This window comes from Schistocerca nitens, chromosome 8, assembly GCF_023898315.1.
Source record: "Schistocerca nitens isolate TAMUIC-IGC-003100 chromosome 8, iqSchNite1.1, whole genome shotgun sequence".
Lineage (NCBI taxonomy): Eukaryota > Metazoa > Arthropoda > Insecta > Orthoptera > Acrididae > Schistocerca > Schistocerca nitens.
In genome coordinates this window covers 500,698,221-500,820,116 of record NC_064621.1, presented here as the reverse complement: position 1 = coordinate 500,820,116, position 121,896 = coordinate 500,698,221, and the positions used below count along the sequence as shown (strand labels likewise).

Here is a 121,896-nt window from a genome sequence, read left to right as displayed (position 1 = left end):
CACATCGACTGTTGTGGGGCCATCAGTGGACACAGTAGAGGTTCATGTCTGACACCTTGTTCTTGCCATCTTCCACATGCGTCACTAAGTTTAGTAAAGTGCTGGAGTATTGTGCATTAGTTTGCTTCTCTGGATTGAGTTGATGTTGGTGTACAGAAAATCAGCTACAGTGTTTTGTTCAATGTTTTGCACTTTGTATTTTGCAACTCTGCACTCCATCCAAAGATATATTGTACTGGACAGAGTGGAGCATCTGGCTGCCAGCAGGCACATGGCTTCAGACGTGAACCTCTGCTGTGTCTACTGGGGGTTTTGTGGCAGTCAACATGATAAACCAAGACCTTTGCCTTTATAGACAATATTCTTACTAATTGAGCTATCTAGACATGACTTGTGACCTACTTTCACAGCTTCAATTTTACTGGTACATCTCTCCCGCTTTCTAAATTAGGAATTCTTTTGCATACCTTGCTGGATATAGTCTGTAGATCTTCAAACGTAGGAGACAGATACTAATAAAACTGAAGCTGTGAAAGATGGTCATCAGTCTAGTCTAGATAGCTCAGAAACAACACTGCCCTTAAAAGACAAGGTTCTGGGTTTACGTTCCCCTCACAAACACAATTTTGATCTATTTGGTGCTGTTTATAACCTGAAGAAAATATTTATATTATACATTATAAAAGACAAGGCTGTCTTGGCAGAGCAACCATTTTAGTAGAACAGGTGATAGATTAACGTAGTTATGCTCTGACTGAAGAACTAAATCCAGTTGCACCGTACATTCAGTAAAACTTCACCTCTGTTTTGCACCAATTGCTAACAACCATCAGTGATAGTTCTGTTCTTCTAAGAATAAGCAGAATTAATCTGGTAAGTACAACTGTCAATGTTACAATGTAGATGTAATTGCCTATGGATTGTTTGCTAATGTATTTTGTTACTTGTCCATCATATTTAGAGTTGATGCTAGTTGGGTGTGAAAAAGTGATTAAGGTAAAGAAACCATATTAAGAAGTTGGCTTCAAATGCTCATCCAGCCTTCCTGGTTTACATTTTATATGGTTTCATCACTCAGCAAATCCAATCTCAGAGTGGGTCACTCAACACATCATGTCAAATTCCTTATCCAGCTGATTCACCACCCCATTTTCCACTGATTATAGTGTCAAAATGGCACTGCACTGTAATATATTTATCTCAATGAGTTCTAAGCTTTAATAAGTAATGATAATTAGATTTTTATTTCAGTATTATTAAAGCCACATACTATTACAATATCCATTAGAAGTCTCTTCATGATAAAGTGGTAGATAAAATTTGAGCAGCATTGTTGTTTTTGTTGTAATTTATTGCATTTTTAACACTTAAAGTGCTAACACTTCATAAAAATATTAGACAGTACTACACTTTAAATAAATGTGTACAAAACAAAGATGACTGGTGAGTATTTCAGTACATCTGCATTTCTAAAGTATGTAGCAAATACAAATCTCAAAACTTTTATTCTTGACTTTTTAGTGTCTTCAGGATAAAAAAAAAAGAAATAATTATGACAGGACCATTTTCATACAGACTCAGATAATATTCACTTTAAAAACATTTTTTCTTTATTGTTAAAATATTTTATCAAATGCAAAAATATACTTCTTCTGTGTTTAATTTTTAGTGTTTATTTTTATGAAGAATAAATATAAATTTTGTAAATTATATGAAACTTCCATTAAACTAACTAGGTATTTAATTACATTTCAGTGTTGACAATATACTTATAAAACTCCTGAACTAAAAATGGTGATGTTTATAAATAATAACTTCGTCAATGGCCCTAACTCATTGTAAGAGCATGTAACACTTGTGACTTTGTAGTAGCAAATATGATCAAGCATGCACTATACAGATAAAAAAAATGGAAAAACAATAACTGGAAAAGGCACAGTCATGTGTTTAACTTCACAATTATAATGAACATGTGAAGGTGAACACTATATCTGAATTATTTCTCATGATCTGAGTTGGTCTAGCTGCTTCATCCTGCCTCCCCTTTCATCGTACAGCTTATACTCAACTGACTGCAGATACTGTGACACGTAAACATGGACAAAAATGGCGAAAAAGAATCAGTGTATTTTAAATATCTGACATCAAGTCTCAATATTCCTGTAGATTTTAAGCATATTAATATAAACCAAATAATCATATATATTTTCAACTTCTACTTATTAATAAATTTGTGAGAAAAAAAATGACAATCTATAGGATGCAGTCAACCCACCATTTATGAAGTGTCAGGAATAATTGACTTTTATTTGAATAAAGTACATCAATCAGTAGATAACATTTACATTGTAAAAATGAGACAAGCTGTTTTATTGTATAACCAGTAGCTACGGAAGATATAAAAGACACTTGTAGAATGAACTCAAATTGCAAAGTAATCTTGACGCAAGACTTGAAAGTGTCAGATGTGCTGCCCACTTAAATTTGCTGCCACTTAAAAACTGCTGCCCTGTGCCACATAGGACCTTATTGTTGAGCAATAGGGATCAGCTTTTCACCTTCTGCAAGTGCAGGAAGGGGTGCTTCAACAGTAAGCACACCATCCTTGCTGAGTGATGACTTTATGCTCTCTGGGTTTGTGCCTTTTGGAAGCATAAATTCTCTATTGTATTCCCTGTACACTGACTTGCTTTCAGTCTTCTCCTCATGCTTGGCGTGAACCTGGAATAACAAAAAATAATGTTAATGTATTCCATTATATAATAATAGTAACACAAAGTTTGATTTGAGCTTTGTAATTTATAATTAACATCAAAAACTTTCTGTGTGTAAAAGGGGGAAGGTGGAGGAGGGAGAGGTTGAATGCAACCCAGATGTTATAGTTAACTACAGCTCTTGAGGGGAGGGGTGAGGTGGCTGTGGTTGATAGGGTATTCCCTTCTCTGTTGAAGTATGTCATCAACTGTATGTGTGTGTGTGTAGTTTATAGGGAAATGGACAGATAAATAACTCTTACTTTTGAAGCTGTAATCATGTGTAGAACAGAGCAAAGGGTTCACATTATGTGGTATGGACTGATGAATGTTTTGTGCAGGTTATAGGCATCAGCACAGACCAGGCACTATGCTACGGATCCTCTACCTAAAAAGCCAGTAATCTCTGTGTCACAAAACACTAAAATGCGTGCCCAAATATTTGTGTAGTCTTAAAACAAAGATACTCACATTGTCAAGTGCTACAGAAGGTTGATGAAATGTGAAAATTTGCAAGTATTACTTATGGGATAGTTTTATCATTAACCAACTTTCATCCCACAAAGAACCATTTTGCACAGTGACTGTAGACTATTGTAAGGAATTGACCACAGTCTCTGGCAGCTGTCAGAGCCTGTGGTTAAGTGTATATGAGTTGCATTTGTGTGAGTGTGTGTGTATGTTGTCTATTTTCGACAGAGGCCCTTTTGGCCGAAAGCCCACTCTTCGAGAGTCTTTTTGTTGTGCCTATCTGCAACTCGAGCATCTCTGCTATATGGTGAGTGGCAACTATACTTTTCAATATTGTTTCAATATTGTTAGTTATGTATATATAAATTTCATCTATTTCAGGAATTATGAATCTCTAGTATTTTTGCCTGTTTTTGACACTGTGACACTGGTACTGGCAAGATATAGGTCTAAGGCTTCGAAGATTTTCAGGAATGTTTTAAATAATTATATAAATGTGACAAAATTGTCCAATTTTATTATGGTCACAGTTACATTTTCATCTCTAGTCTCTTTCACAATCTGATTGTTTTCCTGTTTCTGCTAGTAGTTCCAAACATACTTTGCTCATTTGGTTCCATTATTTTATTAAAAAAGCTTGTAAATAGTTCATTGTGATGCACCCATGTCTATACACTGCTTATTCATATTAAAATCCAACATTTTGTGGCAATACATTTAATGAGTAATGTTATTTTATCCATGCTGGATCTAGTGAAGCCTGTAGTCATTCAGGATTGACATTTAAAAATGCATCCTGTCACAAATACTATTAAAAGGATTTATTTTAATCCCATTACTGCTTTCAGGCTTTCATACTTTCAGCTGTCTGGCTTTTCCGATTACATTACTGTATTTCCCACCACGACATCATCTGCTCCTACAATATGTTCCAGTAGATAGCATTTTGTCTCCTATAGATCCTTGGGATTTTTCAGGATGATGCACAAACAATTTCAGTGCACACAGCACACACATTCTAAACAAATCACACACATGCAAAATCTGTAGAAGTTTTTGAGAAATGCTTCAACCTTAAATAATTGTCATTAATACTAGTACTTTCACATAATGTGTTCTTTCTAAAATTCAGTGTTCAGATAGTCTTAGGATCATTTCCTCTTATTTATTGTTTTTTCCACTTCTACTAATGATCTGTAAATTGGGGAAAATTCCAAACTGTACCATGGTTTGTAGCACACATTAAATTGTAGATCCCTCTACGACTGGCTAGGTAGGCCTGCTCAAGTGTCTGAGGAGAAAATGGCAGACTACCTCGAACAGCATCTCTAGCAAAGTTCAGCAATGTTCAAAACAATATTCAATTGAGGACAGCTTTACATTAACTTTGCTATTTGCAAAGTCATAATTGCTTTCGATGTACCAGGAGATTTAATTGAGAAAGGCACCCCATTATGCAGTAATGTCTTGTAACTGCAACATCTTGCAACACCCCAACGATTTTTATTAATGTTGCCTGTGAATTGTAGTGGGGTAACAAAATAACTCCCTGCTACTTACTGTCCTTGATAATACTGCATGGTTATCTTACACTTAAAACAAGAAGCATTAACTTTTTAACATCTTCTTGATATCACTATCATTTGAGATCAAACACAAGTTCAATGTGGGCAAGCACTGGGGAAGTAAACAGCAGTGGTCATTTCGAAGGAATGCAGCCAGTGTCAGCTTGATGCGATTTAGGTAAACCACAAGAAAATAACTTGGGAATTTGAACCCTTTCCTTCATAACACGAGTCTGGTGTCAATTAATATGTCGTCCTCCTCTGATGTTTCTATTAAACATTTCAATGGAAAAGACTTTTTGTTCAGGATGTTGCGTAAAACTGATTCCTGATTTAGTTTAATTCTTTGGATTTACCGTGGAATCTGCGCATTCCCTTGCACGATTGCCGCACGGAATAAACTTGTAAGCTGGGAGGAGTTAGAGGAGCGGCAACGGCGCCCTGCTGGAAATAGAACGAGGCAAAAATAGCGGCCAGGAACAAGAATGCCAAAGAGGCGAGCGGCGTGCTACCGCAGACTGCAGAACCTACTGCCTCCTTTACCACCGTTGTGGGCCATACTCGACACCCAACGTCTGTGACATTTGGGCCGGGCGCACTGGCTAGATTGTTCCGTCGACCAAATTATCGAGTCAAAAATCGCTGAGCTTCATGATTTCAGCTCGATTAAACTGTTTCTTTGCAAGGGGGCGTAACTATGCACAGTATTCATGAAAACCAAGCTGACACAGCGCGGTGGCTGACGGGAGCGGCCGTAAATATTCCGCTTTTACGATCGCTCCCATCAGCCACAGCGCCGAGTGTCAACTTGGTTTGCGCGAGTACTGCAGTCAGTCAGTTGCCTGCTTGTAGCCGAGATTTCCAAACAGGCGTTCATGTGCATCCTGTTATAATACTCACGCAATAGCTACGCTCCGCCAAATGATTGACAGGAAAGCTTACAGATGAGCTTTATACAAAATATGGAACATAAAACAAAGAAAAGGAATAGGAGATAGTGCGTAGGTCCAGTTTTCAGTTGAGAGATAATTAAATAGAACATTCCACACGTTAGATTTCGATCTGAAAATATGCCGACAAAAGTTTTGCAAGTTTTATACTCGTAAAATGAGTGAAGAGAATTATGACAAATCATCAATAATTAGTCTACACATTCAGTGTCGTGGCACACCGTGGAAACACTCTGCGTTATCTGTAGAGAGATTGTTCATTCTAGGGAAATGAAATATATTTGCTATAATTTTTATTAATATAATTAATTAATGACACTGCAAATCGTGACTAAACAAACACAACACTTTCTGGTGAAGGATTGACATTAGTCTCGTAGATTGTTTTCAACACTTTCAACAAAAATCTACATATCATTAGCGATGATTTGCATCGTTCTGGGAGGATTAACAAAGACTCATATTCCGATTGTTACAACGCGTCTGAACCAGGGTCGCATTTCACATAGGCTAAGCATAGGGATCAGCACTGCGCAAGGGTCACCACCACAAAAATTTAAAATTAAAAATATATAATCGTAAAAAACGTAGACGTCGTTATTGTGTACGGGCTCATTCAACTGAATTTTTCTGTAGACAGTTGATATGAATTACATCATTCACCTCGCTTCAGGTTCCCAGTGGCGGCTGGTCAAGAGCGTGGCACCTCAGGTGGCAAAAAGAATAAGTAAAGGAATTTTGGCAGTATTATGAAGTTAGTTCGATTTCGCAGAAAACCTTTTTTTTTTCCTTCATGCCACCAGACAGTTATTCTGGAGTTCCTGAAGGTGGGGAAAACCATTTTCAGTTTCTTCTATATGAGATTTTTGGGAAACGTAGAAAATCTCGCAATTATGATTTGACAAGTTACTAATTCCTGACGGCATACTAAGGTCACACGGCTATGGTGAACGCTTCAGCGGAAAATTAGAAAGACAAACAAATGTATTTACAAATATTTTTTATAAAATATATTTTTGTTGTAAGACGAAGTTCATTCAGTAAATAATGACCCACAGTTTTTTTTCTCAGAACATATTTACTCTTACGAGAGTTTTGTGATAATATCAGTCAATATTTCATTTGCGTGTATTTTTTTCTACATAGTCTACATTACGTTCTATGGCCTTACACTGCCGTTGTGTATGAACCTGTTCGTAAAAGCAATTGTCCTGTGCTGTTCACTGCATCCCTGTCGGAAAGGCCTCTCCATTGTCTTCAAACTGCTCAAACAGTCCACATGAAATGACTTTACTTTGAATAATCTGCCGTCTGTTGTCAGCAGTCGTGGAACCCACCTTGAGGACGCCGTTGAATATCCTATCATTGCACACCGCTTCTTCTCATGATTCAACACGTCGGGAGGAGCACTTGCTGTGATAGGACATCCCGAACGTGGCCGATCAGGCAGCTACGTTTCTGTATCTCCTCACACTTTTAACTCTCTTTATCCGTGGCACAACAGTACTACTACCAACTGCATCATTCCCATACAATGCACACAAACGTTTATGGATGTTCACTCGGTTTCTTTTTCCGCAGCCAAGAATTCGATAACAGATAGGGTTGCCAACTATCCCATCTTTCCCTGGAATCTCCGTATTATGGCTGTCTTTTTAGTTAGAACTCGTGTCCTGTATTATTTCGAATTGATCCCGTATTTTTTTAAGTTTTGCAATGATAATTAAAATAATTTATTTCCCTTGACAAGCCACGACTTTCCTTACAATCTCTGGTCCATTGGTGAACATGTAGTTTTTCCTTATTGGCGCAGTTGTTTAAGATTGTCCTAAGTTTTTAGAACGCTCCGGCGTTAGTATAATGGAAGCTTTTGATGCAGCCAAGACCCTGATTAATAAAACTGAGCAAAGAATGATTGACAGATATTTTGCTAGCGCCACAAATAATGTTTCTAATAATTTAATTTGTTCCAGAATCAGAAAACGCATTGAAAACATATTTAGTCAAGAATTTCAAATTTGGGGATCAGTTTCCAATGCCAATAGAGGTTTGGATGTCTCTTTGTCTAAGTCCCTAGCTAAAATTTAAGCATCTTCAAGAAAAAAAAAAAAAGACTCAGATCAGATACGTTCAAAATGGCTCTTAGCACTATGGGACTTAACTTCTGAGGTCATCAGTCCCCTAGAACTTAGAACTACTTAAACCTAACTAACCTAAGGACATTACACACATCAATGCCCGAGGCAGGATTCGAACCTGCGACCGTAGCGGTCGCGCGGTTCCAGACTGAAGCGCCTAGAACCGCTCGGTCACACCGGGCGGCTAGATACGTAGATGCACATTGTTTGTATGATGAATTTTGTTATGTAAAGGATATTTTTAAGCAAGAAGTATCCATGGCAGGCAATGCAAACAGAAGGTGGGTTAACGATTTCTATACCTTGAGAGCCAAATATGTTCAAGTTCCCAATTTGCTAAAAGTAGTTTTAATTTCGAAATACGATCAGAGGTTGCGGAAAAAAATAGCCATTATACTATCATTACTACATCAAGTGCTCGCGTCGCCGATGGGTCGCGTTGGGCAATGGATTGATTAATGTTTTGGCTCATTAATGTTCGTTGTCACGGTTGATCAAAACAGTATTTCAGCGACAGAAGGCATTACGAAAGTGCCTTTGGCAACATTTTTAAACAAAATGTTTTTCTGTTCCGTGATTACCTCCCTAGCGTTGCGACCTAAGCTCAATCAGTCTGAACTTTAACATAATTAAACAAAAATATAAGTGATATATTTATCGAAAACTTGGAAGGTGCATAAGAGCAGCAAATGTAAAGATTCACAGACAGACGGCATGGGCCACTATTCCCCCATTCGATTACGTTCATTTCAGAAAGAGCATCCATCCGAAGAATTACATGTTACACTCCTTAATTACAGGAGAGCTATACTACCGAACAGAAAAAAAAAGAACGCGAACGATTCTTCCGCCCTCTACTCCCATTTCCAGAGAACGTGTTGAGGTCGGATCATTTTGAGGTTACTGTTTAATAAGTAATTTTGTGCGTAACGTGAACTGTTATAGGATGAGTCATGCTGTCACATGTAAGCGGATCTGTGTGGAAAATGAGCTTCATTCACTCAAGAACGTCTGGAATTTCTGCTGAATGCCTCGTATTTCACGAATTATGATGCCCTTAGCAGTTTTAAACGAGTTTTTACTGCTTCGCGATAAGTATCTTTCGTCAGAGCAGGATTATTTTGAAATGGTGACGCCTATCCTAATTATTTAACACAAATAATGATGTACAAGTCAACAGTAAACGGTCTGTATAACGAATACACAATGCATTCATGTTTCTTTAAAACGTTGCTACTCTTCGGTATAGCGCTGCGGTCGGCGATCTGTGTATGTGCGCTGAGAACCTGTATCTACTGGGTACCCACATATGTCACAACGTTAAGTATTCGTTCCTGTTTACGTTTATTACTATTTATTTAAATGTCTCAGTTAATTGAAACACCTGCAGTGATTCGTTTCCTGTGCGCAAAAGCCGTGCAAGCGCTGGAAATTCATCGAAAGGTTAGAGAATTGTATGGAAAAAAAAAGCACTTAGGCGTTCAGCGCACGACGACGATGTCTTAAAAACGGCTGTTCAGAAACAGTTGGGAAAATCAGGCAACAGATTTTTATGGGATGGAATAATAAAAAGTTAGTTGTTCGCTGTAATAAGTGCCTCAATATTGGAAGAAATTATGTTGAAAAGTAGATTAAGGTACAGATGAGCATGTAGTGATAAAGTCGCTTTTAGCAGTTGTGGTTGTTTAACATAAAAACAGACCCATTTTAATGTAAACCTTGCAGTATTCGCTAGTAATTTGAGCATCATACTTTTGATTGGTTCAGCGGTCAAATGACTGCCGTAGTAGATCGACCTCCCCCCCACCCCTCTCCCTCTCCCTCTCTCTCTCTTTCACTTTTCCTTTCTTTCTGATAGGAGAAATGCTAGCGGCATGTGCTAGTTTCTTTTCCACGACTCTTATCCGCATCTGCGCGTATTTGTGAACTACTTTTACCCATTCAGTACCCTGGAGCTATAATGGTAGTCTTCGATTAGCTACAATTCACTTCTACTGAAGTCAGACATCGTACTTTTTAGTCCATACACTAAAAGTGTAAATGACTATCGTAACCACATTTTAATATAACATAATTCGCCATATTCTTGATACGTTCCTTAAGATACATCTTTTTTCCTTATTTAGTGAAAAGGATTCTGTGATATTTTCTCCAGAATATTTATTCAAGATTGGGAAGGCAAACAAAGCAGTGTTATAAGTTGTCGCTACATCTTGTATATTGTTAGTTGTCTTCTGAGTCGTGTATCGAGTGCACATTACGAGGGATAGTCAAAGTTTTAAATTTCATCCAGAAAAATTAAGTTACGCAATTAATTTGTTTTGCTTATTTGCAAGTATGTCTGGAGTCCTGATAACCAATGAAATGCCCACGCCATACTACCGTACCAAGGCGATGGAGACGCCAGAACAAAATGGTGTAGACCATAAATAATGGTGAGTATCGTGTGGCGATTCGTTTCCGTCTGCAACAAATGTGTTGCAGCTGTCAGACCAATCCATACGACTAAAGAAATGGTCTGGGTAAGTCTGACACAGCTGCAGCAACAAATCTACCGTATCCAGGACACTGCGCATTTAAGCCAAAATTGCGAGTGTCCGTACCGAATGGGTAATAATAATGACCTAAACAACAATAAAGATGCGTTAGGTCTTACAACACTATGGGTTTTATAAAATACCCCGCGAGTGAGGCCAGTCTTAAGTCGGACAAAGAGTGCGCGCTGGAGCGAAACGCAGGACGGGGTATGAGAGGTTTTATCGCCTAAGCTACCCTCAAAAATCTGCTTTAGCTGAGCATGCTCTTGGGAACGGTCACCGGATCAAATTTTTCGACAGCACTCTCGTGGCTCGCAAAAAAATGGTTCAAATGGCTCTGAGCACTAAGGGACTTAACATCTATGGTCATCAGTCCCCTAGAATTTAGAACTACTTAAACCTAACTAACCTAAGGACATTACATAACACCCAGTCATCACGAGGCAGAGAAAATACCTGACCCCGCCGGGGATCGAACCAGGGAACCCGGGCGCGGGAAGCGAGAACGCTACCGCACGACCACGAGCTGCGGACGTGACTCGCACTTACGACTTCTGTGTCCGTGTAATTACAGAAGCCACTGAGACAAAAGTCTCGTAACAGAGGCGTGGGCCTACAGGAGACGTCGACCTACAGATCAGCGCGGCGTGGGATCCAGCAATCGCCGAAGTTGAAGCGGCCGCACCAAACGCGGAGTCAACGCAGGTCTTTATGTGGCGGTGCCCTGAGCACCACTGACGTCACAGCCAGCAGCTAGAGTGCACCGTCCGTCCAAAACGTTCCGAAACTGATTTTATTCCTTCCGTATAAGCGACATTAGCACAGTATCTACGATGGTAGTTTGAACTAACAACCGTAAACTACAGATGTATATTCGACTAATCAGTATGAGAAGCCCTCCCGGCTAGCCGCGCGGTCTGGCGCGCTGCTTCCCGATCGGGAAGGCGTGCCAGTCCCCAGCACGAATCCGCCCGTCGGATTAGTGTCGAGGTCCGGTGTGCCGGGCAACCTGTGGATGGTTTTTAAGGCTGTTTGCCATCTGCCTCGGCGAATGCGGGCTGGTTCCCCTTATTCCACCTCAGTTACACTATGTCGGCAATTGGTGCGCAAACACTGTCTCCACGTACGTGTACGCCATAATTACTGTACCACGCAAATATTGGGGTTACACTCGTCTGGTATGAGACGTTCACTGTGTGTGTGTGTGGGGGGGGGGGGAGGGAGGGGTGTCCACTGGGGGCTGGGCTGACCTGCGCATTAACCCTGGGTTCGGTGTGGGGCGGCGGTGGGGTGGGTGGACTGCTGTGGCCTGTTGTGAGCTTGTGAACCACCGAGGGCTACAGCGGCACGAAGCCTCTCCGTCGTTTCTAGGTCCCCAGTTCAATACACAAAGCTATTGTGACACAAACTTGGAGGTATAAATAAAAGGAGTCGTCATGACGTCACAAACTTGAAGCCGACGACCGCCACGTTAGTAGCCCCAAATATTAGCTTCTGGTGGAAGTGTTCTGATAAAAACTGCCAATTTGCATCATTTATAGGTGCAGTATTCGTTCTGACTTCAGTCTAAAGTTAAAGGAATCACATTTAACTCGTAAGTGGAGTTGTTCAAGAGATTTTCTGTTACATACATGAATTTTAGTTGCGCTGTTTATTCATGCTGCAATTATTTAATTTCTGTAATTTGACTTTAGATTTCCTAAGAGCGCTGTGGTTGAACGATATGAGAAGGAAATATTGAAAACCATCTTAGCATTTTTGGGAAGAGAACATCAGTTTCGTCATTCCGTATTAAGGGAAATGCTGGACTGCGAAAGCAGCCTTTACTTCGCTTCCTGGTTATTCAAAACGTGTAACAAAGAGACAGTTAGGTTAACGAGGTCAAAAGCATGGTGTTACTGGATCAAATTTACCTTTAAGACCAGAAAAAGTTCTGAAAATGCTTTCCTAACACTGTTATTCACGAAAGCACTGTAACATTTTTTTTTTTTTTTTTTGAGACAACAGCTGCTTGGACACGACAGAAGTTAAGAACAAGAAGCAATTGTAAACAGTACTCTGCTAATGTTTAGAAGTTACTAACATGGCGGCTCCGGCATCAAAGCAACATACAGGTTAAGTCTACAGCGCCACCTCCTCTTATTGTATCTACTTGGCCACAAATCGCAAGGAGTATCTCTTAATCAGGAGTTCAAGTCATTCTCGTGAATATGTCCAGGAAGGAGAAATTCCGATCTCTGCCGCATTCGGGCAACAAAAAAATTCAGTGGCGACAAATTAAAATTTGTACCAAGGCCGGGATTCGAACCTGGGTATCCTTCTTGCAAGGCAGAGGGGTTATCCACCCGCGTTACCTTTGCATAGTGTTTTTTTTATTTTTTTTTCATTTTTTTCTATATTTTTCGTAGCGTTTGGTCTGGGCGGACGTCACAAGACATCCGTTCTCCGTTCAAGTGGATCGTTGATCCTTTGACTCAGATTTTTTTAATTACAGAGAGCATGCAGCCCTCTGACCGAACACGCTGAGCTACCGTGCCGGCGCTGCGTCAACTAAGCTAAGCAGAAAAAACAGACACCATTCATACCGATAATTTCTCCTGAATGTTTCGAAGATCGAAAAAGTGTGGGCAGAATTTGTCCCGCACGTCTTGACCCCCGAACAAAAACGACACGTGGACGCATGCCACGACTTTGTTGAAAGGCAACACGATAGTTCTGTCTGGAAAAAGTAATAATGGGAAACAAAAACAAGATTTTTTGTTATCAATACGAGCCTACCATAAAAAAAAAAACGACAAAGTGCCGAAATTCACATGAAGGTTCAACTCTTTAACTACATAACCGACATTCAAGGCAATGTGACCGCGCGAATTGTACAACTTTCCGAAGAAGGACTTCTCCGATAGTTTCACATGGTTGTGTGAACAAGCCGTGCGTTGTACTCAAGTGAGGGGAGACTATGTAGAACTCATGAAGCATTAAGAGTGTCATCTGAACTTTTCTCTATTTTTTTTTATTAACGCAGTCTCGAAAGATTTTGGTCTGATATTGGTACATAGGGGCGTACTAGCAGCCCATTGGCAGTCATTCCACTTAATAACTAAGGAGTGCTTGATCGAAAGCTTGAGGCAGTTTAACCATTTGACGTGGCTGGAATACTGAAAACATTTTATTCAATAACAATCATTATTATCGATAGCCTGTAACGTACAAATAGAGGAGAATCGTTATATTGACATCGGCTTTAAGCCACAAAGTAATTTTTAGTGCGGACATTCGTAGACTACTCACATCGAAAGAGGCTTTTATACACAAAGTGTTTGACACTGCGGATGTACATAGATCTTTCTACGGGTATTGGCAGTCCGCGCAGACGTCCAACTCTCCCTTCTACACTGGAGTTGCTTCTGCCGCAGTTCCTCGTCCTTCAGCGTCGGCGGAAAGTGGGTCAGCGGCAGCAGGCTACCCCGCTGTGAGTAAGCCTTCCCCTGGGAAATTGCCCGGCGGTAGGCGGCCGGTAATCTCCCTTAATGGGTCACTTGTTGCCACAGGGCGGTGACCCGGAGCGGCTGTTCTCGTCTGCAGGGCCGCCGCGTTGCAGGTAAGGCACGCAGCACAACCGGTTCCAACTCGTCCACACGCCCTATCCAGAAGTGCGCTCAACGAGAAGATCGGGTTTTTCAGTCTGTAAGCGGAAGGTGCCGCAGGCGCGGCGTCATTCATATTTAACTGTCTGTTACGGCATCACACGTTGGTTTCCACATAATGTTTCGTCGGGTTTCTGAGAGGTAGGTATCCACACAAGTGACACGACAGTGATATGATGTGACAGTGCTGTGATGTGACAGTGATGTGATCCGTCCCGTCTTGGGCGATCTTGATATCATTGGGGATCGATTCACACAAAACCATTATGTGACTCGACCACGATCGCCTTCATTGCTGTTGATGTCGGGACACAAGCCAAAATAGTGATGGAGGAGTTTTTGGCAATTCAGAGAATGTTTCAGCAAACTCTACGGTATGAAATACAGATACTAATGCCGGCCGGAGTGGCCGAGCGGTTCTAGGCGCTACAGTCTGGAACCGCGCGACCACTACGGTCGCAGGTTCGAATCCTGCCTCGGGCATGGACGTGTGTGATGTCCTTAGGTTAGTTAGGTCTAAGTAGTTCTAAGTTCTAGGGGACTGATGACTTCAGAAGTTAAGTCCCATAGTGCTCAGAGCCATTTGAACCATTTAAACAGATACTAATCTTCCATGAGTTATTGAAGTTGTAGAAATACACTGTGTGACGCAAAAAGTGAAGTATACAGAACACGTGGTCGAATGTCGTTGTAAAATCATACACGTACACACTCTCGGAGGATATGTAAATTATTAAAGTTGCAATTTCCTGTGACAGGTAGAACGGCCACCTGAGTCCATGGGTGTTGTTCGTGTTTCATGCTGTTACCAGGCCTGCTAGGGAATATGAGGCGTCAGATGCTATCACTGCGAAGGATACGGAGATGCCGCTACTCGTGTGAGGCAGCATTATCAGCACGTGGCAGAATTTGAAAGGCGACTTATTGTAGGTCTCCGCTTGGTCGGTTGGTCGAATCGTGCTGTATCCAGATCTGTGGGCACACAGATATGAGAATGGCTCGATGCTGGACTGCATGGAAACATGCCGGTGGCCATGCTCGTCGTCAAACCCTTCGCATTTGCGCCAGCCGTCCAAGATCAAGTAAACGACACCCTTCATCACTCTGTGTCGCCCCGCATCGTTGGGCGGAGAATAGCATCCGCCTGATTACGGAATTACCATCCAGTGCGTATCATGACGCTAACAACACAACACAAGCGTTCTTAGCAGTGTTACCCCTGGCGTCATAGAGTGGGGAACCATCGGCTATGACTTCAGGTCATGGCTAGTAGTGACTGAAGAGACACTGGCCGCACAACAATAAGTCACAGACATCCTACATCCTCAAGTGTTACCTCTTATAGAACGGTATCGTGGTGTCATTTTCCAACAGGACAATGCTAATTCGTACACGGCACTTGTCTGTGTGAACTGTCTGCGTCATGTTGGGGTACTCCTGTGCCCCGCAAGATACCCACATCTGTCCCCGATAAAAAGAGAGTGGGACCAGCTCGGACGACAACACCATCCCACTGTCGATATCCGGGATATCCAGGACCATTTACAACAGTTGTGGACCAGCTTGTCTCAGAAAAGGATACAACGTCTTTCTCACATCCTTCCCAACCGAATCACTGAATGCAGTCAGGTCAGAGGGGGTGCAACGTCAGTCTGACAAGGGAGCCCAAACTGCCTAGTGCTTCATATCTTTCACTCGATTTTATAATCACTGGAGTGACAACATATTCCCTCTCAACCCACGAAGTTCAGTTTCGTTTCCACCTCCCCTTCTCGGTGCTTCACCTTTTTCGTCATATAGTGTGTTTTGCTGTTAACATATACATTATGAGACTTCGTGCATGGAGTACGTTTGATTCGTGCAGGAGGACGTGTGAATAATAGTATTATCGTTAAAAACGTGGATTTGACAGTAGGCGTTTTCAGACTTCCAGAAAACATTCAAATAACATAATTTTAGCATTTTGATTATTGCATAATTTTATTAAAAATACTACACAAATACGAACACTTACATAATACAGCAAGTGGACTTCAGGAGAGGTGGTTCACAGGCTATAAAATTTACTTTTCCAAGAAGGGAACTACACGACAGATTCATTTAATGAAAGCGAAGTATTGACAGAATACTTCAGTTCTGATGCTGGGTCTCTACCTTGGTAATGAAAGATGGGAAGGAAAAATAAGACAGAAATGCACTGAATGAATAAGACGAACAAGCATTAAAAAATGTTGATCTTACTGAACACATCATGTAACAGGCACGGATTCAATAAGTTTTTTGTCAGTCATGTTTGAGATGATAAATCGAACAACAAACCACAAAACGGAAAGCTTTACGAATTGGACGCCTGTAAAGAAAATCACGGTCATGGCGATAACATCAACCGCAAGAAATTCGATAATCACTGTAGGTTCAAATGGCTCTGAGCACTATGGGACTTAACATCTGAGGTCATCAGTCCCCTAGAACTTAGAACTACTTAAACCTAACTAACCTAAGGACATCACACACACCCATGCCCGAGGCAGGATTCGAACCTGCGACCGTAGCAGCAGCGCGGCTCCGGACTGGAGCGCCTAGAACCGCACGGCCACCGCGGCCGGCTAATCACTGTAGGGTGACGGCTACAAGGTCCATGACCTCACTGAAGAAGCTATCCCGCCAAGTGCCTTAAATGATGTAGGGAATTCACAGAAACGAAACATAGATCTACCTATACACCATTACTCCGAATGTCGCCTTACGGTTTGGCAGAAGTTATTTCGGGTATCATTACCAGTGTCACCCGCCCTCTCAGTTATTACATCTGCGAACGGTACGTGCTAAGAGAAACTAGTAGTAAGCCTTCGCATAAGCTCTAATTTGAACCTTGCTTTTTTAGGATACAGCAAATCATTGCGTTATTTCGGCCAGTGTTTAACCAGAGCGAAACCAGCGTTCTAAAACGATATTCTTCTCGTAACAGCTTAGATAATATCTTCTCTCCTGGGTACTGCTTGTCAGTCTGTGGTTCAAAGGCAAGAAGTAAGACAAGACGAGTGAAAACACCCCTCTTAACGACGGATTACAGACTTGGTCAATAAAACAACACTTCTCACGATTCAGGAATGGAGATGACACAATCCTCATTAATATTTATGGCGTGCGTCAGTTATTCGCTATCTACTGCAAACAGGAAGAAACAAAAGAGGCAGAAACAATAGGATCTCCGCCACTCCGCACAATACGTGAAAATACTTTTTCCTTGTTTTGTCACTGTCGTCAGTATCAAAACAAAAAGCAATATCGAAACAACGACGCGATCGGTAAAGTTCTGGATTTGGACTTGGAAAGGACAGGGCTTATGCGAATGATGCCAGAACAATCTGCATTTCACCTTACCAGAAAATGGGCATTTAAGCAAGTGAAAGGCCTAAAAAATCTCTCCTCCTTTTTAAAACAAAAAACCGAAAAAACTGTCCCCAATGCATAATATACTTCCACCTTTTGCTGAAAGCGACGTACATGAAAAAGTTTCTGCGACAGAGTGACGGGATGGCTCATTCAGCAAGGTCTCCACCGATTTCTTCTGACGTTGCTAAAACTAAGTAAGCATGTACTCCGCCTTTACTGTCCTCGTTATAGACAGAAGATTAATAAAAAAGTAATAAGGTCGGAAATTCGTTTACAGTGATAATGATCGACAGTTAAAGATTCGTTTGCAAAGAGGATTCACGAACTGCTTTACACGGTGTTATGCCTCGCTGTTTGCTAGCTCAGTGATGTGAAAAACTTTGCAGCTTCTTTTATATTTCACAATAGTATTATTTTGCCAAAGGTGGCTCATGAATGCAATTCATCGTTGGCTGCGGCCGACGCGATGATCGCGCGAATTACGTAAAATTGATAGAAAATTCAATATTTTTCATGAAAAATCTTGATTTCCAATAGGTCTCAACCCAGATGGATGAAACTTAGAAAAAGTCGTGCAGTTATCAAAACAGATGCAGAGGTACCCATTTTTCTCTTAGTTAAAATGACAGGAGAATGTACATCTAACCATACTCCGCAAGTCACCTAACGGTGTTTGGCGGAGCCTACTACCAGCAACTGATCTCCTTCCCCAACTATCCCCCCCCCCTCCCCCCACCCTACCCTTTCCTCTTCCACCACTCGCGAATGCCGCGTGGGAAGAATGATTGTCGTAATCCTCTGCATTAGCTCTAATTTATCAAATTTTCTCGTCATGGTCTTCCTGACTATTCCCAGAAATTGCTTTCTCGAAATTTCTGTAGTAAGCCTCTCCGTGATGCGCAACGTATCTCTTGTAACATATGCGACTGTATTTGTTGAGCATCTCTGTACTGTTCTCGCGCCGACAAAACGATCCCGTGACGAAACGTGCCACCCTTCCCTGAGTGTCTTCCATCAGTCCTAACCAGCAAGGATCTGGTTCAGATGGCTCTGAGCACTATGGGACTTAACTTCTGAGGTCATCAGTCCCCTAGAACTTAGAACTACTTAAACCTAACTAACCTAAGGACATCTCACACATCCATGCCCGAGGCAGGATTCGAACCTGCGACCGTAGCGGTCGCGCGGTTCCAGACTGTAGCGCCTAGAACCGCTCGGCCACCCCAGCCGGCAAGGATCTCAGATTGATGAACAATACTCAAGAATATGTCGATAATGCGACTTGTAATGCACTTCCTAGGTGGAAGAATCACATTTCCTTAAGATCCTTCCTATGGACAGTCTGACATCTCCCTACTATTTGTTTCATATGGTCATTCCTCTTACGGTCACTCTGGATAGATACCCGTAGATATTATCCCGCAATTTCTTATCAATAGCGTAGTTGTGCAATAGTGTATTTCTTTTCCTATGTATGCGCAATATGTTACATTTATTTACGTTCAGGGTCAGTTGCCACAGTGTCCATCGGCCATCAATTCTCTGCTGATCATTCTGGACGTCTTCTGGCGTTGCTACCTACTCTTCGCGAAAAGTTGCTTTCTACCGCCAATTTGTCTATTGTCCCCTTTTAGCTACCTAATAGCCTTTGCGAGTTTACATTTGGGTAGTGATTTTGAGTCCTGGCAATAGCATTTCACACATTTTTATCGTTTTTTCCTATTAATGAATTTTTCAAGTATTGCACAGTTGCGTCGTCCCAGTTACAGTCGTGGCAGAGGTAGTTTCAGAGTAACAAAAGTTCATTCGAGATGAATGATATGAAGTTTTCTCAATGTTTGAACACGTCGATTGCTCCACTCCGCATCGTCATGTCTACCATGCGGGTTCGGGCACGCTACTTTTGAGTGACAGCAAACGTAACACCGTGGTTATGTCCTCAATCTGACACGGTTACTGTGAGGGAGGTCATGTATGAAGAAGAAAGGAAATGTTAACAACGCTTTCATTTTCACGGTTATGCACCAGGAACCGGCACAATCGCACAACGGAGAACAGATAGAAGCATATAAGCAATCACATTAACGTAAGTTACCTCGGAACTTAGCACCTCCGAAAACATTGCATATATCATCCTGTAATTATCATTCTTTCCTTGATATGTTCACTCATTTCTGGTATTTTCGTGATGAACTACAATTAACTGCGTATGAATAAACTGATATCGGACGTAAAATCTTGTTTTCTAATAATCGCAATAGTTTGTACAACGAATTTTCGCTCTGCAACGGAGTCTGCAGTGATTTAAAACTTCTTGGCAGATTAAAAATGTGTACCCGACCGACGAACCAACCTGGGATCTTCGCCTTTGGCCGGTGACTGCCCTATCAGCTGAGCTATCCAAGCACGTCTTACCATCCGACCTCACAGGTTTTTTCCGCGAGTACCTCATCTCCTACGTTCACAGAAGTGTCCCCAATACCTTGTAGGTCTATTACTTCCTGAAGAAAGGAATTCCGTAATTGTATACTAGGTCACAAAACTCGGCGATGTCTGTTATCGATGAAATAACAAAAAAATGAAGCAATAAATGCAAAACCAAAAACCACTTAAGCAGCAAAGCCTATAATACAGTGTATCGTTGCTGATTTTATTGACAGTTTTTCTAATTTTTGAAATTTTATTTCTGTATTTGTGTCTTAAATGGCTCGGAACCAACGAGAGAGATTTGAGCTGAATAAGAAATTGAGTATAGGAAGAAATGATGAGTGATGAGATGTACATTAATTGTTTTCTTGCTTTTGTGAAACGCCAGTTAAATTAGTTGTTGACCGGTCTAGAATTTTTCAGTGGCGACCCACACGCTATATGCTGGCCTTCTGTGAGAACGCCACTGGTTCGCCACGGTTCAGCAGTTGTGTCCATCCGTTTAGTCAGCTGATTCACTGAGCGCGCTGACCCCAGTGCGACCCTGTCTGCAGGAAAGGTCGTGCGAACTACGGCCTTTCTAAGTGATACCTCACAATATGAACAGCTGAAAAACTTTTCAAAATCACCGCCTCTCAAGTAGAGCCATCATTGAATGGAATCACTATAAGTAGTCGTTTTTGTGTAGTCACGTATTACTGACTTCTTGTTCGCGCATTGTCAGGTTGTGGAAAAAGTAACGAGGTCACTTTTCTCAGTTCTACAGAACCAACAAACTATCAGCACCCAAAATACACCACAGAGGAGCGAGTGATGGCTTGACGTTGTTGTTGCGTTATGGTTTTAAAACTGAGGATTAGGCACGCGGGCTGCTGAGTCTACGTGCTTAATAGCAAGTTTACGCTCAACATATCGGACGCAGAAATAATGTGTAGTAGCTTCTTGCCTTGTCAATATGTTGCGTCTCTTCCGTCCACGACTGCCACACAGTAGCCAACGAACCACTTCACCTCAACATGTTTCGAACCACATCACAGGCAGCTACAGTTCTGGTAACTAATTCCATCTCCGTATCCACTGGGGTCTCATATACAAGTGAATTTAGATATCCACATAGGAAATAATTATGGGGATTCAGGTCAGTTGACCTTGAAGGCCATGAAATACGACGTCCCCTTCCAATCCATCGAACACTAAAAACTTCCGACTAATTAGTCTTGCCCACCTCGTTTTCTTGCAGGAAATAAAGAAAGAAAATGAAAATACACAGCATAGTACGTGTAAACTTGTACTCATGTCAGCAGTAAATAAGCTGGAAAATAATAATGCTAGACAAAGCGGTAGACAAGTTTACTCCAGTATCTCCCACCCCAGGTTCCATACCTAAAATTGTTCAGTGGAGCATTCTCTATGTCCTGTTGTATTTTTGAACGCTCTTACGGAAACACCCAGTATGTTAACTATCGGTCGTTGTGTGATGGCACTAGTGTGAGTGAGTTGTGTGTGTGTGTGTGTGTGTGTGTGTGTGTGTGTGTGTGTGTGTGTGTGTGTGTGTGTGTATGTGTGTATGTGTGTATGTGTGTTGCCGTATTGTGGTTGTTATTGGCGTGACTACGCCTACCAAGGGTTTAAATTTCCTTGAACAGCGCTTTCTCGTGGCATTTGTGCCTTAAAAATTACAGGATGTTCTCTTGTGGAAACATCGGCGGTTGTAGGAGATGTCACCCGGTTGCATTCCGGGAAGTTGTTTGAAATACACTTAAGCACGAAAGAAACTGGTATAAGCATGCTTATTCAAATACAGAGAGATATGTAAACAGGCAGAATATGCAGCTGCGGTCGGCAGCGCCTATATAAGACAATGAGTGTCTGGCGGAGTTGTTAGATCGGTTACTGTTAGTGCAATGGCATGTTATCATGATTTAAGTGAGTTTGAACGTGGTGTTATAGTCGGCGCACGAGTGATTGGACACAGCATCTTCGAGACAGCGATTTTTCCGTATCATCATTTCGCGAGTGTACCGTGAGTATCAGGATTCCGATAAAACATCAAATCTCCGACATCGCTGCGGCCGGAAAAAGATCCTGCAAGAATGGGACCAACGGTGACTGAAGAGAATCGTTGAACGTGGCGGAAGTGCAACCCTTCCACAAATTGACGCAGATTCCAATGCTGGGCCATCAACGAGTGCCAGCATGCGAAACATTCAATGAAAAATCATCGATATGGGCTTTTGGAGCCGCAGGCCCATTCGTGTACCCTTAATGATTGCTCGACATAAAGCTTTACACTTCATCTGGGCCCGTAAACTCCAACACTGAACTGCTGATGACTAGAAACATGTTGCCTGGTCGGACGAAAATGGCTGTGAGCACTATGGGACTTAACATCTGAGGTCATCAGTCCCCTAGACTTAGAACTACTTAAACCTAACTAACCTAAGGACATCACACACGTCCATGCCCGAGGCAGGATTCGAACCTGCGACCGTAGGAGTCGCGCGGTTCCAGACTGAAGCGCCTAGAACCGCTCGGCCACGCCGGCCGGCCCTGGTCGGACGAGTCTCGTTTCAAATTGTATCGAGCGGATGGACAGTACGGGTATGGAGACAACCTCATGAATCCATGGACCCTGCATGTCAGCAGGGGACTGTTCAAGCTGTTTGTGGCTCTGGTATGGGGCGAGTGGAATTGGAGTGATATAGAAACCCCAATATGTCTAGATACGACTCTGACAAGTGACATATACGTAAGCATCCTGTCTGATCACCTGCACCTACCTATTGTGCATTCCGACGGACTTGCGCAGTTCCAGCAGGGCAATGCGACATCCTACACGTACAGAATTGCTACAGAGTGGCTCCAGGAACACTCTTCTGAGTTTAAAAGCTTCCGCTGGGCATCAAACTCCCTAGATACGAAGACATGAACATTATTGAGCATATCTGGGAAACCTTGTAATGTGCTGTTCAGAAGAGATCTCCACCCCCTCTTACGGATTTATCGACAGCCCTGCAGGATTCAAGGAGTGAATTCCCTCCAGCGCTACTTCAGACGTTAGTTCGAGTCCATGCCGCGTCGTGTTGCCGCACTTATGCGTGGTCACGGGGGCCCTACATGGTATTACGCAGATGTACCAATTTTTTTGGCTCTTCAGTGTGTTATACGCCGGAGAGACTCTTGCTTGACAGATTAAAACGTTTCGAGCCATTTTCCAACGGTATCATTTCTTCCAGGTGCCCCACTTACTTCATGTATCTGATTTAATTGTGTGTTTTCATTTTCAGCAGGAAACACAGTGCACAGTATGCACTAAAAATTTTTGAAATTTGTGGTAAGGCCTATGGGACTAAACTGCTGAGGTCCTGGGTCCCTAGGCTTTTGCACTTTTTTTTCACTAGCTGCTTATTTTTTATGACCCACCGTCTAATTTCTTATGGTGGGTCGTATGTTGCCACTTAGCCGCTGTGACTGGGTCCGGGGTCCGGTGAGACTGAAAGTAACACTACCCCGGTTCCCGTCCCCACTCACCGTTGCCCGTGTCCCACCACGTGGACGCGGGCTCTATTTATTTACATCCATTTGATATCTTTTTTTGTGCAGCATTAGAAAAACTTATAACTAATACAAAATCAAGTGAGATATTAATAAACAAAACAAAATTAAATATTTAGAAAGAAGGAAGAAAAAGAATTGAATAGAGAAGAGATAGGTATAATATTGCACGTCATCTGGTTGTGGACGGCGGCCCGGGTCTTGGAATAACCTTCAAGACGCTGGCCATCGCTCACCATGCTTTTAACATCTACCATCCTAAAAACTAACTTAACTAGAAGAGACTGGGGTACGTTAAAGCAAGAAACTAAGACTAAGACCTCCATGTCCAGCCTGCTAAACTTTTTATGATATACAATAGCCGGCCGGAGTGACCGTGCGGTTCTAGGCGCTGCAGTCTGGAACCGAGCGACCGCTACGGTCGCAGGTTCGAATCCTGCCTCGGGCATGGATGTGTGTGACGTCCTTAGGTTAGTTAGGTTTAATTAGTTCTAAGTTCTAGGCGACTGATGAACTCAGGAGTTAAGTCGCATAGTGCTCACAGCCATTTGAACCATTTTTGATATACAATAGAGAGGTAACTGATTTTGTACTTGGCTCAAAGTTGCTAATGAAAGGGTACTTGTGGTAAAAGTAATAAAGGTAATGACGCTAACGGTTTGTGTTGAGCCTACAAGGCTCCTAGTAGAGTACATCAGGCGCAAGCACCTCCCGGCCCCGCTGACAACACGACCTGAACGGCGGTTTCCCCCGATCTACCATAGGTATCCGTCGAGTCGGGCTCAAAAGAGGGACCACAATTAAGATCCTTCCATCCAGGTCGTGCGCCGTCTCTTACCAGGAGGCGTAGGTCCCTTGAAGAGGTGCCTAACTTTAAGCTTCAGATCAGAAGTTATTAGTGTAGTGGAGGTTGAGGTACAGGCTGTGTAGGTTGGTTGTACAAACAATTCATGCTGACCCAATGAGACATAATGATACGTGGTGTGGCAGTTAGCACCTTCCGGCCCCGCCAGCAACACAGCCTGAACGGTGGTTTTCCCCGATCTACCATAGGTATCCGTCGGGTTGGGCTCAAAAGAGGGACCACAATTAAGATCCTTCCATCCAGGCTGTGCGCTGCCTCTTAACGGATTACATATTTACATAATCTAATGTAAACTAACTTACGCTAAAGGCAACACACAGACCCATGCCCGAGGGAGGACTCGGGGGGGGGGGGGGGGGAGCCGCAGTATCCTCTACTCCAGGGCTTCCCAACCTGTGGTCCGCGGACCCCTTAGGGGTCCGCCGGCTTTTTCTAGGGGGTCCGCGGCCATTTTTCCACCAAATCGTGTAAAATAATGAGCAAAATTATTGAATAAAATTGTGAAAATCAAATTCATCACTTTTCTTTTTTTTTCGTGTGAAACACGTGTGTACTTATACGTCAGGTCGTATCCCCAAGCAGCCTTTGCAGTTCTTAAGTGAGAACGTATACACAGTTTAGTGCCGGAGAATGCGGCTTCTCCGATTGCTTAGCAACAATACGGGGGTCGTTTGTGCGCTGGCTCACGGCGCTAGATGCGCTAAAACCTTTTACGCATGCGCGGAGCGAGCTTTGTCGACCAATCACAGCTCTCGCTGGCTCGTATGCGGCCCCAGGCATCATTAAATGTCAAACTTGCCTTTGTCAGTGCACTACCTATTTCATAAGTCGATTTTTGACCAGTTTATTACTTCTAACATGGATCGGTGGCTAAAGTCAGGATCATTGAAGAACGCTGCAGTTTCTCCATCGCCTTCACAATAAGGGAAGTTTCCAGTTGAAATGAATGAGGAGGAAGGACGACCAGAGGAAGAATTTACATACATTTGAACATTTTTCTTCGGATTTCACGAAAAACCACACACACACACACACACACACACACACACACACACACACACACACGACTGTTAGGAAATATGCATGCTCCTTACACAACAGTAGCCAAATAGTGGAAATGAACAGACCATAAGCGACAGCTTGTCAACAGCGAACAGTTTGGACGTGGCGTTAATTGCTCTTGGAGGAAGAAAGCCCCATCGTGTGAAATGTCAACTACCAAATAATTTTGATCAGGCTATAGTCTGTTGAACAAAGAGAGTAAATCCACTAGTAAGTGTCTGGATACAGTGGGAATTCAAATTGGATCCTTAATTTCAAGTTGTTTTCATTCATCTCTAAATAAATCAAAGACTATTGATACTTTGGGGGGGGGGGGTCATTGGGAATATGGCACCTGCATTAAGAAACTTTCAGTTCCCAAGGGTTTCACTCTGAAATCTGACGTTACTGTGCTCTTGACTGACTAGGGGTCCGCCACGGATTTTCGACTGAAGAAGGGGTCCGCCAGCTGAAAAGGTTGGGAAGCCCTGCTCTAGTCGAGAGCGCACGATGTCGAAAACGGCCTGGGCCCGCGTGTAGATCGGTGGGAGCGCTGACCCGAGCCGGCAGTCGGCGGCCGGTGTCTCGCCTTTTATGGGCAGACAGGCAGGCAGGACCGAGTCTAGCTAGGCGCGCCCACTCCCGCTCCTCACCCCGCGGGGCCCCAGCCGCGCCGCGGCACAACTGCCGAAGGCCGCGCCGTCCACACGCCAGGTGAGGCGACAACGCCTGATGTACGGCCGGAGGTGCAAATAAGGGCCCCGCGGCCGCTTGCTGCATGCGCGCATAACTACACTACTGGCCATTATAATTGCTACACCACGAAGATGACGTGATACAGACGCGAAATTTAACCGACAGCAAGAAGATGCTGTGATATGCAAATGATTAGCTTTTAAGATCATTCACACAAGATTGGCGCCGTTGGCGACACCTACAACGTGCTGACACGAGGAAAGTTTCCAACAGATTTCTCATACACAAACAGCAGTTGACCGGCGTTGCCTGGTGAAACGTTGTTGTGATGCCTCGTGTAAGGAGGGGAAATGCGTACCATCACGTTTCCGGTTTATCGTATCGTGACATTGCTGCTCGCGTTGGTCGAGATCCAATTACTGTTAGCAGAATATGGAATCGCTGCGTTCAGGAACGCCGTGCTGGATCCAAACGGCCTCGTATCACTCGCAGTCGAGATGACAGGCATCTTATCCGGATGGCTGTAACGGATCGTGCAGACACGTCTCGATCCCTGAGTCAACAGATGGGGACGTTTGCAAGACAACAACCATCTGCACGAACAGTTCGACGACGTTTGCAGCAACATGGACTATCAGCTCGGAGACCATGGCTGCGGTTAGCCTTGACACTGCACCACAGACAGGAGCGCCTGCGATGGTGTACTCGACGACGAACCTGGTGCACAAATGGCAAAACGTCATTTTTCCGGATGAATCCAGGTACTGTTTACAGTATCATGATGGTCGCATCCGTGTTTGGCGACATCGCGGTGAACGCACATAGGAAGCGTGTATTCGTCATCGCCATACTGGCGTATCACCCGGCGTGATGGTATGGGGTGCCATTGGTTACACGTCTCGGTCACCTCTTGTTCGCATTGACGGCACTTTGAACAGTGGAAGTTACATTTCAGATGTGTTACGACCCGTGGCTCTACCCTTCCTTCAATCCCTGCGAAACCATTTCAGCTGGATAATGCACGATCGCATGTTGCAGGTCCCGTACGGGCCTTTCTGCATACAGAAAATGTTCGACTGCTGCCCTGGCCAGCACATTCTCCAGATCTTTCAGCACTTGAAAACGTCTGTTCAGTGGTGACCGAGCAACTGGCTCGTCACAATACGCCAGTCACTACTTTTGATGAACTGTGGTATCGTGTTGAAGCTGCGTTGCCAGCTGTACCTGTACACGCCATGCCGGCCGGTGTGGCCGTGCGGCTATAGGCGCTTCAGTCTGGAACCGCGTGACCGCTACGGTCGCAGGTTCGAATCCTACCTCTGGCATGGATGTGTGTGATGTTCTTAGGTTAGTTAGGTCTAAGTAGTTCTAAGTTCTAGGGGACTGATGACCTCAGATGTTAAGTCCCATAGTGCTCAGAGCCATTTGAACCATTTTTTTTACACGCCATCCAAGCTCTGTTTGACTCAATGCCCAGGCGTATCAAGGCCGTTACTACGGCCAGAGGTGGTTGTTCTGGGTACTGATTTCTCAGGATCTATGCACCCAAATTGTGTGAAAATGTAATCACATGTCAGTTCCAGTATAATATATTTGTCCAATGAATACCCATTTATCATCTGCATTTCTTCTTGGTGTAGCAATTTTAATGGCCAGTAGTGTACTTTTCTCCTCTGGCGAAGAAACGTGCTGCGGGCTCAGACCTGCAGAGAGGAATTCCGCCGAACCGAGAGAATGCCCTTCACACTAGCAAAGTTCACGTTCAGTGAATTTGTTCCGGGATGGTCAGCTTTCAGCTACTTACCCATATTGCCTTTCTGATTTAATTTTTAGTGTCCATGGGAATTCAGTGTAACTATTGTCTCCGAATAAAAAAAGTGATATTTCTGTTCGTACCATTGGATATTTCTTTCACTTACTGCCTGTATTGCTTTTATATATACCGCGTGTCCCTCCTAGGATATGTTAGGCGCGTAGTTTTTGTTTCTTTTTGTTTTGTTTCAACAGATATTTGCAATTTAGTTTTTCCAGTCTATCTGGAGTCAGCCCAGAAACACAGCTCATCTTTCATGCGACACCGAGCAACGGTTTCTTTCCCCTTACAAACAAAATGATTTTTAAATCGGATTTTAGGAGCCCACTCGATAGAGCGGTCGCAAATTATTCTAGTGCGATGTTCGTTTTATCGATATGTATTAATAAGGACAGTAAAATGCAAGGAATAAACAGTACTCCAGCAGCCATTCACGTGGCGCCCTGACTTGCAGTGACCGCTGCCGCTATGCAGCAGCGCTACTCGGTCGCTTCTGGAGTGCTGGTTAGTCTTCCTGTTTAACGTTCCCTATTAATGCGTAACAGATAGGACTGATATTGGAAACGGAGAAGCTCCAAAGAAGAGCAGCACGTTCACTTAATAGGAGCAAAATCGTTGTGGAGATGCTCCGCCACCTACAGTGGCAGATGCTGAAAGGGAGGCATTCTGAATCACGATGTCGTTCACTGTGAAAACTCCGAGAGCGTACATTACAGAGGAGTCAAGCAATATAATACAAACATTTGTAGACATATTGGGCATAACAGCGATCATAATGAACAGTAAATGTAAATGTCGTGTGGCTAGGGCCTCCCGTCGGGTAGACCGTTCGCCGAGCGCAAGTCTTTCAATTTGACGCCACTTCGGCGACTTGCGCGTCGATGGGGATGAAATGGTGATGATTATTACAACACAACACCCAATCCCAGAGCGGAGAAAATCTCCGACCCAGCCAGGAATCGAACCCATGCCCTCAGGATTGACATTCTGTCGCGCTGACCACTCAGCTACCGGGGGCGGATATAATGAACCGTAATGGAGGAGGAGGAGGAGATTAGTGTTTAACGTCCCGTCGACAACGAGGTCATTAGAGACGGAGCGCAAGCTCGGGTGAGGGAAGGATGGGGAAGGAAATCGGCCGTGCCCTTTCAAAGGAACCATCCCGGCATTTGCCTGAAGCGATTTAGGGAAATCACGGAAAACCTAAATCAGGATGGCTGGAGACGGGATTGAACCGTCGTCCTCCCGAATGCAAGTCCAGTGTGCTAACCACTGCGCCACCTCGCTCGGTCAATGAACCGTAATAAAATATTAAATAGAACACTCTTGATCGCTAAAAAAATACTTTTATTCATGAGTTGTGTCCGATTTCGACCCGATGTGGCTCATCTTCGCCCAATACTCTAAAATTAAACTACCTCCCATATACAGTATTTTAGTTCCAATGCAGAAAACTTTTTCAATAAATTATTTGTAATTAAATTAAAAACAGTGACTATACAGCATTCTGTACGTATTATTAAAGGGTCTATATCACTGGTAATACTCCACAATGGTTGCCTATGTTTTCTACAGTGTATACACGGCATGCAAGGTTAACGCTCGAAGCTGAACGCCTACTTGCAACCAACGCAAATATGAACATCATACGAGGCCGAATCGAATGCAGTACGACAGTGGCATAGGATCTGTGATCGCTATCGGTAAATTGTCCTCGTTGTTAGGTAACCAGCGGCGACCTGCAGCCCATCTTCGGTATAAGCAAAGTCCTACAGAGAACAGCCACTAACGTAACTGATGCCACTGGCTGGTCAATTATACTTCTTTTATGTTACAATGTGTAAAATTATAAATGTATAACATATAAATTGTTATCTAGATATAACTTACGATAATAGCCAGCGTAGTATTAAGGTTAATACTTATGCTATCTGACATATTTCGCATACGTTGTATCCTGTTGGCTGAAGATGACGTAAGAAGACAGGCAAGGGGCGGGGCACCTGCTATTTAACTCTATGATGCCGCCACATAATCAGCAACTGACATCAGTGGATGGTATACACCGTTTCTGTTCCGTGCCGTAGTCTCCACACGTCATCACTGGGTATAACATCGCATAATTTATTTTTAATTTAGTGTTGATCATATTACACGTTTCCCTCAATTTTGCTGTACTCTGAATTACAGAGTATTGTCCGAAGATGATCACATCAGGTCGAAACCGGTCGCTGCTTACGAATAAAAGTGTTTTATTGCGATCAAGACTGCTCTGTATATTATTTTATTACGACATACTACTTCCTCCAACGTAAACTTATATCTCGCCAAAGACCATGAAGGTAAAATGAAAGAGATTCGAGCGCACGCGGAGGCTATATTTACATCTACATCTACATCTACATGGATACTCTGCAAATCACTTTTAAGTGCCTGGAAGACGGTTCATCGAACCACCTTCAGAATTCTCTATTATTCCAATCTCGTATAGCGCGTGGAAAGAATGAACATCTATATCTTTCCGCACGACCTTTAATTTTATTGTGGTGATCGTTCCTCCCTATGTAGGTCGGTGTCAACAAAATATTTTCGTACTCGGAGGAGAAAGTTGGTGATTGGAATTTCGTGAGAAGATTCCGTCGCAACGAAATACGCCTTTCTTTTAATGATGTCCAGCCCAAATCCTGCATCATTTCTGTGACACTCTCTCGCATATTTCGCGATAATACAAAACGTGCTGCCTTTCTTTGAACTTTTTCGATGTACTCCGTCAGTCCTATCTGGTAAGGATCCCACACCGCGCAGCAGTATTCTAAAAGAGAACGGACAAGCGTAGTGTAGGATCATCGATAATCGTTCTTCCCACGGTCCATTCGGAACTGGAACAGGAAAGAAGGGAAGTACCAATGATACACGTAGTACCCTCCGTTATGCATAATAAAGTTACTTGCGGCCTACAGGTGTCGACTTAGATTATAATTATGTGCTGGACCCCAATTCGAAACTGAAGCTTTTCCGTTCTCGGGCAATACTCATAACGAGTGGGCTATTCAGGTACGACTCAAGATTCGCCTTTACAGCTTCAGTTTTGGAAGTATCTCCCCCTACGGAACTGTGATGACGCACTGGACTGACATTCGGGAGAACAGAGGTTAAAATCCTCGTCTAGCCATCCCAGCTGCGACTTCACGAGGGCGAGTTAAAGCCTCCATTTCTTCCTGAATTTTCAGAGCACCAATAGCACTAATGTCTGGTCGCCCACTACGGGGCCGATCGTCCAAACAACCCGCGGGTGCTATCTTCGCCATTGTTTTCTTCGCATCGTCGCTTGTCACTGGACCTTTATCCGTTTGAATACCCTTCTGTATCACGACTGGTCGCTGAGCTAAACGGGCTGTATCCTCAGATGGGAAACGAGCACGGTTTGGTGTTTTTCGCCTATACGTTTCTCCATGCTTGGCACGCTCCAGTTGCCCCACATTTTCCATCCACGAGAGCGCACACGCACTCACGTACCCTCTCTGTCTCTCTCTCTCTCTCTCTCTCTCTCTCTCTCTCTCTCACACACACACACACACACACACACACACACACTGACAATGCACCGATAGAAATCTGCGCACGCGCGTGCTAAGGAGCGCTTCGCCGTGCATATTCATGAGGCGTGAGTGAATGTGCCTTCGCGAACACTCCGCTTCCCTCAGCGCAGCTGCCGCCGACCGGCGACAAGCAGATACTACATGCGGTAACGGGCTCCTCCTTTTTAACAGTGTGTCGCCTCTACGAAAGACGCGGAACGGGAACTGCAACGTGTTGCACGCCGAAGCTACAACAGCACTGTTCTTGTTGTGTTCTTCATTCCGGAGACTGGTTTCATGAAGTTCACCGTGCAAATATATCCTGTACAAGCCCCTCCACTTCCGAATAACTATTTCAGTCTACATCTACCAGAGGAAAAATGCTCCTACTGGAACACAAAAAAGCGAATATGCTCCTGTTTACTAAAAGACTGCCTGAAAAGTGGGGTACTAGCTGCCTCATTCTCACCTTAAAATCTTTTCCAAAAATTTTGTCATGTGAACTTATTCGCGTTTTTTTAACATCCAACTCACCTCTCACTCTCACAAGCTCCCATAACTGTAACTCTCTCATACCCACTAGTCCATCGCTGTAAGTCGTTCTCATCCATCCAGTCCCACTTGCCCATTCTAACTCACTCATTCAGCCCAACTTAATGTCAATATCTCTTTGTGTCTCTGTCTCAAAACCACAGTCTCCTTCATTCCGTCCTACTACTACAGCCATCACTCACTGTAAATGTCTCCCTTTTGCTCTCTCTTACTGCTACTATCTCATCCCTTGCTTCTCAATGCTGCTGTCTCTTCTCACTGTCACTATTGTCTATTCCTCGTTGTGATTGTCATAGACTGTGTCTCATTATCACTGGCTCTCACTCTACAATTGTCTCTTCCTCTCTTTCTATACCACAACCACTGTCTACTATCTTCCGATATTTCTTACTTTCCAATCTCTTCCCAAATGCCGCGGTCTCTTTCTCTCTCAGTATAAAAAGTAACGGTATGTCTGCGTGCTAAAATTTTTAAAAGTACTGAGGACGGTAGAATGAGGCATCTGGTAACCCGTTACCCCCCCCCCCCTCCCCCCACTTTTCAGCCAGAGTCTTTTAAAACAGGGTCAAAAAAATGGTTCAAATGGCTCTGAGCACTATGGGACTCAACATCTTAGGTCATAAGTCCCCTAGAACTTAGAACTACTTAAACCTAACTAACCTAAGGACATCACACACACCCATGCCCGAGGCAGGATTCGAACCTGCGACCGTAGCAGTCCCGCGGTTCCGGACTGCAGCGCCAGAACCGCTAGACCACCGCGGCCGGCAAAACAGGGTCATATTCGTCTTTTTTGTTCTCCGATAGGAGAATTTTTCCGATGGTTCCCTTCTGTTCCCTGCTACAGCAGGCCACGTTACTCATATGAAAACAATTTTATAGGTCAGTAAAATTTTGATATTTTACTTATGTGATGATGATGTTTTGTTTCTGGGGCGCTCAACTGCGCAGTCATCAGCGCCCGTACAAAGTCCCAGTTGTTACATAATTCAATTTTTACGCAGTCCAATCTAGCCACTGTGCCATAGGAGGAGGATGAGGACAACACAAACACCCCGTCCCCGGGCAGAGAAAATCCCCTACGCGGCCGGGAATCGAACCTAGGACCCCGTGATCCAGAGGCAGCAACGCTAGTCCCTAGACCACGAGCTGCGGACTTTTACTTATGTGAAACTGGAATAACATAAAACTATAATATTTTATACCTCAGACCGGGTTTTATGTGCACAAAAAATTTTGCATCTTCTTCAGTACTACATACTGCGGTTGCCAGAACCGTCTGATGATAACGGGACATTTTACAGTATATTCCTCCGTGCTACGTCACTTTATAAACTACATTTTCGCCTCACACCGGATTTATCCAGTACAAATAAGGTAAATTTAAACCACTGTACCTCCGAAACTGATATAGATATCAAGAAAATTTTCTAGGCTGTTCGAGATCCGGATCTTAGGAATATATTGACAAAATTACAGCCATTTACTGCGCATGACCGTCTTGGAATCTGTGGCTTGGTTTTCTCAGGAGCTACCCATGAACTAAAAGTTGCCTCCATAAGTTCGCTAAGATGCACCGTAGACCGCATCTGATGCAAAAAGAACGACTCGATTTGCTGCATTTTCCTAAACTGGAGGAATATCGTAATATTCACACTTCGACGCCATACTGTAGGACAGTTACGTTAAGACGATCTGTACAAATGGTCCCTAGCCAAAGGGATATCCAAAACACTTGGGCTTGCCTTTCTACACCAACAGAAGATTAGGCATTAGCCCCGGAAAAATACCGTTTTTATGCGCGGCGTTTTGGAATGTATTAGGTAGCACATGCTGGCGCATGCGTACATATATCATCAGAGCTTATATTAGTCGGCAGCATGACGGTCGAAACGACAATGGGAATGACACATTTGATAGTGGCCAGATTTTGGCTGCCCTGCATGGGACACACTGTCTCCAAGTTGGTACAGGAAACTCGGCTTAATACATCCAACTGCGTCACGGATGCACAGTGAGTACGATTTGTGTAAAAGCTACAACCCTCTTGGAAGACGTCCTGCGCAGATGTGGTCGAAACGTTCGGTTTCTCCAAGAAATTCTTTCGACTATGGCATAATAGCGCAGAGTATTTTAATAGAAAGTCCTAACTGTGGATGTCAAACGATTTATGTAACGCACTCCTGAACTTTTACATTCAGCTTACTCGCTAAGATCGGCTCTGTTGTAAGTATATTTAGGTATGCCCAGGGCCGGTTCGAGAACATTTTTCCGCGGAAGCGATTTATTATTTGCCGCTTGCCTCCCCACTTTCCCCTCGTACACTTTCACCAGTGTTATATTTCACTACTAATTATGGTATGCACAGTATACAAATCTTGCACTTGGCCGCTACACTCAGCCTGACACCCAAAACAGTCGCTACTAATTTGATACGTCCAGTACAGAAATATTATAGCTGCCACGCCTCTGAAGGCGTTCCAAGCGGCGTCTTGTGTCGTTTGAGCATAAGGCCGGTCCTCGCTATGCCCTACCTAGCAATTTCGTATAAAACTGCGATGAACTAGGAGAACGACAACCGAACGACGGCAATGAGAATTTTAATTAAACACGATTCTACAAAAACTGACATAACCTCTTTGGACATAAAATCCACGATCTCTAGTTTTAAAACAGATTTGTTATCCGACTTGAACCAATTATTTTTTTTTTGAATTATCGGTTTCAGTCAACACGAACCATCCTCAGATCTGATTATGTTGGTTACAAGAGTAAATTACGCAACCATCAGCAAAATTTACGTGGTACGTCATACAATAAAATGATTTAACGAATGTAATAAAATTTTTATTATATGGCATAGCACGCTTATTCTGCTGATAGTGGCCGAGTTACTCTTGTAACCGATACAATCAGACCTGAGGATTGTTCAAGTTGAACCGAAACCGGTCATTAAAAAAAATTGGTATAATCTGTTTTAAATATGATTTTTTTTCTAAGGTTGTATATAGCCTTGCACGGATCTAAAAATAATCAAAACAGGAAAGTTGCACATAATTCCACACTGACCATTTGGCAGTCACTGATAGTTTATTTCATTTCGAGCACTTACAATGTGTATTCGTAACGTATTTATCAAAGGTTCTTTTTTTTTCTAATGCTTTAAAGAATATAAACACAGAGATCCGCTACTAATATTTTGTAAAAAGGTGGAAATTGTAATCTGGCTGAATACTGACAAACGTGTGTACTCCCATTTTCGTCAGAATATCACTCACATCGTCCCACCACTACCTTTCCGATCTTTCTCTGCTTGGTCTCCTTAAGACATCTTCTCCTAGTAAAAGTTGGCGGTTTGGTCTTAACAATGCACCATGGAAAGCTTCTTCTAATATACGACTGTACCATCTTCCAATGTCTTTCAGCCACGAGTTTCTCCGTCTTTCAATAGACCATTCACTTTGTATCTTTCCTTTAAGTTATAATAAATGGTATCTCTCAAGCCCTCATAACATGTCCTACGCATTGTATCTTGCTTAGTTTCACGATATTATGTAGCAGTACTTGTTTCTTTTTCCTCCGATTAAGGTCTTTTACTTTTGACATTTTTAATATCCAAGATATACGCAACAGACGACGATACAAATACATTTCAAAGGGCTCAAGTCGTTTTTCAGGTCTTGGGTCAAGGTACGTGAAGGAGAACAGAGAATGTGTAGCATCGAATCATTCTGGTTCTCAATAGGAAACTAAGGTTTGACCTCATGAAGAATTGTCTTACTTCGAGAATTGTTTTCTGGCGTGTTCAATTATGAATTTTATGGGGATCTTTACTTTAGACGTCTCCGTTAGGTACTTACCAGCAGTTTGTTGTCTACCGTCTTGACAACGATCTCCTCCGGCTGGTACTGGCTAACATCGAAGCGCAGCTTGAGAACTTTGCTCTGGCCTTCATCCTGGATCAGGGGCGAGTTGAAGCCGTCCAGCCACGTGCGCGGGGAAGATGCGACGTCGGTCGAGGAGGTCGTGCTGCAAAATGGAACCACTATGAACCACATGCGCCACATTAAACTGATCTGAAGTGTAAATTTTATGCTGCTAACACACTTTACGATTATTGCAATGTATGATATTACTCATCACAGGATTAATCACAGTTTGGCAAAAAAAGACGGCAGTACTTAGTCATGAAGATGCTGGCAGGTTTGGTGTCCGTTCTGTGTTCAGATTTTCAAAGACTAGCCATCCGCAGATCTCAGGTGTTATACGAAAGCATCTGTTTTTTGTATTTTCAACTAACATTACGATGTCGAGTAACGCTGGATGACATGGAAATATAGGCATATTGGGCAATCTCTACGCTACAATACGTACGTTTCAGAGTAGGATTCTGTCAGATGCTTGCCAATATCTGCAGAGAAAGAGAAAAAAGGAATTGTGTCCCTATTTCATAAATGACTGTCAATAATCAACTTGCGAAAGCCGCAGTTCTTCTCATTTCCGTGGTTGCTGAGGAAAATTGGAGAAGAATTCCGCTTTATGTATGGCAATGTTTAATATTTTTGTTTTCACCCAGACATTCTTCAGCACTTTTTGTACTGTCTTCTGTGGGTTTATTTATTTTTTATCACGTGAAGCTGTTGGTTGTTTATTCTGATAGCTTTAAATGTACTACCCAGCCTACAGATTGTTTGTCGTTACACATGCATTTGTAAGATTTGTTTCCGAAGCACAAAAAGTGTTGTAACATGTTTGGGGAAAAACACACTACGGTGCCTTGCATAAGGCTATAGGCTGACCAGACTGCAGAGGGAAAAAACTGGGACACTTGTGTTTGTACTTTATACCTAACTTCATTACTACATTAACGTTTAGTTTCTTGTCAGTTATCGTGATGTTTTGAAATCGATAGTAGGCATATGACGATGTACCAGCTGAAAACTCATAGCAAGAATGTATCTTCATTTTGTGAATAGGAAAGGAAAATGTATGCACATTACATATAAATAAAATTATTTTCTTCAGAAATAAAAAAGGCTGATGTATCCTTTTTTATCGTAATAGCCTGGATATATTTTCTGCGATTTTCAGTCACGGACCAGGTACTGAGGTACAATTTTTTCATCCTAAAAACAGTGTAATATTACTAAGCAGTAACCAGATGCAAATTATACATTTCGAACTAAAATTTAAGAGTTCAGACTTTTAGAACAAGAATGCATACATGACAAAAAAAGTCAATAAACGCTACTAACACACGCCGCATCGCTCACGTTCTTCACAAAATTAACTTGCATATGGGTGCAGTACCGTTAGGAGAAATGGTGTAAGTTAACTGGTGCTCATTTATACCTCCTTTGGTTTTGGTTTTACATATCGCGAGGGCCATAAAGTGGAAGGTCGGCAAGTTAGAGACAGGGGTAGGTAATACCTGCTTTTCTTTTCAACGTATCTCTTACTCTTTCTTTAGACATAAGACGAGTTAAACCAAATGCGCCGCGCGGGATTAGCCGAGCGGCCTCAGGCGCTGCAGTCAGGGACTGTGCGGCTGGTCCCGGCGGAGGTTCGAGTCCTCCCTCGGGCATGGGTGTGTGTGTGCTTGTCCTTAGGATAATTTAGGTTAAGTAGTGTGTAAGCTTAGGGACTGATGACCTTAGCAGTTAAGTCCCATAAGATTTCACACACATTTGAACATTTTGAAACTAAATGCGGTGAAAATATATGTTTCTATAACGTTTTGCTTCTAGGAAACTTGTTTTCCAAAAATATTTATTTAAATGAAAAGTATTATTGAACGCATTTTGTTTCTGGATTAAAAACCGGGACAATTATGTGTCCCGAATGATTTTCTCAGGACACTAGGACATTTATATGAAAACCGAGACGGTCCTGGCGAAACCGAAATGTCTGGTCAGAATTCCTTTCCAGTAACTATCAGTATCAACACATGCACCACATAACGTTGTTCTGCTTGGAAATTTTATATTTTTTTAATAATTACTGGGTACTACAACTTAAGGAATTTTACAGAACCAAATAAAAATCAGACACTAAAAAGTTATTATGATTACGCACTCCAAATCAAAGATTCTCATTCAAAATAATATCTTTGGATTCGTCGTAACAGCGTAATCTTAAAAAGGAATAAAGTAATGTTCTTTGTTAGATGTATACCGTAATCAAAGAGCATGCAATGTACAAAGCAAACAGTGCGTTATGTGTTCAAAATGGCTCTGAGCACTATGGGACTTAACATCTATGGTCATCAGTCCCCTAGAACTTAGAACTACTTAAACCTAACTAACCTAAGGACAGCACACAACACCCAGCCATCACGAGGCAGAGAAAATCCCTGACCCCGCCGGGAATCGAACCCGGGAACCCGGGCGTGGGAAGCGAGAACGCTACCGCACGACCACGAGATGCGGGCTGCGTTATGTGTAATATTATCAAGTATAAAAAACGTAAGTGTAAGAGCCTCCTCACCTGAGTTCTGCAGCGAAGTAATAAACAATTTAACATGTGAGATCGACTCGTTTCAGCTTTGTTTTGTTCTATAACAGTTTCGTACTTGAACATATACAGTTTCTTTATCAGTTTTCGAACGATTGGCCTAATTTTTGTCTTACATTATTTCCCAAGGTTTTTTTTTTGTAGCAGTTATTTCACGTCTGATCAGATATTTCCAGTTAATGATTTATGAAAATTACCTACATTCGATACATTCGTGTGAAGTATAATTATACGAAACGTTAATATAAGAAGTTTTGAGCTACAATACTCTTAAGACAGTGAACAGAACAATAGAAGAGCCACAAAGAATCGGAGTATCACAATGGGTGATTCGTGGAGAAAGGGGATCGAATAAGTCGCTTTATTTAGGTGCAAAACCACTAAAACACTCCGACGCATGAAAAATGCATTGTCGCGTGACCTAGTAAACTTCCGTATCGACTCACTGCGTTCAACGACCTGTCCGGTACAGGCGGACTAAAGAGGTCGCACAACTCTATTCGTCATTCATCGTCTCCCTAGCCAGGGCATCTAACGAACACTTGTGCGATGGCTCCCGGCTCTGGTCCGAGTTCACGAGTTGGAAAAAATTTTCACCAACAAGTTTTGGCCAGCATGGGGAGAACAGGTGGTGGCGTGTTCTCCGGAATCACGTAAAAATTATGGATTACATACACAACCGATTCGCAGTGTCAGACTGCGACGTTGTTTATTATGCTCCGTCTGTCCGACAGGAATGGTGAAGTTGGGAAGTACCTTGGTGCTATTCAGCAGCAGAAGGCTATATGCCAGTGTCAGGTTTCATGCATAACCATCGTCGTCAGCAGCACAAAAATTACTACACACACACACACACACACACACACACACACACACACTCATCACAGTTACCTATACTGGGCAAATATACAGTACACAAATTTCACGAAGAAAATGTGCCCGCCCTTAAAAAAAAAGGACGAACCCGAAATTATCCTACCGTTCAAATTATTTTTACCTGTAAAGCGACAGGAGGGGCGCTTTAGACTACGAGCTTGGAACACATAGCGAACTGCGAACTTGGTTGGGACAGCAGTGAGATTTTCGGCAACACAGCGGCAGATGGTAGAAAAAAAGCTCGCGCAACAGAAGGCAGACGACGCAAGCGAGCCCGCATCTGCTTGGCCATTAATCACACGATTCGCGCGAGGGGGATAAAAGAAAAGGGAGAAAAAAGCAAGCACGCATTGTAGCTCGAGAAGAAAGCGCGACTACTGCAACCATACAAGGACAAATCTGTGTTTCCAAAATGTCCAAATGAGGAGTGACGCTACATGGGCGTCGGCGTCGAGTCTAGACAAGAGAGAGCTTTCACAAAAAGAGAGTGACCGAACTAACTTACAGTACTAGTCTACTAAAAGAACCAATCTCTGTCACGAAATAATAAAGAACTTTAAATTTATGTAACATCTGACACAGATACTTCAATGTCTAATGCGTCAGACCAATACATTTTCGTTAATATACAGAAATTACGTGGGTCTCTATAATTGCGACAGAGCTGCTGTTGTGGCCTTCAATGCGAAGACAGGTTTGAGGCATCCTTCCACGCTGGTCTATCCTGCGAAAACCTTTTGTCTCTGCTTATATACTGTGCGCTACATCCATTTGGTCTGCTAACACAGTTTTTACCTCTTTACGAGGTGCATTCAAGTTCTAAGGCCTCCGATTTTTTTTCTCCGGACTGGAAAGAGATAGAAACATGCACATTGTTTTAAAATGAGGCCGCGTTTAATGTCAATACGTCCCAGAGATGGCAGCACCGTACAGCAGATGGAATTTTACCGCCAGCGGCAAGAATGAGAACTGTTTTAAATACTTAAAATGGCGACGTTTTCCTTACTTGAACAGCGTGCAGTCATTCGTTTTCTGAATTTGCGTGGTGTGAAACCAATTGAAATTCATCGACAGTTGAAGGAGACATGTGGTGATGGAGTTATGGATGTGTCGAAAGTGCGTTTGTGGGTGCGACAGTTTAATGAAGGCAGAACATCGTGTGACAACAAACTGAAACAACCTCGAACTCGCACAAGCCGTTCTGACGACATGATCGAGAAAGTGGAGAGAATTGTTTTGGGGGATCACCGAATGACTGTTGAACAGATCGCCTCCAGAGTTGGTATTTCTGTGGGTTCTGTGCACACAATCCTGCATGACGACCTGAAAATGCGAAAAGTGTCATCCAGGTGGGTGCCACGAATGCTGACGGACGACCACATGGCTGCCCGTGTGGCATGTTGCCAAGCAATGTTGACACGAAACGACAGCATGAATGGGACTTTCTTTTCGTCGGTTGTGACAATGGATGAGACGTGGATACCATTTTTCAATGCAGAAACAAAGCGCCAGTCAGCTCAATGGAAGCACACAGATTCACCGCCACCAAAAAAATTTCGGGTAACCGCCAGTGCTGAAAAAATGATGATGTCCATGTTCTGGGACAGCGAGGGCGTAAACCTTACCCATTGCGTTCCAAAGGGCACTACGGTAACAGGTGCATCCTACGAAAATGTTTTGAAGAACAAATTCCTTCCTGCACTGCAACAAAAACGTCCGGGAAGGGCTGCGTGTGTGCTGTTTCACCAAGAAAACGCACCCGCACATCGAGCTAACGTTATGCAACAGTTTCTTCGTGATAACAACTTTGAAGTGATTCCTCATGCTCCCTACTGACCTGACCTGGCTCCTAGTGACTTTTGGCTTTTTCCAACAATGAAAGACACTCTCTGTGGCGGCACATTCACCAGCCATGCTGCTATTGCCTCAGCGATTTTCCAGTGGTCAAAACAGACTCCTAAAGAAGCCTTCGCCGCTGCCATGGAATCATGGCGTCAGCGTTGTGAAAAATGTGTACCTCTGCAGGGCGATTACGTCGAGAAGTAACGCCAGTTTCATCGATTTCGTGTGAGTAGTTAATTAGAAAAAAAATCGGAGGCCTTAGAACTAGAATGCACCTCGTACATTCCCCTCAAATACCAGATTGACGACTCGTTGATGCCTCTGGACGTTTCTAGAAACGTACCCCTTCTTTTAGTCAAGTTGTGCCATAATTTTTCTTCTCCCCATTTCAAATCAGTACCTTCTCCCTCCGTCATCCGGTCTACCCATCCGATGTTTATCACTGTCTTGTAACAACACATTTCTGAAGCTTCTGTTCTCTTCAGATCGCCGGCCGGAGTGGTTGTGCGGTTATAGGCGCTGCAGTCTGGAGCCGAGCGACCGCTACGGTCGCAGGTTCGAATCCTGCCTCGGGCATGGATGTGTGTGATGTCCTTAGGTTAGTTAGGTTTAAGTAGTTCTAAGTTATAGGGGACTGATAACCTCAGAAGTCACATAGTGCTCAGAGCCATTTTTTCTCTTCAGATCTCTTCCGTAGATTCCAGACAAAAGCCCCCAGTAAATCGCTCCCCAATACGCGGTTAAAATGTGTGAAATCTTATGGGACTTAACTGCTAAGGTCATCAGTCCCTAAACTTACACACTACTTAACCTAAATTATCCTAAGGACAAACACACACACCCATGCCCGAGGGAGGACTCGAACCTCTGTCGGGACCGGCCGCACAGTCCTGACTGCAACGTCTGAGACCGCTCGGCTAATCCCGCGCGGCAATACGCGGTTCAGTCACATTGATGTGACCACCGTTTATGTTCGACGTCGGTGTGCGATTATCGCTCACAGAGGGCAGGTGGTAGCACTAGCAGTGGAAAGCATGCAGTGCGTGCTGGGCGACGCTGAAAACAGTGCAGTCGCTGTCGTAATGTGGAAAGGGAGTGATTTGTCTAACGCACAAAAGGGCATGACCATTGGCTTTCGGGCCTAGGGTGGAAGCATTTCCCAAAAGGCTAAATTCGTTAAATGTTTGCGTGTCGCTGCAGTTAAAGTATATCGTGTATGGCAAAATGGCGCATCTAAAACCGGCGCAGGGGCAACGGTGGTGCAACACGGCCCTAGATGAGGGGTGAACAACAACTACGGAGATGTGTACGGGAGAATACACGTGGAGCTCTTGGGCAACTGACGGTTCAGGTGACCCAAGCGGCCACCAACAGTGTCTCCTCAATGACCTTTAGCGAACGTTGCTGCTTATAGCACTCCGCAGTAGGCACCTGGATCACACACGAAAACTGACTGCTGTTCATTGGCGACGAAGACAGGAATTTGCACGCCAATACCGCAACTCGACGTTCACTGAATGTCGACAGGTGGCTTTTCCAGATGAATCACGTTTCACGTTCCATCGGACAGATGGACATTGGGTAGTACGGGTGAAACGTCTGAAAACAAACACCCTCCAACAGTTGACGGAAGGAACCAGGTCGGAGAAGGGAGCGTTACGGTCTGGGGAGTGTGTTCGTGGCATCCCCTTGTTGACCTCGTCATTCTGGAAGGCACAATGGATCAACACAAGTAGGCATCTCTGCTAGGGGATCTTGTCCATCCTTAGATGAATTTCTTTTCTCCTTGACACGATGGCATCTACCAGCATGACAATGCAACGTTTCACACAGCTCGCAGTATACATGCGTGGTGCGAAGGGCACCAGGCCGATTTTGCCGTATTCCCCTGACCAGCAAACTCCCCGGATTTAAACTCAAGCGAGAATCTGTTGGACCACCTCGATAGGGCTGCTCGCACCACGGATCCTCAACCGAGAAACCTGGCGCGTGTGGCAACGGCACTGGGTTCTGATCGGCTCCACATACCCGTTGATACCTTCGGCAACATGACTGGCTCTCTTCCTGCACTTTCGCGCTGTTAAAGGTGGTTATTCAGGCTTTTGACTCGTGGTCACACTAATTTGACTGGACTCTGTACTTTGAATGTATATTCGATGTTGACAAATTTCTCATTTTCAGGAGCAAAATGCAGTTACCAACTGCATTTTTTATCCTTGCTTACAAAATTGTCAGTTTTTTGCTAGAAAAAAAACCTCAGCATTGACTCAGTTAATTAGGCTACATTCCATTACTGTTGACTTACTTTTTTTTTGTTTTCATTTTATAACTTCTTTTCAATGCACTGTCCTTTCGTTCATGCCATTTTCTAAGCTACTTGCCGTCTCTGATCGAATTAAAATGACGTCTGCAAATCTCAAAGTATTTATTTATTGTCCATAAACTTTAAATACTTTTGCGAATTTCTCATTGGATTTCTTTACTGTTTGCCCAACGTACAGCCTGAATTCCGTCGGGGATGCGCTAATGCCATGTCTCACATTCTTCTCAACGACTGTTCCCCTTTCAAGTCTTATAACTGCAGCATTGTTTCTGTACAATTTGTAGATAATCTTTATCTCTTTTATTTATTTATTTTTATCTCTGCTATCTTCAGAATTACCGGAAAGAGGAATCTGCCATGCTATTGGGCAATTAACCGCCGCACAACACTGAATGTAATCTGTCGTCCATTAGTACGGTTTGCTGCCGAAATCTCTGAGACGGTTGCCTCCGAGGGCGTCGTCAAATACAGACATGTGTGTATGCAGGGACAGCACAGTGAATAAACCGTCTTCTATGCTGCAAACTCCGATCATTTTGAAATTGTGTGTTGCCTTGTATGAAAACGGATGTTATGGTGTACCGTCAAGTGAGATTTATAGTACTTGAGTATCAGACGTAAGCAGCTTCGGTGGCTAAGTGAATATCAGCCTACAAATCCGAAGACCCGGGGTTCGATTCGGTTGGTTTTATGAAAATGAAAAATGCGAATCGGTTCGGGGTCTGAGTTCACGTTAAACTGTACGTGAGTCTACTCAAAGGTCAGAGGAAGGCTGTGAGAAACCACGTCCAGTAAAACACTGTGGTGTCCAAACCAACCTTTACAGAGCACTCGTCAGTCCAAAAACTTTCAAGACTGGGTTGATAAAAAATAGAGAAACTTTAAGGTGCTAATTTCTGTGGTTCAGGTTTCTACATAGTCTCCCCTCAATTGAGTACAACATTCAGAACGTTCATATAGTCATGCGAAAAAGTCATAAAAGTCTTCCTTTGAGATGTTGGTTAACTCGCACGTCACATCGGCTTGAATATCGGTTATGTCGACAAACCGTTGTCCCTTGGCCATGACCCTTGGCCACAAGTTCACTATGCCTACTCGCAATTGCCTGGTCAGATGCTCGACTGTTGTTTACAGTTGTTAGGTCAAGCTGCCACCGATGTTACTGCGCTGACATCTTTATACCCCAGGAATAAAATCGATCTCTGAACTTTTAGGATCGATAAAGCAGTAACAGATTCATGTACCGTACCTAAAACCGTATTTAAAGATTATTAAAATGTATGAAACAAAATTTACGATACTATTTAACGTTACACCTCCAGTACTTGTAGTGAAGTATCTGTTTATTAACAGGCATACGAACGAATATACCGCAACTTTTGAATGAAAGTACACTATGTGATCAAAAGTATCCGGACACTTGGCTGAAAATGTCTAACAAGTTGGTTAGCGCCCTCCATCGGTAATGCTGGAATTCAATATGGTGTTGGCCCACCCTTAGCCTTGATGACAGCTTCCACTCTCGCAGGCATACGTTCTGTCAGGTGCTGGAAGGTTTCTTGGGGAACCGCAGCCCATTCTTCACGGAGTGCTGCACTGAGGAGAGGTATCGATGTCGGTCGGTGAGGCCTGGCACGAAGTGGGCGTTCCAAACATCCCAAAGGTGTTCCACAGGATCCAGGTCAGGACTCAATGCAGGCCAGTCCATTACATGGATGTTATTGTCGCGTAACCACTCCGCTACAGGCCGTGCATTATGAACAGGTGCTCGATCGTGTTGATAGATGCAATCGCCATCCCCGAAATGCTCTTCAACAGTGGGAAGCAAGAAGGTGGTTAAAACATCAATGTAGGTCTGTGCTGTGATAGTGCCACGCAAAACAACAAGGGGTGCAAGCCCCCTCCATGAAAAATATGAGCACACCATAACACTACCGCCTCTGAATTTTACTGTTGGCACTACACACGCTGGCAGATGACGTCCACCGAGCATTCGCCATACCCACACCCTGCCATCGGATCAGCACATTGTGTACCGTGATTCATCACTTCACACAACGTTTTTCCACTGTTTAATCGTCCAATGTTTACGCTCCTTACACAAAGCGAGGCGTCGTTTGGCATTTACCGTCGTGATGTGAGGCTTATGAGCAGCCGCTCGACCACGAAATCCAAGTTTTATCAACTCCCGCCTAACTGTCATAGTATTTGTAGTGGATACTGATGCAGTTTGGAATTCCCGTGTGATTGTCTGGACAGATTTCTGCCTATTACACATTACGACCCTCTTCAATTGTCGACGATCTCCGTCAACAGACGAGGTCAGTCTGTTCGCTTTTGTACTGTACGTGTCCCTTCACGTTTGCACTTCACTATCACATCGGAAACAGTGGACCTAGTGATGTTTAGGATTGTGCAAATCTCGCGTGCAGACGTATGACGCAAGTGACACCCAATCACATGACCACTCTCGAAGTCAGTGACTTCCGTGGAGCGCCCCATTCTGCATTCTGCTCTCTCACGATGCCTAATGACTACTGAAGTCGCTGATATGGAGTACCTGGCAGCAGATGGCAGCACAATGCACGTACCATGAAAAACGTATGTTTTTGCGGGTGTCCGGATACTTTTGATCACATAATGTATCATGACATACGTTTTGCGGAAGTCGTAGAATGCATGTACAGTATCAGAAGCGAAATTCGTACACGGCTCCTCCCAAATACCTCTAGCAAGACCTCAATTCATGTTGACCAACAGTTAAAAATCCTAGATAAAGGTAACTTATATTTGCATTGAGTGATGAATTCCTTTCCCAGTTTCCAGTGAATGCTGCTTGAATGAACATTTTTGAAACTGCGGGCTCGTGTCAGAAGCCATCTCTGCTCTCATTGGAATGTGGAATTAAGTAAAACGTGTTAAACGACATACTTAATGATGACCTACGTCAATTTTCTCCGCGTTATAGGGGTCACAGTAATATGTTTAACTAATAGCAGACGGTTCCCTGAGAGATTAGCGCATGTCAGTTGTCACAATCAAAAACTGCATGAATTTATCTACGCGCCATACACAGAGGAGGATTTCCCCTATGAGTAGAGCAGAATAATTTTTTTTTTAAAGAATAGCTAAATTTAGCATTTATGAATATCTTCGAATGACAGTGTGTGAAACGTGTATATTTATTGTATGTCTGAAGGGAACTACTTTCCTTTTTGAAAGTGTGGCGGAAGTAGGGCGGCTCTTCAGATGACCAGCTTCATGCTGCAGCTGGTCTTTCCGCCGAGGGAAGTCCTGGAGTGCAGACATGAAAGTAGTAAAGTGGATTATTTTTTTATACTGTGATTTCCTTTTCCCCCAACGAGTTGTATAGATTTAAGCAAGCACCGAACATTAGATCATACCGTAGTCGATATGAGTTTGTTCCAGTGAACCGTAACTTTTTATTATTATTTACGTTGAGTACCGCGTAGGCAGCAAGTGTCAAGTGACGTTATAGGGATTTGTAGGAGGATTTGAGAGAGAAAAAAAAATGCGTAATTGACTGTAGCGATCCGCGACGAAAATCTGCAACCGGCGGCCCACTTTCAGTTTCTGGGAAGAACGCCCACTCTCCAAGTGGATGCAGACTTCAGGCCTTGACGCACGTTGTCGGCAAGCTGAAAGTATTCGTGGTGAGCGTTAAGATTGGAAGCGGTGAGCGTATTTGCTTTGCTTGGCTGAAGTCAGCGGGCACCGTGTCACAACATCCCGTTAGGTGTCTGACGTGATCATATGATCCAGAAGGGGAAACAAAGGCCAGCAAACAGTTTAGATAACGTCCAAGACAAATCCTGTGAACTCAGTCGTGAGTCATTCCTGTTCTGCTCACTGAATCACAATATGTCACTCTACAGAAACGAAATTTATCGCTTGTATGCAAGTCTATCGTTAATACTCGTTCGTCTTCCAGAGGACAAGGACAGAAAATCTCCTCTCAACGCTTTGTGTTGTATTACAATCTCCTGGTTTTATTGCAGTGCGTTGCTCAAGTTCTTTAATGTTAATTGTGTGTACCACGCTAAAATTTGCGTTCGCAAACAAAATTAACGGTCATAATGTAAAGATTTATACGTTCAGGATTCGAGTAATGAAAGCAGAGACTTTAGGGAAACAATTTTGTTTTAAAAAGATGGAAACCAAGGTAGCAATGATAAAATCCTTTTAATTCTAGTATGTATATGAAGGAAAAAGAGAGTGTAAAGTGATTCAGAATGGAAACAATGATGCAAAGATACAGATAAATCTAAAACTAGTAGAAAAACTAGCCCTTTTGGCCGAAAGTAAGGATAACTTACAACTTCTGAATGAGATACAGAAGATATTTAGCATAGACTGTAGACAAAGTTAACGAAATAATAATACTGCAGCAAACATTTTTCATCATTTACCCGGTGATGTAAAATGTCTGACACACAGAAAAGTGAAGTAAAATTTGAAAACGAACTGATAAAATTTCTCCTTGACAGTCTTTCTGTTCCCTATCAGAATTTATATTATTGTAATGTGTAAAGGTTGGTGGATAGGAGTTACTAACTCACATCTACATATTAAAAAAACTTATAAATGTACAGTAGGTAGCCATATTCACAAATTAATTTGCGATGGAACGTAAAATGACTCGTTCCACATCATTACGATTTATCGTGCAAAATGATCCATGGAACACGAAAGTAGCTAAGTAACTAAGATGAAAAATAAACAGTAGCAATAGGCAGGAGAATAATGATACGCTAAGCATAAAATATGATGAAAGAACATCTACATCTAATAGGGATTTGAACTATTATCGTTATGACATTTTGATACAGTTTCAGAGCTAGAAACTTTTTCCAGTTTCATAAAGTGTCCACATCCGTTGTCAAAGAACAAAGCGATTTTCGAAACAAGACCTTTTCCTAAGTAGACTATATAATGGTGATATACTGTTTTTTCTCCTTATTTGTTCGCCCTTTTCCTTTGTTGGGGGCCCTTTTTCTACCGGCTCACAGTTGCCTGATATCAGTTTGTTATAATAATGCTTCCGTATCAGCTGCTTAGAGTGGACATGTGAATACTACTGACTAGCTGGACACTCACGGATCAACAGTAGTTACTTTTTTTATTAGAGTTTATGTTGTGAAGAGTAAATCTCACAACCAGTTTCAAACTGTGAATGTCTTAACCTCTTATCGACTTAAAAATCATCAGTTTTATATTGCCACATAGTTCACAGCTGCTTTAAGTTCAGCTAATAAGAATGCAGATACGTATACACTGTGCTCCTCTCCTGACCTCCAGCGTTTAACTATGAACACTTACTATTTAACGCATTCAAGCACGTGTATTTGTTTGTAGAAGCTAGATTTTATAATTTAGTTTCCTAATATTTTACTATCTTTCTTTTTAAACATATGATCTGATGACAGCTTGCTAAAAAGTTAAAACCTGTAATGATCCCGTTTATGTAACTTAAGGCTGAAACTAGAAAAAGGAAAGACAATGAATTTGCATACACGGGGACGGCGGTCGAAATCCGCTTCCGCTAACCCTAATTTAAGTTTTCCACGATTTCTCTAACTCAAGTAAAGCAAATGACGGGACGATTTCTTATGAAAGTACGCGGTTTCTTTCCTTTCTCATCGTACTCTAATCCCAGGGTGTGTTTCGCCCCTACTTACCTCGTCGACGATAGGTTCAAATGGTTCAAATGGCTCTGAGCACTATGCGACTCAACTTCTGAGGTCATTAGTCGCCTAGAACTTAGAACTAATTAAACCTAACTAACCTAAGGACATCACACACATCCATGCCCGAGGCAGGATTCGAACCTGCGACCGTAGCAGTCCCGCAGTTCCGGACTGCGCGCCTAGAACCACTAGACCACCGCGGCCGGCCATCATATGGTGGTTTAAGTGCCACACACTTCTGTGTTAGTGGTATGCTGACCATCAGGTAACTTAGTGCAAGAAACTAAGGAAAATAAAACGTCGGTATCCTAGTAATATCACCACAATCATCCTCGCATCAAAAAATAAATGTGAACTTTTTACAAGATTCAAAACTTTATATAAAAACACAAGCTTTTTTGCGCTCCATACGTATAAAATAATGAAATGACCATGTGGCACTGATGGCAGGGAGGCCCCATCTGGGGAAGTTCGGCCGCCGGGTAGCAAGACTTATTTCAGGTGAAGCCACTGGGCGACTTGCGCGTCGGTGATGATGAAATGATGAGGAGGACAACACAACGCCCAGTCCCCGAGTGGAGAAAATTTCCAGTCCGGCCGGTAATCGAACCCGAGTCCGGTGCATGGTAGGCAAGCACGTTACCACTTAGCTAAGCTGGCAGACTTCCATATGTATAAGGGCCGGTCAAAAGAAAACAAGACACATGGAAAGAAGTAGGTTAACTGTTTTTAATCTCAAAAAACTGTAATACATTTATCCCAAGATATACAAGATATGCCGTGTTACGTATACTGGCCAGTATCTGCGGATTGTACTGTTACACTGATGTTAATAACTTCTCGGCTTGATATTTTCTAACGATTTTTAATTTTGAAGAATATGTAGATGCGTGTTAATTTTGGAGGGGTCCTTTTTTTTTACTGAAAAAATTTCTTACATGCATGTTAAATAAAATATAAGCTACGAATGTATATCAGATAACTTTGGTTGTACTTCTATCGTAACGTCCCTGTCAGTGACGGCAATTTGGGTAGGGTGCTTAAATTAACTAACGGCACATTTATAACTCTGAAACGAAGGATTTTCGGACCTATGTTTATATGAACTTTTTTTCTTATTTTGGTGCAAGGAAGGTTCCTTGCGCAAAAGTTTGTAAAAGCATTTTTGAAACAGACTGTACACTGACTGCCTATTTTGAGCTACTGTGCAGAAATGGTAAACATTTGCATATCCAAGCATGTAGTACATGTCATCACACTGTGACGTAGGTTGCATTCCGCCTTCAAGGTGTTGCAGTTTTAGTGGCCAGCGGTGTGACCAGAAGTACGGCCGTGTGCACCAATACGCCGAATCACAGTGTGCACTGTGCCACAGTTAAGATGTAAAAAGCAGAGGAGAGTTAGGTAAGAGAGGTGAAGCGAGAAGCGGGCGTACCTCTTGAAGTTGGAGGAGGAGAAGAAGTCGGCTGGTGGCTCCCCCCAGGCAGTGCTGCTGCTGGTCGTCTTGGTCTCCGAGTGCTGGCTGCAAGGTTAGTCGGGTTAGTGTGTGAGAGAGAGACTGTGTGCTGTGGAGGCGCCCCAACACCGGGCAGCAGCATGCTACGAGGGCGAAACACACCGCTCACCAGGCGTACGGTGACCGGCTGCCGTTACACGAATGGAGAAGCTCCAAGTGAGCTATTGACAGAAAGTTTTACCGGATAAACTGATGTATTATTCTCTTATGCAAGCCAAGGATAAGAAAGATCGAAACGTGTCGCGCGTAGAGAACCTAAGCCAAACACTACGTTAGGTGCAATCCCAGCTGACAATATCGACCACTTGCGCATTAGTTCAAATATAGCCTACCATAATTCTCTTAACTGCCTAGGCCTGAAGTTCCTTTTGTGGTTATCCGCGTCCCCTTCCTTTCCGTTTTCAATCACCAATCTCCTCTTCTTAACCAGCCTCTCTCCAAAATAAATATTAAGATACAGGTGGAGAGGCGTTTTTCTGTACGTACACGCGAAGAAGGCACTCGGCGACTTCGCTCAAGGGAGTCAGAGAATCGAAAGAAGTGGATTGACATCGACCAACTACTTTCTGACCGTAGTCAACTGCTAACTAGCGGATTACTCTGTGTTTAATGCCTATATCAAAGATATAAGAAGTGACAAATGGAATTAGCGATCGCTCAAACGTTTTGTGTTTGATATAGTCTTATCAATGAGCGATTAGAAGCGTTGAAAACGTTGTTGTCCGCTAGCTAAGGTTGGCAGCCAATGGTAAGCCCTCAATAGTGGTCAGTGCCAATGGGCTTCTATCCATTCAACTACTGCAATGAGTCATCTGCCAGTGAGTCTATTTAGAGCGCGCATATAGTATGTCTTACATTCTTAATCGTCTCTTGTGCGCCGAATAGAGTTGCATTAGTCTATTTGCACAATATTATAATTTGAAAAGGGTAGACCAAGAGGCTTAGCTACTTATTTTATTTTATTTTAGTTAAGTGATTCTTTCGGAATCACTTTTACATTAAGACACCAAATTATTTGTACATTTACTTTCAAGACAGGTATGTCCGCGATGCTGAATTGCTTCAATCAAGCAAACGTGTCACGAAGCATCTGTATACGTTACTGAGGCAGAACCTACGAATCTCTTATATGAATCACAGCAACACTGCGCCCTTTCCTTCTGAAATGAAGCTTACTTTTGCGGTCAGATACTATTTAAAAGTGCAGCAGATTTTGTGCTCAGGGCTGCCACACTTTGAAAAGATAAGATATTCAGCCCCCTGTCACTTCATGTAAATAAGGGACCATCAGCCACTTAAATTGTACCTAATGTCATAGATGAGCATATGCGCTCTGGGCTTTGATCACTATTTCGGTATATGGGGACCCCGTTAGCTCACCAGACACTGTTACTCATGGTACCGCTGGAGGGTAATATGTTATTTTATGTTTGACGTCCGCTACTTTGCGAAAAAACCCATTCTCTTTTCTCAGTCAGAACATGACTTGATTTTATTGCACCTGATGATGCAATTAAAATGCCGCGAGTCCAGTCGCGCCTTTAAATAAAGGACTTACAGCTAAAGCGGCCTTATCTTATCAAAATGCAACTATTTAAAATCTCAGTGTTGCGTGATTAGATATAAAGTGCAATTTTTTCCATCTTATATGGTTCAGACACACCTCCATATTTTTCCTGAAATCTAGCGCTTAGAACATTCTAAAAATAACTCGTCAGAACATGCTTGCGTGACCCAGAAACATATTAAAATTGGAGATCAGTTGAAACAAATACTAGGAGAAGCTCAGATAACACAAAAGGACTCAGATATGCATCTACAGTAGTAAGAAGCTAGCGGTAAATAGCATTCCGGTTTCAAAGTAAGACAAATAAAAGCCTTCTGATTACAGAGTCGGTGTGTTTCGCCCATTGGATACAAGATGCTGAAAATTTGAAAACACATTAGTTCACAGCAAACCATCGTGCATCAAAGCATTAGAAGTGTAGTAAGATAATATAAGTGCTAACTACAACATCCAGAAGTCAATGGAATTTGTGTTGAATATTCAGTGAGCCGTCAGAGACATTCTCTTTTCTGTTACATCACATTCACGTTTGCCACGTCAAACATCTGCGCCATAGATAGCAAAGATTGATAATAACTTCTTTTTCCTATACCTGTAAACGTTGGTGATTTTACAGACAAATGGTTGAAAAATTGACTCTTAAAATGAAGATTGCATATTTCGAATTTCAACATGGAAGAATGAGTTGCTCAGTTTCATTCACAGGAATACACTTATTTATCGTAGTAGTTTCTAAAGTGACAATGTAATTTTATCCGTACTTGCGGTTTTTACAAATCTCATGACTTAAGCAAATTAATAAAATGACTGATGAGCAAGAACTGAAGTCAGTCAGCTACAAGAACATGTATTTCTTCTTTAGATGACGTGCATTCTTCGTTGTACTACTGCAATTCCATGATTCAGGTCCTTTGAACGAAAACTGGACGCATGGAGGAGACGATTCTGTTCGAGATATTAATGTTAAAATGCAAAGCTGCACCGTTATTTGGAGTACTTTTGAAACTGTAGGCTTCCCTATAATTACCTGGATAATTCGATTCGAAGACCGGAGGAATGCAAGAACGTACTGACTCCAATACGGGCACGGTTAGCAATACACTATGGTGTTCAAAGCAACCTTTGGGTTGCTGACGGTTTTACTTATTGACGCACCTTCGTATGAAGACAAAGATCCGTTATCAAAACATTTCTACTCCCACATCTACACAGATACTCCGCAAGCACTGTACGGCGCGTGGCGGAGGGTTTCCTGTACCACTACTAGCCATTTCCTTTCCTGTTGAAGTTGAACTAGCAGAGAGAGAGAGAGAGAGAGAGAGAGAGAGAGGGAGAGAGAGAGGGCAAAACGACTGTCCATATGCCCCCGCGTGAGCCCTTATTTCTCGTATCTTATCTTCGTGGTCCCTACGCGAAATGTATGTTGGCGACATTAGGATCGTTCTGCAGTCAGTTTCAAATACCGGTTTCTGTAATCTGACCTGGTACGGATCCCAAACACTTGAAGCAGTACTCAAGAATAGGTCGCACTAGCGTCCTATATGCGGCCTCCTTTACAGACGAACCAATCTTTCCAAGAATTCGCCCAATAAACCGAAGTCGACCATATGCCTTCCTTACAACAACCCTCACATGCTCGTCCCATTTTATATCGCTTTGCAACATTACGCCCAGATATTTAAACAACGTGACTGTGTCAATCAGTACACTGCTGATGCTGCATCCGAACATTAAAAGTTTGTTTTTCCTATTCATCAGCATTAACTTACATTCCCCGCATTTGGAGCTAGCTGCCATTTATTACACCAACCAGAAATTTTGTCTAAGGCATCTGATATCTCCGTAGAGTCATACAACTTCGGCACCTTACCGTGCACCACAGCTTCATCAGTAAACAACCGCAGACTGCTGCCACCCCGTCCGCCAAATTATTTATGTACAACAGCGGTCCTATCACACGTCGCTGGAGCACTCCTGACGATATCCTTGTCCATTTCTGGGGTTGAATCAAATGTATTCGAATATTTTAACAAGGTGCTGCCCCAAATCTCCTAAATATTGGAAGATAATCATAATTTACCGTCAAGAACTGCTGACAAAATTTCTTTATTTAACAACCAATTTCGGTTCATAGACTAACAGGTTCATAAAAACACTCCCAACACCATATTATGCGATAAAGTCAATAGCATCAAATAATAAAATGCATGCACTGGTCACTGTTAAACAATAATAAAAATTACATTTTCAGTCATAAAAATGTGCCGAAGTGCGCACTCATTCGTATCATATTAACAGTCAGCGTTAACATTACGAAGTGTGGTATTCTAATATTAATCCTGACTGCTAATACAACATGAATGAGAGCAACGTTTGGCAAACTTTTATGATTTACGATGTAATTTTTATTAGTTTGACGCCATTGGTTTTATCTCCCAGTATGAAGTTGTGAATCTTTTTATGTACCTGATCATGGTGTGTGGGTCGAAACTGATTGTTCTTGGAAAGAAATTTTGTGAGAACGTCTTGAAGGTAATTCATAACGTTCTTCAAGAATTCGAGTATTTTCCCACCTGATCACATACTTTCACACAAGTAGAAATGCAAACTACGTTTTAAATTACCAGCATTTACTATGGAACTGATATGTCGATTTTGTACAATAAGCTAAAGTGTGAATATAAGAAGACTGAAGTTGACACATTTTTACAAGCTGTCAAAGTAACAATAGCATCGAGAAGTTTACATATCTAGCTACACTTTCGCTTGTATCAAGGTCATCTGCTAAGGCGTTTGAGGCAATTTTTCAGTTACTAAAAATGGTTCAAATGGCTCTGAGCACTATGGGACTTAACTTCTGAGGTCATCAGTCCCCTAGAATTTAGTACTACTTAAACCTAACCACCCTAAGGACATCACACACAGCCATGCCCGATGCAGGATTCGAACATGCGATCGTAGCAGTCGCGCGGTTCCAGACTGTAGCGCCCAGAACCGCTCGGCCACTCCGGTCGGCTTTTTCAGTTACTACGTGTGCTCATGAGAAGCGTCCATACCTCACTCTGTAACAAAGACAAAAGCTCCAGTGTGTACCTCTGGTAGACTTTTCAGTTATTCTTATTTAATTATCTCTGTGCATAAGATGCCAATATTTAGAGTCTGAAAAACGGCAAGTAGCGATTGTTTAGGATATTATTTTAAACTTCAGTTTGCCTTAACTGGTTGGGAGAGCTCGCTCTAAGGTTGGGAAAAGACGAGGATGCAGCATTTCTAAGAGGACTCTGCCCATTATAGGACTGCGTAACATAACTTTCACGTTAACGATACTACGTATACGGGATTGGTTATTTTTTAATCCGCAGCATGTGATGCCAAGCCCTTTCCGAAGCATTGGGGGCCTTAATGTTGACAGCACGAATGGGATTCGGGTGTTCTATCACAGTGGTAGCTAACCTACACGGTGGGCGGTAGGTGGCAAGGGTTTTAAAGGCATTTTCATTAGGCTTTCGTAAAATTATGACATAAAACTATACGGTACGTACTTATTAATGTATGATTTAATTTGCTCTAATTCTGCTTTATGAATTGTATAAAATGAAGTTACTTTTTGTAAATTACCATTAGTGCGGAACCAGTAGGTGGTTAGAAAATTTTACTACTGACAGAGATACAAAAGTGATCGGTAGGTCGAAAAGGTAGAGCCTCCCTTTCCTACCAGATAAAACGGAAGCAATCTGGCGAGAATGGGGTGGCTGAGAATTGTCGGCTCTCCAGACGAATATGTTTCACTGTACCTAGCGACGTTTGAACCTGAGAATCGGTCTTCAGAGCTGTGCTCTCAGTAGTTTTCCTATCACGGCGTCTAATGCCACCAAATAATTTATTGGTGGTATTTTAGTGTTAGCGCAAACACAAATAGTGAAGGCGGCTGTGTAATACGCAAGAGCGCCATTGCTTACTACCAGAGATTAGAGGCGGCTCCACGTGTTGCGCTTTCACTGGGCGACTTGTGTGTGGGAGGACGTTTACGTTCGTCTTGCGAAATGAGCGCTAACCGCTGCTACGGATGACGTAATGACGGCTGTAGCCAGCCTGCTAGTGCGTGACTGCCTCCGCTTTACAGCTCGACCTGCGGCCGACAACAGCCTTCCGCCTCGAAAATGCGAGAGCAGTTTGTTCTTGCAGCACTTGCCTCGTAGCTAAACACGCGACTGCTTCAGGTTTTCACCTCCGCTGTAGTACGTTTTATAAGTTTAGTTAATCATAAGGAAAATCAGGTTCCACGACCCGTCTACATCTACATCTACATCCATACTCCGCAAGCCACCTGACGGTGTGTGGCGGAGGGTACCTTGAATACCTCTATCGGTTCTGCCTTCTTTTCCCTCGTATTGTTCGTGGAAAGAAAGACTGTCGGTATGCCTCGGTGTGGGCTCTAATCTCTCTGTTTTATCCTCATGGTCTCTTCGCGAGACATACGTAGGTGGGAGCAATATATTGCTTGAATCCTCGGTCAAGGTATGTTCTCGAAACTTCAACAAAAGCCCGTACCGAGCTACCGAGCGTCTCTCTTGCAGGGTCTTCCACTGGAGTTTATCATCTCCGTAACGCTTTCGCGATTACTAAATGATCCTGTAACGAAACGCGCTGCTCTCCCTTGTACCTTCTTTCTTTCTTCTATCAACCCTATCTGGTACGGATCCCACACCGGTGAGCAGTATTCAAGCAGTGGGCGAACAAGTGTACTGTAACCTACTTCCTTTGTTTTCGGACTGCATTTCCTTAGGATTCTTCCAATGAATCTCGACGACGACGTTGTTAATGACGGTTTTATGGAAGCCGAGTCCCATTTACAGGAAGCGTGCCTTATTCGACTTAGGGAATCCACGGGAAAAGTAAATCAGGTCGCCGGACTGAACCGTTGTCCACACGAATGCGACTCTAGTATGTTTAGCATTACGCCACAACACTCGTTAAAAATAACTGAAAATGTGGCACCTTCAAAACAACTACGAGAAAATATTAGTAGATACTAATGAACGTGACTGTATCTTGTATCTTAGTTCCATGACTGGAATCGATTGTCTAACATCTAAGACGAAGTTAATTGCTTTTTGACCAAAACACAAGCGCAGATAGCTGTTTTGCGTTCGCTCATTACACAAATTTTCACAAATTAAGAAAATGTAACCTTTAACTCGGCTGAAACAAATCTATGAAGCAGTTCAGTTGCCCTTGGATTTGAATCGATTCCATTAACACTATGTAGACTAGATTCTGAACCCTGCGCACGAACTGGAATTATTCACACAGATATCGTGCCTGCAATACGTAAGATTTTCGTTTTTACACAATTGTGCAACATTCATCATCCACAGTTGACCGCCTAGAGACACTCTTGTTTCGGGATTATGTATAATCTCTCCTTCCTAATTACTAGAATAGTTGGTTTACAGTTCTGAGGAGGGCGAGGATATGTCACCTAAATTGCTAATGATTAACGATGTAACAACACACTACGGTAGTTTTCCTAGTACCTTTGTTCAGTTAAGCTAATATCAGCGTTACCTATACGTTGAATGTGTTACAATCCTATCGGAAGTTACCTCATAACGATCACTTTCTTTACATATATATACATCAAATATAGCTTCAATAATTCGTCCAACTTGCGTAAAAAATGTTTCCGTTATTCACAAACAATTTTCGCATTTATCGATAATAACAGGAAGCTATTGCCTTTGATCTTGATGAAAAACATTCTATCGAGTAGAAAATAACAACAATAATATTTTACGCTTGTGCACTTAAACTGTACTTCATCAAAAGTAATTGCTTTGATAAAATAAAAGCGCAGGAGTTACGCGATCAGCTAATGGTTATTACTTATACATTGCAATTTATGTTCTTTAAGGATACAAAATACGCAATGAACTAACACTGAATGATGTGCGATTCTAATTATGTATAAAACTAACAACCAAACGAAAAACTACGACAAGTCTTCTGCTCCCAGTTTCTCTTACACATTCATTTATGTGTCTTTCCCTACTAATGCTAGCAGTACTAATGGTAATCCTATCATTTACTACGTCATTTATGTAAAGTACCAATACTACTAAACCGTAATTCCAGTAGAGCACAACTCATAGCAGAATAGATGCACAAGGAAGAGTTTTGTATGTTTGTCAACGCACGTCTGCTGCTTGCTTCTTATTTATGGCAGTGCCTAATGGCATATTAACTTCCTATAAACTTGATGATGTGATAGTGTGGTTCCGAAACTAGTTATGTTAAATAGTATATTTTCGACAATTGGCACGTAGATCTTCAGTATTGATCTGTCATACATCTGTACGGTAGCTACACAGCATTCGGATGAGAGTAGCCTTGAATTTAATTATTATTACCGAGCAAGGTGACGCAGTGATGAGAAACTCTCAAGGACGACGGTTCAAATCTCCGTCCGGGCATCCAGATTCACCCCAAGAAACCCGAAAACCCAAACAAGAATGTCATGATAATTTAAAGTAGGGAACAGTGTTTGACAATAATATAACACCTTAAAGTTTTGATGAACACCGATTTCAATAATTACTGAGTATGTCACGATATAAATGTAGAAAGAAAGAAAGGTTATTTTTAATTAGCTATCAAACATCTCACTAATAACTGCAAATCAGTACGACGAAAGTTAAGTCCAAAGTAATATGTCGGTCAGAGATAACATTTGTTGTGAAAGAGAGTTGTAAACGCAGCGAAAAGGAAATTCAGTGCGTCTACAATGCTCGATCATGGAAATGTTAGTCGCTTGCTAGCTTGTTTGCTATCACGCCGTGAGAGAGCACCGTTTGTTATAGTACTACAAACGGAACGCTATGAGATTGTTTCTATTCAAAAAAAGTACTATTGCGTGATAGAGATGCGCGGACTTTGTTCTCAGTTATTCTGATTTGAGAACTTGAAGTGATATTCTAATAGTGTACGACGAGTTAATGAACTTTAATTATTGGAGATATTATTGTTGGACTCAACCTTCATCAAAGTGAACAGTTGCAACGAAGAATGGACATAGTATCGAAGACTGCAATACCTGATTAGCCTTCAGTAGGAAACGTTAATACGACCACACGAAGATAATACAAATACGCCGATTGTAAAAGTTGTAATTGTCACGATCACCGAACTGAAAAGAATCGTAATTGATCTGATCTATCGCTGTGCGTGTGGTATGATGATTATAAACTAATTGCTAAGAAGGAACAATAAAAACTGTTCGTCGTTAATGGAAATTTCACGTGTTGGCTCCATCATTAATTGAACTGTGTGATAGTTGATGATCAAAATTAATTAACTGTGAACATTTTAATTGAAAGAGTGACTTGATGAACATTGAGCATTGAAAGGAGTGTTTTGCCGAAATAATATTACGAGGCACGAAAGCAAGATAGCATTATAGATTATCTCTGGATTTGCGTCGTGCCATAGTAAACAATTCTGCCTAGCAACGTAACAACAACTACTGATACTGAACCGCAAATTAATTTTTCCTCGCTTCAGTGGTGTGAAACGACGCCGGTGATGAATGATTCACTCAATACTGCAATAACTAACTAACCGGGCATAGCAAATCATCATCAAAACCATAACAGACAATTAAAATCAGCAGTTCGCATCGCTGAGAAGACTGTGCGGACTCGCAAACGAACTTTCATACATTACGCGAGGAACAATTTTCTTTAGAGATTTTCGGGTGCTGTTCCACGTCACCCGACGGGGACAACCATCACTGCACGTCGCGTCTCCATTCCACCGACCGAGCTGTAGCAGTAGCGGCTCAACATCAACAGCGACAACAAAAGGGGAGAGGGGACGTCACACAGCGAAAATATAAATTTCACAACTGTGCTACTGCGATGATGGTGATGATTAAAAATAGAGATACCACAGAGGACAGGCATAGTGAGCAAGAAAGAGAGTGAAGACAAAAATTAATGTAGATCATTTCTTTTTATTATTGTTCTTCGTATACTATCAAAATATAGACAAGCAATAAACTGCCTAAGTTTAAAATAGGTATAATGCTAACGTTTTAGGCAGGTACTTAATGTCAAAACAGATTAGTCAGGATATGTTAAAAATAAATTTTTTTCAAGGAGACTCTTAAGGGGCGGAATTGGTCAAAAAGTGACATTTTCGGATTATTATCTCTTATTAATATTTGATCCATCCTGAATAATTTGATGCATTATTTGTCGAAAAATTCCAATTGGAAGTGTAGTTTTTATCATTTCAAAGTTAATAGTGCGTGTGTAAAATTATCCGGTCGTTCTGCACTGACTTGCCCAAGTATCTCTATCTCTTGAACTATTCAATCTAGAAGGCTGTGGTTTTCAGCCATTTATTCTTTGAAATCATGTTAATGTTCGTGTTAAGAGGTTAGATGCACTGTGCAAACAGAAATGGCGCTATAGCACATGCATTTTGTTTATTTACTTTGTGGTTGTCGTGTTTCATAAGTTACTGTCATCAGTGTAAATCAGTTGATGAAACAAGTGAAAGCCATAAAACAAATTGTGCTAAGAATTATGAGGGAACTAGTGGGGGTATGGAGGCTACTGCAGTTGTTTCTATGTTCAGACGTTCACAACAGGAGAGAGGTGTGTGTTACACTGAGTACTTGGGGGATGGTGATTCAAAAGGTTACATATCAGTAGTGGAAAGCCAACCTTACGGTAATAACCAGATTGTTAAGATTGAATGTGTGGGCCACGTTCAAAAATGGATGGGAACACGTCTCCGAAAACTGAAGCAGACAAAAGGAAAAGAGAAGTTATCACATGGAAAGACTCTAAATGGTGAAGGAAGACTTACAGACAAAAACACTGATGAACTCCAACATTATTATGGAATGGCAATAAGAAACAATACACATGACCTACAAGGGATAAAACGAGCAGTGTGGGCTACATTCTTCCACAAATCTTTCACTGATGATGGACCTATACATGGTCTTTGTCCACCTGGTGCTGATTCATGGTGCAAGTTGCGCAAAGCTCAGGCAGCGGGTAGCGAGGAACAATTTAGGCACAAAAATAGCATACCATCTGCAGTGATGGAAGCTATTAAACCAATACACAGAGAATTAGCTACTCCTGACCTTCTTTCCAAATGTCTCCATGGTCGAACACAAAACACGAATGAGCCTTTCAATAATGTAATTTGGACCCGCATACCAAAAAATGTCTTTGTAGGAAGGAAAACTCTACACTTGGGTGTCTGAGATGCTGTGATAACGTTTAATGATGGTATAATGGGGAGGGTTGGGGTACTAGAGGAACTTGGTATCACTCCAGGTGCCAACACACTGCAAGCCTTTCAGCGAATGGATCGACTTAGGATAATGAAAGCCCAGCATGCAGCAGAGGAAATGACTAAAGAAGCAAGAGGCAGGAAAAGAAGGAAGCTTTTAGGTTTGCAGGGTGGTCAAGAACAGGAACCAGATAATGCTGATTATGGACCTGGCTGTTTCTACAAGCTGGCGTGCCTCCCTGTGTAAGTTAATATCAAATAAAATGTTTGAACTTGATTTGCCGAAAATGACATTTTTAAAATTATTTGACCCATTATCTCAGGAACTATTACAGATACATATCTGTAATTTTACACTATGTTGCCACTTGGTATACGGCAGCTACTGAACCTCCTAAAACATGTCTGCCTCTAACGGTTTTTTACTTACGGAAGAAAAAGTGGATTTTTAAAAGAAAATATTGAACAACATTTTTAAAAAATCGTAACTAGCTAATTATTTCTCTGTACATTTTGATTCTGGTTCAGTAATCAGAAAAGGAGTGATACTATACATCCCAAAAATTTCAGATCTCTGTCACAGGTTTTGAGATAATGCAAATTTAACACTGTGGATATACGACGTACGCACTCCCCTTAAAAAAAGTGGGATCGTCTTATATTCAGGGTCGTCTTATGCCTGGTTAAGTCGATATTCCTTCCTGCGGCCCTTGTAATTAATTACTGTCTGAACTCACATTACCAAATACAGCATCCCGCGTGCTGTGGCCGTGAGTCAGCAGTCTATTGTAAGCTATTGCTGCAGACGGATGGCAGAGCCGCGGATCCCTCGCGGGTTTCGGCCTCAACTTTGGGAGGCGCCGCCGCCGAGTGTCGCAGGCGACGCGCCAGACGGGCGCCGCCTTTTACCTCCTTTTGGGGCGTCGGTCGCTTTCATGAGCTGGAGATGGCTGGCAAGGGAGTCTCTTTTTAAGGACAAGGCGCGAGGCGACGTAACGGGCGCGTCTGCGCAGCTCGTTAATACTCTGAAGAACGCTACCGCCGGACGTTCTTTTTTTTTTCGCACCTTGTTGCTACAACATCCTCGCCGATAGCCGCAAATGGCCTGCATTAATTTCCATTACTGAAACCTAAAGAACGCACTGGGCCGTTTCGAAATGTCTCCTATAAATTAACGCCTCGTGTCGAAGTTGTTGCTTAACCAAGAAACACGGCGAGGCGGTTCAGCGGCTAAGAAACTGGACGCGCCTTCTCGAAGAACGGGATTTCCATTTCCCTAACGTGATCTGAATTTAGATCTCTTGGATTTACAACTGTACAACTAGCCCACTTTCATTTAGTTAACGCTTTGACTACCAAATTTTTAGGTGAAAAACATTAATGTTTGGTTACTTTAATTGGAGTCGAAGTCACAATTAACGATATGAAAAAACATTTGAAGTCGGCCGAGGTGGCCGAGCGGTTCTAGGCGCTACAGTCTGGAACCGCGCGACCGCTACGGTCGCAGGTTCGAATCCTGCCTCGGGCATGGAAGTGTGTGTGATGTCCTTAGGTTAGTTAGGTTTAATTAGTTCTAAGTTCTAGGGGACTGATGACCTCAGATGTTAAGTTCCATAGTGCTCAGAGCCATTTGAACCAAATATTTGAAGAAATACTTCAGAGCCAAGTTCGCATTTAAATATTTATTTTGAATTGATGACCGGTTTCAACAGTACTTTGCTGTCGTCTGCGAATGTACAATACAACATAGACACACAATACATTAGTAAACATATTTTCTATGCCATTAGTAATAAAATACGTAAGTATAATATTTTAGATATAGGCAAATACCCCTTTTTCAAAATTATGTCATATGTTTTAACAATGGTCAAAGTTTAAACAGTTTGGAAATATAGGCTCTATCAGCAGGTAGATCATAACCAATCAGAATGTCATTAATAAAAATACTATTTACAATTATGTTGCCAAGCGACCTCCGCCGATTACATGCGACCGCACACATGCTCGACTGGTGGGCTTACAAAATATGTTTGCGAACGTGTGTCTATGTCGTATCGCAGATCCGTAGATGACACCAAGGTAGTGTTGAAACCTGTCATCAATTCAAAAAGAAGTATTTAATTCGGATCTGAAGTATTTTTTCACACATTACTATCTGCAGGTAGTTTCCTGACCAGAATATCTATAATAAAAAAATATGGAAAAAATATTTCCCGCTTTTACATAGGTAGGCTTACCATATTTTTTGGGTCCGACCAGGTCTCATTACCATTTTTTGGGTTGAGCCGAGGACATATTTTTGAAACCAGTTGAAGCACTTAACTAGAACATTTATTTATTGAGTTGTATTTTTGAACAGATATGACCTTCTTTCAGAAATGGTGTTCGTGTCTGGCGTTGTGGTACGAAAATGTCGCCTCTTAGAGCAGCCAACTACAGATCACTGTTATCCCACCTTTGGTTTTTTTTTTTAAATTCCTCACATTTGTTGAAGTAATCTGTAATACAACTCTTTCCTTTATGTGCGTCAGATAATTCTCCCGTATATAGCGTGCAATAAAAACGTTTATTGTTACCGTCATTCCAATACACAATTTTAACAATTGGTATCCCTTATGCACTTTAACATTAAACACAAACACTCTTTCGCCCATTGCCAAACGACGAGATGAAAAACGAATAGAGATAAAAGATCAAAAACGTGTAGACGAGTTACCTCATACACGAAAACAACAGTAACACATTTCCCCGGTTGTACTGTAAAATGCGTAAGGGAAAACTTGTGGCGGATCCGTTAGCCACGCCTCCCCATAGACGTCAGAGCTTGGTCCGTTATCGGCTGAGAGAAGCGCGGTTGTAAGAGGATGTTTATAAACGCGATGTAAAACATATAGATCTAAGAAAAAGTCCACGCCAGTCATGAAATTCTCAAACCACGGAGAGCACTAAAAAACCAGGGCTGTGTAGGCTAATCCCGTATGTATTGTAAACGTACATAAGACATACAGGAAAACAGAAACATTGTAGCAAGGTAGCTCACCAATTTTTTAATTCACATTACAAGTGTTCAATATGAGCTCCGTTTATGACGCGCAAACGTCACTGCGTGCATGAACTTCAACGACGCGAATTGTCTGGGAAGAGGCGACAGCAACCCGCTATACAAATCCGTCCATTGGGTTGCCTGTCTCCAGGCGCGAACTAATTCTACGCGACAATACGGAGCAAACGGTTTGTCTACATGTTCTGACACGCCTGTCGTTTAGTGCAACTGCGCCACGGTGCGTTTTATGAATTGAATCTTGGAGAGGTGCTCCATCAGCTGACCTGTCTCATCTTTCTGTATGTCTTTTTGTTTTCATGCAGCCGTCTTATGAAACCATGATAACCTAACTTGGGACACGTACGAGTACATCCTAATGGCACTGAAAATGACACCAGAAGCAAATCGCATGCAATGGTACATCGATATTCTGCATTTCATCGTCGAAAGTAAGTGAATATAAAGGCGAAGTGTGTAGATCTACACGTCTCGTTTCAGCCTTTTGACTCTAAATAGCATGTCCGGAATTTCTCATTATTTTCCTAGAAAACCTTCACTGTTTCAGAGTGTAAGTCATTCAGATACTTGTGTAAAACCTCGCAAGAGCGTGTCCAAGACATGGGGTTGGAGGAGCAGGAGGGGGTGGTGGGCGATGTGTGTGTGTGTGTGTGTGACGCAGCTCATATCAGTTTCGCGCTGATTGGCGAAATTGTGATGAGATTTCACGACGAATGGCCTCGAATACTCTCACTGCTAGTCAGTATCGTTCATGTTCTTGATTTCTTCAAGCTGATACTGAATGTCTACGTCTGTCTGTCTGGTATTGTAGTATGCGAGTTTGGATTACTAAGACTTTTCTCGAGTGGGGGACGGGTGCCAAGCTACCCTCCCCCTGGCCTGCTCCTAGTTGGGTACGTCCTTGACCCTTCGAGATTGCTGTGATCAGTTTTGTTGCTGTACCGTTGCGCCGGCCGGTGTGGCCGAGCGTTTCTAGGCGCTTCAGTCTGGAACCGCGCGACCGCTACGGTCGCAGGTTCGAATCTTGCCTCGGGCATGGATGTGTGTGATGTCCTTAGGTTAGTTAGGTTTAAGTAGTTTTAAGTTCTAGGGGACTGATGACCTCAGAAGTTAAATCCCATAGTGCTCAGAGCCATTCGAACCATTTGTACCGTTGCTTTAGTCACACTCATATCGTATCCATAGCCTCCCAGTAAACGCCAGACTCATTTTGAAGTCGGGAACTATTTTCGTTCCGGGTGTAAAGTTCTACTCAAAATGAACCCATTGTGAATAAACTTCGCATCACAACTGACAGTGGAAGAGAGAAGCAGAAGCTCCATAAAAAGGACCTTGTGAAATGGAGCGTCGCGCTTTCGAATATGAACAGCGCAAGCGAGAAACACTGACAAAGAGAGCGGTGTTTGCCGGCGGCGTGTGTCAGGAATCGCTGTAAGAGCTCTCAAGTGCGGCTCTCATATCCGTTGCTTTTTTCTTGTTTATTAGGGTAGACGAAACTTTCTTTCGATAATAATAACGGGGGAAAGAATCGACCACTTACGAAAACGCAGTAATGATGAACGAAATAAAATTTAAATATGAGGGGCGATCAAAGTTTCCATTGGAGGACGTGGCTGTAGCGTATATACAACGTTGCGCGACCCCTCGGCGAATATATAAGCACCGACACATATGAAAGGATAAATTTGGCATTCGTGTCTTTCCGAAGTGCGTGCGATAAATGCGGAAACGTCTAACTATGATGACTTATCACCAAATGTGTCCAAACATTCTTTTCTTGGATGCCGAACAACAAACACCGGTACACATCCAACGAATAATGAAGAATGTATATGGGGCAGCACGTCTGTCGAAAACCAACGTTGTGCGACAATGGATGCTATTGCCTCAGGATAACAAAAATCACTACATCACAAGTGGCGACACAGAAATTACGTTAACCCAAGTGGGAGAAATACTAGAACTCTCTCTATAGTCCTGAGCTCTTCCCATGCGTTTATCACGCCTTCGGTCCATTAAAAAAGGCGACGATTTTTGTCGGACGAGGATGTGGAGCAGTCATTTACGGACTTCTTCACGCAACGGGACACTATGTTTTACCAAACTTCAGCCTAGTGCGTCGGTGGCTTGATTGCCTCAATGCGATTTTGCCTGATTAGCGTACAAATTCTGAAAAGACTTCTAATAAGAACTTTTTGATAGCCCGTTCTGTTAGAAGAGCTTACCTCAGCCTCACACACACTACATCATCAAAAGAGTTCAGGCACAGTTCGTAAAGTGCTTTGTAGACGTTGTTGTTGCAACATACAGTGTGCGGATGGCCGTCAGCAGGTGGTGGAAAGAGCGGAATTGGCCTTTTGTAGAGCTCGCGGATTTCCGGTATGACTATAAAAAGCAAGTGTGGTAAGTACAACCATTCTAAACATGGCGAAGCCGCCACTTCCAATTGAACTGGGATGCGGAAATAAGGCGGAACGCTCACCAGGCAATACTGACGGTGTCGTAAACAAATTTTTTGTCTACTTATACTGCTGAACGCTCTGGCAAGTCGATTATACTTTATCACTTCACTTGCAAAATAAAACCTTGATACCCTTCAGAACACCTAATCTTATAACCATGGGGGATGTATGTAATCTGGTTTACCAAGCCGAACAGTCCAGACATACTGACAAATGGAGGACGTTATGTAATCTGAGGTCCACACAAACCATGGTTACGACACGTAAGCCGACCCTGGTAGTTTTTCGGCTGGTATGAGGGACAGTCATGAAGGTTTCATTATCACTTCGAGAAAATAAAGTTTGGGAATTCGATTTTGTTTATCTACGGGTACAAGTCAGCAGTTCTTGCACACGCTGAAACCCCACAAATCAATTTTTTTCGTATGACTAGCCTCGTAGATCCAAGGGAAGGCTACTGCGACCGTCGGTTTTATCCATTTGGTGACAGTTATGTTACGATATGACACGTCTCCAGATCCAAAATACTTTTATATTACAAAATTCTGACGAGAACTGGATCCACAGCCTCTATGCAACTATGAATGTAGTCATCTTTCATGTGCCTGTTACAAATACAAATATGAAGAATAACAGCTTTCAACTTTCAGGTTAAATGACTCCGGCTGCAGACGCCTATGTACCTAAACTATCGGTGAGGTTACGATGGATTATTCGTCTGATAGAACAGGTGTGCATTGTCCGTGCAAGAATAACTCGTACTGAATAGCTCACAGGGTAGGGATTTCGTGAAAGGGGCTGTGTGGTGTGAAAGAGGGGGGCGCGGGGGGGGGGGGGGGGAGGGGGGTACAGGAGGAGGAGGAGGAGGAGGAGGATCACATTATGGAGTGGCCTTTTTTACAAACTGCAGGGTTGCTGGAGTCTTCTGAATATCAGAGTCGCATCGAACCTCTAAAATACGCTGACTGCGTTCTCCGTGAAGAATGGGCAATCATTTTCCACACACTATTTGCCCAAAATGTTAGAAGTGTGATATCGTGGATGTGTCAGAAGAGTGAGCAATTAATAGTATTACAGTGTCATCGTCAAATTGAAGCTAATTCTCACCGTTTGCAAAGAAATTACTTATATCCATACCTTTTCAGGACTATGTATTACCTTCAAGGTCTGGTTTTTATTATTCTGCCTGAAAAGTTTGACACACACTATTGGACATTAAAATTGCTACACCAAGAAGAAATGCAGATGATAAACGGGTATTCATTGGACAAATATATTATACTAGAACTGACATGTGATTATATCTTCACGCAATTTGGGTGCATAGATCCTGAGAAATCAGTACCCAGAACAACCACCTCTGGCCGTAATAACGGCCTTGATACGCCTGGGCATTGAGTCAAACAGAGATTGGATTACGTGTAAAGGTACAGCTGCCCATGCACCTTCAACACGATACCACAGTTCATCAAGAATAGTGACTGGCGTATGGTGACGAGCCAGTTGCTCCGCCACCATTGACCAGACGTTTTCAAGTGCTGAAAGATCTGGAGAATGTGCTGGCCAGGGCAGCAGTCGAACATTTTCTGTATCTAGAAAGGCCCACGCACGACGTGCAACGTGCGGTCGTGCATTATCATGCTGAAATGTAGGGCTTTACAGGGATCGAATGAAGGGTAGAGCCACGGGTCGTAACACTTCTGAAATGTAACTTCCACTGTTCAAAGTGCCGTCAATGCGAACAAGAGGTGACCGAGACGTGTAACCAATGGCACCCCGTACCATCAAGCCGGGTGATACGCCAGTATGGCGATGACGAATACACCCTTCCAATGTGCGTTCACCGCGATGTCGCCAAACACGGATGCGACCATCATGATGCTGTAAACAGGACCTGGACTCATCCGAAAAAATGACTTTTGCCATTCGTGCACCCAGGTTCGTCGCTGAGTACACCATCGCAGGCGCTCCTGTCTGTGATGCAGCGTCAAGGGTAACCGCAGCCATGGTCTCCGAGCTGATAATCGATGCTGCTGCAAACGTCGTCGAACTGTTGGTGCAGATGGTTGTTGTCTTACAAACGTCCCCATCTGTTGACTTAGGGATCGAGACGTGGCTGCACGATCCGTTACAGCCATGCGGTAAGATGCCTGTCATCTCAACTGCTAGTGGTACGATGCCGTTGGGATCCAGCACGGCGTTCCGTATTACTCTCCTGAACCCACCGATTCCATATTCTGCTAACAGTCATTGGATTTCGACCGACGCGAGCAGCAATGTCGCGATACGATAAACCGCAATCGCGATAGGCTACAATCCGACCTTTACCAAGTCGGAAACGTGATGGTATGCATTTCTCCTCCTTACACGAGGCATCGCAACAACGTTTCACGAGACAACGCCGGTCAACTGCTGTTTGTGTATGAGAAATCTGTTGGATACTTTCCTCATGTCAGCACGTTGTAGTTGTCGCCACCGGCGCCAACCTTGTGAGAATGCTCTGAAAGCCAATCATTTGCATATCACAGCTTGTTCTTCGTGTCTGTCGAATTTCGCGTCTGTAGCACGTCATCTTCATGGTGTAGCAATTTTAATGGCCAGTAGTGTATCCCAACAAGACGCGTCCGTGGGATGACTGCCTCACTGCTCACGGCGATGTTGCCTGATTGGCGTACCGATCTGGACTGTACGGGCCTGTCCCTTATAGAAGTTAGTCAGCTGCTGAATAAGCACGAAAATTTCGCAAAATTAAAGCTAGAATCCAAAATGACTCTTCACTCCGCAACGCACCTGGGAACTTTTTCGTGGTCCTAGGTTTAAATCTTACAGAAACATTCAAAAGATGATTGTTGTCCTTTGAATTCTAAACGAAATCGGGGAATTGGAAAAGAGGGCAGCAGTGGCTTGACCGGCTGAATAAACTACGAAAGTGACTCAGAGGAAGTGGTCGTGACTGGGCGCCATGTAGCGGCAGCAGCAGCGGCGGCGGCCCACCGAGGCGCCCGCTGGACGCCCGTATAAGGCGTCCCGGGCGTCGCCGCGCTGCGCCGTGGCCCGCCGCCAGAGCACCTACTGTGCGGGCGCGTGGGCCGCCGAGGCCTGCGCGCCGCCCACCGTGCCCGAGCTGCCGCTGCCGCTGCAGCCTTCATCTCGACACACTTCCACGCGTCACGCGTTCTCTTCACCAGAGCCGCCAACGCCTCTCAAAGCTGCGGGGCCGGAAAAGTACCACGCGCTTACGTCGGCGCCCATCTGCAGGATGGAACACATCTGTGGCCCGCATATACAGCGTGTCCGCAGAGAACCTCCCTGACTTCCAAATGCAACTACACTATGGCCATTAAAATTGCTACACCACGATGATGACGTGCTACAGACGCGACAGTTAACCGACAGGAAGAAGATGCTGTGATATGCAAATCATTAGCTTTTCAGAGCATTCACCCAAGGTTGGCGCTGGTGGCGACACCTACAACGTGCTGAAGTGAGGAAAGTTTCCAACCGATTACTCATACACAAACAGCGGTTGCTCGGCGTTGCCTGGTGAAACGTTGTTGTGATGACTCGCGTAAGGAGGAGAAATGCGTACCATCACGTTTCCGACTTTGATAAAGGTCGGATTGTAGGCTATCGCGATTGCGGTTTATCGTATCGCGACATTGCTGCTCGCGTTGGTCGAGATCCAATGACTGTTAGCAGAATATGGAATCGGTGGGCTCAGGAGGGTAATATGGAACGCCGTGCTGGATCCCAACGGCCTCGTATCACTAGCAGTCGAGATGACAGGTGTCTTATCCGCATGGCTGTAACGGATCGTGCAGCCATGAGTCAACAGATGGGGACGTTTGTAAGACAACAACTGTTGTGTCTAGTTCATACTGTCTAGACACAATGAGGTAGCTAGGTGCACGCTAAACTAACGCAGACGGGCTTGAAGTACTGGAACAGGAGACTTATTAATGCACTAAAGAAAAGTACGTAGTGGTATAATACTTAACTTTATTCTCTTGTTGGAATACATCTCTCTTGAATATTAGTACGCTATAAGCACTGATACAAATGGCGCCTTGCTAGGTAGTAGCTATGGACTAAGCTGAAGGCTATTCAATCTGTCTCTCGGCAAATGAGAGGAAAGCTTCGTACGTCTGGTCGCAAGCTATGTCGTCCGTACAACTGGGGCGAGGTCCAGTCCGTGTCTTGTGACCTGCCATGTGGTGGCGCTAGGTTTGCGATTACACAGTGGCGACACGCGGGTCCGACATGTACTACAGGACCGCGGCCGATTTAAGTTACCACCTAGCAAGTGTGGTGTCTGGCGGTGACACCACAACAACCATCTGCACCAACAGTTCGACGACGTTTGCAGCAGCATGGACTATCAGCTCGGAGACCGTGGCTGCGGTTACCCTTGACGCTGCATCACAGACAGGAGGGCCTGCGATGCTGTACTCAACGACGAACCTGGATACAGGAATGGCAAAACATCATTTTTTCGGATGAATCCATGTTCTGTTTACAGCACCATGATGGTCGCATCCGTGTTTGGCGACATCGCGGTGAACGCACATTGGAAGGGTGTATTCGTCATCGCCATACTGGCGTATCATCCGGCGTGATGGTATGGGATGCCATTGGTTACACGTCTCGGTCACCTCTTGTTCGCATTAACGGCACTTTGAACAGTGGACGTTACATTTCAGATGTGTTGCGACCCGTGGCTCTACTCTTCATTCGGTCCCTGCGAAACCCTACATTTCAGCAGTATAATGCACTACTGCATGTTGCAGGTCCTGTACGGGCCTTTCTGGATACAGAAAATGTTCGACTGCTGCCCTGGCCAGCACATTCTCCAGATCTTTCAGCACTTGAAAACGTCTGGTCAATGGTGGCCTAGCAACTGGCTTGTCACAATACGCCAGTCACTACTCTTGATGAACTGTGGTATCGTGTTGAAGCTGCATGGCCAGCTGTACCTGTACACGCCATCCAAGCTCTGACTCAATGCCCAGGCGTATCAAGGTCGTTACTACGGCCAGAGGTGGTTGTTCTGGGTACTCATTTCTCACGATCTATGCACCCAAATTGAGTGAAAATGAAATCACATGTCAGTTCTAGTATAATATATTTGTCCAATGAATACCCGTTTATCATCTGCTTTTCTTCTTGGTGTAGCAATTTTAATGGCCAGCAGTGTAATTAAAAAAAACAATGAAACACTTACACACTCTAAGGCAGAACCACGAAGGAATTATCAGAGCCAGCCGCGATGGCCGAGCGGTTCTAGGCGCTTCAGTCCGGAGCCGCGCGGCTGCTACGGTCGCAGGTTCGAATCCTGCCTCGCTCATGGATGTGTGCGATGTCCTTAGGTTAGGTATGTTTAAGTAGTTCTAAGTTCAAGGGGACTGATGACCTCAGAAGTTAAGTCCCATAGTCCTCAGAGCCATTTGAACCTTTTTCTTTTTAATTAACCGAAGGGGTCGGAAATCGATACATATGTATGTAAGGCAAACAAATGAGTACAGTTTCAGAAGAATTGGATGATTTAGTCAAGATAAAGAGCTTCTCAAAGTGAGCAAGCCATTAACGTGTCGGTCTACCTCTGGCCCTTGTGTAAGCAGTAATTCGGCTGAGCTCTGAGTCACAGAGCTGTTGGAGTCCTCCTGAGAGATATCGTGCCAGATTGTGTCCAATTGGCGCTTTAGATCGTAAAAATCCCGAGATGGTTGGAGCGACCTGCCCATAATGATCCGAATGTTCTCAGTCTAGGAGAGTACCGGCGACCTTCATGGCCAAGGTAGGGTTTGGCAAGCACGAACAAGCAGCAGTAAATCTCTCCGTATTGAAGTGTAACCACAGGATGGCTTGCCATGAAGGGAAACAAACGACGTACCGCTGCGTTGTAAGGATGCCGCGAGTAACAACCGAAGTGATCGTGATATGAAGAGAAATGGCGCCCCAGACCGTAACTTCTGTTTGTCGGGCCGTATGGAACGCGTCAGACAGGTTGGTATCCCGCGTATCCCGCCACTGTTGGGGCATCTCCAGAGAAGTCATCGCTCGTCATCGGGGCTCAGTTCGAAGCATGACTTATCACTGAAGACAATTCTACTACAGTCATGAGTTTCCAGGCCGAAGACCTGTTTGGAAACGCCCTGGACAGCGACGGGACACCAGCCTGTCTGTCGATCGTCATGCGGCCAGACAACTAGGAGCGATGGTGTGGAGTCTATTCCTTTTCACAGCAAGACCCCTTTGGTTGTCATTTGCGCCACTCTTACTCCACGTCAACGATATATCACGCCCTGTTTTCTTGCCCTTCATGGTAAGCCACCCTGGGCTTACATTTCAGCAAGATAACGCCCGTCCGCACGTGACGAGAGTTTCTACTGCTTGTCCTTGTACTTGCCAAACTCTACCTTGGACAGTAAAGTCGCCGGATCTCTCCCCAATTGAGAACGTTTGGAGCATTATGGGCAGGGACCTCCAACATCATCACGGGATTTTGACAATCTAACGCAAAATTGTACAGAATTTGGTACGATATCTCTCATGGGGACATCCGAAAACTCTATCAATCACTGCGAAGCCGATTAATCGCTTCCTTAACTGCCAGAGGTGGATCACTGCGCCATTGACTTGCTCAATTTGTGAAGCTCATTCCCTTGAATAAATCATCCAATTTTTCTGAAACTATAATCATTTGCTTGTCTGTTCGTGTACATCACGTCTAGCGATTTTCGTCCTATTCACATAATTCCTCCGTGGAGCATTTTTTTTTCTTTTGTCCTTGGAGTGTATCTACGTTTCATAGGTTCTGGAAATCAGGAATGTTTCATGTGGACAGACAGCATATTTCCTCATTGGGTTTCTGACTGGGCTGTTGCGGCCTCATTTGACTTCCTCTCCATGTCACAAGTGAAGCTTACACCCACCGTGCCAACGATTTTGCCAACATATTTAACAAGTACAATTCATACCGAAGCCAAAAAAATGTTGTTGTGAAGTACGATGCCGCTCTTACTCGCTGCCGGGCCGGCCGCTGTGACCGAGCGGTTCTAGGCGCTTCTATGCCTCGGGCATAGATGTGTGTGATGTCCTTAGGTTAGCTAGGTTTAAGCAGTTCTAAGTCTAGGGGATTGATGATCTCAGATGTTAAGTCCCATGGTGCTTACAGCCATTTGAACTCGTCCCTGAAAAAAATTTGCCAACCTGTTGAATGCCATACGAGAACATCAGATGTCGAGCAGTCGCGTTTGCGTAACTGGCTAAAGTGCCCAAGTAGAAGTCTGGCCACACATCGTTCTAGTTTCGATACTTTCTTTTTTTTCCTCGTCTTTCGTGAAACATGTATATCACTACATCTTTCTTCAGAAAGAAGCAATAATATTAATGATAATCACTATGATATGTTCGTGGAGATGCTTAATAGGGACCCGTGATGGAATGAACATTTAATTACTGACACATTGATTCAAATGGCTCTGAGCACTATGGGACTTAACATCTTAGGTCATCAGTCCCCTAGAACTTAGAACTACTTAAACCTAACTAACCTAAGGACATCGCACACATCCATGCCCGAGGCAGGATTCGAACCTGCGAGCGTAGCTGTCACGCGGTTCCGGACTACAACGCCTAGAACCGAACGGCCACCGCGGCCGGCTCCATTTCTTATCAGCTCACCTCATTTTCAGCAGCCTTCTGTAATACAACATCTCAAAACGTTTCGACCCTCTTCTTCTCCGGTTCTCCTATAGTCATTCATGATTCAATTCCATATAATGCTGTGCTCCACATGAATAGCGCTGTAGCAGATTTGTGTGAAAAGGCTGCGCGCAGAATTGCGGATTGGGGGATGGGGCGGGTGTTATTTGTGCTCGGTTCCTGTTTGAGCTAGGAATGTGGGATGCAAAGTTTGTGGTTTAGGCCGGACCATCTTTCTTACTATAGCTATGTTACTGTATGTTATGGAAGGTTTGATCGACGAACCAGGGATGGCGCCCAGGCAGATTGTGCGAATAGATTAATTCTTTTTTCAAAACATTTTAAATGGGCTGAAATTAATGCTCAGATAATGGCACTAGTTTTATGTGTACCGTTCGGAATTTAATTGCAAAATCAGTCACCCTTAAATAATTTCGGACTGGAGCACCACTGCTGGTTCAAATTTGGTCCACCGGTGTGTCGGCCCTCGATCCAAGATAAATTTTAACCGTTTGAAAAAGTATTGCTTCGTTTGGATCTTACCTGCAAAAACGCGTTTTTCTGTGAGAGTTTTGAAGAGCGCTGCTTATATGCTTTACACCTATACGTCTCCGTTCAAACTGTGTACGAAGGCAGATAAATGGATAAAGTGAAAACGATTTTTTTAATCCAGTAATCTTTAGCCGTTGCCGAGATACGGTGGTTTGAAGTCAAGCAAAATACAGCACGTAAAATTTGTTCTTACGTGAATTCAATGCGCGGAAACGGTTTAAAGTAAATCAAATATAAAAAAGTGCATTCTTACGATAAAATTGAAAACTCGTTTTCAAAAATCTACTTTGACTCCGATTGTACGTGCAGAAAACACGTTTTTATGCGCACCACTTCTGTGTTTCAGTATTGAGCGAATCGGTTGAAATTTTGTAAAAAGGTGGACAAATGCATGTAGTTAATGGTCCTCCTATTGTTTTGTGAAATCTTTATCCGTTGGCACGATATAAGCACCATGGTTCGAAAGACAATAAAAGGCCTCTTCCGGATCATTGGTCGTCCGAGTCAACAGCGCATTATATCGGCTGTCAAGCTATGGCGGTCTAATGTCAAAATTATGTTAGAGGAAAAGATGGGAACGAAAAATAAAAAAATGCTCCTATCATAGCACAAAAAACCGAATATGTCCTGGACGGTGGAAGGGATGTAAAAGAAGGGAACTAGCTCTTCGACTTTTCTGGCAGCTTTAAAAGACATTTAAATCCACACATCTTGACATATTCGCGCTTTTTTACGAGTGAGCTCTCTTAACACCCCTGCATCTTGCACTTTATGGGCTATAGTCCCTGATTCTGTACCCAAAATGTATCGTCAGCCTTAGTAAATAATATTCAGGGTGATGCAAATTCGTATACTCTGACTTCGCAGCACGCTTCCTTGCATACTAGCAATACAAAAATGTCAGTCACAAAATTTCGGCCTGATCATATTTCCGGCTGCAAATGGCCGTTAAAGATTGACAATCTGGCAGCACTGTAAGAACACATACGGTAACTACCTGTGTCAGCATACAGAAACAGCGCTGTGCACTTGGTGCAGCGGACAGCGTTTTGGGTTAGCACGCAGAAGACCGAGTTTTCGATTCTGGGTGGAGGCATTTTTGCTTTTATTTGCTAAATGTAGTATGTGTGGTATGGTATCTGGCGTCTTAATCTTCATAAAGCGATTACAGTTTGTATTCTACAAAACATTTACACTTACGTACTACGAACACAGATATGGAAGTGCAATCGTTTTCACTGGGCAGCTTTCAAAGAAGCCGTTTGCACTTTGTGGACGCTAATTGTTTCGCACCACTTAATCTAGTAGATTCCAAACCTGTTTCCTGTGTGCGCTTCGCCAATGGTCCCATCGATTAGTGCAAAAATATTATTCTCGCCACGTTCAGGTCCATTACATTTCATTAGAGACAAATGTCACGTGCTTTGCAAATAATTTCCAAACTCGGTTACCATTTGTATGTATTAGCATAATAGAACCACTAGTTATACCGTCCAACATTGAGTCTGATAAGCGCATGCTGTTTAGTACGTAACCATGCGTTACCATTGAGGGAGGGTACACAGGAAACAGGTTTTTGAATCTAGTGGAGGCAGTGGTGTGAAACAAATCGCGTCAACGACGTGCAAAAGGCTTCTAAAAGCCAACCAATGAAAACGATTGTACTTCCGTTTCAGTGTTTGTGGTATTTAAGTGCAAATGTTTTGTAGAAGACCCGCTGTAACTGCTGTATGACGAGTAACACGCCAGATGTCGTACCACACAGACTATATTTAAGGAAGTAAAAACAAATACGCCTCGATCCAGAATCGAACTCTCGCCCTCGTGCATGCTAAGCCAATACGCTATCCACTGCACCATCTGCACAACACTTCTCCTAGCTGCTGATCGAGGAATTCCGTACATGTGATAACAGTGTTGCCAGACTTCCAGTCTTTAACGTCCATTTACAGCCGAAAATATGCGTAGGATTAAGTTTTGTGAGAGGCATTTTTGTACGGCGGGTATGTGAAGAAGAATCATACAGAGAAAAAAATGGCTCTGAGCACTATAGGACTTAAGTTCTGAGATCATCAGTCCCCTAGAACTTAGAACTACTTAAAACTAACTAATCTAAGAGCATCACACACATCCATGTCCGAGGCAGGATTCGAACCTGCGACCGTAGCGGTCGCGCGGTTCCAGACTGTAGCGCCTAGAACCGCTCGGCCGCCCCGGCCGGCAATCGTGCTAAGAAGTCCTGTATAATATCATATGGCTGATGACCATATGAGTAACGGCTAGAAAAGTTTTTGTGGGGGAATAAAATTTATGGGTATGGATTAAAAGAGCGAATAAGACAAGAGGTTTTGCTTTATATGTCTTAGAAGCTGGCAGGTGTGTCGAAATGCTAATTCCCTTCTTATACATCCCTAACTTTGCACTGCCAAGGACATAGTCGCCTTTTTGTGTTATGATTTGCTATTGTACTATTTTTTATTTCTGTTTCAGTCCTATGTTTGAAGCAGACTTTTTCGAGGAATGTTGTCTTGGGCTGTGCTATTCCGTTTTTTGTAAGGAGGATTTATGGAAACCAGATGGCCGGCCGGTGTGGCCGAGAGGTTCTAGGCGTTTCAGTCCGGAACCGCGTGACTGCTACGGTCGCAGGTTCAAATCCTGCCTCGGGCATGGATGTGTACGATGTCCATAGGTTAGTTAGATTTAAGTAGTTCTAAGTCTAGGGGACTGATGACCTCAGATGTTAAGTCCCATAGTGCTCAGAGCCATTTGAACCATTTTTGCCCCAAGTTCCATGCTGGTTGCGATTCGACACAAGGTGGTCCCGTATCGCTAATGTCGTAACATAGAAGTTACGCCAACTGAAGTGAGAGACGCTCGAGTACCTACCCAGTAGTCCTAATCTCTCCTGATGCGACAACCGCGCATTAATTCCCTTAAGAGAGACCTTGAAGCTTCGACGATTTCTGTCGGACGGTGATGTGCAGCATCTGCTTTTCCTACTATCATTGTTTTATGTGAGCAGTCCACTTAAGGACACTCTGGAGATGGGTTGGTGGGATGTGCAGGTGCCGGCCGGGATGGTCGAGCTGTTCTAGGCGGTACAGTCTGGAGCCGCGCGACAGCTACGGTCGCAGTTTCGAATCCTGCCTCGGGCATGGATGTGTGTGATGTCCTTAGGTTAGTCAGGTTTAAGTAGTTCTAAGTTCTAGGGGACTGATGACCTTAGATGTTAAGTCCCATAGTGCTCAGAGCCATTTGAACCATTTTTTTAAACCAGTTGGAGACGGTGTAGTGCCAGTTCCCACAGTTGGTTTTCCAATACGATAGTCGGATCCTAGAGTCTTAGAAAGTAGTAATTGCTACAGGCGTCTTATTGGTGGATAGGAGTAGTCTCGCGTGTGGAAGCGGATCTGGCGAACGTCATTTACACGAATTTAAAAATATAGCAGAGCTGAAATCGAATTTCTGTTCAAAAATGGTTCAAATGGCTCTGAGCACTATGGGACTTAACTTCTGAGGTCATAAGTCCTCTAGAACTTAGAACTACTTAAACCTAACTAACCTAAGGACATCACACACAACCATGCCCGAGGCCGGACTCTAACCTGCGACCGTAGCGGTCGCGCGGTTCCAGACTGTAGCGCCTAGAACCGCTCGGCCACTCCGGGCGGCTCGAATCCCTGTCTGCCAATAAACACGTCCTAGCAAGTTATTATCTCGCGCGCCATACTTCGCCAAAAAAGCGTGGAATATGGTCGCAGCAGCGATTGTGGCTTTGCGCAAAGACGAGGGAAGCGCCGAGGACGAGGCAGGTGGAACAGCCTCTCTGCCCGATAAAACGTCGCGCTTTAGTGATACTGCAGATGTTTCGCTGGACTTGCCCGACGGCACCCCGGCTGATATCTCCGGGCGTAGCAGCTCTCTCGAACGAAGTGCCGATCCTGTCCGCTGAAGAGGATGCGGATAATGAGGCTGTTATCTCCCGGGGCGGCCTCTGACCGCGGCTTCTCGCAGCGCGTTTAATTCCAGCTATGACACCGTGCGCTCGCGAGCACTGTGCAGACACTGCGGGCCGCGTGGCGCGGGGCCAGAGGTAACCGGAGACCTGCGCGCCGCTTCCAATTCCGCAGCCAAGGCCGTGACATCATGGGCCGCGCGCGTTACGACACGGCGCCGCGCCGCGCCACAGCAGCTGCAGAGGTGGCGCCTCGCCTAGCCACGTCACGTCACGTCCCAACATGCTGCTCGCCGCTCGACGTCAGCGGCGCCGAATTTGCCATCATCTATTCATACGATTTGCTAATAACACATGAAAATTTGTGCCGGACCGGGATTAGATCTCATATTTCCCGCTTTACACTAGCAGTCGCCTTTACAGCTTCGGATATCCGTGCACGATTCACGGCCAGACCCAAACTTCCAAATATCCTAGTGTCACCAGAATGAGATTTTCACTCTGCAGCGGAGTGTGCGCTGATATGAAACTTCCTGGCAGATCAAAACTGTGTGCCGGACCGAGACTCGAACTCGGACTTTCACGGGCACGTGCTTGGGTAGCTCAGATGGTGGAGCACTTGACCGCGAAAGGCAAAGGTCCCGAGTTCGAGTCTCGGTCCGGCACACAGTTTTAATATGCCAGGAAGTATCCTAGCGTCAATCGTCATCAGTGTCTGTTTCTTCGTACATGCGTATATGTCCAAAGGAACATCGAATAGTGCAGTACAGACCTTGTAAAATACATACACTGCCCTACAGTATTTTACCCAACAGTATTTCATGCCAAAAGCAAGGCAGTCTGACGAACAAAAACAATGACTTTCCCTGTGCGAGAATCGTACTTTTTGTATGCGAGCAGTGTGGGATGTAAGGCACTTGGACATATGGAAATTTGGGTCCGATGGTGTGTCGTGCACGTATAGCCAAAGTCGTTAAGCCAACAGCTCGCGTAAAGTGGGAAATCCGGGTTGATGTCCCGGTCCGGCGTAAATCTTCATATGTTACTAGTAAATTGTATAGCCGGTGTAAAATCGTATTCACAATTCACGATTACATTTCATAATTTAATATGGCTGTCGATCGTCAGCAGTGTCTGTTCCTTAGGACATGCATGCATGTCTGAAGGAACACTGCATCCAACGACACAGATAAGGTAAATTACAGATTCTGCCCTACTGTAAAATAAAAGTCTTGTGAGTACACGAGAGTGTAGGCTACAAACTGCGCATCACCTACGCGACAGCCCCAGACGTGCCGAACTGACATAGATGGCAGTTGTTTCAAACAAATGACTATAGTAGAAAGAACCAACATTACGAAGCTGAAGTTCGACGATGCTAAGTTGTTTAGTGTTTGTCCGGCAGGCACTGAGAACGAGTTTTCAGCGCATGTGTCAGCAATGTCTGTCGTTCTGCTGCACATCGCACGCCACACAGTCATTTTCGACTGAGAAATGTGTGCTCATGAACGCCCCAAAGAAGAGGTCGTTTCACTAGCACCATGTCTGCCATCTGCTGAGGTCTTTTCGCGTTTATTATGAGCGATGGTATGTCTGAAATGTTTTACTCGTAAACTTATATAAAAAAAAAAACCGCGTGATTTCAGCACTGGGCGTCGCGGTTCTGACCTCCATTATAGAGACGTCAAAAGAAGAGGTGAAATGTTGGTAACGGGAGGGAGGAAGGGAGGGGGGGGCGGGGCGGCAGGGTTGTCTTATGATCTTCCCATCGGATGAAACGTCCACGGTGGCATTGGATAGAAATGTGGTGAAACTTGGTGCCAATGTGACATCGTTAATCCACCTCATACGAGCGTCTGAACTCTGGATTTTTTTCAGCATGTTTTGACACCTTACTGTTTGAAAAGTCGCCGAGCGCAAGGGTGACGCACCATGATTCTGCACCATTACAGAGGAATGCTGTAGACGCCTTCGAGGTACATTGCCAACTTCTGCATCGCAATGGAAGAAAATGACGAGGTTACAAAAAAGTGACCTTTTAATTGTGTTGGGCAGTGTAGATTCAAATTTGGGGGATCTCCTTTTTCGTTTACAACGGTAAAATACTGAGTGGCACAATTTAACCGAGACTGGACGAGATGCTAAGACGAACATCGCAATGGTCGACCAAAGGAGGTGACCACGCCAGAAATTGTGAAGAAAATCCACAAAATGGTATTGAGTGACCGTCGACAATGTGCGCGAGCTAGCAGGCATTTCAAATAAGGCCGTAGATCACATACTGCCTGCAGATTTGGCTGGACACGAGAAAGCTGTGCTCAAGATGGGTGCTGCAGTTACTCACACTGGAACAAAAATAGCGTTGTGAGGATGTCTTTCGTGATTTTGCGCTGCAATAAAAAGTCGGGTTTTTCCGTTGATCCCTAACCACGGGTGGATCATGGGCCCATTCACACCTGAGATGAAGTAACAGTCAAAACAATGGACTGAAAGGGGAGGATTGGCTCCGACGTAGGTGAAGACAGCTCCATCTACCGACGGAGTCATGGCGTCAGTATTTTGGGACGGGTATCTGATAATTTTAGTTGATTATTTTCAAAAAGCAAAAGAAATGAATCCTGAGTATTATGTGAATTTATTTCTGCGTCTGAATGATTAAATTAAGCAAAAATGGCACATTTATTGAAAAAGAACATTTTATTTCATTACGACAATGCACCAGTTCACACCTCCATTACTGCCAAGACTTAAATCAGTAAGTCGAAGTTCGAAGTCCTTCCCCACGCACCCTGTTCGCCCGATTTAGCTCCCTCTGATTATTTTCTGTTTCCAAACTTGAAGAAATAGCTTAGTGTTAAAAGGTTTGCCAGAAATAAAGAGGTGTGCTCTTTAGTTGATGGCTATTTTGCGGAGCAGAACGGTTTTCAACGTAAACAGGATATCGAAGCTACTGTACATCGCTGGGAAAAGTGTAGGTCAGGATCCTGTCTCACTCCATTGTCTGCTACCTCCGCTCTTTCAAATCCTTCGGTCCACAACTGCAGTCTGGTTTCTGCACAAGTCGTTTTACTTATTTTTTTAAGTCACGAACATATTTAAATGAACGAAGTAAACGTTTTCATTAAGGATGAAAATATCTTACATAGTCATGAAAGGGTGACATCAACAGTCGAAACAAAAAATCTGCTAAATTACAGAACTACACCATACTAAGATTGCGAATAATCAGCAGTGATCTTTTAGCTGTTTTATGGATGTTATTTGACTCACATGATCTATATCGAAAACATAGAATTTCATCGTCAGCTGCGCTTGTAGAGGAAAAATAAGTGATGAGTAACCAGGTCGAAAATCAGTGCTACTATTATTTTCCAGTTCTTTTTGAAAACATTTCTCGTGGAAAATATCAGTTTAATGACTTCCCAATGAAAACCAAATACCATCATCATGAAAATAGGAAAACCGCTTCAGCTGTATTAAATCCTGTTCACTGGCCTCACGACCCATTTCGTGGCATTTACAACCATATCTTCGGGTGAAAATATGCGTCAGGTCGTAAGATGAGCGACACAGGACATATATGGAATACCCAACATTCGTCGTCAATTCAGAGTGATAACTAGACCGCTAAGGATTAATGGGTGATTGGGATACGGTCGCTAGGTTGAAGCTTTTATATTTTCGTTAGCGGTTTAGTTTTCATTCTACGTTGACGACGAATGTTGGATCTTCCATACATCCCCAGTGTTGCTCATCTTATGACCTGACGTATATGTTCACCTGAAGATGTCGTTGTAATGCCACGAACTGGTCGTGAGTACAATAAAAAGGATTTTCATACAGCTGAAGCGATTTTCTAATTTCCAAGATGCCTTTTCCCTGAATAAATAATCTTTTGCTTAAATACCATCAATAAAACCGATGAATGGAAAACTATCTTCTAAGACACGTTATGAATTGGTATTGTCGCAGGTGTTCCTATATTTCTCCGGAATCCAAAATAATCTTTTCCAAGGTTGACTGAAAGAGTCTCTTTAAAATTCGGAAGGTAGCAGGGGTAAAATACAGAGAGCGGAAGGTTATTCACAAATTGTACAGAAACTAGATAGCGGTTGTAAGAATTGAGGGGCGTGGAAGGGAAGCGGTGGTTGAGAAGAGAGGGAGACAGGATTGCAGTTTATCCCCGATTCAATATTGGCATTTAACAAGCAGTAAAGGAAACTAAAGAAAAATTTTGTTTCGGAATTAAAGTTTAGGGAGCAGAAATAAGACCTTTGAGATTTACCGACGTCATTGTAATTCTGTCACAGGCAGCAAAGGAATTGGAGGAACAACTGAACGGAATAGACAATGCCTTGAAAGGGCTATATAAGCTGAACGTCAACAAAAGCAAAACGAGAATAATGAAATGTAATCTAATTAAATCAGGGGATGCTTAGGCAATTAGGAAACGAGACACGTTAAGTAGTAGATGAATATTTGGGTAGCAAAATAACTGATGATGGCCGAGGTAGAGAGGATATGAAATGTAAAATGGCAATGGAGAGAAAAACTTTACTGAAGAAGTGAAATTTGTTAACATCGAATATAGATTTAAGTGTTAGGAAGTCTTTTCTGAAGGTATTTGTCTTGAGGTTAGCCATGCATGTAAGTGAAACGCGGACCATAAACAGTTTAGACAAGAAGAGAGTGAAAGCTTTTGTAATGTGGTGTTACAGAAGAAGATTATATGGGTTGATCACACAAGCCGGCCGCAGTGACCGAGCGGTTCTAGGCGCTTCAGTCTAGAACCGCGCGACCGCTACGGTCGCAGGTTCGAATCCTGCCTCGGGCATGGATGTGTGTGATGTCCTTAGGTTAGTTAGGTTTAAGTAATTCTAAGTTCTAGGGGACTGATGACCTCAGATGTTAAGTCCCATAGTGCTCAGACCATCTGAACCATTTTTGAGGATCACAAAGAGAGGTACTGAACAGAACTGGAGAGAAAATAAATTTGTGGCACACCTTGACTAAAAGAAGGGATCCGTTGATAGGACACGTTCTAAGACATCAAGGGATTACCAATTTAGTTGTGGAGGAAAGTTGGGGGGGGGGGGGGGGGAATCGTAGAGGGAGACCAAGAAATGAATGCAGTAAGGAGATTCATAAGGATATTATTAGTTGCAGTAGCTATTCGGAGATAGAGCAACATGAAGAGCTGTACGAAACCAGTCTTCCGTCTGAAGTCCACATCATCATCATCATCATTATCGTCATCAACAACAACAACCTCTAAGGTGCCATTCGTGAGGATGAATTGAACCGAAGTCAAGTTAATACACTGCTTGCCGTGCGACGAAACAGCTCTTCCTCTTTGGCGAGGCCTTGTAACTCGTCGACGTAAGCGCACTATCAGTGTCACGCTGGGAGTGTACATTCGTCGTTGCTCTCCTACTTATGTGCCACCGCGGATGACTCACCAGCCTTCGTTCCACTTCTGCGGCTTGCACTCCCGACCGCAAGGTCCTCGGCCGTGTCGGTTTTCGCGCGATTCCTTTCTTACTCTCGACTATCTTTCTGTCAGTTATTAGTCACGTTCTGCCGAGAGCAAACAGCTATCACTTTCCGCCGGCCAATATCTCAACCTGTTCTCCTTAAGTGGCACACAATCTTTCACTCAACTAAGGCAGCAAAGATATCCATGGCAGATAAGTTCGAGGGCTATCGTGCCATCAGATTGACAGCTCATGCGTCGAAGTTGCTGACAATTATAGTATATTAGAAGAATGGATAAGAAAAATGAGATGTTAGATGACGATAAGTTGGGTGGCAAGACAGATAAAGGCATCTAAAAGGCATTCCTTACATTGTGCTCGATAACAAAGGTAGTGCTTAAAATCGAGACACTTTCATAGGATTTTTCGACTTGAAAAGAACGTTCGACAAAGTGTAATTGTGTAAGATGTTCGAAATTCTCGGAAGACATTGGTATAAGCTGCAGAGAGAGTCGGGTAATGTACAAAAAGTACCAGAACCGAGAGAAAGTAATACGAATGGAAAACAAGACTTAGACTGAAAAGGCTGTGTGGCAGAAATATAGTATTTCTTCTCTATTGTTTAACATAAGTACCGAAATAGCAATGAAGGCAATAAAGGACAGGTTTAGAAGTGGGGTTAAATTCAGGGTGAAAGGATGTAAACGACATTGCTATTGTCTATGAAAGTAGAAAAGCATTACGGTACCTGTTGAGCAGAATGAACAGTAATGAGTTCAGAATATGGATTTAAAGTAAAGAAAGGCAGAAGTAATTTTGAGTAGCATAAATGAGATTGGCAATAAACTTATCAAAATTTGGGACAATGTAGCAGACGATGTGAAGAAATTTTGCTACCTTGGCAGTAAAATTTCGAAAGTAATACTAATGTTGTTGAGAGAATCAACCATCTCAAAACTTTACCAGTATACTGAATAATACTAAAGAGGCAGGTATGAGTGTACCGAATCATCAGACTAAGAAGCCATGATTGCAAAAACTAATACCAAATTTCTGCAGGAGAATGGAACAACTAGCACAAATAGAATATTCTACGGTTTCCTGTGGCAAAGGACAGTCTCATGTTAAATGAATCTTTTTATTCATTCCTCCTATAAAATGAACAAATGTTTCAGCTGTGTAGTTAAAACTGAGCTATCTCGCAGAGCACTCAAAGAACCCATAGTTGTGACCAGACGATGTTAGTTTCGTCTCGCCGCAACATACATTTACAGCATTTGTAGCTTTAAAAATACGTTTGACAATCTTGATCCTGTTTGGAGTCCTGAACTCAAAGGTGGGCGGTAGATAGTGAAAGGTTATCTACAACTAGTATAAAAACCAGACTGCAGTTACGGGAATCTACATGAAATGGAGTGAGACAGGGTTATAGCCTATCTCCCTGTTATTCGACGTGTATATAGGACAAGCTGTTAAATATTTCAAGAAGAAATTTGGAGAAAGAATTACAGTTTCGTGAGAATAAATCAAACTACGTTTACCGATCGCATTGTAATGTTCTCAGAGACGGCAGGGGAGATGAAAAATAGATTTATGGATGATCGACTTACTGCATGGATGAGGGACTTCGGCTGATGATTATGAGGAAAAGTACCACCACAGCTGTACCTTAAGAATGTCTTTATTCTATCACAGGACTGGTTTCGGCGGCACATTACCACCATCCTCAGGCCCCACCACTACCAAAATAGTGTTTGATTTACTTCGTGCATTTACTGTATGAACCTTGTTACTAGCTCACATGGGCCAGCTTTCATCAGGAGTCTATACTCGATACCGTGTTGTCTGCAATGCCGTGTTGGAGACAACACGGTGTCGAGTGTAGACTCCTGATGAAAGCTAGGCCACGTGTGATAGTAACAAGGAGGCCACAGAAAATGCGCCAAGGATATCAAATACTCTTTTGGCAATGGTAGGGCCTGAGGACGCCGGTAATGTGTCGCCGAAACTAGTCGTGTGATAGCATAAACATATTCTCAAGATACAACTGTGGTGGTACTTTTTCTCATATACACTCCTGGAAATGGAAAAAAGAACACATTGACACCGGTGTGTCAGACCCACCATACTTGCTCCGGACACTACGAGAGGGCTGTACAAGCAATGATCACACGCACGGCACAGCGAACACACCAGGAACCGCGGTGTTGGCCGTCGAATGGCGCTAGCTGCGCAGCATTTGTGCACCGCCGCCGTCAGTGTCAGCCAGTTTGCCGTGGCATACGGAGCTCCATCGCAGTCTTTAACACTGGTAGCATGCCGCAACAGCGTGGACGTGAACCGTATGTGCAGTTGACGGACTTTGAGCGAGGGCGTATAGTGGGCATGCGGGAGGCCGGGTGGACGTACCGCCGAATTGCTCAACACGTGGGGCGTGAGGTCTCCACAGTACATCGATGTTGTCGCCAGTAGTCGGCGGAAGGTGCACGTGCCCGTCGACCTGGGACCGGACCGCAGCGACGCACGGATGCACGCCAAGACCGTAGGATCCTACGCAGTGCCGTAGGGGACCGCACCGCCACTTCCCAGCAAATTAGGGACACTGTTGCTCCTGGGGTATCGGCGAGGACCATTCGCAACCGTCTCCATGAAGCTGGGCTACGGTCCCGCACACCGTTAGGCCGTCTTCCGCTCACGCCCCAACATCGTGCAGCCCGCCTCCAGTGGTGTCGCGACAGGCGTGAATGGAGGGACGAATGGAGACGTGTCGTCTTCAGCGATGAGAGTCGCTTCTGCCTTGGTGCCAATGATGGTCGTATGCGTGTTTGGCGCCGTGCAGGTGAGCGCCACAATCAGGACTGCATACGACCGAGGCACACAGGGCCAACACCCGGCATCATGGTGTGGGGAGCGATCTCCTACACTGGCCGTACACCACTGGTGATCGTCGAGGGGACACTGAATAGTGCACGGTACATCCAAACCGTCATCGAACCCATCGTTCTACCATTCCTAGACCGGCAAGGGAACTTGCCGTTCCAACAGGACAATGCACGTCCGCATGTATCCCGTGCCACCCAACGTGCTCTAGAAGGTGTAAGTCAACTACCCTGGCCAGCAAGATCTCCGGATCTGTCCCCCATTGAGCATGTTTGGGACTGGATGAAGCGTCGTCTCACGCGGTCTGCACGTCCAGCACGAACGCTGGTCCAACTGAGGCGCCAGGTGGAAATGGCATGGCAAGCCGTTCCACAGGACTACATCCAGCATCTCTACGATCGTCTCCATGGGAGAATAGCAGCCTGCATTGCTGCGAAAGGTGGATATACACTGTACTAGTGCCGACATTGTGCATGCTCTGTTGCCTGTGTCTATGTGCCTGTGGTTCTGTCAGTGTGATCATGTGATGTATCTGACCCCAGGAATGTGTCAATAAAGTTTCCCCTTCCTGGGACAATGAATTCACGGTGTTCTTATTTCAATTTCCAGGAGTGTAGATGAAAAATATGTTGAGCAGAAAGGTCAGTTTGTTGAAAATGGGTTAGAAGACGAAGATGAATAAATGGAAAACGAGGGTAGTGGCGGTGGTTGAATTAAGACTGATAATAGAAGGGAAATCAGACTAGGATACGAGTCACTAAAAGTGGTAGGAGAGGTACCTGGTGATGGCAAATAGATTGGACATAGTAAGAAAAGCGTTCCTGAAAAACAAATATTTTTACATCCGATATAAATTTAAATATTAGGAAATTTTTCTGAAAGTATTTGTCTGAGGTGAGCCTTATAAGGAGAGAGGGGGTGGAAAGAGTAATTAATGAACGGGTACTGAATCGAATTGGGGTAGGAAGGGGCTTTATGTCACATATTGACAAAAGGAAGGGTACGGTTGGTAGGAAAAATCCTGAGATGTTAAGGAATCGCTGATTTGATAATGGAGGGCAATATTCGGAGTAAGAACTGTGGATGGAGACCCTGGCTCGAACACAGTGAGCGTAAAATTGATTTAAGTTGCAGTAGTTATGCAGACATGAAAATACTTGCTCAAGACAGAATGGCGGAGACAGCTGCATCAGGCAAGTCTTCGCATTGAAGACGACAACAACACAGCATCACCATAAACATAATATACCGTCTTTCTTGGGACTGCCAAGTTATGGGTGTTCCTTGAACTTCACGGAGTCAGAAGAGGAAATCCTGCGATATCTTTCCTGTAGAAAACGGAGCGCATAAATCTCTTGGAAGATTTTGGAAAATGCCTGACAGGCGTTCCCGGTAGCAGTCGCCTTACCCCCCCCCCCCCCCCCCCCCAGCGACTGTGCAGCGACACGGAGGAGCCGCAGGATCGCGAGCCATAAAAGACGGAAGGCGGCGCCGGCAAATCCTGCAGGCGCGACGCGCCGGGTCGATAGTTGTGGCCAAAGGAGGCCGCCGGGGCTTATTGATCCTATCCTCACAGGCACAGTCCATCAGCGGCGCGCCAGGCACCACGCGGCTACCGGAAGCCTTCTGACGCGGCTGTCTGGCGCCCGCTGACACCAACTCAATGGGCCATCTGCGCGGCGCGTGAATGAGCAACCAAAACTATCCGAGGGACGATGCCAAGTGTAACTAGGAAGCTTCGCACGGTAGGGCCCGAGGTGGGCAAATCAGTACTGGTTGTCTTATGGCGGTGGTTTCCGACCTGGCGGTAATTACTCCCTGAGGGTTGAAAACTGGTTCAAATAGCTCTAAGCACTATGGGATTTAACATCTGAGGTCATCAGTCCCCTAGACTTAGAACTACTTAAACCTAAATAACCCAAGGACAGCACAAACATCCATGCCCGAGGCAGGATTCGAACCTGCGACCGTAGCAGCAGAGCGGTTCCGGACTGAAGCGCCTACAACCGCTCGGCCACAGCGGCCGGCACTCCCTAAGGGCTAAAACGAAATTTTCTGAGGACTAAAATCAAAAGGGTTTGATTATGAGTCGGTCCCGAACACATAATTATTTTTAAGGGATCATTAACATTATCACTGTTTCGTCAGACTGTAATTCTAGTTACATAAACTACCAATAATTACATCTTGTCAAATACTAGCATGATCGCCTGAGACCTTGTGGTGCAGTTTCTAGTTTCTGAAACTGATCTATGGCCATTATCTTCCTCACACAGTCTACACACCACACACGTACTTTTTACTTTGTACCACACATCTATGATAGTAAAACTGAGACGTATACGCCACATATATTTAAATACCTTCTCTGAGTTCTAGGCAATTCCGCAACGGATCAGAAATTGTTTCATTATTCACTTCGCAACAGATAAATGGAACCAGGTGACAGCGCAACGCATTAGTAACTATGCAATCACACTGCTATAAGGCCTACAGAATATTATTATTATTATTATTATTATTATTATTATTATTATTATTATTACACGAAGTATTGGCAGTTGTAAAGTTTCCGCCAGTTCAGAAGTAAGAGTCTGGCGATCAACTCATTTACAAACAGTAAATATATTCCAGGCATTTTGACTTGGTTGATTTTAAATGGAGCTGCAGAGTGTCGATAGGGAGAGGAGTGTTGCAGAAAAAAATGTTCAAATGTGTGTCAAATCTTATGGGACTTAACTGTTAAGGTCATTAGCCCCAAGCTTAAACACTACTTAACCTAAATTATCCTAAGGACAAACACACACACCCATGCCCGAGGGAGGACTCGAACCTCCGCCGGAATCAGCCGCACAATCCATGACTACAGCGCCTCAGACCGCTCGGCTAATCCCGCGCGGCTCCACTGCTAGTGGTGCTGCTTGCCGTCTGAGAGTGGTTACTGCAAGTTGATTTCGTAAATAGGCGGTGGTAACATTAACGTGAATTGGCCGTGTATTAACTCTTCTCTGTACACTTGTCGCGTTATTCTCCATGAAAATAGGAGTATCAGGCCAAGCTCAGCATGGAATGCTTCGGCGAGAAGCGAAATTATTGACTTCGGCCTTCATGAATGAAATTTTCAGTATTCGCATAAGCAAGTAATCATAGCGGTTTCAGAACATCACAGTACCATTTTGAAGCCAAATAAATTTTCGTAGCTGCATAGTGATCGTCTTTTCCCTTATGCAGTGATGATGATAGTGGTGATTACGTGTGTCTATACATGGTGTAACAGTTCTTTCACCACGGCCAACGCGAATGACTGCTTTTTTTCTCCTTGTAGTATTCAATCTTTGAAGAGAGTGTGGACTACTGGACTTGGCCTGAAAACCTTACTGCCGCGATCTCGATGTAGACTGCGGCGTTTAGCCCACAGGACACGGCACAACACACGGTCAGCTCGGCCGGAGCACAAATTTTATAGCTCGCCGGCTGCCAGGGAACGTCTCTTGCGTCAGCTGTGGTGGATGCAACAGGAGAGCGGCGCCGGGACCGTCGGGCGTGCACCTGCCTGCTCCGCATGGGCGCCAGAACGTTCTGGAGCAGACGGTCTATTCTCAGCGCGTCGCCGGACGCCGGTCGCCACAGACGCCCGACACCTTGAGTCAGCGCCCAGAGCGTCCTCCCCTCCCCCCCCCCTTCCCCGCCCTCCGTCTAATGGCGGCCGGCGTCGCTGGCGTCACGACGCTGCCAGCTATCTCTCCCGCTGCGTCTGCGTTGCCAAGCGACCAGCCGAAGACCCCATCCACAGTCAGGTGTCTCCACGGCTACATCGCGCTGACGTCACCGGCATGTCGAGCCTACCTTGACCTCCGCGAGGTTCTACACCTATACTCCGGAAGCCATTCTTAAGCCGTTTGCACAGGGAGCGTGTATACGAACGCTGAGCATTGAGCGTGCCGAGTTTCTGACGTCATAGCGTGGAATAGCACGTTGGGGAGACTTTCCGAACGCGCAGAGTAATTTATCTTTACAATCATTTCTTAACAGTTTCGTGCAGCTACATACCAAAGCTTCCCCGACTTTTAGTTTCCGGTTACCGACACTTCCACAGAGCATTAACGAAATGTGAACACTTATTTTCACTGCCGAAAGAGTTCTTTAATCTTTTCTTCACCCGCGCTTCGATATCTCTGAGAGCTTAATGGAAGAAGAATTAACACTTGTGGATGATACATTCGTAGCTGAAGCCGTTATCTCAACCGGGATGTTACGGAGAAGAGTGCCTACGCATAAGGCAGTTTATCTTTAACAGATTGCAGGTTGATGTCAGGGAGTGGTTCCACTTCGTAAAAGCCCAACAGCCACGAAAGTGAAAACGATCGTAAATGTATAACCAGACGGAGAAAAGTAGTGGCGGAGTGAAATGAAAATAAAGTGCTAGAACGCTGATAAAATGTCATTACTATCCCAGGAGACCTAACTACGAGCACAGAATTTTGGAACTGCGTTGGTATGTGAGCGCTGATCCAAACTGACTACCGAAGATGATCGAAAGTGTAAAAAAGGAGGAGACCACGAGTCCCGATTGATCTACCTACTCATGCAACACTATTTCAGAAATTCTGAACGTTGGATGAGGGAGAAGTGCTGTGGCATTGATTCACTGGAGGAAAGCAACTCTTTAAATTTTATTTACGTCTTATAGCAGCAACAGCATACGGTGCTGCTGCAACAATTAGCTGGTTTAAGTAAAAACAATTGTAATGGAGAATAACTAATCGTTTCGCGTTTCTACATCAATGGTCCACAACCTTCCTGAGACCATTACCCGCCCTCCCCCCCTCTTGCCCCCCCCCCCCCACCTCCCGCTCCGCCATTATCAATTTTCTACATTAGCGTCTAACTACACTTTAGAATGAAAAAGTATATTCTTTGAATGCTGCATTTTAGAAATGATGAAAGATAAATGATACATAGTTTTTGTGCGTGTTTTATTAAACCATTAAATAATGTGTCGATGAGACAGTTGATTCTGCTCATTTCCAACAACATTTTTTATAGAATGATGAAGAAATTCCCAGTGCATTGCTAGTGCTACACACAATTCCTTCTCAGAAAAGAAAGCTAACTGTTCATATTGAGGGTAGACACTTGTTACAAAACATGTTTCCTCTGGAGCACTCCAATCCTTAGTGACACTTGCTTCACCCACACTGTACACCACTATCCAAAATCAACTAAATTAAAATGAGTGAATTATACTTAACCATATTCTTTGTAAATCACTGTCGCGCGGGATTAGCCGAGCGGTCTGGGGCGCTGCAGTCATGGAATGTGCGGCTGGTCCCGGCGGAGGTTAGAGTCCTCCCTCGGGCATGGGTGTGTGTGTTTGTCCCTAGGATAATTTAGTTTAAGTAGTGTGTAAGCTTAGGGACTGATGACTTTAGCAGTTAAGTCCCATAACATCTGACACAAATTTGAAATTTGAATTTGAATTTTTTGTAAATCACTTGATTGCTGGACTTCTGACTTCCGAACTGGTAGAACTTGGCGAAGACTTCAGGTTGGCAATGCATTGTTTCCTATCTACTACCACCACTAGTGCTAATAATGATAATTAAGCAAGTTAAGGTCTTTTCTAACTCCACAGGACTCGTTGAAGGCATTTACACGATGTATTTAAGCGTTTGTAAAGTGTAATCTCAATTTTACTCTCTTAGGTGATCCGAACAAAGTTTGGAGTATGTGACAAAGATGATACTCCGACATTCGTAACCTCCACCACACTGTACCATGATAACTTACGTAATTAGTATTACAGTGGTACAATGTAGTGACAATAGTAATATTTTTTTAAAAATAATTTCGATTTGTAACCGTAACACAATTGTTTTTACTCTTCAGAAAATTATATTTTACCTCTCAGGGGGTTATTACCCCCAGATTGGCTACCACTGCTCTACAACTAGTTTGTTCATGAACTTAATTTGTTTCACCGACGCTCCTTCAAGAAATAAATTATTCAACTTTTGAGGCTGAAGCCTGCAGAAAGACGATAATTTATGGATGATTATAATAGTGCTGTATTAACGTCCTCCTGGCGACAAAGATATTATTAGAGGCAGAGCACAATCTCGGATTGATTTAAGAATGGTAAAGGATCTCGGCCGTGCCCTTTCAAATGAACCATCCCTGCATTTGCCTGGAGCGATTTAGGGAAATCACGGAAAACCTAAATCAGGATGGTTGACGCGGATTTGAATCTCGTTCTCCCGATTGCGAGTCCCGCTTGCTAAAAATTGTGTATATCGCTCGGTTGTAGTCGTTTAGGCCGTGTATGGTGTATGGCTAGGGCCTCCTGAATCCATCTATTCCACATTCGCTTGATAGTCGTAGGATACCCAACGTCGCGTACAGCAAGATAGTAGAACGATGTATCACTTTCGACTGTCCACCGTCCTATCGCTGTGTGACTCGGACACATGCTGGTAAATATTTCTGCTTCTTACACGAGAGACGAAACGATCTTCCATACCCGCTGCATAATCTTTCCTTATACAGGGTGAAAAGTATTTAAACCGACAAACTCTGGGAGGTTGTAGGGGACCTCGAAACAAATATTTTTTACTAATGTCTTTTTTCCTAAGAGGATGGTGGAGGCCGTATTACGCTGTTCAGTTGTAGGCAACTGCTGTCCACCAGTGTATTAATGTATTGTTTCTGTTTACTAATGGAGCGATACACCTGGAATGAGTACACTGATATGGTTGGTGCGTACTACGTAGCGCACCACAACGGACGAGCTGCACAGCGGGTTTATCAACAACAATATCGCCGGCCGCGGTGGTCTAGCGGTTCTAGGCGCTCAGTCAGGAACCGCGCGACTGCTACGGTCGCATGTTCGAATCCTGCCTCGGGCATGGATGTGTGTGATGTCCTTAGGTTAGTTAGGTTTAAGTAGTTCTAAGTTCTAGGGGACTTATGACCACAGATGTTGAGTCCCATAGTGCTCAGAGCCCCCTTTGAACAACAATATCCTAATCGCCGTACTCCGCATCATAAGACCTTTGCTGCTGTGTACCGATGTCTGCTTGAGACCGGGTCAGTTAGCAGATTACCTGGACAGGGACGCCGTCGCACAGTAAGAACGCTGCAATTTGAGGAAGCTGTCTTCAGCATGTGGAGCGGGGTCCTTCAATCAGCACTCGTGCAATTGCACGTAACATGGGGACGCATCAGACGAATGTAAGAACAGTCCTTCGAGAGCAAATGTTACGTCCATTTCGCTTACAGCGTGTTCACAACCTGTAACCAGTTGATTATCCACCCAGAGCACAGTTTTCGCTGTGGTACCTGGAACAGTGTGAAATGCATCCTACATTTCCATCCTCTGTGTTGTTTACCGATGCATCAACGTTCGGTCGTGATGGAGTCTTCAACATGCACAATTCGGATGTTTAGAGTGAGGATAACCCACATGCCACAGTTACTAGCGCTCATTAAGTGCGGTTCTTCGTTAATGTGTGGGTCGGTGTTGTTGGGGACTGTTTAATTGGACCGTATCTGCTACTTAGGCCATTAAATGGCAGGCACTATTACAGTTTTCTCGCCAGAGCATTGGCAGAATTGCTGGAAGACGTCCCACTCCCTTCAAGACAACGCATGTGGTTCCAACATGACGGGGCGCCGGCACATTTCAGTCGTCGTGTGCGTCGGTTCCTGGAACAACGGTTCCCAGAAACGTGGATTAGCAGAGGTGGACCTGTCCCATGGCCTGCTCGATCCCCAGATATGTCCCTCTGGACTTTTTTGTGTGGGGACAGATGCGCAACCTTGTTTACGCAACTCCTGTTGCATCAGAAGAGGATCTGGTTGTCCGGATAGTAGCAGCAGCAGGAACAATTCAGGATACTGCTGGGGTTATTGCCCGTGTCAGACAGAACATGATCCGACTGTGTAACCTTTGTTTACTTGTCAATGGAGGCATTTTTAAAAATCTACTGTAATTGAAAGTGGGTTGCGGTAATGTGTTGTCTCCTGGTCATAAAAAAATGGAAAAGTGTTGGTTGGTTTAATTAATTTGCCGCCAGAGGAATCTTCCTCTGTCGGTTTAAATGACATTAGGGAAAAATATTTGTTTTGATGTCCCCCACAACCTCCCAGAGTTTGTCGGTTCACCCTGTATAGAGAATGTAGACGGCGTCATTGCCACCCATATCGTTGAGCCGAAATGTCAATCATTTGCATATCGAAGCATGTACATCACTTCGTGGCTATTTCACGTTTTTTGCATGCCGCCTTCACGGTATTGCAAGTTTTTTGGCTAGAAGGCTACAGAAATTGCAAAATGGATGAATACGGAAAGCGGTACGACTGGCCTGCTGCCTTCACACGTGTTGATAAATTCACCTGCAGGAAAAAAAAAACGGATGAAGATGACGTCGATTTTAAACATTCACCGCCTGTCATTGGAGCTGAAGTGTTATGTTTGGACTTCGAGTTTCAGTTTTCGGGCGCTTGAGTGGCGTTCTGACAGCGCTGAATAAATGACGCATACGTGGGCTGCCAAGTGCAACGAGTATATAGAACGCATGACAACTAGCGCGGCCTCGTAACACCTCCTACGCAACTCGTGAAATATCACCGTCACAGGCCTCTGACTAATGTCCTCGAATGGTGTGCGCGCCCGTTTCTAGACCTCCCTGTCCCGTCCCCACCCAGACGCCGCTAACATGACACCTTTCCCTGCTCGTAAACTAGAAGCGACTACAAGCTAAGTAGGACGGCATTAAATCTCGCATCTGAATATCTCTTCACGTAGTTACGCTCCGACAGCGACCTACTAGCGACCAGACGGTCGCAGTAAGAACATACGCTCATGACCAGTTGTGCAATAAGTGCGGGACAAGCCAATGGACAGCTTCAGTGGGGGTGTTACGAGAGAGGACATAGCAGTGAACATTTCATCTCTTGCAGAACGCAACACGTGGCCTTTGCTAAAGAGCATAAAACTAACAAAAGTGACTACAAATCCACGCTGAAGTGCTCAATGCTTAAAACTGCGTAAATTCGCAACCAATCCTAAGCGAATAAAAAGCACTAGTTGCAAAACACGCCGTAAATGAAGATGTCTGCCTGTTTCCATTAACAAACCTACAACGTCACTAAACAGTTCTCTATTGTCGCAATATCTTTTTCTTTTCGTGTTTTAACCTTTCGAAGAATTTAGTTTTCCGGCCGGAGTGGCCGAGCGGTTCCAGGCGCTACAGTCTGGAACCGCGAGACCGCTACGGTCACAGGTTCGAATCCTGCCTCGGGCATGGATGTGTGTGATGTCCTTAGGTTAGTTAGGTTTAATTAGTTCTGAGTTCTAGGGCACTGATGACGTCAGATGTTAAGCCCCCTAGTTCTCAGGGCCATTTGAACCACCAGCAGGGAAGGTTATGCTGACTCTCTTTTGGAACGAAAAAGGTTCAAATGGTTCAAATGGCTCTGAGCACTATGGGACTTAACATCTATGGTCATCAGACCCCTAGAACTTAGAACTACTTAAACCTAACTAACCTAAGGACATCACACAACACCCAGTCATCACGAGGCAGAGAAAATCCCTGACCCCGCCGAGAATCGAACCCGGGCGTGGGAAGCGAGAACGCTACCGCACGACCACGAGCTGCGGACGAAACGAAAAAGGCGTCATTTTGGAGTATTCCATGCGTAGAGGGACCTGTCACCAGTGCATCATACACAGGTCTCCTAAAGAATCATCTGCGGCCCGCAATCAAATCAAAGCGACGTGGATTGCTGTCAGCAGGTGTCCTTTTGCAACATGACAATGCAAGGCCCCACACTGCCCGTACAACAGTTGCAACAATCACAGACCTGCATTTTGAGTGTCTTCCTCATCCACCATACTCACCAGGCCTTGCCCCAAGTGATTTCCACGTGTCTGGACCACTCAAAGACGCAATGGGAGGAAAGAAGTTCCGTTCTGATGAAGAGGTACGCCACGCGGTGCATGAGTGGTTGCGCGAACTACCAAAAGAATTTTTTTCGAAAGGAATTTATGCACTTTGTAAGCGCTGGAGGACTTGCATTGAGGGTGGGGGAGATTATGTTGAAAAGTGATACAACTTTGTACCACTTCTGCACAATAAATAATATTTTAAAAAATATTTAAAGATTTAATTTGACTCACCCTCATATAATTCCTCGCTTATCGAACCGCAAAGGCAAACGTGCCTTTAAACAAGATCCCTCGCTTCCGGTTTGCGTCAGAAGAAGGGCCTGAGGAACACTCAATAGCACATAAACGTGCTCGTATGGTGTCCCAATTCAGCTTACCGCAGTCCTATCGATAACGGACGTCACCTACCCACAGGGGCACACATGGACACAGCTACAGCCGCACTCCTCCATGAGTAGGCGTGGCCGTCGTCTGGTCACGAGCCAGGAAGGATCATGGAAGTTATAATAATGGCGTGTGACGACGGCCTCCCGTCGGGTAGACCGTTCGCCTGGTGCAAGTCTTTCGATTTGACGACACCTCGGCGACTTGCGCGTCGATGGGGATGAAATGATGATTAGGGCAATACAACACCCAGTCCCTGAGCGGAGAAAATCTCCGACCCAGCCGGGCAATGAACCCGGGCCCTTAGGACTGACAGTCTGTCGCGCTGACCACTCAGCTACCGGGGGCGGACATGGATACTATGCCACTACACGTCACAGTTATCATCGCGAAACAGGGATGCTACAGGCTGCTAAGATCGAGCCTCTGATTATGTTGTTTAAGAGTGGAAAACAAATTCCACACCGACGCGTGTGCGGTTTCATTCAGAGAAATGAACAGCGTTGCGAGTGGAGGTGAACGGACAGCGGCGTCCCACGCCAGCGGGGACAGGGCCGGCATGCAGAATACGGCACGTTGCCCTGCCTTGCCCACGGCCGCAAAGCGCCTCACTTCCGCCATGACGTCACCGCCCAGTAAGGCACTGACTGCTTTTCTTGCCGACCGCCAGCCGGAGCTGGCGTTGCAGTCCGGACAGTGCGCAACGCCTCCCGTCCAATTCACATAGCTGCCGCACTTATTAAGGAACGTGGAAAATAGTTTCCACCCATCTCTAGTTTCCAGAAACTACTCTGTATCATCAATCTAGATCGCATTCACACAGAGAACTGGGCCGGACTGGCGACATTCACAATGCCTACGATTTCCGGCAGTAACAGGTGGAGCTACACATGAATTACAGTAGATACATCAAACATTTACCGTCTTTTTTTTGTCAAAAGCTGTACTGCGTATATTAATCAACTTTCCCAACTGTGTCAAGAGCTCTCAAAATTAAATAAAAAGTATTTGGTACTTGCTTTTTTAAATTTTTTTTTAAAATGAGAAGCTGGTGCAGTATTTCGATGCGATAAAGGGTACAGGTGTTAACCAAGCAACCGATGACGAAATATTAGTGGACTCATTAACATTGCATGAGCCATGACGTCTACTGTTTATGCGTTGATCATCTCTCTCTTATCAGACATTTATGTCGGCCGCGCGCGCGCGCTTGTGTGTGTGTGTGTGTGTGTGTGTTTCGGTGAACATCCTCGACAGATGGAAATACAGTAAAAGCCACGCAACAGCTGCCGTGTAGCAGCCATTATTTGTTGCAATTTCCAGTTTATGGAATGTAGTGACAGATAGGAACTGCAAGACGTACTATTTTATTTACAATGAACAGGTGTGCACGAATAGTATGGGAAATTACCCATTTATGTAAATTTTGAAGCTATTCTTGAGAGATTATCGACAATTTTTGTGTGGATTTTCTAATAAAATATTCGACAAAAGAATTTCCGTCTTAGAGGGTGATGTGGAGTTCCTGCTGAATGTGTTACTTCATGTCTGCATTGTTACAAAACGGGTCTACTTCAACACTGCATCCTTTCCTGTCTATGACATCATGTGTAGCCAAAAGCATCTAACTATGTGACCTACGTTGATGGATGTTTCCGTTTCCTTACTCAGTAGTCTCCATTCATTAATTAATCCGTATGCGCGTTCAACACATCTTATTGCTCTGGAATGCATATGATTTATAAACTTTTCGTATAGTTCAAACACTTTTGCCGGCCGGAGTGGCCGAGCGGTTCTAGGCGCTACAGTCTGGAACCGCGCAACCGCTACGATCGCAGGTTCGAATCCTGCCCCGGGCATGGATGTCTGTGGTGTCCTTAGGTTAGGTTTAAGTAGTTCTAGGTCCTAGGGGACTGATGACCTCAGAAGTTAAGTCCCATAGTACTCAGAGCCAGTTTTTCAAACACTTTTAATGAAAATGTCTTCTCAAAGTCTCTAACAACGGGATGCTATATCTACCGAAACTACTTACGGCAGTTCATGATGCATTCCCCGAAATTTTGTTGGTGGAAGTATTAAAAGCTTTGCATTCCTCTGTTTTCTATACAATTGGTCTGAACAAGTCTTACTGTAAAATTTGGGGTTGGCGTCAACAGCTGCTTTGAGTACAATAGAATAATGGTGCTCATTTTAGATCATGCTGCCAGAATTCCATCTCTACATCCTACGCAGATATGAAGCGTTTGGCTGCCTGTTCGTTTAAATTGAGAAACAGTGTGTGTTCGTGAATTAACTGGAGCAAGATAAACAAATTTCTTTCACCACTAACAATACTGTCGACACTCCTACTTGGAATTATGATCGTCGTGTATGATAGAACATTTCAGAAGATACCTTGGAAAAATATCGTCGAAAGATTTTGTTAGACTAACTTAAAAGATTTAGTCCTTCTGCTATCATGGGTTTGTTTTTTGTTTGTTTATTGTTTATTTAGCGTATGGGTACATCACTTAAAAGTACTATTTACAGTTATCTCACATTACCAACCAATACCAATTCACGAATGTGGCCTATCGATCCATCCACATTCACCAGGAACTCTATTGGATCATCAGCAAAAGCTCTCGGAGGACGTTCTGGAAATACGTGGTGAATATGTTTTTCAGTACCACGCTCACAACCACTTTGTACAGAAAATTGGCACACTTGTCATTGCTGGTTCTTATTAGATTAAGAACACACGAGATCTTGCGTGACAGTTCAAAATCAGGTGGCTTGGTCGACATGCACGGCGTCTTAAATTGTTCCGGAGTACCATTTATCTACTGCTATTACTAGTATTAAAGCCGTTGCCAACGAACATTCCTCCAGTTGCCAGGGTGGATGACGAAAGCGAAGCCTATCTTTACTGATGATCGGAATGTCTGCCTGAATTTTTTTTTCACTCCTGTAAAAGTGCACTTTCCGGACGCAGAGTTAGAGGTGTATGTGGCTGTGTATGGGTAGCTATAAAATAGGCGAGGTCTGATTGTACTGCTTATGATATGCATGATACGGTTGAGGTGTTCGCCAAGAAGTCTAATTACCCTGCACGTGGTGCTAAACGAGCAATATATACCGGTAACCAGACAATCCTCGAGATCTCCTATTAAATATTACGTCAGAACATTGGTCTCTAGCAATAGGCAACTGAAGATCCATATTTTTTATATCGACTAATTTTTACTTTAATAAATACAGCAACCAAGCACTTTTGTATAGCTTTGTTTTTTCCATGACGCGTTTTGGACTTTCACCCGCCTTCAGTACATTTACACATATCTTCATCAATACAACGGTTTTGCTGAATGCACTTTGAACGCTGCAGCTGCATTTTAGTCTGTAAATTGCAACTTCTTTTTTTCGCTTTATATTCATAGCACATACACTTCTAGCTTCATTGATGCAGCGCAACATCTGCCCAGTCGCCAATTAATGCTTAAGTTCAAGCGCCCAGTTGGATCCGACGGGTGGCCTGTTCTCAATGGGAAGAGAATATCGTGTGTCGCCAAAAATTTTGCGCTGTTACATTTTAAATACGACTTACAAATTATGTTCTCGAATTCGGTAGGCTGTTTGCAGCGTAATTAACGCTCATTGCATTGCAGCTGCCGTTGCTCAGATACAGCCACGAAGTTCTCATTGGCGCAAGTATCATAAGTCGTTTTTGGTGTGTAATTAATACTGTCAAGACTAATGGCAGTGTGATACTTCACTGAATATCCTTTATCGATTTGTTCGATACTTCGTGTTAGGCTAGCGAAATAAGTGAGAAAAAGACCTATGAAGTATGAGAAATCTAGATTTTATAACTCTTCATTGTATTTTCTAAGAAAGATTCACTCTGACGCAAGTACCCAGTGCATGATTTAATATAAAGACGCGATCCTCCCGACAAACGCCACCAGGGAAAAAGAATTCCAGTTGCTTCGCGTCCATCGAGATTCCACAGTGACTAAGAAAGAGAACCCGTGTGGAGGACAAAAAAAAAAAAAAAATGGTTCAAATGGCTCTGAGCACTATGGGACTTAACTGCTTAGGTCATCAGTCCCCTAGAACTTACAACTACTTAAACCTAACTAACCTAAGGACATCACACACATCCATGCCCCAGGCAGGATTCGAACCTGCGACCGTAGCGGTCGCGCGGCTCCAGACTGCAGCGCCTAGAACCGCTCGGCCACTCCGGCCGGCTGTGGAGGACAACCAGGACTCATATCCTTGTCGTCGTATTGATACCGGTTCTCTGTAGATTCCCGAAATGCTGAGATGGTTCATTACGCAAGACTAACGCTGTATTCCTTTCCAGATTTGCACAACCCGAGCAGGGCACCAGTGACCTAGATGTCGACGTAAGGTTTGGCCATAACCTGGCTTAATTTTACAGTTGATCCACAGCTGTCATGTTAGATGTGAACTGGCCTGTAGAAACTGTGTCAAGACGTCTCTTCGCTTTGCTTTTAGTATCACTGGAACATTACTCAGCTCCCCTGCACTTTTGACGTCACTTAAGCCAGTCTTTCGTCTGTTACAATCGCACGCCCGCAGCAATGGTGGCTCCTTCACGCTAGCTTCTCCACGAACAGTTTGTCGCCAGGAGAACACAAGCAGTGCACCATAACGCTACAAAATTTTCGCATCTGCTAGTTTCCCAGTCGGACGAAAGATTGCACTACTTACGAATGTACGAAAGAATTCTTATAAACGATTTATCCATCATTTCATGACCGACAGACGTTCTTGATTAGCACTATTCATTTTCAGCACACAGAATTTCGTTTCTCACAGATTCGAAAGAGTTTGTGGAAAATATGATCACAATAAATTTAGCCCTTCCATCAGTTCTGATAATTTCATCTACCAGGGAAGCTACTGGAAACAGCGGTAGTGGCTATTGAACGGAATGAGTGATATTTTGTTATAGCTCCTGTGAAACTTTTAGTTTTTATTTATAATCGCATCAATTGTTAATTGTTATTTTGAGAAACAATGAGTTCATTTAACTGAGTGTGGCTCACATTGAACACTAACCTGAAAATCAGCCATGCACCTCAGGAGCAACTCAAAGCAGGCATAACTGCTGATTTACTGGTACAAAAATAATCATACAATGTAGTCACATAGCATGTTGATCGATATCTACGCTTTTATACCGGTGTGTATAAAATACGATGCATTTGTTACAACCTGAACACCGGCTTCAAATTTTGAGACGTATGTTCATTGAAAGACTTCAGGGGTTCCAGTGATTGTTTAGAAAGCTAAATGGCTCTGATCACTATGGGACTCAACTTCTGAGGTCATCAGTCCCCTAGAACTTAGAACTACTTAAACCTAACTAACCTCAGGACATCACACACATCATGCCCGAGGCAGGATTCGAACCTGCGACCGTAGCGGTCGCGCGGTTCCAGTCTGTAGCGCCTATAACCGCTCGGCCACCCATTCCGGCTTAGAAAACTAAAAAATTCTGTTTCTACCTGGTAACGAAAACGATTTTGTTTCTAATTTTATGCCACAGCGGTATTCAAAACTACATCTCTAATATTACAATGATTACCAAAGAAATCATAGGTAAAGACTCATGCGTCGAATGAAATTAAAAATGATTCAAGAAGACAAGTATTCAACTGTGTAAGATATGTTTTCAGAAATTCATTTGTCTTCCTGAATTTACATGCGCAAGTAACTTAATTAGATCGCGTTGGTTGACATTTTAAATTACTTTGTTATCACGGAGTTCTTATCGTTAAAGTGCTTTCAAAGTGAATTACAATTTTCTCGAAATACTTGCAACAATGAACCCTCATTCGATAGCTTTACCGAGGATGAGAAGTCATCAAACGCGCATTTATTCTTTCGTGTCCTCCCTTTCTATAATAGGCGTATTGTTGCCGTAGAAACAGTGTGGGGATAGCACTTACAGACACCCTCTTCCGTCGCTAATAATCGATGCAAAACAGGCAAGAAAGATTATTCTAAATGAGAAAGCGTGGCGGGAAGTTTTTCGGAAACAGTGTCACGACTTATGCAAATCAGTAATGAGACTCCCATTTAATCGAAACCCTTAACTTATGTCGATAAAATTGATTTACCCTACTATTTGTGTTTGTCAGTAGATAACTGATACGGTCTTGCTTTCCTCATATTTTTAGTTTATATTTGCATGCGATGTACCAAAAACTAACTGGGAGGAATAATTTTCCCTCGATAGCGTAATTAAAATTCCATTTTAACACAGCATCTAACAGTTATTTTCTTTATCCCTAATAGAACACTTTCTTCCTGAAGTGACACGTTATACTTTCATGTCATTCTGCGAGGTATTCTTGGATACCTCTTCTTAAATGGAGATATCCGGATTCGCGCAAAGTGTCCGTGAAGACTTCTTAATCACCGCGAATGTTTAAATGACTTTTTTACAAACTTGCTGCCAGTATCTTCTATCTCCGTTTTTTGAGTAGTATGATGTTCCGCGACGAAAAGCGGGTAATTAATTAAATGGGAGTAAATGTAGTTTGCTCTTGTAAGTTCAAAAATGGTGACATCATGGGTAGTTCAAAGTCATATGCCGGGTTCACTGGGAAAAATTCAAAAGAACCATTACCATGTTACCTGCCAACGACTCCTGCTAGAAGGCGTCTACTGAGACACTGAATGTGGCTTTATTTCCAACTTTCCGCAATAATCGAAGCCTGCGTTTGTCTTCCCTTATAAGGTCCGCATTCAGCGTGCGGTAGCTGCGAGTTTGGCCTGTATTTTATTGTACATTTTTTTATGCCCTCCCCTCCCATTGAAGACAGCTTCCGCTGCGGCAGGGGCCAGACCGTGGAACGCCCCTGCGAGCGACGAGCAAAAAGTGAGCCGCCGCCGTCGCCGCCCCCGCATTTCCGGTCTGCTCTGCCCCTCTACTTCAAACAGCGCGCCGCCTCTGTCGGCAACAGGAAATTGAATTTTCACCGCACACCGCAAGAATAACCCCACGTAAAGTCGTGTGGGCAAACCATGTACTGTGATAACAGCAGTCACGAGTACACCCTGGAGATAAACATTAGCTCTCTTTCTACATCTGTCTCCCGTAAGCTAGCTCAGGGTGTGTCTTGGAAAGTATTTCGTGTGTCGTCGTCATTTCCCTCGTTTCCTGTTCCAGACGTGAATGGTGTGCAGGGAAATAAAAGTATTATGTTAAGCCTCTGTGTGATCTCATAAGCCTGTAATTTTGTCTTCGCGACCTTTTAGTGAAATACACGCAGGAGGAAAGAATATATTGGTTGACTCTTCTAGGCTCGTACACTCGCGGAATTTCAACAGTTAACAACGTAATGCATGACCCATGACCCTTCTTTTCGGCGTCTGATTAAGTGGGGTGAACGGCTCCGAGGCGCTTTCGCGCTTACTAATCTATCCCCGACAGAAGCGTGACAATCATCTGTAACATTCTTGGTGGGGCGACTACACTTCTGAGGACTCTCCCAATAGCTCTTCCTGCCATCTGCATTCCCTATCAATGGTTGTGTGTAGTCGAAAAAAAAAATGGTTCAAATGGCTCTGAGCACTATGGGACTTAACATCTGAGGTCATCAGTCCCCTAGAACTTAGAACTACTTAAACCTAACTAACCTAAGGACATCACACACATCCATGCCAGAGGCAGGATTCGAACCTGCGACCGTAGTGGTCGCGCGGTTCCATTCTGAAGCGCCTAGAACTGCTCGGCAATGTAGTCGTTTCACTTTAAATCGCTCCGTGCTTATATTCCCAGATATGTAATGGATATGACTGCTTCCAGTGACTAATCACCAACCTGTAAGCAAACACTAACTGTTATTTCTGCCTATTTATGCACAACACATTACATTTGCCTATACTGGTCAACCGTCAATCCTCGCACCAAACGTCGCTCGTGTGCACTTCATCCTGAACTGCAACTGTCTGCCGTATCTACAGACATACTCCGCAAGCCACTGTGAGGCGCATGGTGGTGGACGAGTTGTGTTACTGCTAGTCTCTTCTCTTTCCTATTCTTCTAACAAACGAAGCGACCGAGTGACAGTCTGTATGCTTCCGTACGAGTCCTGGTTCTCCTCTTCTTGTCTTCGCGGTCCTTAACGCCAGACGAACGTCGGTGGCAGCAGGATAGTTCTGAAGTCAGCTGCGCATGCCAGTTCTCCAAAACTTCCTCAATAGTGTTTCGAGACTTTTCTGAATACATTAGTACCTTTCGCGAGCAATCTCATGCGAGCTTCCGATATTCTCCACTAGATCATTCATATAATCGTGCGTTGAAAATTAATAGGGTACTCTTATGAGCAACGATAACTATGCCGGATCTAACAGTCTGTGGATGTGGCATTCACAGTTACTCAGACTTTGTTATTCACCCTGACTGATATATAGCGGAAGGTGTAGAAGTTAGTGTCCGTCCCATGTCTGGTGTTATAGGGTCAAATGTTCCGTTAGAAGAATAATAGTGCAAAGAATCACCTGTGCCCAAAGAATCATGGGTGATGCATGGACCACGCGAAACCCTGGAAGCAGGATACTTGAACTAGGAGTTGAACACGTCTTCTCCCGCATACAAATCCAGTAACTCAACTACTGTGCCACCTCACTTTTTCGGAAGAAACCAAGAAAAGATGTGACAACAGTATTTCATTTCCAGAAATTCAGTTAGTCATGCTCACTTAAAAACAATATACATCTAGAGGACACCAATTTTAAAATCATTGACAGCACTACATAAGCCTACTTTCAGAAGTAAGCGCTTACTTTCTGTGATAGAAGTTTGTAAATGCCGAAGAAGCCAGTTGATGTGTTCAAACAAATATAATTTCGACAGTTAGAACACGTAAAACACAAAACAACTAACTGCATATTAAAACATTACTATAATCCATACACTGTATCACCGGACCCTATCGTTAACGGCAATACAATCCCAGAACATAACTAAAGATTTTCTTTTTTAATTCAATAGTAAAAATAGCCTGGTGCACCTTGCAGTAGCTCTTCTGGAATAATAAACACGAAACAAGTTACTTGAAAGTTTTGATGCTGTCTGCCGTTCACAGAATTTGTGTGTTAACATCAACTCTTATAGTTTGTGACTGTGAAATCTTAAGCGATCATCGAAATTATCTGTTAGTCTGTTACTAAAGAACCGGTGCGCTTCGTTAAGAATAATACGAGAAGTAAATAGAAATATCGAATAAAATAGAAAGGAAAATCTCTCCGGTGGCCCACTGAACAGTTAACAGAGTTTAGTACTTGACTTTATTACAATGTGAATCGTGCACTGACCTTGTTGTGCTCTTCGTGAAGAAGTTGGACTCCCGGTTCATCAGTTCGGACCTGAAGCGCGCCATCTCTTCCTCCATTTTGCGCATCTCGGCGTCAAATCTTTCGCGGATGCTGCTGAATTCTGTGTCAATGACGCTGAAGTCTCCCAGCTTGATGGGGATATTCCTCTTCACGCCGTCCGCCATTGTTCTTGTGGTAGGAGGTGAGTCACACGCGGCAGATGAGACTAGCAAAAAAATTAAGCGTGAAGTGCGAGTAGCCGGTTGCTAGCGTTCACACTCAACCACACTGTATTCTGCCTTCCAGCGATATACCGCGCCCGCCCCGAGGAACCTAGTTAAATACCTTAGCTGCGACAGCTGCGCCTCTAGCGGCAGCCGCCGGAACCGGGGCGCAGTGACGTAGCAATCGATAGTTGCAGGTCGACGGAGCCACATATGGAAAGTGTCGAACGCAAGGCGAAACAGGTTTCAGAGGGGCGTGGAGGCACATGCGTTACGTTACCAATGCCGTAGGTCGCTGCCACGTGGCAACCAGAAATGCAACGCTTTTTGGTGCGATCTCTGGCACGTTCTCGTCCAGGTGTCGACGCGAGGGTGGCACCGCTGACGTAGCGGCTGCTGCGGGCGTGGGTTGGCGCCAACACATCGCCAGCGTCATGACTAATATGTTTCTTTTTGGCTACTAGCAGTGTATCCGTGTTCAAGCTACACGATGGTCAACGGCTCGTGGAGACCGACTAATTAGGTTATCAACTGATTACGTCGGTTACCGGTTACGTAAAAACACCTCCAATATTACCAGATTTGTTAATGCGGACTAGAATCTATGAAGAGTGGTATTTATTTTTTCCACACCACAACCAATAAACTTCGGAGAAACAAAACGTTGATAGAAAGTTTTTATAGCTCGAGAAGTTAAATAAAAACAAATTCCGCGGCCTACTTACATTTGAACCTGCTTACAGTAGTCGTCTTGCTCTTCATATGTGATTTTTACCCCCTTACACTTTCTTCCACTAACAATCTGACGATTTCTTGGTGCTCAGTATGTCTCCCATCAACCGATTCCTTTCTTTAGTCAGCTTGTAAGAAAAATTTCATTTCTCCCCAGCTTGATTCAGTACCTCCTGATCACATGTCCGATTCTTACATCTAATTTAGCGTCCTTCTGTAGCACCACATCTCAAAAACTTCTACTGTCTTATTGATTGTACCGTTTATCGTCCGGTTTTTACTTCCGCAAAATGTTATATTCCTACTAACTTAAGAAAAGACTTCCTACTATTAAAATATACCCTTGATGTTAACAACGTTCTCTTTTCCAGAAATGTTTTTCCTGCTATTGAAAGTTTGTATTTTATATCGTGTCTTCTTCCTGTATCAGTGTCACATTAATGCATTTTAGCACCTATGGGAGTGAAAAAGATAAGTTGTTGTTTGTATATTTCATTATCTTTCTTATTCCTGACAAGAAGAGGTCATGGAGAAGAGCATTTCTGTTACGAGAAAGTCATACGTTGGTTTTTGAAAACTTTAAGAAAAATAAAACGAAAGAGGAGATGAGAAAATGAGTAAGCGTAACAAACTCATAAGAAAGGATGTCATCTTTTAAATTGTATTAGCATCTTCTTTGGTAGCTATGTTACTTGCATTTGTTCATTATGCTCTCATGGTCCTTTGTTTTTCTTGGCTTAAGATTATAAAAAACTGACACAGATAATTCTGGTAAAAGATGAACTTTTAACGTCTTCATCTCGCTCAGAAGGAAGAAAATAATAGAAAATGATGGACTGACAGGGTACAAAATGAACAGTGTTAAAATTAAACACGAATATATGTGACGTGGTTTATCTTGGTTATAAAGGGTGTCTCAAAAGGTACTCTGTAATTTTGATGTACAATAGCATCCAAACTAATTGAGATATTCACACCATGTTTGGCTTATGTGACGGACAAACTCACAAAGTTTTGTTTGTGTGTGTTAGAAGTCGTGAGTGAAGGATGATGACAACGGTTCAAGAAAAACCTCTGTGTGTGGTTGGTTTATTCAGACCAAATCGGACACACTGGTTCAAATGAACTTCCAAACGCGGTAAAGCAACCGGCCTCGTGGACGTCGATACGTAGGCGGTACAAGCATTTTATCCAGACAACAACAAACAACAACAAGTGTTGATGCGAAGCATCATAATGGACGACCTGGAACAAGTGATCCCGACACAGAGCGGATGCGGCTGGCTTTTCTACGTTCAGCAAGGAAGTCTGTCTGGACTCGTGTCGAAGGAGCAGTAAACCCCCAGGGCGAGCGTGCACCGGGACCTTCGGAAACGTTTAAAGATGCATCCATACCGATTACAGCTGTTGCACGTATCGAAAGTATACTACAAGACGCTACGGGTGCAAATCTCTGTGGACGTCCTTCACTGTTTAGACGAGGATGGAGTTTTCTATCCAACCTAGCATTTTGTGACGAGGCAACATTCCACGTGTGTGTGTAAGGTAAACAAATACAATATTCGCGTCTGGGGCACAGCCAATCCGCATACTGTGATGAAAGAAGCACGTGACAGCTCGCAAGTGAGTAGGTGGTGTTGTTTGACGGTTTATTGCATTATGGGACCATTGTTTCTCAGAAAAACAATTAATTCTAAGGAAAGTGCTCCAACAAAATGGTGTACCGCCACAATGAGCTCAGACTGTGCAAGACGATCTACACCAGGAGTTTGCAAATTGTTGGATTGGCAGGGCTGGTTCAATTCACTGGCCTCCTAGGTAGGCTGACATTACACCGATGGGTTTCTTTCTATGAAGGCACGTCCAGAACAGTCTCTACCAAACGCCTGTCAACCGCATTAATATTTAAAGAGCTGAATCGTTGCTGCCATTCCCACAATTGTTGTACATGTGTTACACCGAGTGTGGACGGAGTTCGAATACAGACTGGATGTTGTGCGTGCCACCAAAATTAAATTAAATATAAACTTTATGAGACAGAGTGTTACGCAAGCCAGACGTGGTGTGATATCTTAATTAGTTTGGATGCCATAACACATTAACGTTGTACCATACCATTTTACACGCCCTGTACTTCTCATGTCTTCAGCCACGTCGCGACTGTAAACTAGGAATCAAATAGAATTTAGTTTTTAATACACGTACATTAATAAGGAAAAGCATAAAAATATACTAAGGAAAAGTAACGTAACGGCAGACGACTGAACGATACTGCAACACACCGTTCTGGCCACAGGTGAGCCAGCTGGACCCGACTGACCGCTGTGTCATCCATCCATCCATGAGTCAATGGCTTAGCAGACCTGGTGCCGCTGCTACTCGGTCAAATAGCTCTTCAGGTGGCATCACGAGGCGGTGTGCACCCCGTTCCAATCCTTCCATTAAGGAAAAATTCCTGGCGGTACCAAGAATCGCACCCATGTCTTACACATGGTGATCAACCATGCCCACCTCTCAGCTATGAAGGTAGACTCTGTTGTGTAGGTTCTCAGCTTGGAGGTAATAGTTATGAGTCCTTACACTGAACGAAACTTTCCAGTTTGGGCAGCAGAGATGGGAACGTCAGTTTCAGTCTTGGATTCAAGAGAGTGTCTTGGGGGTCTTCACTCCTCCGAAGAAATATTGCTTAAACCATTTATATGCCTTCACATAATGGTGAGCCAACATATGGTGAACTAGGGGTCTAGAAAATGGCAAAAAATTCCTACTTGTAATAGTTTGCTTGAGAGATGGGCTGGTGGACAGACTGGCTGTAGAAAACATCCCAGCCATTTAAAGTCTGAGTCTGAGAGTACCTCCTTCAATCAACGAGTTCTTCATGTTCATGAGACAAAGAAGTTGAGCAAGACGAGACAGAGAGAGAAAGACCTTCCACTAAGGAAAAAAAGTAACACAGAGATTGAACTTTCTCCAGCATTCCTTCCCCCTCCTCCCCCCCCCCCCTCCCCCCCCCCCCTGTTTACACCCATGCATAGCCGTATTTTACGAAGTTGTAGTCATATTGTGGGGAAGCAAGCACTTATCGACATGTCTAGTAACGATTGAGTTATTGAGTTTTCTCTGTCGCTCGGCCAAGGCCAAGACGGCAGCGCCTGACGCATACCTTGAATAGAATCAACAAACAGATTACGTAATAATCTTATGTAAAATTAAGTGTTTAGACATTATCACAAAACTTGGCCAGGTTATGTAAAACTAAGCTAATGTCAAAGGTTTCGAGACTCAGCATGATCCGGTAATTAGTTTTTTCGAAAATCCAGTTTTACAAAATTTTAAAAAGCGCATAATGTTAAACTTAGAAAGTTGAAATTAGGTTCAGCTGGATATAAAACAGTTTGTAGAGGTTTTCATGAAACTACTTCTTGTACTTTTTAATTATTCCACTTGTTTCGAAATCTTAAAAGCACATAATACTGAATTGAGAAAGTCTTTTCTAATTGCCATAATTCTGGAAGGCATGATGTCAGCAAATATTCTGGCTAACCAAATTGTGCTATAAATTGCAGAGTACGGTCAAAGTTGTAATGTTAATTTCCTTTATTACTTGATGACAAGTTTCGAGCCTAAGCTCATTGTCAAAACATCCAATAAGCTAGGCATTAACTTGAATGAAGCTCAGTCCAGCGCTGCTTTATACAAAAGATGTGTTTAGCTACAATGAAAATTCATACGGCTGTCGTAATGTGTGTTAGTACCTAGGTTACTGGATGATTAGATAATGAGCTTAGACTTAAAACTAGTCATCAAATAATAAAGGAAATTAATACTGCAACTTTGACGATTCTCTGCTACTTATTGGATAATTTGGTTAGAGAGTTCTAACTTTGGAATTAGATTTATCATAAAAACATATGGTACAAGTTTTCATGAAACTACCGCCTTTACTTTTTGAATTATTATGTAACAACCAATTTTCGTGTCAAAAATTGTAAAAGCGAGTTAGATTAAATTATCTTACAAGGGGAGGCCGCCAATTGTGAAATTCAGATTCGATTCATACTGCGCATAATAAAAGCTCATGGCCAGAGGTGTAATGTGGCAAAGCACCAAGATGCACTTCTCAGCCGTTGCCGAGAAAATCGACAGTAAAAAGAAACCGTTGCGTGAAATACTCTGTACGATTAATAATTTTCTACAGCGTCGTGGCGCAGCGGTAAGCGCTCGGGTTCGTAATCCGAAGGTCGCCGAGATTTTATATATATATATATATATATATATATATATATATATATATATATATATATATATATTTGAATTACAAAAAAGCTAATAATAAAAAAATGTTGCATGGGGCGAGATTCGATCCGGCGACCGGGGATCACTCTCCAATTGTACCGCCTCCATTTTTCCGTTTGTTTAACAGGGTGTACCAAAGCTCTCATGTCCGCACTGATTTTCGACGATGTTATAAGTTGCGGTAGGGACCGCATCTACCTTCTTTCGAAGTTAGCAGGCAACTACGCTGTTATGCGGCGGCTCGTTTCGGCCCATTCAACATCTGTCCTTCAAGTGTAACGAGCGAGTAACGGAGTTTATATTTCATACCTGCCACAGCAAATTTGTGTTCGTGGGGTTTCTATTCTAATTCGAACGTTTGGCTTACGCTATACGTATTCGTTTCGGAATATAGTTTCTACGTCTTCCGTTAACTATACGTGGTTAACATTATGAAGACAATTAATAACATTTGTGAAATACAACTTTGTTTGCGGAAAACATAATGATGTTCGAAGACGCCAGTTTTTCCACGACAAACGACTTTCAACAACTTATTATATGCATAATTGTTGCAACTGATTGCCGGGAATTATATATATATATATATATATATATATATATATATATATATATATATATTTGAATTACAAAAAAACAAATAATAAAAAAAGTTGGATGGCGCGGGATTCGATTCGGCGACCTTCGAATTACGAACCCCAGCGCTTACCGCTGCGCCACGACGCTGTAGAAAACTATTAATCGTAGAGAGTATTTCACCGCAACGGTTTCTTTTAACTGTCGATTTTCTCGACAACGGCTGAGAAGTGCATCTTGGTGCTTTGCCACATTACGCCTCTGGCCATGAGCTTTTATTATGCGCAGTATGAATTGAATCTGAATTTCACAATTGGCGGCCTCCCTTTGTTAGTATATAAGATACTTCAGAAGGATGTAGGTTGCAGTAGGTACTGGGAGATGAAGAAGCTTACACAGGATAGAGTAGCATGGAGAGCTGCATCAAACCAGTCTCAGGACTGAAGAGCACAACAACAACAACAATATAAGATACAAAGCTAGAAAGACAGGACTGCAATTTTTAAAAAGTAATAATGAAACTGTACCAACTTTCATTATGATTTTACAATTTAACAAAGGTGCAGACAATTAGAAAGAGGCGCTTCAGAGGCCGTTATCTACCTTCGGTTCTGTTTTAAAAATTCTGGAGGTTGTAGGCTCAAAAGCTATTGGGATGAAGATTTGGTACAATATAAACAGGGCATTGGTTTACTTAGAAAAAATTGCGACAGTTGTAGATCATGAACCATCAACGATATAAATAACTGTGTAATCAAAAAGGATGCTGGGTGAGCACTGTTGCCGACACTGGAAGAAATTGTGGAGTGTTTCTTTCTCCGACCGCGCCGCGAATGTGTAAAGACGGACGTGTCTGTACTGGGGGTGGGGGTGGGGGGGGGTGGGGGTGGGGGGAAGTTACTTGATCGTCGACAGCCATATGGAACGTGTCAGCTGTTGCTGCAGAATGTGCCGTCATTCTGTCTGTGTCCACGTCAGCTAGCCTCGGATGGTGTTAATGATGAATGTCATAATTGTTTTCCGACCGAATGAGATATCACGTATATCTTGTGAAACAGTGTAAAAGTGGAATTCCTTGGATTAATAAATTAACTGGATATCCTGCGTTTATTTTACGATGTCCTGTTTCGTTTGTCGCCAGCTATACCTTAGAAAATCGCCTGGCAAGAGTCTGGATTATTCTCCACTTTTTAGACGAGTAGTTAACTTTATGTAATTAGGAACGAAAAGCACAAATTGTCTCTGAACTGTGTCAAGTGCTGAGTACGATAGAACACTTTTAATGATTTTCCAAAATAATTCTTTTGCGTGTGAGCTTTTGTCAGAATATATAGCTCAACTGAACGACAGTTGACTTTTATTTACCACTGTGGTTCCTTCTACATTATTCTTAGAGAGTTAGAACATTTTATTTAGTTTCGGCGAAGTGAATGGTGGACCTTGGACTGAAGACTATGAACAGTATTTTCTCCATCGCTTTCTGGCTGTTTACACAAATAGCTTTCAGGTCCTTGTAAAAGGCTAAGGTACAAAAAAATCGCACAGGACTACCAACATTTCAACTGAATGAACAAGCCAAATATTTTCACCCGGTGCCCCACAAATCATAATGGTAAGTGAAGTACTGGTAATGCTGAATGCACACTTCAATTTTGTGTTGTGCAAACTGTGTCGAAATGAACGGAAAAGTAAATGGAGTCTGATTTGTAGTAAACAGAACCACAGCAGACAATATAGCAATATCAGAAGGAACTTCAAACAGAATCACATGTTTGGCCCTAAAAATATTAGAAAGGTATGAAACCCATATAGCTGAAGCATCTGCATCTACTTCTGGTCACGCGGATGTAGAGAGACAATACTTCTATGAGCACCTGAAAGAAACCTGTGAAAAACGAAGATATTGTTTCCATAAATTCGTAATAAGTGACTTTAATGTCAAAGTTGGAACACACAAGGAAGGTAATTCAGTTAATGGCAAATATGGAGTAGATGAAAGAAATGAGAGAGGTAAGAGATTGGTTGAATTTGGGGAATGCACGAAAACACCCATTATGAATACGGTTTCAGAAAGCATTCTAGTCACAAATGGAGTTGAAGGGGTTATAAATTTAAGGTGACAAATAAGATATAGTTCATTCTTACTCCTCCCTCCTCCCCGGAGGGCTTTATCGTGAGTTTGTGCATAACGCACAAGTGGTGCCGAACTATTGCGGCCGCCTCTTCCTTCCTGGGCTGCATTTCCTTCTCCATGCCCCTCCCTCCCTGTCCTTACTCCTTCTCCCTGTCCCCTCCTACCCCTCTCTCGATGTCCTTGCTTATGTCGGCCTGGCTATCCTCATGCTTGCAGCTATCCCTTAGGGTTTTGTCTCTCTTGGTTCTTTTTCACCTTTCCTTCCGGCGTTTTTGGTCCCACTTTGGGGTTTGACCTCTTCTTCTAAATTTTGTCTCTCTAGTATGAACCAACTGGAGAAGAATACCTTACGTAGCGTCTTCAGTGAGTGGCCTTACTGCTTCTTCCATATTTCCCTCGTTTTATGCTATATAGCTGGCATGGTAGCCAATATGTGTGATGAGGTCATTTGGCATCCTTTTGGTTGAACCCCCTCACAACACAAGGATCACACCTCTGATACCTGAGATGGTGCCTCCCCATGTGTGTCTACAAGTGGTTGCTTGTCATTCTAGAGCATTAGAATTTCTGGCAAAGGCAACCATGCCAGATGGCCATTGCTGTGGTTGAGTTGCGTCCACAGGGAGAGGCCCTGATCTGAGTAGGTGGCATCAGGGAGGACACTTTGCGTATTAAACGTATTAAGGTCCAGAAAACTGTCCATTCTTCTATGGTTACTCTACAGTTGGGAATGGATTCTTTAATGCTGCTTCTTATGACCCTGCAGCCTTCGCTTCCCTGACTACCTCCTGGGAGGAGGGCCAGGCTCCCCTGGTTGGGGTAAAACCCTTTCCCTTGGTCTGCACCAGGTCTGACGGGAACACTTTCACCGCCACCAAGCCATTATTTTCGTCGAAACTATCGAAGACAAGGTTGGCGAAATGGACTCTCTGAGTAAGATGCGGTCATGGTCTCTGTTAATCAAAACTTCGTCTGGCTCTTAATCTGCGGCCGTTCATGCCTGCGACCATTCTGCCGACATCCAAATGTACATTAATCCTCGCCATTCTTTGATATGTTTCACAGTGAAACAGTGTCATATCTAATAAGGATCTCATCCTTCGAACTACTAGGGAACTCTGGGACAATCTGGAATGGCAGTGTGTTTATTTTGTTCTGCACATTCAGAAAGGCCATAAGGACAGTTGCATCTATAACAGCACCTTTATTCTAGCATTTGAGGGGGATATACTCCCAGAGATGGTTGAGGTTGTAATTTATTGGTTTGATGTGAAGCCGTATGTCCAACCACCCATCAAGTGATTTTGGTGTTTGCGTTTTGGGCACATGTCTCCCCATTGTACAGCAGACCCTCTATGCAATGAATATGGATGCCCACTCCTTGAGGGGAGCTCCTGCGTTCCGTTACCCGTGTATGTTAATTGTCATGACCGTCACTCTCCACAATCGCCAGATTTTTTGAGAAGGAAAAGTAGGTACAGGAGAATCAGTTCCATGAATGTTTATCCTACACTGAAGCTTATCAGAAAATCACTGTTTTAACCCTATGCCCATGACATCTAACTTTGCTTCTGTCATGTCTTTTCCCCCTCCTTATCCACCTGTCGAACTCTCCCCCTCTATCTTAGTTCCAAATCTCGCTGAAGCCTACTCTCTCCATGGGCCCTCCCCCCTTGATCTGTGAAAGAGAATAAGAAACGTAAGTCCTGGGTCAAGGCCCCTCTGGTGCCCCCAGAGGTGTCAACCCCCCCTGACAACCTGAGTCTGGCCTCTTGTTTATGAACGTCATCCTGCCCTAGTTGGTGATGGATGGAAACCTGGCCCTGTGGCCAGCCTCGGCACATTCGCATCCCATCTGAATCCCCATTCTGTACTTATTCAATGGAATTGTAATGGATACTACCGTCACCTCTGGAGCTGCAGTACCTCATTTCCTTTTTCTCTGCAGATTGTATCATTCTATAGGAATCTCATTTTATTCATGCTCATGTACTGACCATCGTGCATTCTGTGCTTTCTATTGGAACCAAGTCAGCCCATTAAGGGCTTCCAGTGCCGTTTGCAAGTTGGTCCACGTGGGTGTTTCTGTACATGGACCCCCCTCATATCACATTGGAAGTGGTTGCTGCCTAGGTCCACTTGCGCTCTGTGATCATGGTTTGAGATCTCTGTCTCTTTCATGAGAGGCCACCTATGCCAACAGCCCTCCTTCAGCAACACTCTCCCCCTTCCTCTCTTTGGGGATTTTAACGCCTGTGGTCCGTTGTGAGGAAGTGCTTTTTTGTTTGATTGGGGGGGGGGGGTCTCCTCATATATCTGTTTCTCATTGACCAGGATCTGTGCCTTCTTAATGACAGTTCCCCTACCCATTTTAGTGCCACTTGTGACATTTTCTCTTTCACTGATCTTTCGCTCACTTCTCCTCCCCCTTCTTCCTTCGTTACGCTGGTCGTTGCACGATGACCTCTGCAATAGCGACCAATCCCTGTTCATTTCCTCGTTTCCTTCCCAATTCCTGAGGATCAGATTATCCGGCTAGGGTTCCTGTCTCGCGGATTGGTTTCTATATATCTCGAAGGTCGTGTTTACTCACTCTCTGTCAGGTTGTATTGATGAAGTCGTCCATGCTGTGTCTGATACGATTAATTGCGATGACAGCATTGCCATCCCCTGTGCGACATGTCCTTTTCACGGCTGGTCAATCCTCTGGTGGAGCACAATCTTTGCCATTCACATCCATCATCACCATCGAGTCTTGCAGTGCCTTAAGATGCCCGTGTCCTCTGCCAGTCTTATTACCTTTCAATCCCTTGATGCCAAATTGCGTTACTTAATCAAAGAGAGTAAGTGGGTGTGTTGGGAATGCTTTGGCTCCTCCTTGGTTCTTCTGTCCCATTGTTACAGATGTGGACTACACTCCACACCCTCCAAGTTTGCCAATGAGTGTCTTCCATCCCAGACCTTCCCCTCCCAGGTGGCCATTCTATAGATCCATCCGTTGATGTGGAACACTTTGTGACCCATTTTGTAACAGCATCAGCGTAGGCCTTCTATCCAGCTGTCCTCCTCCTCTTCTGGCAACATCAGGCTGAATTTTCCCACTTATGTTTTGTGCCTTGTCAGATGGAATTCTTCAATGAACTTTTTACTGAATAGGAACTTCTTCTGGTCCTCTCCTCTTTCAGTGATGTAGCTATGGCTCTAATTCCATCCATAACCAATTGCTTCATCACCTCAGTCCTCCAAAATGCCAATATGTTCTCTGTGTTTAACCATATTTGGCTCCAAGATGTTTTCCTCCTCTCAATAGAGGACCAGTATTGTGGTTCTGTCCTTAGGCCCAGTAAGGATCTGTTGTCCCTCGATAGCTACCAGACGGTCAGTCTGACCAATTCCCCCTGCAAGTTATTTGAATAAATGGTAGCTTGTTTGCTCTGTTGGTCCTCGAATCTTGGGACCTCTTGTTTGCTTACTGATGTGGCTTTCTGGAGTGACAGTCTCTGGTCGATCATGGGTTTGGGTTAGAAAACGCAGTTCAGTAGGCCCTTTCTCAGCGTCGCCATCTTGTCACAGTTATCTTTGATCGTTGTAAGACCTACAACAAGGCTTCATGCAATCAAATCTTACTTACACTCCATGAGTGGGATGTTTGGAGGCCCCTCCACGCTTTTATTCGAAAGTTACTGTCCCACTGGTCTTTATGAGTTCGAATTGGCACCATTCTCAGGTCTCCACAGACGCAACAGAATGGTGTTCCATGTGGTTCCATGTTATGTGTCCTTTTATCCCCTCATCACTATTAATAGACTCATGGCCTCTGTTGGACTGTTGATCTCCCCTGCTTTGTATGTGAATTATTTCTGTATCTGGGCTAATTCCGACTCAGTTCCCTCTGCAGAGTGACCACTCCAGGATGCCGTCCGGTACTCTTCCACGTGGACTCTTTCATATGTTTTTCAATTCTTTCCATTTAAATCCGGGTAGTGTGTTTCTGTCTCTGTGCTATGGTACATTACAATCCGGAGCTCTACTTTGATGTCCAATGCCTGACTGCGATCCCTCAGTCCCACTTCTTGGCTCTTCTTTTTATAAAAGCTTACTTGCCTGCCCCGTATCTGCTTTCTGAAAATTCGCTGTTTCTCTAATGTCCTTCACTTCCTTGCCCACACTGTTTGGAGTGTGGATCGATAGACTCTTCTCCGCCTTTATTGTGCCTTAGTTTGTCCTGTCTTGACTGCAATTTCAAGTTTATGCCTCAGCTGCCTCTTCCACACTCCTCCTCTCGGACCCAGTCCACCAATGTTGTATTCGTTTGGCCACTGGTGCCTTTTGCACTAGCTCTGTTGATAGTCTTCTGGATGACATTGAGATGCCGCCCCCCTTTGGTTCAGTGATCCCAGCTCCTGGTTTCCTAGGCTATCGTTACCCACTGTTTCCCTGCTCACCTCTCCTATTTTATTCTTTTCGCAGCTTTGGGACGTAGCCCACCCGACGTCCACCCTTGAGTGGGCTCTGTCTCACTTCGCTCCACCGCGATTTCTGTCGTCCCTCTTTGTCCTGTCACCTTGTTCTCGCCAGAGTCTCCTCTCACCCCCCCCCCCCCCCCGCCCAACCGTTGGTTGGTCCCTGAACCCTGGATTCAGATGGATTTCCTCCAGAATCTGAAAGCAGCCATCACACCGATTGTGTTTTGTTGTTTGTTCTGCCCACTCTTACAGAAGTTTTGTGATGCTATTGGCTCTAAATCCGCCAGTTATGTGGGATATGCCTTCACCACGTCTTGTACTGGCACAGAACGCCATCTCCTGCCTGTCAGGTGTGAGGTGTTTACTGCTAACCATTTACTGGCCTTCTGTTTTATTAAACGGTCCTCCCTCGCCTGAGTTTTATGATGCACAGACTTGATAATTTCCTTCTGGTTCACAAACGCATGGGTGTCCTGTGTTAATGAGCTTGCCAATCGTGCAGCTGGGTGAGGAGGGGGGTGGGGTAGCCTACTGCCCCCATTTTCTGTGACCCCGTCCAGTCGCGGATTTGCAGCTTCTCGTGAAATTCCTCTTTACTCTGTTGTAGGCCAACTCTTTGGGGATCACTTCCCTGACCAATAAACTTCATGCGATTAAGGGGACTCAGGCCACGTAGTGTTCTTTCTAACACCACTCCCAGTGGGAATCTTCCAATCTTCCATCCTCTGCCATCTTCGTGTCGGAAATACCAAGCTGACCTTTGGTTTTTTGCTCCATAATGAGCCACCTCTCTTCGTAGTTGTGGGAGCCCTCCTCATCATGATTCGTACATTGCTGGCTGCCCCCGTCTTTAAGCCCTTTACACTAAATATGCCCTTCCACTCTCCTCATCACAGATATCAGACGACCCTTGCATGATTACATCTGTCCTCGTTTTTCTTCGCAAAAGTGGTTTATCCTCCCAGATTTACGAACCTGAATTTCCTTTCAGAATTAGAGTCCCTTGGCTGGCATTGGTATTGGTTTGGGAGGCCTTCGGCCTTGTCTCCATGCTGGCCAGTATTTCCCTACTCTGTCCTATGTTTTGTCTGGCTTTTGTGCCATTTTGTTTCCCCATCTTGTGTCTTCATCCCTTGGTGTTGTCGCCATTTTGTCGCGATCATCGTATGGTGTGAGCATCTGGATCAGTTGGCAGCAGTGCCACTGTCATGGGCAGCACCTCTGCCCACCTCTCCCCGCTGTTGTCCCTCACCACCCACCCCCCTCCTCTTCTTTATTTTTCCTGCCACCCCCAGATTCCTTCTGCCTTTTTATTTGCCTGTTTTTCTTTCCAATTGACTGGACTGTGTTGTTGTTGCTATTCCCTTAATTTCTGCCACCTTGGATCTTAGGACTTATGACCTCGCTATTTGGTCCGCTCTCGTCCCCCCCCCCCCCCCCACCATTCAACTAATCAATCATTCTTACCAAACTTCGAAACGTTAAAGATGTCTCTGCGCTGAACAGGTTCTATACAAAACGTGACCATCGATTAACAAGAGCAAGTATGCTTGAATTAATTTCAGTGTTTGTGCCTCTTATTGTACAAGAGCAAGATTTGAAATGAATGCAAAAGATGAAAGAAGGAAGCTAATTGAAGGAAAAATATAAATTTTAAATTTCAAGAATCCTGAAGGAAAAAAAGAATTTAAAGAAATAATTTGGAGAAAATTAAAAGAATATGAAGCAGAAGTAGTAACAAAGGCATGAATCGCAACAGATGAAGTGGATGACTTGCGTAAATCTTAGAACCAACGAAAGAACCTGGCAAAACAATACGTTTCATGGACAAGAGAAGAGAAATGGAAGTATGGACAAGAGAAGAGAAATGGAAGTAGTAACAGACAAGGATAAGACAGAATATACAGAACTATGGAAGTAGGGGACTGGTCCACCACTTTTCCAGACGTGGGCTTGCCCTACATATCTGAATAGAACTGATAAGAGGGCAACGACCAGCTGTGACTGGTCGAAATCGCCTCGCCAGATCATGTCCTTTGGGAGTGTTCCCTAATTGAAGAA

At 43.7% G+C, this 121,896-nt stretch overlaps 1 protein-coding gene across 2 annotated transcripts; it reads right to left on the bottom strand.

Annotated features, from left to right (window-relative positions):
- Positions 1-2,277: 2,277 nt before the first annotated feature.
- Positions 2,278-107,728, bottom strand: LOC126199717 (heat shock protein Hsp-12.2). 2 transcript variants are annotated; one of them, XM_049936645.1, is made up of 4 exons: positions 107,408-107,728; positions 50,682-50,768; positions 35,845-36,013; positions 2,278-2,721 (listed from the first exon to the last, which is right to left on the bottom strand). In XM_049936645.1, the coding sequence occupies exons 1-4, from the start codon at positions 107,590-107,592 to the stop codon at positions 2,527-2,529; spliced, it is 636 nt and encodes a 211-aa protein (XP_049792602.1). In that variant the 5' UTR covers positions 107,593-107,728; the 3' UTR covers positions 2,278-2,526. The 2 variants fall into 2 exon arrangements, with proteins under 2 accessions (XP_049792602.1, XP_049792603.1); XM_049936646.1 differs by lacking the exon at positions 50,682-50,768 and having other exon boundaries at positions 107,408-107,727.
- Positions 107,729-121,896: the final 14,168 nt, after the last annotated feature.

Bases quoted from the DNA above. Each gene is read 5' to 3' on its own strand.
- LOC126199717 (XM_049936645.1), bottom strand. From the start codon at position 107,592: ATGGCGGACGGCGTGAAGAGGAATATCCCCATCAAGCTGGGAGACTTC. The intron at 50,769-107,407 runs GTCAGTGCACGA...CTAACCTTGCAG, and splicing joins TTCACGAAGAGCACAACAAG to CCAGCACTCGGAGACCAAGA. The intron at 36,014-50,681 runs GTACGCCCGCTT...TCCATTTTGCAG, and splicing joins TCCTCCTCCAACTTCAAGAG to CACGACCTCCTCGACCGACG.